General features: G+C 40.9%; 5 protein-coding genes across 8 annotated transcripts; 3 read left to right on the top strand and 2 right to left on the bottom strand.

The window, feature by feature from the left end:
• Positions 1-3,862: 3,862 nt before the first annotated feature.
• sstr2a (somatostatin receptor 2a) lies at positions 3,863-11,717 on the top strand. Its single transcript, XM_054768625.1, has 4 exons — positions 3,863-4,164; positions 5,552-6,034; positions 7,248-7,573; positions 9,005-11,717. The coding sequence occupies exons 2-4, from the start codon at positions 5,644-5,646 to the stop codon at positions 9,434-9,436; spliced, it is 1,149 nt and encodes a 382-aa protein (XP_054624600.1). The 5' UTR covers positions 3,863-4,164; positions 5,552-5,643; the 3' UTR covers positions 9,437-11,717.
• A 3,875-nt stretch (positions 11,718-15,592) lies between these two features.
• LOC129176979 (tumor necrosis factor receptor superfamily member 13B) lies at positions 15,593-26,194 on the top strand. Of its 3 annotated transcripts, none has more exons than XM_054767612.1 (5): positions 15,593-15,613; positions 24,683-24,809; positions 24,889-25,005; positions 25,440-25,691; positions 25,758-26,194. In XM_054767612.1, exons 1-5 carry the CDS (start codon positions 15,593-15,595, stop codon positions 26,003-26,005), a joined length of 765 nt encoding a protein of 254 aa, XP_054623587.1. In that variant the 3' UTR covers positions 26,006-26,194. The 3 variants fall into 3 exon arrangements, with proteins under 3 accessions (XP_054623587.1, XP_054623588.1, XP_054623586.1); XM_054767613.1 differs by lacking the exon at positions 15,593-15,613 and adding an exon at positions 15,885-16,103; XM_054767611.1 differs by lacking the exon at positions 15,593-15,613 and adding an exon at positions 20,471-21,194.
• A 1,800-nt stretch (positions 26,195-27,994) lies between these two features.
• usp22 (ubiquitin specific peptidase 22) lies at positions 27,995-51,717 on the bottom strand. 2 transcript variants are annotated; one of them, XM_054768195.1, is made up of 13 exons: positions 51,223-51,389; positions 43,286-43,418; positions 39,544-39,657; positions 39,361-39,462; positions 36,002-36,168; positions 35,768-35,915; positions 35,305-35,407; positions 33,216-33,374; positions 32,510-32,636; positions 32,342-32,433; positions 32,139-32,201; positions 31,845-31,994; positions 27,997-30,967 (listed from the first exon to the last, which is right to left on the bottom strand). In XM_054768195.1, exons 1-13 carry the CDS (start codon positions 51,340-51,342, stop codon positions 30,925-30,927), a joined length of 1,521 nt encoding a protein of 506 aa, XP_054624170.1. In that variant the 5' UTR covers positions 51,343-51,389; the 3' UTR covers positions 27,997-30,924. The 2 variants fall into 2 exon arrangements, with proteins under 2 accessions (XP_054624169.1, XP_054624170.1); XM_054768194.1 differs by lacking the exons at positions 35,768-35,915; positions 36,002-36,168 and having other exon boundaries at positions 27,995-30,967; positions 51,223-51,717.
• Positions 51,718-51,959: 242 nt separating this feature from the next.
• Positions 51,960-62,835, bottom strand: cops3 (COP9 signalosome subunit 3). Its single transcript, XM_054768179.1, has 12 exons — positions 62,664-62,835; positions 59,860-59,989; positions 59,337-59,449; positions 57,689-57,738; positions 56,763-56,855; positions 56,406-56,585; positions 54,673-54,813; positions 54,334-54,507; positions 53,514-53,600; positions 53,311-53,424; positions 53,118-53,198; positions 51,960-52,747 (listed from the first exon to the last, which is right to left on the bottom strand). Exons 1-12 carry the CDS (start codon positions 62,716-62,718, stop codon positions 52,694-52,696), a joined length of 1,272 nt encoding a protein of 423 aa, XP_054624154.1. The 5' UTR covers positions 62,719-62,835; the 3' UTR covers positions 51,960-52,693.
• Positions 62,836-64,063: 1,228 nt separating this feature from the next.
• LOC129177260 (5'(3')-deoxyribonucleotidase, mitochondrial-like) lies at positions 64,064-73,973 on the top strand. Its single transcript, XM_054768180.1, has 5 exons — positions 64,064-64,762; positions 67,075-67,175; positions 69,790-69,850; positions 69,934-70,048; positions 72,827-73,973. Exons 1-5 carry the CDS (start codon positions 64,505-64,507, stop codon positions 72,964-72,966), a joined length of 675 nt encoding a protein of 224 aa, XP_054624155.1. The 5' UTR covers positions 64,064-64,504; the 3' UTR covers positions 72,967-73,973.
• Positions 73,974-106,738: the final 32,765 nt, after the last annotated feature.

Below are 106,738 nucleotides of genomic sequence, written 5' to 3'. Positions count from 1 at the left end.
TTTTTGAGGAATTAGGTTAGTGAAAAAAGTTATAATATTATGGTAATAAAGTCATAATATTTATTGCTACTCGCTCAATCACGTTTTTTCACAAATTAATTAATAAATGATCGCAGTTTCGTGGTTAACTATGGTCTATTATTAGCCAAAGAATATTGGAGAAACAAGTACAATGTAGTATTCCAGTCACTACAGTAGGCATCAGTAACATTACACTGATGAGACATTACCTGCATTGAGTCAGCCACGGATGAAGAGTCCGACATGACATAATGGAAAAAAAGTTCTCCTCCCATTCCATGTGGAAGTGGTACATTTTTGGCTTCTTACTTTGTCCTTCTTCCCCACTCAGTTTCAAATGTATTTGTAAGTTTAGGATAAATAAATTGGAGACCAACTAGTTAGCTCGGCAGCGGCAGCGGCAGCCGTCTCTTGTGTCACTTCAGGGATAACGTAGCGTGTGCGTAAGCAGTGCGCAATGTGATGTAAACAAAGCTAGCAGTATTGTCAGACTGTACGTTTATGTATGGCAGATTAATGTTAGACTGGCAGTCCTGTATAGCCATCAAGTGACAAACGTCATAGTGAGGATGGATGATAGGCTGATGTCGATCTTTTTTTTTAATGCCATGTGATCGACCCACATTACGTTAGACAACAGCAAGGAACTTTTCCAATGCTAGCAGTGAGTTATTTTTGCTTATCATGTCTACTACAGTATATTAGGTAATATGAGTATAAAGGTGACTATAGGGGTGTTATTTAATGTCTACAGGGCTCTAATAATGTTAAAAAAAAGTTTTTAGAAGGTCATAAACAGGTTTTCTGTGCTCTAACTACGAAAATGCTCAATTTATTGATGTTGAATCCTATTCCATGGAAATTCATCGCGGTCGGGTCTGGAACCAATTAACAGCGATAAACGAGGGACAACTGTACAGTCATTCTATGATTTGGCTATGTTGTGCAGGTGCAGGTGAGGGGAAGTGGGAGGGTGGGGGGTGGGGGGTTGACTGAATCCATGCTACCTGCACAGAAGTCAAGCAAGTCAGCCACTAGACCAGGGGTGCACATTCTTTGATTTTTCAACATGTGGTGCTCAGTGGAAATCACTACGAGACCATCAGTGACCTTTAGCCAACTATTGATTTCATGATAGTGACAGTGTGACCCCCAGAATAGATTATTTTGGTTATTATTTGCTATGACAACTAATTATTCCCAAATCCTACAAAATCAGAAGTCGGCCAGTCAACATGGAATGAATTGTGTTGTCCCATACAGGTTCCATTGTATGTACAATGGAATACAATGGAACAATGGAATACTAAATATATGGAACAGATGGTGCAGCTGTGTTAAGTATGTTGGTAAACCTCGTGCTGGACGTCGAGTTGACATGTTTAGCTCGATGCCAAGTGCTCTCAACTCTCTGCGGAAGCTGGTTCGATCCCTGGCGGACCGCGGGCCTGTACTGTATGTATATACTGTATGTATGTATGTGCTCTCCAAACTACAACAGAGTATTCGGACCACGTTGGAAAACATGATAATCTGAGATTACCTGAATAAAGTCATAAAAATTTACGAGAATAAAGTCGTAAATTCACAAGAACAAAAAAGCCGTCAATTTATGAGAATAAAGTTGTAATCATACGAGAAAAAAAGTCGTACATTTAGGAGAAAAAAAGTCGCAATGTTACGAGAATAAAGTCGGAATTTTACAAGAAAAACATTTCCATTTATTTTATTCTCAAACATTTCATAAAGTCATACATTTCCGAGACTGTAGTCGTAAATTTCAGAGAAAAAAAATCGGAATATTACGATTTTATTATTATTTTATTTATAACGTGGCAGCAAAACAGAGCAGTTGAGCATAAACTCACATGCCCAAGGCCAAAGGTCACAACAGTCCCCCCTTTTCATAGCTGTCTCAGGCAATGCCTGTTACAACGGAGTATTTAAAATAATCTGAGATTTTGAAAATAGTCATAAATTTACGAGAATAAAGTAGTACATTTACAAGAGAATAGTCGTAATATAACAAGTATGAAATCGTGAATTTACGAGAGAAAACTTGTAATGTTCCGAGAATACCATCGTAAATTTACAAGAAAACATTTGTAATGTTACGAGAATAAAATCGTAAATTTACAAGAAAAAACTTGTAATGTTACGAGAACAAAATAATACATTTACGAGAAAAAACTCCAAATATTACGAGAATAAAGTTGTAAATTTATGAGAAAATACTCATAATACTTTATGTTACAAGCATCGAAGGCTAGACATGCTAGTCTGTTTGTGCTCAACTGCTCCATAAGCAAGAGCAAAGTTTCCTTTCTTCCTGAAGAGCTGTGCTCCATTTTCCCTCTGACACGATGACACACATCACCACTTTATTCTCGTAAATTTAGGACTTCATTCTGGTAATATTGCAACTTTTTTTCTCGAAAATTTCCGACGTTATTCTCCGTTGTAATAAACAGTATGCTGTATCCTGAAAATTGTTCACTTGTTCATCATGACAGGGCGCACGAAAGTAATCAGACCATTCGAGTATACCGCAAGATGCACAGCAGGGGTGGGTGATACCGCAAATTTTGATATCGATCCGATACCAAATAAACTCAGAGCCAGTATCGCTGATTCTGATAATGAATCATTTTGTTTTTCTTTGGTTTCTGTGTAATGTTATAAAATGTGCCGTGTTGAATTTTTTTCTGTAGATTTGTCTATGTCGCGAGCCATTAAAAAACAAGCTACAGTCCTCAAATGACCCCCCTAGGCCGCATGTTAGACAGCCCTGCCCGAGTGTGACTGCGAGTGTGAATAGCTTTGTCATCCCTGTGAGTGACATGTGATCAAGCCATCCATAGACTGCATCTTCCCACGTCACCCTGAGCAGGGTAAGGCATTGCAAACAGTCATGAAGTCCATGTAGTCGTACATTTCTTTACACATCAGGGGTGTCCTAAGTGCGGGCTAGGACCTTTTACAAGAATATAGTCAAAATATTAAGAGAAAAAAGTTGTAATCTAACGAAAAAAAACACATATTTTTATTATGAGTAGAAGAAATATAAAAAAAAAGATGTTATGTATTTTTTTGAAGTGGTAATACTATGAAAAACAAACGAAACAATGAATAAAGTCATTTTTGGAAAATTAGGTTGTGAGAAAAGTTTAACGTTATGAGAATAAAGTCAAAATATAAGAATAATCACACAAAAAATTTACAGAAGGTTGAAATTGTTGGATATTAAAATCAACATTAGAAATAAAAAAAAAAACAGCTGTAATTTACAACAGTAAAGTCAAACTATTAAGAGAAAAAGTCGCACTTAAACAAAAATAAGTCACAGCTATGCAAGAATAAACTTGTAATATGAGAAAACATTTTAGCGGCATAGAGTTGCAATAATAAAGAAGAAATATGTCATTTTTTAAAAAAGTTGTAATATGAGGAAAAACTAAATCAAGTTTTGGAAAATTCAGATGGGTACAAAGTTACAATATGGGAATAAAGTTATAATATTATGAAAAATGAAGATTATTTAAGAACAAAGTTGAAATATTTAAAAGTCTTTATTATTAATTTTTTTAGTTGTTTTTTTTTTATTAAAAGTTGAACATTTAAAAGAAAAAAACAGCACCAAAAATGGGAAAAAGCTTTTTCAGATGCATCACAAAGCTGTTTTGTCTTCAGATATATTAGAAAAAGTGTGTGGCCCTCACTGGAAAAGGTTTGGACACCCCTGACATACACGCATGCATCCTACCCAGCAATCCTCTGCATGATCATCAGTGTTGCACTCATCCACCCCCAGTCTCTCTCTCTCGCTCTCGCACTCTCTCACTCTTGGTGGTCTCAGTCTGCTGAGCGCGCTTGTCACTGTGATGCACTCTCCGCTTGGATTGGCCACCAACACTTTCACTCTTTCGCCGTCATTTCACCAGACATTCTTGCAAAGAAATGCCGCTTCCCGGTAAAAATGACCTGAGAGACATCCATCACGGGCTGTGACGTTGGCGGCAAGTGGGTGCGAAAACGCCGGCGAGAGCTTAACAGAGAGGCGCAGGTGGATGGCTGGATTGATGGACGGATGGCTGCTTTTCCAATGATGGACTTGATATGAAAAGGACACTATTTTTTCCAAAAGTAAGTGTTTTCAATGAATCAATAATCACAAATATTGTAACTGACACAGCATAAACGTTCATGTTATTGCCAAGCTCAGTTTTAAGTTCTTGGAAATGTAGTTGACATGAAACCTTACCAGTGTTATCATCAACTGTGAAGTCTTAATTAAATATCAAATGTCTGCTATAATTCAAAGATAGCACTGCGCCAATTAACACTGATGCCATCATACTAATAAAGCCTCTGGGATTTTGATAAATTGTATTATGTACATCGGCTTTCCCTGGCAGCTCACGCGTATTAATAACCCCTTCAGAGGCTGTTTTTTTGAGGATATTAGAAATGTACGCTTGGATATACAAGCATTAATATACAATCTTAAAAGGGTGGTGGAAAGAGCCATAATTCAATCTCCTCCTAATTGGCTCTCTGAAGAATAAATTCATTTCATTAGACGCCAGCTCTAAATGTCATTCACCACATCCACATCCACTTTGATATACAGTGGCTATATAGAGTGAACACGCCTCTTAGAGTATTAATATATCATTTTCATTCAAAGAATGTGATGTTATACGATGTATACTATTGATATATACCATTTTATTTAGAATATTTTCACATGTAAAAAAAAAATCAAATGAAAATGACGCTAAATTGAAATGGAATAAATATGCAAATACTAGAAAAAAGGGCTTCCTCAAGTATGGCTCAGAATCTTACAAGAAATTTTTAATTTTGGAGTGGCCCAGCCAGAGCCCAGACCTAAGTCCAACTAAAATCCAAGCACAAGATATGTCCTTGCAACTGGAAAGCGTATGCAAAGAAGTGCTGACAAATAGTGATTTCAATTTTTTTCAGTCCATCCATTTTCTATACACTCGCATTCAAACCAATGCACTCTTTAGAGTCTCCAATGATTGTTTAATTTACCGTAATTCGCCAAGTCGTATGTCAGATGATATGAAATCCTAAAAATGATTCAATCATTCAGTGGATGGAAGCAAGACAGACTCCACTTACAGCATGGGGTGCCGCAGCGTCAGAGGTGTTTGTCCCCATGATCGATTGCATAAACATTTGTCTTTGGTTGCAAACAACACAGTGCCCTCCCCGTTCCCTCTCTCAAAACAGCCTTTTTGCATGTACTGTATACACGCACACACACACAATGCACTGGATGATTTTGACCCACATTGGTGGGTTAACGGTTTGGGTAGACAGCAACGGTAATCTCTGGTGTGCATGTGCAAACCACACATGTGATCATATGTTGATGACTCTTGCAGAAAGCTGACATAATGAAAATCTGACAGTGGCAGTCGTTACTTATGTCACCTTGCAACTGATGCTATGGATGTGATATTGCTCTCACTACCAGTATTCCTTTCTAATTTCCTCGTAGATGTCCCCCTTCAGCTGAGATGTGATACTTCCTCGCACACTGCACCTGCCATTGGCCATATTTTTGCAAACTTACACGCCCTCTCAGCAGTTATGGCACTGGATCAATGGTCCTTCCTTTCACCTCCACCCAACATGACCATCCCTGAACCCCTCTTGTACGACAGCTTCCTCCAGGGGAACGAGTCAAGCCTGGACCTAAACATGACAGGCGAGATGAGGGAGCCTCACCAGGACAAGACCAGCTCAGTCGTGATCACCTTCATCTACTTCATAGTGTGCGCCGTGGGGCTCTGCGGCAACGCCCTGGTCATCTACGTTATCCTGCGCTATGCCAAAATGAAGACGGTGACCAACATATACATCCTTAACCTTGCAGTGGCAGACGTGCTGTGCATGATGAGCCTGCCGTTCATCGCCTTGCAGCTGGCGTTGGTGCACTGGCCCTTTGGCGAGGTGTTGTGCAGGGTGATCATGACCGTGGGTAGGTGGAGAGCGGTGCACGCTTCACAACGCAGCAGTGCTTTATCCGAGCAAATAAGCACTTTATGGCTCCACAAGAGGAAAATGATCCAAAAACCATTATCTGAAACTGTTCAGATTTAGAGTCCTCCAGTTGGTGCATGTGGCAGAAAAATTAATTATTCATAAAAAGGGCCGACACGTTCTAAAACTAGGGGACCGCATCTATTATGGACTAATCCCAACATAACATTATACTAGGCATGTCCTTCTGCACAATAAACTGCATAATCTGTGCATAAAAAGGTATCTTATCAGTGAATAATACCCATTTGCATCCATTTGCAAATCTGTCCACATTTGCATCTGTAACTGCTTCTAATCATCACAGGACTCTAAGTGGCCCAGATATTTTTTGGCTGATTGATACAAAAGTCCATAGTGGTCAACTGTCACAAGGGTCCTTCCACCTTGGCCCACCACAACTACTCTTACAGCTAACCATCCCACTTCTGACACCACAGAACCAGGCTTTTTGACATGGTAGCCAGATTGGGTAGACAACCACTACAATAAATCCCCCCTTCTGGAGGCAGGCACATTTCTGAGGAAATCCAAAGTCCAAAATCCAAAAATCCCAACTGGGCAAGGTCTAACAGCTACTGATCCCACTTCTGACACCATTAGTTAAGCAGTACCCTCAACCTGAATCTGCAAATTGGTTTGTAATCCGGAGAGTTGCATCTTAGTCAATACCACGGCAACCCCTGACAACCGCTCACTTTACTATTGCACAGACACCTGCCGTGTTGTGCTAGCGCTCACACTGTTAGACATTGTGTAGCGCTTGTACAAACATTGCTGTACAAAATAAGAAAATATTTATTTCAGAACACAGATGATTCTGCGAGCATTTGGTAAAATAGTCGCTTCATACCTGTAGGAGGAGCTGCAGATTTTGAAAAAAATCCTTACTGCTACTACAACTACTACTACTACTGTAACGCCAAATCTGTTGCCTATTAATTTTGCATATCGCAGAGTGTGCTTGGCAAAATTTTGATCATTTTCCTAGAATGATTGATTCCTTCCAGTTCAATTATGAATATCATCACTTGAGTTCCAACTCCGTTATCTTCACTGTCCTACTTTGAACCTCAATCGCATTGAATTATTTCTCATTTTATTAAATGCACCGATGGCTACTGACTATTTCTCCTTCTCTTTCTCTCCAGACTCGCTCAATCAGTTCACCAGCATCTTTTGCCTCATGGTGATGAGCATCGATCGATACTTGGCCGTGGTACACCCTATTAGGTCGACAAAATGGCGCAAGCCCCGCGTCGCCAAGTTAATCAACCTGACAGTGTGGGGTGTGTCGCTGTTAGTCATCCTACCTACAATGATCTTCAGCGGTCTGGACAAGGTGCCGGTATGCGGCATCATTTGGCCCGAGCCCCAGGATGTCTATTACACCGCCTTCATATTTTACACCTTCTTCATTGGATTCTTCCTGCCCCTGGCTGTCATCTGTTTGTGTTACCTCCTCATTATAGTCAAGGTAAGAACATGCTTATTGCAAAAGTATGCACTTACATTTAGCACAGTGCAAATTCACGACACAATGACAATATTCGAAAAGGGGTAGGAAGAAGCAGAGCTTATTTAATCCTACTCACTGTCTCAGCAGTTACAGTATATTGTCTGGTTAGGTGCAAATGTTATACAGTCTAACTCGTTTAAGTCGACAGCCCTCGGATTGATAACTGAATATAGCCATTGCTTGCACATTTACTTGGAACTTTTGACAGAAACATAAGGAGACTGGACAAAAAAGAAGGATATTTGACCAATGACGATGGATGGAACTTCAGCTCTCACTGGATCGGTTCGCAGCCGAGTGTGAAGTGTCTGGGATGAGAATCAGCACCTCCAAGTCCGAGTACGTGGTTCTCGCCCGGAAAAGGGCAGAGTGCCATCTCCAGGTCATGAATGAGATCCTGTCCCCAGGTGGAGGAGTTTAAGTTCCTCTGGGTCTTGTTCACGACTGAGAGAAGGATGGAACGCAAGATCGACAGGCGGATTGGTGCGGCGTCTGCAGTGATGCGGGCTCTGCCCATTGCAAAGGGGGAGCTGAGCTGAAAGACAATGCTCTCAATTTTTCATGCCCTCACCTATGGTCACGAGCTTTGGGTAGTGGCCGAAAGGACAAGATCACGGGTATTATTAGTTTTCTAGTTTTCAAAGTTAGTTTTCTTCGGTGGGTGACTGGGCTCTCCCTTAGAGAAAAGGTGAGAAGCACTGTTCTCTAGGAGACACTCGGAGTAGAACCGTTCCACTTTGCATTGAGAAGAGTCAGATGGGGTAGCTCGGGCCTCCTCATTGTTCAGGGCACATCCGACCAGTAGGAGGCCTTGAGGAAGACCCAGGACACGTAGATGAAGTCTCTCAACTGGCCTGGGAACGCTTCAGGATCCGCCGGGAGGATGGATAGATGGATAAAACTTGTTGACACAGACTTCCTGTTCAGTGAGTTAGCAACACATACAGAACAATACACTACAGGTCTTGTTACGTGCAATACATCCAGTAGTTTACAAAAACGGAATCATAAAAAAACCCAGGTTTGACTGGACTGCAAGGTTTTTATTTTGAAGCTTACCTTGTACTGGGCAGGAAGTCACTGTGTAACTGCTGTGTAACTAGTCTGACCGTGGTTATGTCGCTGTTGTCATTTCATGCTGCTTAAGTTAATACAACAACAAATGTTGTCATATATGTTGATTGTTCATGCAAAGTTGGTTGGTCGACCGAGATGGGTTATCGACGTAAACAACGTAAATGGGTTTGACTGTATAACTGAATTAAATTTGAATTTGGATTAGCCTTTCAAAGACTATTACACTTATCTTCCAGTAGCTAAAACTCTCATTTCAAAACTAAACATTGACTCCTGTCAACTGGAACTGACTGACGTGTTCCCCGTTACCAGGTGAAATCATCAGGCATGCGCGTGGGTTCAACCAAGCGCAAGCGTTCAGAGCGCAAGGTGACACGGATGGTCTCCATTGTTGTCGCCGTCTTTGTCCTCTGCTGGCTGCCCTTCTACATTTTCAACGTCACCTCGGTCACCAGCTCCATTAACCCCACGTCTGCCGTGAAGAGCACCTTTGATTTTGTGGTGGTGCTCGGCTACGCCAATAGCTGCGCCAACCCCATCCTCTACGCCTTCTTGTCAGACAACTTCAAGAAGAGTTTCCAGAAGGTCCTGTGCCTGAAAAAGGTGGCGGGCTTGGATGAGATTGAGCGCAGCGACAGCAGAGCTGACAGGAGCCGGATGGTTAACAACGCATTAATCATCAACGCCAACTTGGAGGCTCACAATGCAGCGCTCCTCAATGGCGAGCTGCAAACCAGCATTTGAGGGCACTTGGAACAGCTTGAGATAGTCTGCCACCGAATACTACTGCAGGGAGTGATGTAATGGACCTTATGGACTCCGGCACATGAAATAACAGAAATCTAAACAATTTCACAACAGAGGCCAGAGAAAGTACACTGACCCCAGCTCATGACTGTTTGAGCAGATGAGGCAACATGATCTGGTTGACCCCGAGCACAAAATAACACACAGCAAGCCTGTTGACTGACATCAAACATTAGTTGGACCAATGCTTACGTCACTAACTTGGTGCCACAGTGGAAACTAGACCCAGTCCGGCTTGTATTGAGTTGTTCTCTGTGGTTTTGCTGATAGATGGGCGACTATACTGCTTAATGGTGTGTGTGTGTGTGTGTGTGTGTGTCCGAGGGGGGAGATGTTTGGAAACCCAAAAGTCATTAGGCACTGTTATGGTTAAATGGGAGACATGCTGAGAAAGCCAAACATTTTAGCGGAAGACAGCCAGCAACTCTCCAAAGATAAAACTGAAAACCACAAAAAAAATAAATAAATAATGCTTTGTGGTAATGATCTGTTACACCAGCCGAGCCTTTAGAAGATCACCAGAGCAACAAATGGCAAACTCCTCACGACACCATGTTATTTCCCAATAATGAAAAACGCTGGCGGCTAGCCGAGGGATGCCGCACTGATCCCTAACTCTTCAATGGCCCGGTGGCGAAACAAATTGGCAGCCGAGGTGACCTCGCTTGATTCAAAACAGTTTGGTCATGTAAATAGGGACGTGCTTTTCGCCAACCTGGCGCATGTGTAAACAAACACACGGGTTGGCCGACCATTTAAGGTCAGGAAAATTGTGTCCGGCTGTGGCACATGGAACGTCTCACAATGTATCTCATCAGTGTACAGGCTTATCATGCACGGCACACTTTTCATACGGTTTAACTATGATTACGCTAACACAGGGTCAACATTCTCAGCTTTTTAGCAGATTTAGCCTTGCAAAAAAGCCCATTAAAGTGAAAATGACCATCAGCTCCTTTGAACTAAATATTTTTTTTTCTGCACTCAAAGACTCATTTTCTTTCATATATTGCTGTATAATTTGATTTAAATGAAGGAGCAAAGGACCCATTCCCCCTTCTCTATCTCTGTGACACGTTCTCCGAACATGCCGACTAAAAAGGGAGTCAACATTTAAAGTTGAGCTGCCCTGAAAACTTATTTTTTGCAGTGTTCAATTACCGCCATATCATAAAAAACATGTAAAAAGATAATTGTCCAATAAAACCTTGTGCTAAAACAATCGTGTTGATATGGACACGACATGACTTTTAGATATCAATACATAATTGGGGTGTCACGAGACACCCAACTCACAAGAGACAAGATTGGGTCTACAAGACGAGACAAGATTGTCGTTTTTAAAGCACAATGACAAAATATAACTGGACCAACAAACTTTTTTATTTAACCGAGTCACAAAACATTGCTAGTGCGTTTTGAAATGTTTATTGTCCAACAAAGTGATGCTAAATGATTGATGCTGAATGAATTCTTGTCAGCATTTTTTAAAGACTAAATAAAGCACTGATGGGAATATTTCCTTTAATGAATTCCTTTAATCATCTTTCAGTCTGTAAAGTGGAATTGCCGTTTGTGACATGTATTTTCTCACAGGCAATAAGTATTGTCTATAAAACGTTAGGAGCATTTCTGGAAATGCTGTTTTTAACTATTAAAGAGCAGCATTTCTGTATTAAACTACACTCTCTGTCAATGCACACCATTTCTGTCTCGGTAGCTGAAACCAATGCACAGAGTGAACTCCCCTGCCTGTTTGCAGGCAAGACAGAAGTCTGAATCACTCAGCCCCATGATGCGCCCTCTGCTGGCGTAAACATGTCATTACACTGTCAAAATGAAATACAGTACATAGAAAATAGTAAGGTTCAGTTATTAACAAAAACTGTGTGGGGGTGCCTGTTTAATTTACAATTCTGCATGTAGCATTTCCAGCCTCCTACACACGCACATGGCAATATATGGAGGCCAGCAAAAATGACCTAGTTGATTTAATTTGTCATTAATTTACTTATCACAAGACAGTTTTTCTCTGAACAAGAAATCTTGTCACATCTTGTGACACCCCTAATTATTAAAACAGGAGTAATTTGTCCCCATACCGTTAATGATGGCGGCGTAAACGAGAGGTAACGTTTGTCATTTTCAAAATTGCTGTACTTCAATATTATCTGTGTAATAGGATTTTTTTTTTTTTTTTTTTTTTTTTTTTACAAAACAGCACATCAATAATGACTTGCACTGCAAATTATTTACAGGATGCAATTACAGTTAATATCAGCGCCACTCAATAAAACCACAATCTTCGTGTCGGGTATTTTGTCCTGCCCCCCACCCACAATATCCAGGATTAAATCAGCAATCAAGGAGCGACCGAATGTTACCCTGAATTAATTTGATCATCACTATACCTCAATAACGTAACAATTACAACCATTTCCATTTGACCTACAGCTAACAGTTTCAAAACATACACAGTAGAAGATCCTTGGTTCGGAGAACGTGTCATATATAAAAATATTTCTATTAAAGCTTTGCCATCACTAAATTCTGGCACAGTCGGCACACCAGCAATGATGATGAAATTTACTGAGCTTTTGTGCAAATATTTTTTCAACAATATACCCCTCTATCAGCTTTTGAATGATGAACAAGCACAGTGTTTTTTCCATCAACGCATGTCCACAACGTTTGTGTTTGTGCAGACCTTGTGATACGTGTTAAAATGTAGTCCAATTAGCACAATTCCTCACTAAATCTCTTTTTGATTCATCTTTGTCCTTAGCACCAACACAAAAGGTATTTTTTTCATAAAGAATAACTTAGTTGGAAAGCTGCAGCATTGACTAGTGATTACCAATTAGAGTTTATAGAGAATTTGTTCAGCATGCGTAACCCCACAACAACCCCTGGGGGGCGGGGGGGACCCATTTCTTATATGATTCCCATTTTGCAGATTTAATTATCCGTTAAGCGGGAGAGATACCATTGCCCTTTTCGGTTATATCAAACAATTTGTGCACAGTGACCTTTTATTCCATGTAGATCTGGAGGTTTGCTAAGGCTCTGTGGTAGAAATGAGGTCATCCTGCAGTGTCAGGTTGACTTTGAAGCACGCTGCTGCTTCGGTCACGAACCAACAAGCAGTGATACAGATTGACAGACAATTATAATACTTTACACTGCATGCACTATTTTTTATAGTCCTGTATTATGTGTACCTATAAGAAATTTGGCAGAGAAACCGTTACAGCAGCGAACGACAACAATTCAAAGCCCAAGTCCCCCAAATTACATTTTACCACACATTTGCATGTTCACAAAGACGCTGGAGCTTTGAACACAAGATATCTGAATAATGAATGAGTATGATATCGTGAAGTATTTTTGGAATTCGGCACATTTCGTTCTTGTTTGCACACTGCAAGGATACATTTGAGCAGCATTGGCATGGCCTGAATAGTAAGTGGTTTTACACAATAGACCACACACACTCGTGTGTTTGCATAATGATGTCTGCATATAAAGAGGAGATGAGTTCCTCCCTCTGATGCATTGCACAGACGTAAACTCCTCGCACCCTTGTCTCTGTGGTGCTCTTCAACAGAAAGGCTCAACGACACCATTCAACTGGCCAAAGGCTGCGTATAAAACAATTTTTCACTCGCATGCCCCTCTGTAGATAAAAACAAATCCCCGTGTCTCCTGTCATACTCTCATTCTCAACCCCTCACTGTGTACTCCCACTGTACGTCCACCCCCTCCTTTATCTCGCATGCACAAAATAATATGAACAGATAAACGTCTTGTCGGCGCATTGGACTGACATGAAGTGAAACATCCTGAAAGGCAAGACTTTCAGTGCCGTCGGCTGTTCAGACCTAACGTAGTAAATGAGCCGTTCTGATGTTTAATCCATGTTGACAAGACGGTTTGAACCAAAACTAATGTAAATGTAGCGTAATGATATGTCACATGTAGACGCCCAAAGAGGGTGCAAAGAGGACCTACATATCTTGTGAAATGAGATCAGATAATTAAAGAGTTTTCCATGCATTTAATCATTTGGGTTGCCATGTAGCTCAGCTCCACACCGCGTGCGTAAAGCTCGTTTGTCTATGCTGTATGTCTGGCAGCCACTGTAGAGTGTAAAAAATAAGCAAGAAGCTCCTTGCCTTCTCGTGTTTTCTATTAAAGCTTATTTGTGAAGGGCTAGAACGTGCACCGTTCACTATCAAGTCTGTGTATTTACTACTAACTGGAGATTCATCTTGGAAAGGGGTTGCATGTCACACCCTGTGTGTCAGTACACCCATCACAGTCACACACACATACACGTTTTGGTACAACAATGTAGCTTGATATCGTTCTCATCCTACCAAATCATGAATTATGGATGAAGTACTTTTCCATTCAGTGTATTTACTCAATGTGCCTTGTAACTAAACAAGTGTACAGCAAGCAACACCATGTCCATGTTTCTCAAAGGCCTTTGTACTATACTGTAGTCATGTCGATGACCAAAAACCTGGGTTATGTTGCTTATGTTGGTGTTTTCATGTGCGGTGCAGAATTTGTGACTACTGTCGACGTAGAATCTAATACGATCATTGATTGTATAAGACAATCTAGTTTCTTTATCTCTGTGATTAAAACACAGGCCACTTCCTGCTCTCGTTGTGTATTTTTTTTATCCCCCCCCAAGTACCCCCAGTAAGTGCGTTACCATGCACTATTTTAGCTGACTACAATATGAATAAGGCTCGCAAATGCTTTTCAACATGTACTCTGATACTTAGATTCTTTTAAAAGCATTTCCATTTCATTTATTCATGTCAGGGACCTTGTTCATGTACTTTTGTCTCAAGAAAGCAAGTCATCTGCAAGCAGACATTGAAGTTCGGCTCATCAGAGAAGCAGCTCCGTGGCGAAGGAGGAGCATTGCTCTTATTTACAAAAAACAAATCTGGATATTAAAAGAAAAGTCAGATCAATTAATTGGCACATTGCAAGGATAATGGTGATGAGATGAGTGCCTGTTAGGAAAGAATGTGTGGGGATCAATTCAATTTTAAGCGCTAAATAGTTGTGACATGTTGAGTTAGTACTTAAGTGGATTCTCATGTACAAAAACCTGGTAAAATTTCTAGAAAACAAACTCTCAAAACATGTTTTTGTCTGCACCAGCAAGTCAAATGCATGATTTGATTTGTTTTTTTTACACCGGATGCCTTTCCTGCATTCTAATTTATCTGGGCTTAAGACCAGCAGCGGGCATCTCCAATGGCTGGGAAACAAACGTCTGTTATCTGCATGGAAGGCAGCAGCGTGTACCACTGCCCCACCAGGGGGAACTCCTGGAACATGTTTGATGTTTTAGTTTTTGACTAAGTGTCATCACTCCAACTTTAAGGCTGAATCCCAATTCTAGCGCTTCGTCTTACCCTTTCCCCTACCTCTTAAAACCTAGGGCCAAGGTGAAGAAGCCACTGAGAAATGGGACACCACTTGATTCTCATTACATACGTCACCCTTCACCGCTTTCTGGCTGTGATGAGATTAATTTAATTGTTTCTACAGACGTTTATTGCAAAACTACAAACAGTAGTATACTACGAGAGACACATGTGTGAACATACTGTATAGTCGTGGTCAGGCCTGACCGCAACACACAGTGACTATGTTTACATGCATGCATGCATGCATGCATGCATGGGAACGCTTGGGGTTTTTTGTGGGTTTTTTTTGGCGGGGTGTGGGATCAATAAATGGTCACATCCAAATGGTAACGGATTACTGAGTGAAAACAAGGTAATACTTACCTACATGTGGAGCTGGACCTTGTGACACACTCAAACTGTAGAAGAAGAACAAACGCATGTGCAAAAGGTCTGTCGTCTTCCGTTTGTCGAGACTGACGACGAAGTGGAATTACTTCTGAGTCATGATGGAGCCCGACCACGATAAGGGAATTTCTGCAAAGAAGTATCCAATGTTAATAAATTGAATATTTTCGTATGTACAGCATAGAAAACCTGTTTATTGTCACAATCTGGCTTTGTGGCGTTTTGGCAACGTCCCCGGAATGCAGAGATGAGCAGGACCCAAGTGCAGGTAAGAGAATGTTTTTAATAATGGCTGCACTGCAGCGACAGGAATTCAGCAGCGGGCGAACAAGCACAACAGAAGCACATCCGGCATCTGACAAACAAGGTCGCACACGGCTTAACTAAATAGAAAGGGAACTTAAACTTGCGGCAGGTGCGAGTAATTAGTAGCGTAAAGACGAATGCAAACAGAAAGGACCAACACCGGAAGTAGCTACAAAATAAGGGTAGCCGTCACACTCCTATTATTCTTTTTTTTACACCACATTGCAGGCTACAGGATCACTGCAGGGAAACAATACACGGCTTAAGCACAGCATGCTAGCGAGCTAACCAGTTAGCCTCCAATTTATTTATTCTAAACTTAAGAAAGGGTTTGAAATTGAGTGGGGAAGAAGGACAAAGAAGCCAAAACTTAGCACTTCCACGCGCAAGTTTAAGGTTTTTTTTTAGTCATCATGTCGGACATGCCATGACTGACTACATTGAACGTGAAGGTAATGTAATATAATGTCATGTCTCATCAATGTTTTCTGTCATTACTGACGCTAGTGACCAGAATACTACATATCACTTGTCTTTCAGTATATTTTCACTAATAATAGGCCATAATCAACAACGAAACAGTGATAATTAAATAATCAATTATTTCCTGGAAAAACACAATAGAGTGAGGAATGACTGTATGTCGAGTGGGGGTCATGCTAATCAAAATATTCCGATATTATGTTGTGCTTTCAGGCAACCGGTCACTTCTGGTCAAGAATTATTTAAAGTAATTTATGGAACCAAGAAAAGAGGTCTTGTAAATGATCTTCTCGCACCATTGAAATGACATAAGGAGAAAAGAGCGATTATGTTGTAAAAACGTTTATTGGGAGTGGAGGGGGTGTGGCGTATGTTGCACATGCGTAGTAGAAATTGTGTTTCCTGACTTTTAGGATCTGTAACTGCCGTAAAATTGATGACACATGCTTAGTACAAATCAGCTTGCCTAACACTGGCTGCTTCTGTAGTAGCTACAATACTTTTGCTCCAATACTTTTTACTTCTACTTTAAGCTATAAGTAAATGACTGACGCATGCATAGATAGCTTGATTGCCATGATTGTACAGTATACAGTATATAGTGAATACACACATTAGCAATTCAGCATTCACGGCCTGCAAATGGACTGATTTTTCTTCAATTTATTTGTTTTGTTTTTTTTCTCAGAAAAATCATTCACCTTTCACACATAATTGCAAATGGTGATTAATCATGATTAATTAATTGGAAAATTGTGATGAATATAATTAAAATTTGTAATAATTAGACAGCCCTACTTTTCATTGGACAGCACTGAAGAAAGGACTGTGTATGGAAACGTTTGTGTATAGTAAGTATACTTATTAGATATCGCCCACTTTAGTTTCTCACTGTTAGGCTCAGGCAGATGGGAAAAGAATGTGTTAGCTGTCGTTGCATGGTTGTCATGGCTACACTTTCAAAAAAATGCACTTACTTACTTAACGTAATGTTTAATAGCCAAATTGTAATCGGCTCTCCTGGAAAGAAACAAAATAAAAATGACTGTGTTACATTCCCCTTTTTGGAATTAATTCCAACCCACCCTCCACCCACCCTTTGCTACTCTCGCAAGTGTGCCTGTATGCTGGCAAACTGATAAGAAACAGGTTAGTCCAAAGAGATGATTTTGTGTCCGTCCAAAGATGAGCATGTGGATGCACACAACAGTCTGTTTGATCCAGCTGAGGTGCTCTTGTGAGAAATGATGCGGCGTGATCAAGAGGAGATGCTCAGCATGGTTTCGCATGCTTTGATCTCAGATGCACATGTACTTGATGGCAGGACGTGCTTTTCCTCCTCCCGGGACGCGTTTCATCCCCAAAAGGCCTCATTTACGACCCATTTCTTGACATAACCTCCTCGCCATACACTATACTTGTAGTTTGACTGTAAACATGATGATTGCATACTAGTTGACGATCACTAACACAAGGTGTCCAAGCTGGTCCACCGTTTAAGAAACTGATGAAGGGTCGCCATGGCAATAACATCCAATGGACCATCAAAAAGAATTTCAAGCCAAAACGACTGCTTATTGTTGCTTCAGGTTGTCAGTTGGTACATGACGTACTTTTAAACTGTATTTGGTGTAACAGATATATAACTTGATGTGTATATGTACGTATATATACATAAAATATAATTTATATTATGTTATGTTTGTCTATATGATTGGCTGGCGTACTCTGCCTCCCGCCCTAAATCAGATGGGATAGGCTGCAGCATACCCCCCGACCCTAATGAGAATTAAGCGGCATAGAGAATGAATGAATGAACATTGGTTATAGTGTATCATGATCAAATGTGCTGTTTTAAGCCCCTATAAATAAGCATCTGTGTGACAGGATCGATTTAAGCGCCATCCTTTTTATGTTAAAGTGTCAACAGTAGGTTAAAAGTTTCTGCGTCACCATTAATACTGCAGTATATGTTTTGACATGTCTGACATGAAATAATAAGCCCACAAGTGTAACCACATGTACATCCAAATGCTGGTAAAATATAGAGACTTATACTAGCACAGACTACATACTGTAGAAATGTCGGTCTCTCCAGTGTGCAGGTTCTTGCAAACATTGCAGGGTGTCACCATCTGCTGGAGAAAGTGAGACATTGGCCATTTATTATTGACAGATTTGTACTTTTAGTTTTTTTTTTGCATTCTTTACCATCATGATCAGGGTTCCTCATTAAAGTCACAAAATTAAAAAAAAATACGTTATCTGACATTTGGACTCACATGAGTTACAGTGGTGTGAAAAAGTGTTTGCCCCCTTCCTGATTTCTTAATTTTTGCATGTTTGTCACACTTAAATGTTTCAGATCATCAAACAAATTGAAATATTAGTCAGCGATAAACACAACTGAACACAAAATGCAGCTTTTAAATGAAACTTTTTATTATTAAGGGAGAAAAAAAAATCCAAAGCTCCATGGCCCTGTGTGAAAAAGTGATTGCCATCCATATTAAAACACAACTTAGCTGACATTAATTGAGATCTATCAGTCTGGAAAAGGTTACAAAGCCAATTCTAAAGCTTTGGGACTCCAGCAAATCACAGCGAGAGCCATTACCCACAAATGTGAAAACATGGAACAGTGGTGAACCTTCCCAGGAGTGGCCGGCCAACCAAAATTCCCCCAAGAGTGCAGCGACGAATCATCCAAGAGGTCACAAAAGACCCCACAACAACATCCAAAGAACTGCACGCCTCACTTGCCTCAGTTCAGGTCAGTGTTCATGACTCCACCATAAGAAAGACACTGGGGCAAAGTGCTCTGTGGTCTGACGAGACAAAAGCTGAACTTTTTGGAGGGTGTGTGTCCCATTACATCTGGCGTAAAAGTAACGCTGCATTTCAGAAAAAGAACATCATACAGAACACCAACAGTAAATTATGGTGGTGGTAGTGTGATGGTCTGGGGCTGTTTTGCTGCTTCAGGACCTGGAAGACTTGCTGTGATAAATGGAACCATGAATTCTGCTGTCCACCAAAAATCCTGAAGGAGAATGTCCGGCCATCTGTTCCTGACGTCAAGCTGAAACCAACTTGGGTTCTGCAGCAGGACAATGATCCAAAACACACCAGCAAGTCCACCTCTGAATGGCTGAAGAAAAACAAATGAAGACTTTGGAGTGGCCTAGTCAAAGTCCTGACCTGAATCCTATTGAGATGCTGTGGCATGACCTTAAAAAGGCGCTTCATGCTGGAAAACCCTCCATTGTGGCTGAATTACAACAATTCTGCAAAGATGAGTGGGCCAAAATTCCTCCACAGCGCTGTAAGAGACTCATTGCAAGTTATCACGCTTGACTGCAGTTGTTGCTGCTAAGGGTTAGTTATTAGGTTTAGGGGGCAATCACTTTTCCACACAGGGCCATGTAGGTTTCAATTTTTTTTTCTCCCTTAATAATAAAAAGTTTCATTTAAAAAGTGCATTTTGTGTTCACTCGTGTTATAATTGACTAACATTTAAATTTGTTTGATGATCTGGAACATTTAAGTGTGACAAAAATAAGAACTCAGGAAGGGAGCAAACACTTTTTCACACCACTGTATGTATGGCTACACCCCCTTTAAAAATGAGTGATAATGTAACAAGATACAATATTGTAATAACTAAAATATTAGGAACAATATTTGTCTGTTATTTTGCTACAAGTCAGTTTGCTGCTTGTTTGTTTTCAAATAAATAAAAAGGTGCTTTTTGAATTCAGAGAACGTCCCCCAATATTACGCTGTGGTTTTATTTATTAACGACTACAATTATGTGACCTTTCCTGCCATTCCCAGTCAGCTATTCAGTGATTTGTCACCGCATGCTTTCCAGTATCTGCGAACCAGCTGCACAGTAAGGGGCTACAGTATGTGCAAATCATAACTGAAACTGGAACTTCTTATTTTATGCTCTTCTTTACTATATTAGTCATCTTGAGCCACATTTTTCTTCAGGTCTCAGTCACCATTCCTGGTACGATACCAGTGAGTCAGTCATTACTCGTCTTAGAGGGGATTTGTCATTAGTTTTTGGATGAGGAAGACAAAGAACTTGCATGCTTAAGAATAAAGAGACCAAAAAAAAAAAAAGGTGAGTGGATTAGTAATGTAATTACGCCTTCATAAATGTAATTAGTTACCAGGGAAAGTATAATTATTTCATTACTTTTTTTGACAAACCTTCAAATATTTCGAAAAATTTGGATTTATCTTTGTCGTAGCGTTATAGCCTAGGTTACAAGCGGATGTGCAATTTTTTTTGGCGAACAGGCATGGAGGATGTACGAAATATCTGGATGTGCGTTGGCCACACTAATTACGTATTTGCTCAGCAAAACGTACAAAAGACCCGCAGGTTTGCCTTGCAACTGGAAAAAAACATAAGCGCCCGTAGAGTTTGTTTGACATGACAAAGAACCTCTGCGGCCTGTCTACGGCTCGAAAATGAGCACGTCACATGCTCGCCCTCCATGCGTTTCTTGCGTTTTTTTGCACGTAGACCGGCCACTTCCATCCTGAACACCACTGTTTTAACTCGACAGACCGCTTCAGACTTGCCATTGTTGCATCGAGTTCCCTCTCGCCACGGCAGGTCAATCAGAATCAAACACCTTTCATTTGCAGCTCCTGTCCTGCACGCTGGCTGAGCGTTTAACAGCTGTTCACCATCTGTGCATAATAAAGTGTCACATTTCATTGTAACTGCAACGACATTGTAGCGTTTTAAACAGTACAGTTTTCCCAACACTATTTATGAACCTTCAATGGAGAACATTTCGGAGGTAAATGTGTCTGGAGAGGCATATCCCAAATAAGTTGTATGACAGACAACTAAACTGAGCAATTACGGTATTCTGTGTCGTAGTGACACACGCACACACACACACACACACACACACACACACGGGAAGTCCCAGACCACACTGAGAGTTCATACCCAAATGAGGTTCCAGGGTAAAAGACGCGAGTCTCACCCTCATCTGCAAACAAGGACCTCACCACCTTCTTCATCTCACCAGGTAAGAGCAAACACGTTCATATGCTATAGATTTACATTTGGTGTTGCTTGTCCCTCTCAAATCGTCACACAAGGACAATGCAGATCAAATACAGTCAAGGAAGCTTGCTTTCCTTTTTAAAAATACATTTGGAATAAATGATAAGCAGTTGTTACGCCACAATGACTAAAGTGCCAAGTACAATATGGTCCAATTGCAGGATGCAACAGGTACACTCAACTTTTAAGCATAAAACATTCAAATATACGTTACTCTAGATTTATTCCATCATGTAAACGCAGTTGCCCATGTTTGCCCGATATATTAGGTTGTCGATTAAGCTGACACACCTGCATTGTGTATTTTTCGACGGTATTTAGGACCACAAACCGACATTTTGTACAAATGCCTTATAACATGAAAGCAGTGGTAATGCTTTATTTGTTTCAAACATGGGTATCCAACACAGGGCGACATGTCGGCAAGGGAGTAGGAAGAAGCAGGTCTTATATAAGAATGGATGGTAGCTTATTCAGTGATGGGGAAAAAGAAAGAAGAAAGCAACAAAAGTAAAGTAAAAATAATAATAATAATAAAGACAAAATAACACAAGTAAAGTTAAAATGACATAATGTAAAAAAAAAATATATAAAAAATAAATAAGCAATGCTGCAAAGCTGCCGAAAAAAAAAGATACCCCCCCCCCATCCCAAAAACGTTCGTGTTACCATTTTTTTAATAAAGAAAATGTAATAAAAAAGTGAGTAGCAATAGTTGGTAGCTTATTTTGAACAAAATAAATAACATATAAAATAAAATGGAAAAACATGCAAACAAAAAAAAAAATGTAAAAGTCAAACATAAAAAAGAAATGCATAAATAAATACCAAAGTAAAAAAACCCATGCAGGACAGAGACCGTTTACATGATCATTTTTGAATAAGGAAAGAAATAATGTTATGCATATAAATAAGTTAATAAAAGATTGATGATACTGTACATGAATAACTAAATGAGTAAGAAACTGACAAACATTGTTCAATATATACATCAATACAGGCTATAGACTTAACAAAGCTTCAGTAAAGAAAAAGTATGACAATTATATTAGGAAAATAATATATACAAATATATTTAATACTAACCTAACTATTATAAAAATATTAAACTAAAGATTGCAAGTAAATAGTGATAATATCCTCACTTTTTGGTTGTCATCTCTAATTAGACATGAAAACCAAAAAGGGGTTGTGTTCCTTCTCAGGTCGTGACTAATATGCACAAGATTAAATTGGGTTTACGAGACAGAACGCAAGAGAGAAGGCGGTGGGGGCGGTTTGGGATGGATCGTTCACAGCTGGCTGACTCAGTGGTCACCAGAGCGGAGAGAACACTGTTTGAGAACACTTTGATTTTTTTTGTCCCTGTTTTGGGCCCTACGGTGCATAGAAATACAGCAAATGATCAAAATACAAAAGTGAAGGGCAGTAAACACATCCAGTCTATCGATATGAGCGATGTGTTTGTTTTGGATATGTGCTTAAAAGAAAGATCTAGCCCTAATTTACATGTTCTTTTTCTCACAATGTTACGACTTTATTCCCATAATTCTTTGACTTGATTGTGGTAACATTATTTAAACATTTTTGCATCCTAATTTTCCAAAACAACTTTATTTCTTGTTTTGTTTCTCACAATTGACAATTTTAGGAAAAAAAAGTATTTTTTTCAACTTTAATAGCAATGACTTTGATTTTAGTTAAATGTATTTAATAATTACATTCTCTTTTCCCCTCATAACTAATTAAATATGTCGTTATTCCTGTAAAATGATTAATTTTTGTTTATAACATTATGACTTTATTCTTGTGGAATTACTGCTTTTTTTTCATTTTCTTGTTTAATTGTATTTTTAGAATGTGCCACGGGCCAATAAAAAAACAAAGAAAATGGCCCCCGGGCAGCACTTTGGACACCCCTGGGATAGAGCTAGGTTTACAAACAGGTCAAATTCAAGATACTTTGACGCCGTGCCGAATGAATGCATGCGTTTGAATGCCAAGACGGAGGATTATACGGCATACGCAACCTCATCAGGACATGAGCAGACTTTTACAACAAAGTATCCTCCAGGTTAGGGTGCATGTACTTCATACAGGCATACAGTAAAAGGTAAACATACAAAGGTTTTTCAAGATTCAAGAGTTTTATTGTCATATGCACAGTAAAACAGATGGTTCTGCTATGTTGTGTGTTCTGCGTAGGACTCTAGTTTTATAAATGTCTTGCAGTGAGGGGAGGGCTGCCCCAACAATGTTCTGTGAGGTCTTGATCACCCGCTGGAGTGCCTTCCTATCACGTGTTGTACAGTTACCGTACCAAACAGTGATGGAGGCGGTAAGGACGCTTTCCATAGTGCATCTGTAGAAGCAACTCAGGATTGTGGTGGACATGCCAAATTTCCTCAGTCTTCTCAGGAAGTACAGTCTTCTTTGGGACTTCTTCATAATTTGTTGGGTGTTGTGAGACCAGGTGAGGTCCTCGCTGATGTGTGTGCCAAGGAACTTGAAGGTTTTCACCCTCTCCACCTCAGTCTCATCAATAAACAGGGGTCTATGTGGCTCCTTTTCCCTTGTTCTTGGGTCAATGATCATCTCTTTAGTCTTATCTGTATTGAGGAGGAGATTGTTATCACGACACCAAGCTATGAGGTCCGCCACCTCTCTTCTGTATGATGTTTCAACACCACCAGTGATCAGTCCGATGACTGTAGTGTCATCTGCAAATTTAATGATGCTGGTGTTGTTCTGGGAGGCCACGCAATCGTAGGTGAAGAGCGTGTAGAGGAGTGGACTCAGCACACACCCCTGTGGGGTCCCAGTGCTCACAATTCTTGAGCTGGATGTGCGATTGTGGACTCTGACTGATTGGGGCCTGCCTGTGAGAAAGTTAAACACCCAGTTACAGAGGGAGGGTGACAGGCCAAGTGTGAGGAGCTTATTTGTGAGTTTGTGGGGGCTGACTGTATTAAATGCAGAGCTATAGTCTATAAATAGCATTCTGACATATGTGTCCTGGCCCTGTAGGTGAGAAAGGGCTGTGTGGATGGCAGTGTTGACTGCATCATCCGTGGACCGGTTCTGGCGATATGCAAACTGTAGGGGGTCCACAGTTGCCGGGATGCTCTTTTTGATGTGGGTCATGACTATTCTTTCAAAGCACTTCATTACAATAGGAGTGAGTGCTGTAGGGCGATAGTCATTCAAGCAGGTCACGTTGCTCTTCTTTCAGTTAATAAAATAAATACATCGGACTAAGAAGTATCTGAAAACAATTTGAAAATATTTATTTTATTTATTTTTATTACCATGACATGCCTCCCCTGACCGCACATCACCACTAACTAGACAGTGATAGTCATATACTGTATAATAAGTCATATATTTCCTATTAGGCTGTTTTTTTAAACGTTACATGTTGTGTTTCTGTGTTTGTCAATATTATGACAGGTTTCAGCACCAATGGGTGCTACTTGCCCCACAGGCCAGTACTGGGATAGCTTGGTTAAAAAATGCGTTCCCTGCAAGATAATGTGCCAGCAACCACTGGTCATTACCAGATGCTCCAACTACTGTGGTAAGCAGATCAAGAGCTATTGGTTTATGTGGATCATATGAAAAGGTGCTCTGTCCTCCCATGTTTGCTCTGTGTTAAGTGTTAGCGGATTGTAAAACACTGCCTGGCCACTACTATGATGGGCTCCTGAGGAAATGCGTGACGTGCGCTGATGTTTGCGGCAGACATCCGGCAGAGTGCTCCCAACACTGTAACAGTGAGTACTGAGTTGACCTACAAATTCAGGTCATTTGAAATAAATATATAAATACATATTATCAGCTTCTCAAAAGCATTTCAAATTGGCGGGGTATGACCGAAAAGAATTCTAAACCACCGTCCTAGACTGTTGCTGTGCAATATAACAAAATATACTGTATGGTATAAGTATTCACAGCGCATCACTTTTCCACATTTTATGTCAGTCATATTCCAAATTGGAATAAATACAAACATTTTCTCCTCAAAATCCATACAATTTCAACATGAAAAACATTTGACATTTTTTGCAAAGTAATAATAAAAAAAAAGAAGAAGGAAACAGTGAATGTACATAAGTATTCACAGCCCATGCTCCGTACATATTGTAGCACCTTTGGCATCAATTAGGAATCTTTAATACTAAAGTTTGTCCCCATTCTTGCTCTTTAGATTTATCTGTTCCAGTTACCACTAAAAACTTCCTGGTTAAAGTGACCTCACACCTGCCAAATTCCAAAGGGCTCTCGGCGGAAGACTCCACCGTCCTCATCTACTCCCTCCTGGTTGTGTGCTTGGGGCTTCTGCTGTCCAGCCTGTCTTTTGCCTTGGTGGTTTTCCTGAGAGGAAGCAGAGCCAGAACAATACTCCACCGAGAGCTCGTCGCCAAGCGGGGCCAGGGCGTCGGTCAGCGAGGACCAAAAGGTGCAGCGTGACATTACAAGTGAAGTCCAGCTGGATTTTTAATGCCTTTTCAACTCTTTACAACAGATTGTGTTGCACATCCAAGTGGAGCTGCAGATGAATCAATCCCCACTGAGACGTCGGTGTGTGTCCACTGCTTCCCCGATTTCACAGCAGTTGGCAGCGACAACAAGAAGCCTCACAGAGCACCTTTGATGCACTACCAGCAAGATGTCCTGAACCACGCCCGGATGCAACATCAGTGTCCTCCCCGGGCACAGGGAAGGTCTCATACGCCCACACTGGAGGTGCATGAGGGGTTGATGGTGGGATGAAGCTTATATTTACATTACTTATTTGTAGAAATCAATGTGTCCCTCAAGGTATAATCTACACTAAAGCGCTAATGATTGGACTTTGAAGTAACTACCAATAACCTTTTCAGGGCCAAGTCATGTGTTAAAAGGTACAGAAGAGGGTTGCAACCCAGTGATAAACCATTGTTTCCCTAATAATATACTAAAATACACACTTTGAGCATAAGTAACCAATTGGAATAAAACAATATCCAGAAAATATCTAAAATCTGTGTGTTTCTGATAGACTGATGCATACGTTACCTCAGAGGTGTCCAAACTTTTTTCAGCACGGGCCGCATACTGAAAAATTTAATCAAGAAAAAAACAATATCTCAGCTTTGGTGATAAACGGTGCAAAAGTGTATTAGGATCAACTTTTGTTTTTGCTCCATTTTCTATTTATTTTCCAACTATTTCAACTTTATTTTTGGAATATTATGACTATATTCCCATAATATAACTTTTTTCTTAACCAAATTTCCCAAAAATCACAACTTTATTAGTATTATATTTTTATTTGTCATAATATTACCACTTAAAAAAAAAAAAAACACACACACACTTTTGTATTCCAACTCTGCTACTAAAATTACATTTTTTCCTCATAACGTTACCGTCATCGGTGGCGTGAAGCCAGTAATTCGGATCCTAAAATGCAGAGAAAAGACAGTGTTCATATAACTAATGTTTATTAAAAAAGAAGAAACGTAAAAATGCAAAAGTCCAGCACAAACCAAAAATACAAAAAAATAACTGAACACAAAACGCTGCTCGACAAGGGGATGGCAGGGAGGAAAAAAAATGCTACGTTAACAAAAAACAATGCTGAGAAGGAGAAAGCTACAAGAACTAAAGGCGCTGCTGAAAAGCAAGCGGGATATCACAAACAAAAGTACAACAAAAAAGCCACTGCTGCAAACCAGCAGGCAGGGAACGATACATACTTACAAAAGCAGGTAGGGAGGACCAGAAAGCTAAGTAACAGGTAAGCATACAAGGCTGGGAGGAGCGGGAATCAGGTGTGGATCGGAAGGCAATCTGGGAACAGGTAGGTGAAACAGTAGGGCATAAGTAGTCCAGGTGAGTAATTGATTGCAGGTGTGTAACAAGCTCCTCTCCCAGCCAGTAGGCAGTGTGTTGCAACAGATGGCCAACAGAGGGCAGCAAAGCAGCACCACAGCTCATGACAATTACAGGTTTATTCTTAGAAAATGTAGATTTTTTTTCTCTTAATATTTTTGACATAAAATTACATTTTTTTTCCATTTCTGCTTTTAAAAATATACAGTATATATTTTACAAATCCTGGTGGTTTTGGTAATATTATGACTTTATTCCCATATTATAACTTTTCCACAACCAAATTTGGCAAAAATTGCAACTTTATTTGTTGTTTTGTTTATTTCTCATAATATTACAGCTTTAAAAAAAAACTTTAATATTTAAATGTATGCAACTAAAATGACATTATTTTTCCTCATAATATTAGATTATTCTCGTAAAATTAATCATTCTTTTTTTCTCTTAATATTTTGACTTTATTCTGCAGATTTGTCCATAGTCATTATTTTTCTTTAGTTTTCTTGTTAAATTATATTTTTAGAATGTGCCGCAGGCCGCACTTTGGACACCCCTCCCTGCATTACCTGTTAAACTTTTTTTTTTCTCCACTGAATAAACTATTTAGAAAAGAGTGCATCCTCTCAAAAGACCCAAAAGGTGATTGGAATAATTTATCATCTGTCATGTTCGTCATGGGCCTATGGCATCAACAAGCAAGCAAATAAAAGACGTGCAACCTGTTCTGATAAAACTGCTGTTACATTACCATCATTGTTAGTCGTTTTGAGGACGAGCGGAGGATACCTGTTTTCAAGCTTGCAATTTGGCCTTTTATTTCCTCCCATTTACTGACCGTCTAATTGTATCAATTCGATGCACAGCAAAAAATGGCTTTGTAGTTCTTTATTGTTAACCACGGGGGTTTAAAAACACCATTAGCATTGTGTGTTAACAGTAAATAAGTCATACAAAGTAAGACAAAGTGCATTACAGATATAGATTTTTTTCTTTATTGAAGTGTCTTGCCATCACTGTGTCCAGTCTTTGCAGCAGTCATGTTGAATGTGTGGAATGACGTCATGGGACAAGACACGATTATGCACTCCCAGGGCAGAATCCAGCAATATAGAAGAACAAAATCAATATTGAGGTTTTCACCATATATATATATGTATATATATATGTGTGTGTGTGTGTGTGTGTATATATATACTTTACATCTTCAACATGTGAAAAAAAAAGTAATATTCAGCTCGGGCGGCATGCTGAACGCAAGTACTGATTCAGTACACAAACACACACGGCATACGCACGCGCACCACACGTGCATACAAACCTTAACACACACGCTTAGTTTTTATATACGCAAAACCACTTTTTTAACAACCACGCCGACGATGAACCTTTTTCCCCCCGCACCCCGTCTCTTTCTTGTGCACATACACAAACACACACTAAAATCAAGCAGCATGCGGCCATAGATTAACACTGTAGGATCCTTTGCACATGATTCTGAGGACGATACTTCCCATATCCTGTTTTACTTTTCGCATTGACCTGCACCAACATTACAACCACATACCATGAACATGAAAAATATATGACTCTAAAACTGTCCAAGACCTGTACATATTTAAAAAACAAAACAAAAAGAAAACCCCACACACGCACACACACACACACACAAAAGAATAAGAACAATAATAAAAAAAAACAGTTAATCTAACTAAACATTAAGTAAGCCGCCGTAGCAGCATTTTCCAGAGTGGGTGTGGTTAGCTCTTTAGCGTGTAGAAAACAGCACAGCACAATGTAACACAGACGGACAATGTGAGAGTGAATGCAAAACTGTAAACCAACCTTTATAATTACAGTATTTATAAAAATATAGTATTTACTGAGTAATGTCCGCCCCTGCGACAGTTGGAAGCAGCAATAGAGGCGGAAACATCCGACACACTCGGGAAAAGTGTAGCCGAAGCTTCCCACGTCGTTGACTGACGACAAACTCACAAGTAGCGACACACATTAACAACTTCTCTGAAAATGTTTATCATGAGATGTTGATTTTTTTTTTTTTTTTGCAGTGCAGCGAAAAATGCATAATGCAATATTTGGTCATTTGAGAGAGTGTGTACAGTATATACAGTGGTGTGGATTTTATTTTATTTTTATTTTTTGCATGTTTGTCACATGTAGGTAAATGTTTCATCAAACATATTGAAATATTAGTCAATGACAATACACCTGAACACAAAATGCAGTTTTTAAATGAAACCTTTTATTATGAAGGGAGACAAAAATCCAACCCCACATGGCCCTGTGTGAAAAAGTGACTGCCTCGTGTTAAAATGTGGGTTTGTGATAACTTGCAATGAGTCTCTTCCAGCGCTGTGGAGGAATTTTGGCCCAATCATCTTTGCAGAATTGTTGTAATTCAGCCACATCGGAGGGTTTTCCAACACCAAGCGCCTTTTTAAGGTCATGCCACAGCATCTCAATAGGGTTCAGGTCAGGACTTTGACTAGGCCACTCCGAAGTCTTCATTTTGTTTTTTTGGTGGACTTGCTGGTGTGTTTTAGATCATTGTCTCGCTGCAGAGCCCAAGTTTGTTTCAGCTTGAGGTCGCCAACAGATGGCCGAACATTCTCCTTCAGGATTTTTTTTAGTACATGGCAGAATTCATGGTTCCATTTAATCACAGCAAGTCTTCCAGGTCCTGAAGCAGCAAAACAGCCCCAGATCATCACACTACCACCACCATATTTTACTGTTGGTGTGATGTTCTTTTTCTGAAATGTGGTGTTACCTTTACGCCAGACATAATGGGACACACACCTTCCAGTATTTTCCCAAAGGTCTTGAGGATCATCAAGATGTTTTCTGGCAAAATTGAGACGAGTCTTAATGTTCTTTTTGTTCAGCAGTGGCTTTCATCTTGGAACTCTGCCATGCAGGCCATTTTTGCCAAGTGTCTTTCTTATGGTGGAGTCCTGAACACTGACCTGAACTGAGGCAAGTGAGGCCTGCAGTTCTTTGGATGTTGTTGTGGGGTCTTTTGTGACCTCTTGGATGAGTCGTCGCTGCGCACTTGGGGTAATTTTGGTTGGCCGGCCACTCCTGGGAAGGTTCACCACTGATCCATGTTTTGGCCATTTGTGGATAATGGCTCTCACTGTGGTTTGCTGGAGTCCCAAAGCTTTAGAAATGGCTTTATAACCTTTTCCAGACTGATAGATCTCAATTAATCTCAGTTATGTTATGTTTTAACAGGAGGATATCACTTTTTCACACAGGGCCATGGAGCTTTGGATTTTTTTCTCCCTTAATAATAAAAAGCTTCATTTAAAAACAGCGCTTTGTATTCAGTTGTTTTGTCAGTGATTAGTATTTAAAATTGTTTGATGATCTGAAACATTTACGGTAAGCGTGTCAGACATGCAAAAAAAAAAAAAAAAAAAACTCAGGAAGGGGGCAAACACTTTTTTCCACACCTCTGTACGTGACACATGGTGTGCTTGTGATTTCCTTTGCATTAAGAAAAAAACAAAGAGCCTTAATTCTGAATAGAAGCAGCTTGTCGCAGTGTTGATGTTCGCGTGCTCGGAGCAGTACATCGGCAAAGAACAGCATTTGTGATCAAGTAAACCATCCCCCAACATAAACTGGGGGTTCAAACCTTCCATTTCTCACAGACCGAACATGATCATGCTAGGATGTTCACAATCCACACTGCTTTGAGCAGATCGTCCTGTGCGTCTTGAAGTCCAGTGGAAATGTTGTACAAGTTGCAGTAGTGCTTCAGGGCTCATGTGTGATGGGTTTCGGGTGCACTATTCGTACTCCAGGAACTGTTTATGGTAAAATAAAAGGTACCTAAGGGAGAAAAGCAAATGATGATGATTCTGCAGAATCTGCTAACAACCATGTATGCACTCATCTCATCAAAGTAAGTGCACACGGTTCCGAAAATGGCAGCACAACATGTAACAGGTAAGTAAACAAATAGGACTACTAGCATTTTTGGGAATCATTGGGAATAAAAACAACTATGTTAACTCTAAACATGTAACTTTTGCAACTTTACTACCGCAAAGCATGCTGGGAGTGATGCAGGCTCCCAGCGTGCCTTGTAATTCCTGAGTGACTACTTGATGGGCCCCAGCCTCACCCCGACTCCAGCGGCCCCCAGGTATTTTGAGTTTGAGACCCCTATACTGCTGTGCGAGCTCTACACTGACTCCCCTAAATTATTGTACAGTTATTTAATGACTGTTTGCTTTGCTCAAGGGCTGCACAGGTACTTTTGTTCTGTCTTGTTGTGTTATAGCGTCCTGAAAAATGTAAACACTTAAAAGCGAGACTGAAGTTTATGCACTTGTTTTAAATTAAAATAATGTTAATGACCTTTCAAATTCATATTTCAAAACATTTTATGAGATTTTAAGAGAAATTCTGACAATTTAAGACCTTAAATTCAAATTATTTGATTTTTAAACCTTTACGACCCAGCGGATGCCCTCATCATTGTTTTGTATGTCTCACCTGCTTGCAATTGCATGACAATAATAATCACTGCTACAATGTTATTCTGGCAGATGTTTGAACGAAAATAACAGAATGCGCCATTTTGTCTTCAAAATGAGCTTAACAAAATGCATTTTTGAGTATAGATGAGTCATGGTGACTTCTAGACAGCCGGTTTAGCCAGTAATATTCAAATGGAGCAAAAGTGTTGATAGAGGTGTCTCACCCTTCGCTGTCTAGCACTGCCTCGATGCTGGCCTTAGTGATGATGGCATCATCACATTTGAACCAGTGGTCTTTATGCTGCCTGATGAAGGTGGTGTAATGGCCGCTCTCTAGTGTCCCCTGGTGGTTGACTACTGCAAACAGGCTGTATCTGATTGAGACAACATCAGGAATGAGAGATTGAAGGACACCATTTTGTGAAATGTGACAAAAAATAATAATAATTGAGAAAGTGGATGCAGTGAATGTCTGTATCTGACTTTTTTGCTATGATATGAGTCACAGATTAGCGTACTTGTTGTCGTTGTTGAAGGGTTCCACAGTCTGCTGGTACTGGCCGTTCATCCTGCTCTCCTTACTGAAACGCACAATGGAAAAATCAGCAGGATTACACAATCCAGTTCAATTTTTCAGTCTTTTCCTCATTTGCTGACAATAACATTTGTTTTGCACGCTACTGCGTGTCATTTCCGCTGGTCTACTTTGGACTGTTCGCACCTTGAGGCCATGAAAGGTGTCATGTCAAGCTCCAAAGGAAAAGAGACGTATGTTGTGATCTTCCTCCGTAGTTTGGCTGAATGCTCAAACCTCTGGCAACACACACACATACACACACATTAAAACAGGAAATGATAGCTGAGCGCCACCTTGAAGCTAAACTCTTACTTTAAGGTGAAAGCAGGCCACAATGGGCAACTTTTTCATGGTCAGTTGCTTGGTAGACTCCTGGTAACTGTGGCAACCGCTGCACTTGATCTTCGCGCTGCTGCCGAGGTGCTCTGGTCGAGTGAACCTGAACGGGAAGAAGTGATGCTTAGTATAAGCGTGTTGCTCATCTCTTTCAAAAAATGTGCCTTTTCTTATCTTTGCCAAAGAGGTGGTGATGTTTTAGTGGCAGTTGCTTTGCTAGTTTGTGGGCAGGATTACAGTGAAACTAGTCCACTGTGGAGTGGAGCGTGGAATAAGACCTCAGCATTTCATTATAATGTGGCTCCAGATCGGATGTCATGTAGATAGTGCATGGATAACAGCATAATTCAGGTATACAGTAGGCATTAGGTGACTGGGAATCATGATACAGTATTATCACAATATCAGTTCTCCTCTGCTGGGTTGAGTCTGTGTTGCTATGGTAACTAATCACAAAACGGCAGCTAAAGGCTTAACAAACAGATTTTTAGGAAAACAAAAGACAATTCAAACCACAAGCCCTCAGGTAGAGCGAATGTCAAAAGAAGTGAACAGTGATGATCACACCGTGATCCTCGAAAACTCACCATACGCCGGCAAGTGTTTGTTCTTCAAATGCCGTATTAAATTAAAGCTTTTTAACGTGCTACCCCTGCGAGATATCATATTTCAGTGAGGCTACCTTCGTAGGCAGTCTGTCAGTGTTGTGGCCCCATTGGTGTGACTCTCTCCGTTTAGTGTCGATCCATCTCCGCCGGGACTTAACGGCCAGAACGGGGTGGAGGAACCCGGCAGGTCCAGGCTGATGTCCCAGAACGGGTCGATGGTTGTTGAGACACCGCTGAGAGGAAGATAGAGACAAACAATTGCACACAAAATGATTCAACCATCATTGTAAATTCATTTTCTGTTTATTATTTCTTTGCAAAGTTGATAACCTTGGAGTAGTTTACAATAAATAAAAAACAACAACATGATTTCAATAGCTCAATGTATCTATCTACACAATCGCTATTGTTTTTTTAATATTGTCCATCTGTTGAAGGAGAAACAAAACAAAACACTCAAGATGGAATAAAGATGCAAAGGTACTAATGGTAATTCTCAAAGGCATCGTTTTTATGATGACTTCTTATTTAGATATCACCTCAAATGCATTTATAGAAGTAGTAGTAACAACAGGTATTCACCTTCATCCAATTTGCATCACATTCACTTTTCTTTATTTTATTTTCTACTCAAGAAGATAAAGCCACTATTGTGTAGGCCCAGATATGCTGAACTATTAAATATATTTCAATATTTACTATTGTTAGTGTGATATGTCGCTCAAACATTCAACAGTTCAAGTTATTCTCTTTTCAGTATGGCCCAAATTCCCTTCAATGTGTCTCATGATTTTATTTTTAAAGGAAAACTGCTCTCTTTTTGGAATTTTGCCCATCATCCACAATCTTTATGTGAGACATGAACACACATCTTTCTCTTTTCTGGGCACTCTAAAGAAATAAAAACAGATAAGAAGAGACAGCTCATTACTGCACATAATACGCCGCCTCCAAAGGCCGCTATTAAAACACCTCCAAAAACCTCCAACAAGGTTTTATATCCATGCTGTAACCATGTAGCAACAGGCACATTCATGATAACATGTAATACTTACAGTATTTTGCTGTATTTTGGTCCTTTTACCGGAATTACCGGAATTTCCTTCCTGGGCGCATTGATTTCACATAGCAACATAGAAACGAACGCCTACACCTAGCGTTAACTTTTCCAAACTCAAAACCAAAAACACAACAGCAGTAGCGGCAGCTCCAATATGTAGCCTTACCTTTTGGTACAGGCCAGATGCGCTATGAGCGAGTGTGTGGTTGAAGCAAGTCGCTAGGCGGCTAGGAGCGAGCCGGTGTGGTGCGGCAAGGTGACAATACGCCAGTAACATAGTCCGATCGGCGTAACAGTGTTAATAATAATAATAATAATGTTGCTATAACTTGGTGAATATGAACGTCACATTATATGTAAATGCAGCGTTGCTGGTGCTTTTTATAGTTTTTTTCAGAAGCCTTTTTAGGTAGAATAAGAGTTTCCATGATGTGCATTCTTAACTGCGTCTTTTTTTAGATGTTTTTATGTCTTTACAACGCACAGAAAAGAGAAAGACATATGTGTTCATGTTTCACATAAGGATTGTGGATGATGGGCAAAATTCCAAAAAAGTGCAGTTTTCCTTCAAGTACAGAACATTATTATTAGAAAATATTATATTATAAAAAATTGAGCCACAGCCTGGACACCGTGGGATGTCACAAAGAGCATTTATTTACACGATTTTATGCTGCATTTTAAGATGATTAGATCACATTTGGAGCTGGATTTTGTGACGTTGTACAATAAGGGCTTGCTTTACTAGATAGACTGGTTTGTTGCGGTTTTAGCTCAGACTCACAGGTTTCTTAGATTTACAGAAGAAAAATGCACCACAGAAAATCTTGACTTGATCCCATCACAGGAATGTGTCTGGATTCCAGTCCATAAGCTAATAGCTTATTATGATGTTGTTTTAGTATAGTAAATGAAAATGAATGAAAAATATCCATCAGTGTGGTGCGTCTGTGCCATTTATAACCACCAGATGGAGCTGCAGATCAGCTTACAGACTGGGCATTCTAGGGTTTTGCTCTGGATGCTGCATTTGATGGTGCAACATGTGAATAAGGTAGAACTAAGGAGGAACGGTGAAACAGGTACACTATACTCAGACTTACTGGCAGACTTGACAGGTGACATCGGATTGCAGGCCCCCTGTGAAGATTTGGTCAATAATGCAGTTGCAATGGTTTGGGTTGTTGGCTTTCTTCCCGTTGTCATCTGTGCAGACACGCATATACACACACACACACACACATGCATAGTCACTAACATGCTGCTTAAAAAAATAAAATTACTTTTTTCCCACACTTATTATATTCTCTCACTTGTTCTGCATCGTCTTCTTCACTGACATGTTTGTCATTACAATTTTTAGTCACCCAAGTTTCCTAGCTGTGTGTTTTCTCATCCTTTTAGAATTACAGGATTGATTTGATGTATACTGCTGCAGAACGCAACAAAATTCTTGTTTGTGTAGATCCAATTTACAATATATAAAACAGGGTTCAACAAATATCGGGCACCACCTCTTATTCACACACGTTACTGTTCATGGACAACACAAAGAATTTGGCGGACCTTTGCAGTGTCTGTGTAGGACATCCAGTGCAGCAATGAGGAACTCGTGTGCGTCCTGCTGCTCGTACCCGGCCAGGTGACGGGCGTGAGTCCACACCAGGTGGAGGAGGCGGAACGGGATGTGTGGTGAACGGTGGCCTGAGTAAAACTAATGACAGACCATGTTTAGTGCTAGGAACGTTGACACTCACAGCTCCAAATGCCTTCTTAAGTGACAATACATAAAAATGTTACCTCCTGGAAGAGTTGTGACATCTCACACACTAAGCAGGAGTTGCTCTGCATTTCACATTTGTGTCGGTCAGACAGGAAGAAGTCACGCAATAGCGGCGTGTGCGTTAGTGCCTGGACGATGCAGTTCATGAAGCATGTGTTGCCGAGGTTGATAAGCCCGCGTAGGCCTGGGGAGCAGAGCGGAAAGAGAACCGCATCAAGGCTTGCAGAGCTCCAACAAATCACACACAATTCCATTGGATGCTGTTGATTTTCCTCTATACATCATCAGCTAGCTCCCCTTTTATATTCTATGTTAGTTTGTGGCACAGTGTGCCTTTCTTCAGTGAATGTAATATGGCTGAGGTCTCCCCTACTCATCGAAAAATTCATTTTCTGGAGTATATTGTGTGGCATTTTCTGCTCATCTCAAACTGTGTTTGCTCGCTCATTCTCATTCTTTACCTTTCATAATGTATAACAGACGTTAGATGAGCAGGCTCCAAATACATGCTTACCCTGACATCTTCTGACACCTCACAAGGTAGGCCCAACTCACACTTTCAAACCTCCTGTTTATGTAATATTTGTATTATTTGTGTTTATATGCTATGCTATGCTTGTGCTATGATGCTGCAAAATCAAGAACATATCCCCTGCCATTAAATAAAAAGTGCAAATCCTTAAAAATAAGGCTAGAATCGCTGTTCAATGGCTATGATCATTAACGTTAACTGAAAAACAAAGTTTTGCTTTTTCTTTTTTTTTTGCAATAAACTTTTTAATTGTATCTTTTTAATTAGCATGAGGATTATAAGGGTGTCCTTGGAAAATTGTGAGCGTTTCATTGTCGCTTTTATGTGAGTCTACCACAATAAGGTGCCAAAAAGGTGCCAGCATGCACCTTTGCTGAAATGCTGCAAAGGTTTGACAGACAGTATGAATTGCCTGTGAGAAATGGAACTTACTGGTATGTGGAAAAGGTCTGGCTGCTCAGTACAATATTCAGTAAGTCATGCAATTAATATAAGGCAATTAATTACATACACAAATCAATATTACCAAGAAGATATTAAAGGTGCTATCCCTCCTTAGCTCCAAATTACACTTTTTTCAATCAAAAAAATATAAAAACATAAAAAAACACCACCGAATGTGGTTTCAAAGAACAGCGCACTTACACATACACAGTCTCAAAGATCATTTTACAGTATAGTTTACATTTATAAACAGTCCTTAAAATAGTTTTGCTGTTGCACAATGACGAACACTTGTGTCGGTGTTCATAAGAAATGCCCATCCCATCACCTCCTCCCCGCTCCAAAGCTATAAACCTAGGGGACACACAATGCGTTTGACTTTGGAGGTTCTACTTTACAGTATTTTAAGATGGCATAGACTCATACTCTTCTGATAACACAAAACTAAACAGCAGCCATATAAGAGGGATCTATCATAAGCTTAAATGGTGCTCTAATCTGATAGAAGGGATAGCCTGACTGTTATGTTTGAGCACTGTTTTGTTATCCATCCATCTTCTACCGCTTATCCAAGGTCAGGCCTCGGGGGCAGCAGCCTAAGCAGGGAAGCCCAGACTTCCCTCCCCTAGGCTACTTTGCCCAACTCCTCCCGGTGGATCCAGAGGTGTTCCCAGGCCAGGTAAGAGACGTTGTCTCTGGGTCTTCCCCAAGGCCTGCTACCAGTCGGACATGCCCTCGACACCTCACCAGGGAGGCGTCCGGGAGGCATCCTGACCAGATGCCCGAGTAACCTCATCTGGCTCCTCTCAATGTGGAGGAGCAGCGATTCTACTCTGAGCTTCTCCCAAATGACATGCTTCTCATCTTATCTTGAAGGGAGAGCCCAACCACCCAACGGAGAAAACTCATTTTGGCCACTTGTACACACGATCTTGTCCTTTCGGTAACTACCCAAAGATCATGACCATAGGTGAGGGTAGGAACGAAGCTCGACCGGTAAATTCAGAGTTTTGCCTTTCGGCTCAGCTCCCTCTTCACCACAACAGACCAATGCAGAGTCAGTATGACTGCAGATGCTGCACCAATCCGCCTGTCCATCTATTGTTCCATCCTTCCCTCACTCATGAACAATACCCTGAGATACTTTAACTCTACTCTACTTGGGGCAGGATCTCATCCCCAACCCAGAGATGGCACTCCACCCTTTTCCGGGTGAGAACCATGGATTCGCATTGGAGGTGGTAATTTTCATCCATTCAGTGATTGGGCAAACTCCCATGTATCCTCAAGGACCCTGCCGAGAGTGTAGAGTTGGTCCACAGTTCCAAGACCAGGATGAAAACCACACTGCTCCTCCTGAGTCTGAGATTCAACTATCCAGCGGATACCTTTAGGTGGATGTTTTTTTTATGTTTTGACCGTTTTTTGTGTTTGTATTTCTTGCAGGAACCAGCTGATTGACCCCGCCCTTTCTGGAGCATAAAAATGTGTGCTTTGCTCGCTCTATGCTCCCTACTCTGCTCGTGCTGCCTTCGTCCACTGCAGGCTTGTCTCCACTTCCTTGTCATGCTCCAGGGTCATTCAGCTGCTTCTTGCTAACTGCTGGCGTGACACTGAGCAGCAGCCGGGGTTTTTTCTTCTGTTAGTTTCTAGTTTGTCCTGCTGTGACCGGCTGTCCTTTTTTTTTGTTTGTTTAGGGTTTTAGTTGTGCTCTGCATATGGTTGGCCTGTTCACCTCACTGGCCTTTTGTTTGTTTGGGCCGACGCATCAGGACCTTTTCTTTGGGCACGGGAGGGTTTTTTTCCATCTCATTTTAGTTTATTCATTAATAAACTTGGGTGACTTGATTTCCCTGCCTCCTGTGTCCTCATTTAATATATTATGTTCCCCTGGGTCGCAACACTGACTGTTCTGCAAAATTCATGACAGTTGCTGACAGCAGCTCTTGTGCATTATAGTACCCTCCTGCCAAAGACAACTCAAAGAGATGGCTTGGGGAGGTGGGTTACATATGGCTTGTTGGATTTTCTAATTTGCCAGAGTTGCAGTGTATTCACTGCTTGCTACCCTGAGGCTGCTATTTCTGGCTGCTGCCTGCCGTTTGAGTCTGCTGTCCGAGACAGATTCACAGTTCCCTAGTATGCACCCTAGTATCTTTGAGTAGTATGGTGACACGGATGACACCCGAGAAATCTGATTGGATATTTAGTAAGTGCTGTGATTTTCCGGTGATAGATTGCAATGCCAATGGAAAGAAGTAATTAAAAAAAAAAACATTGTTTTTGCATAGGTATGATTAACTTTAGAGCGCATGGTGGAATCCTCACCTAATTATTATATCATGTGTTTTGTCTGTGAGGTAGGAGGATTTCTTATCCACCCCTTTGAGAGTCACTAACCAATAGTACAGTTGGATGTGATTCTCCTCCTCTTGGGGTTGTGCCGAAGAAGTTCCAGCTCTCTCTTGGTGGGCTCCCACGTCGAGTACTTCTCACCTATGCCTGGTAATGGATCATTGTGACAAAAATGGTTTCTTGTTTAGCAGTGTAGTACTGCTGCAGTGAGTTCAAATGCTATCACACCTTGCATTTTCCAGGCTTTCCTTTGTTCCTCTTTGGCAATCTGTTCCATGTCTTTGTCGTATATGTAGTCTTGGCACATGAAGCAGTAAATTCCCCCATACAGCAAGTCAATAGCTGGAAAGTCAAGACGAGGAGAGGGTGAGGACAGCATGCCAAAAAAACAGTAATGCACTTGGGAGATGTTTCATTGAAATGCAGGGATGTTCACATAGTTTATCTACAAAGTATTTTGTTTGTCAGAGGGTAATGGAGGGCTATGAGTCACAACAAGCTGTATGCGCCGCTAGATGATTCATCTCGCAGTCTTTTCCTATTCAGACCACGTTGCCATGGTGCTGCAATGCCAAGTAGCAGGGCTTATCGGCAGACATGTCTGCTATCTGTTAACATCCTCCGGTAATGGTGGAGAGGCACCCGAGAGAGGTGGCGAGAGTCAAAAAGTGAGGAGTAAAGGGGGGAGAAGGCAATCTTCAAATTCTACACACATGCTGAAACGAACCACCCATCTTTCCAACAATGGGCTTGCGGCTACCTGTTTGCTGTCACCATGACAACTTGGCCTTCAGGTTCCCTTGGCTGACATTGTAATCCTCTGCAGGTATGGAGGGAAAGCCAAGGATGAATGCAGGGAGGACAAGAAGTATAGAATATCCCACATTGTTACGGATTCTGTATCTGCAGTCTTGATTCAATACAATAGCGACTGTAACACAAAATGAATAATACTTAATGCATCATGTTGTTGATGTAGAACTGCACTGCATCATGCTAACACACAACCACCAATAATAAGCATGTTGTTACATGAATTTCACTGAAAGTGAATGTGGAAAACAGTAAAGATGACAGTTATGGGACACGAGTGAAGCCTGCAATGATTCCATCTCAAAAAGGTCTGGTAAAAAGTGTTTCCAGCCCTTCGACAAAGTAGGCCAATAATGCTGTGATGCACTGTCAGGTAGTGGAAGGAAAAAGTGGAGGGCACAATAGAAGACATAGAGGACAGAGAAAGATCGGCTCCTTGAAAGAGCAAAAACAGCAAAAAAGAAAAAGGCATATGATTGCAGGGGAGGGGCTTGATTTAATAGAGACTAATTCCACAGGGGTTTATTAAAGACGACTTAATTACCTCTTCAACAGTCTGTAGAGCTCTGCCTTTCTTCCATTTTCTCTTCTGTTATTTTTGCAGCGGCAGCTAACCTAATTAGGCCTACAATTACATTTACCCAATTACACACTGGGGAAATGGATGCGCAAACACACACCGGAGGGGGCGTGTTCCTGAGCCAAAAAGGATAAAAGCAGAGAAAAGGAGGCTTCCAAAAAGCACAAACGATTGTGAACATCTGCCAAAGTGGCGCTTTGTCATGCACACCCAAGGTGTCTCTGCAGCAACCCCCCCCCCCACTCTCTCCAATACTGCAGTATGAGGTTCTTAACTTCCAGCTCAAACGGCCTAATTCCATTATGTGGGGAGTGTGAACAGAGTTCGCAGGCTGGGGATGCTGCATTCAAGCAAGCAGCGTGACATCATTGTGAGTGCTGTTGCGCAGGATAAAGTTTGATACGCTGCTGCATTAAAAGCCAACCACCTCAACATTTTTTGGTGAACGTAAGCTAACCACTGTTAACATTGAGACGAACCAGTGTTAGTAGAGAGATCTTGCAAAATTTCTCGTTCAGAAAAAAAATGTCTTACGATAAATAAATACATTAATCACACGGTAAATGAAAATGAACTTGATCATTTTGCCAGCCTCCATATATATAAGTATGCCGAATTTATTCAAAAGGTGGTAACAAGTTGCAGAGCCTTCCCGCCGACAGTCAACACTCACTGAGACGTTTGGTCGGCAAAGTAAATAAAAACGGAAAAGTGCAAAATGGTGCGCGTTCACAGAAAGTCAGCGCAAAAGAAATGCTGCTCTTTAATACAGCTGAAAAGCCAGCATTTCAAGAAAAGCTGCAAAGGTTTGACAGACGGTATGAATTGCCTGTGAGAAAATACATGTCACAAACTCCAATTCCGCAACTTTAAAGAGTGAAAGATGACATATTACAGGAAATTGTGTATTATTACATTATTTATTATTATTACATAATATCATAAGTGTCTTAGCGTCAATTTGTGGGACAACAAACATTTCGAAACACATCTGCATTGTTTTGTGACACAGTTAAATAAAAACGTTTGATTGTCCAGTCATATTGTTTCACTGTACTTTTCTTAAAATGAATGTTAAAATCTCGTCTCGTCTCCGTGGACCCAATCCCGTGCATCGTCTCGTCTCGTGAGTTGGGTGTCTCGTGACACCCCTAATATTAAGATGTAAAAACGAAAAAAATATTCTTTTGAACTTTAACAATAAATGGCATGAGCAGAATACAAAGGCAATTTGCATTGCAGATGGGCCTCATGCATCCATTTTTTAATTTATGTTCTTGATGGTCACACAAGTGTAAAAAAAAAGTTAACCACCATAAAGCAGAAAACAGCACAATACTTCAACGCTAACACCTGTGGTGATGCCGCTGCTTTGAATGCAAGTCATCTTACTTGTAATTTATACAATTGCTTTATATTAATAATACAGGTAAATACACATACATCATGCATCGTGCATGACAATGTTCCATTTCCAACAGATAAGTCCACAAAAGTCAAAGCAAAAAAAAACCATGCAATTTTAATAGTTGCATCATGGTGACTGAAAAAAATCCAAACGTTTGTGTGACTTTCCTAATATTGTCGTTGAATTCAGATTTGGAACACATTTGGCTTTAGAGGTTCCACTGTAGAGGTTTTATTTGCTTAATGTTTAGTGATAGATGCAAAGAACAATGTTGATGTGCCATAGAGTCCCACAGTGCTAAAGTGTTTTTGTACGTCACAGTTGTTGTAGAATTTGGTTTCCATCCAAATTTTTGCCAAAAATATGTCCTGGTTTTCATACACTGTCTCGCTTATTATACGAACAAACAGTGCGCCTAACATTGCGCCAAACAAAGCACCCATGCGTTCGTGACCCAGTCTCTGTGAAGAAGAATAGTGTTGGGACACTATAGACACACTCGGGCCATGGAATCCTTTAATCATCTTTATTATGTGTGTGTGGGTGGGTGGTTTATTTGTTCTTAAAACCCACACCAGACGATGAACAACTGACTTTCTGTCTCCTTTCTTCATCCTTTTAGAGCTTTTAGACAGATATAAAAAAGCATCTCCAAAAGGAGCCCCTGTTCTTGACAACAGGGCGGAGCTTAGTCCTGCACAAGGGAGATAAGTGATTTTGCAATCTGGATATTGAGTTAGAATGTAACAAATGCTTCCGACTCAAGCGTCAATGTCCAAGTATATGAAACAAATAAAACCAAGGACTATTGTTTCTTTGAAAATGAAATATAGCTGTGGCTCTGGCCAAGTTTTACTATTATGTTGTTCTCCTTTGCATCATCCCTTAATTATAAACATCAGGAAAACCACACACAAGTTGCAGAGATGGTGCAATTAGAACGTTTTGGTTTTGTGTTTGAGGGAAGTGGCAATATTGGAAGCAATATGTGTGTTTGTACAGTAGTGTGTGGCATATGGACCCTTGTGTACAGTACTGTATGTCTCATCAGGACAGGTTATCACCTAATTAAAATAAAGGGGGTAAATTGCATGCTTGGATGCTAGGATGGAGACTGTGTGCAAACATAGCTGATGTGTGTGTTGTGTATGTGAGTGTTCTAACCATACCTAGGTTATGCCTTTTGCTCTTGGCATGCTCGTGGATGTGTTTTTTGGCAAAGCAGGCGAAGAAGACACAGTACAGGCAGGAGTGGAGTCTGCTCAGGTGAGCGCCGCACATGTGGCAGATGCATGACTTGGCCTGTATTAGAGGTGGGGTAAAAACAACAGATACACAGTGCCATCAATTTCTGTACATGTTGCCATCTCCATGTGTGACTTAAAAACATGCTTTTGGACAGACAGCATGATTAAAACTAATCTACTAGCTCATCCAATTTACTAAACATAAAATACCAATGCTGTAAGGGTGGTGGACCTCGTGTGTGTGGGGGTATAGCAACCTTGGTCAATTACATTCCAGCTCCCCTCGAGTTGTTTTATGAATATGAACCTTAAAATGTAATGCTGGCTTGCATTTGTCAAAATTACGGCTGCAACTAACAATTATTTTCTTATTTTCTTTTAATTAATCTGAAGCTTGTTTAGAATTGAGTAATCGATTAGGCCCTAGAAGGACCAAATCAATATAAAGTAAACACGAACAGTTAGTGGTTTGGTCCGCAACATATATAAAAAAAAAAGCAGCAAAAATTTCCAGCAATGTTTTCCAAAGTCAAAGCTGATGTGTGTGAATATCTTGTTTTGCCTACAACACAAAGATAATAGTTCTGCTTTCAGTCGCCCTCATCATTAGTGATGTGCAATACCACTGATTTCTTTTCCAATTCGATACTGAGGAAAATTCAGGCTGGTATCAGCGATACCGAGCTGAAACCGATACTTTGTGCAAATATACCTAACATGTTGGGTAAATTTTCAAAAGTAGCATATTTCAAATCATAGCATAGATCATAAAATAAATAATATAAGATAAGGTCATTTATTCATGTATTTTAAACAACTGCATAACATTTAGACAAGGTGTCAATAACTTAGTTAATTCCATTAATTATATAAATTACCTCAAATGACTGAAGTGTCAATATTTTGATTTGAGAATCGATTTTAGAGCTTAAAGATCTGGTATCGGAGGTATCAATATTTCAGTATCAATCCGCACATCACTACTCATCATGGTGAACACGTGGCGAGGTACATGTGACGCGGCTTTCAAGTTGAAGGCGATCAAATCAATGTAGCGGCTCGGGCCTGCCGGTGGATCTTGGCAGCGTGGAGCGGTGTCGGGAGGTCCACTGTCGCTGGCAGGTGGAAAGGACAGTACAGGCTTGTAGGCTTTGCCTCGGTGCAAGTGTGATGCTGGTAGCGACTATGAAAGAAGGTGAGAGTCCGGTGGCGTGTCTGCTGAGGGAATTGTGGGGATGTTCAGTTGAAACACTTGAAGAGGACGACTTTAGTGGCTTTAGTTCCCAAGAGGAGGGCGAGGACAGTGATGAATGACTTTTCTGGTCGGCTACTGCTTAGCCGTATTACACGCACTGTTCGGCACTGGTTGGAAAAAAGCTTTTATTTAAGTGAAAGTTGTAAAAATCCGTGTAACAGCTTCCTGTGCGCTAAATATCCCATGTTACAAAGTGGACACCTGTGGCTTATAGATTGGTGCAGCCTGTAAGTGTACAAATCTATTTTGTCTTTAAACATCTTAAAACGTGCATAAAGCAAACAACCTGCTCCCCAAAAAAGTAATACAATCCTTCTCAACAAGAGAGCAGAAATATGACCTACATGCGGGAAAAATTAATCTTAAAAACACTTTTACGCAAGAACAACACTACAAACCTTCAGCATGGAATCACATTATGTAACGACTGAGTAAAGAACTCAAACAATGCACTAAAATGAGCGATTTCAAAAAACAGTACAAGCAGTTGATGTTTACAAAGTACAAGGGAGAAGAGTCCTGAACCTGTGTACATACAATGCTATGTCTAACCACTTTTGCACTTAACTACTAATGCTTCATTTTTTTGGACTTGTAGTGTAACATTGCTTTTACTACTGGTGTAACGATTCATCTAGATTGATGTATCGATTTATGTTACTGCCTGCCATATTGCCTGCCATACGCCAGCACACAACAAAACGTAGCATGGCAGATGGCAGAGGACAAGCTGGCAAGCGAGAAATAATTACCGTAAAGCACCGTGTATAAACCGCACCCGTGTATTAACCACACCCCCATTTTCAGGCTCACGGCGGGGGAAACATTTTTTTTTAGTTCATAAATGCTTGCCAACTCTTTCATCTGAAATCAACATGCGTAAAGGTCCTAAGCAATTTCAAAAAGAAGAATAAAGGAGAAATCTGCCGTCCATCAATTCATCTGCAATGGAATTACATAATGCTGCATTGCTTCAGTGTGAATTTGAATAAACTCCAACGTTTATTCAAGCATACACAAGCATTTTCAGCAACTGTACAGCAGAGAGCGCTAAAGTCAAAGCAACTGTCTGACCCACAGACGGCTTCCCAAATGCGCTTCTGGTCAATTTCTCCCTGTATTTATAGTCAAATTCTGGCCTAGCGGACCCAAGCGTCCACGAACTTGCGTCTACCGGCGCCAAACTTTGACTGGGCGTTGTTAGAGCGGTGATGAACTTTGCCGTGGCGGAAAATTGGCCGCTCGTAATATTTTGTGCAGCTCAAAACTTTCAGAGCCGTAGGAGGGACCATCAGCGGTGGCCCAGCGGATACGGCGTTGCCTTAACGAGGTCCAACTTCTGTTAAACGGTGGTGAACGAGCAGTGATTCATTTTTTTCACCGCTCCAGGAACGCTACAGCAAAGTTCAGGCGGTGTGACTGGGCTTGTAGTACAAGTGATCTTCCGCTGAAGCGTTGTAGAAGCGTTGTCTGATATTATTTTTCAGTCCGAGTCTGGTCACAGACCTGTCATCGTGTATAAACCGCACCCCGATTTTTTGCTTCTTAGAGGTGGAAAAAAAGTGCGGTTTATACACGGTGCTTTACGGTAAGCCACCTTTGCGGTCCAGTGTGTGCAAACATTTTGGCTTTTGCAAAGTAGGAGATGTTCTAAGTAAGTCGCTTCCTGTTTGTAGGATATGTAAAAGTCAAGAAAAATACCACGGCAATATGACAAATCTCTCCAACCACCTACTGAGGCGCCATGGGATTTCACAACGCTGACCGTCCGGAATTGTGAATTGTACTATGTGATGTATTCCAATGTAACTTGTTCAAAATAAATGAAACCATACATTTATTGGGTGCGGCTTCAATACCGGTGCACTCTACATGTTGATCAATTAATCACAAGGTTAGTGCCTTCAGGTCAAACGTCAACATAATGAGATACTAATCATTTTCACACAAATAATAAAAAGTTTGACTGTACAAACAATGAATTAATACAAGGGGCTTATTTTTAAGTTAAACAAAAACCTCACCGGTTTCTCTGAAAACAATTTTTTTTTAATAATAACAATTTAATAAGTGTTTTTTTAATAGAGAAGCTGCAACAGTACATTGTTTACCTCTGAGTAAGATCTCTGCAGCAGAAGTACTCCACAACTCTCCCGTCAGCAAAAGATGTTTTGTTTTGGTCCAATATCCATACTATCCTTAGTGAAGACTCATTTGCACGTTGCTGTGCTGTAAATTAATGTGCTATGACTCTCATAGATTTTTCGTACTGGGCTCTACATTTTCAGAGCACATGAGACACAGCGGCTCTGGATTGTGGAAGAATGAACATATATTGGTCCGTCCTATCACTTTTAAATGTTCGCTTTTCTCTGTCAATTGTTCTTACTTTTGAACAAGCCATGGTTCTCATTCAAAGATTAAGTGGCATAGAAAATGGATGGTTCTCATTCGCTCGGCAACTAAACAAACGATTTCCGGGAGAATGATTATATGTTATGAGATTTCCCATTCACTTTAATTGATCACGGGCCCGTACAGGGCCATGACTTGGTCCGGATCCGGACCGAGGTCCGCCATTTGGTGATGGCTGGTTTAGAGTAACCCTTTGCAGTTTGTTTTTTGGGGATGTGACATACATGAGTGAGAAAAATGGATATGAAAAAATGCACAACATGGAGGACAGCGCGGCAGCTATCGTCTTGTAGGAGTCATGTCGTCAGTGCAGTATGTGACCGAGTGCGGCTCTGACTGATTTACATGCTGTAGCCATGTTGCAGATACAAGACATGATAGGCATGGCAGTGGATGGAGAGCAGAAAGTGTTTAAAGCATACAAATGAGATGGGGGAATATAGAAGAAGGACAAGGGAGGAAGCTCAATGTTGATTTCAATGTCAAATCTATGGTTTCACACCACCAACAAATAAGGCTTTAATAAGAGTTGCAGGTGGTGCCACTAGGTCGCTTCACTGCGACTGATGTTGTCACCATGTGTCTGCTTAGCAGAAATGGCATCTGTAAAGCTGACGTGTAGTAGGCGCATAATGGTGCAGTGGAGCATCTAGAACAAAATGCGCAACGTGTCTCTACATGGACCCGAAAAGAATTAGAGATTAGAGACAACAAATGAGCAAATGGATGTATGCTGATAATGGAGGGGTGAAAAAGAATGCTAGCAAGAAATGGCAAATAAAGATTTTGAAATGGATTTTTTTCTGTGTGAATGAAAAGAGCTATGAAAAAACTCATGACAAGCTTTGTCAGCCCACTGGAAATTGCAGAAGGTGACTACTCAATATAATAGACTGACTCATGGTTTCATCTTACATTAAACTCATCACACAGCAACTTAACACTCAAAATCTATACCTCAGAAGTATAGAAACATGTTCCAATGTGGGTTCAATATGAAAAAAAAACCCATAATGCATTTTGTTTGGGAACACCATTTCACTGGAGAAGCATAGAAAGCATAAAAAATGGTGTATGGTGCTGAAATGCTGCCTCTGTCCACCAGAGGGAGCCAGAGGACACAAAGCCAAAAGCCCACACGGAAGCTGACGTCATTGCAGCGCCCCTTGCTCAGACGCAATACCTTATGGGAAAACTTACAAATGTTGGGGGGTTTTTTGTATTAAAATCAAATTGGGACATGTTTATTACATGTGTATATTTGTCAGGAACACCTTTTGAGTGTTAAGTTGCTGTGTGATGAATTTAGTGTAGTCAAAGTGTTCTTTAAAAGATGACACCGTGTGTCAGATTGTTCGGTTGTTATGCTGGCATATATAATGACCCCTTCATTGTCCAATGGGTTGACAAGCTTGTTGTGAGTGTACTGATAGCTCATCATTGGCTCCTGCCAAAGAAAACCGTTTCCTCACTGAATCGCGAGCGGCACAGTATTTAAACAATTCAGGACAATAGTCCTGAAGTAAAGTAAATGTCACTAGATTAACATTTTGCCCTAAATTAACCGCGCCGATGTAAAAGCCGCAGTATTCACAGTTTATTAAAAAAAAGCAGCTGCTTATACACCGGAAATTACGTCAGTAAGAACACTTAGTACTTGTACGTTATAAATACACACGCACACATATAAACCACTAACCTGTGAAAATATTGCAACTTGTTTGATGATGATGAGTGAGTTAAATGAGTAGTTCATTTAGCTATTTTTATACTTGAAATGCTTAATTCATGCCAAAAACACACAGAATGTGCTTAAATATGTCTATTTTTAACTAATAGGCTGTAGTCAACCATGAAACAGCCAGCAACCACTACTGGATCTAATTTTTGTGATAGAGGGAAGTCACAAAATGCAAAGTGGTGAGGGATGACTGCATTTCTTTTCATTATAAATGTTTAGCTGATCTGCTTTTATTTTGGCATTTGTAATGCACTGAAATGATTTAAATTTGATTGCTGAGGGAAAGCATGCACCCAAGGCAGGGAGGTCCAAATTGCATTCCGGAGGCCATTTTTGTCTCACAGCTGTTTTTTTTTATTGTCCTTCAGCATATTGTAATGCTAAAATTAATTATTAATAAGCTACATTACTAGATATTACACAAATAACTGTTTGCTTTGTCTCTTAAATAACAGGAAGGTAAGAGATGGATGTTTTAGACTGGTTTTCGCATCTTTTATTATACAATATGTATCAAAGTGGCCCCTGCATCCTTCAGTTTTTCTATATGGACACCTCTGACCTAAGATGTTGGAATAAACACACTTAAAGGGACGGTATGTAACACGTTCCCATCCTCTTCCTGCTTTGAGCACAGTGTTCTCTCGCTCCATTGCGGTTCACCTTTCGCTGACTTGCTGTTTTGCAGATTTTTTAGTGTAATTTTAGTGCTTTTTTTTTTTTTTTTTTTTTTTATACAGCGTATGAAGGCTGTACAAGTCGAGCTTAGCCCTTTAAGAATCACATTGTGGGAACTTGACTGTTGTAGTTCTGTGCTTTAGCACAGACAGCAGCCTCTCTCTCTATTCTCTCTCTTCTGTCTGCACCGTCCATTGTATTCTGCATCCTGATTGGCTGGAGACCCTTGCCAATCAATCTCCATCGTGCCGTCTCTTGTTCTGGTCATGGCTACCATGGGTTGATCATTAAAATTCAAACTAAATTTGAACTTTGAGAATGTTTAAACGAGAGAAATGTAAGAAAATGTTACTGCCTGTCTGAGAAAAGTGAAGAAATAAATGAGGGGTTTTATAGCCTTACAACATATTATAATATGTATAATAATAATTGTAAAAAATATATAGTTGGCTACTTCGTGGAGGGAACACACACGCACATCAGTCATGTTTGTTGTCAGCTATCCACCCATCCATTTTCAATGTCGCTTATCGTCACTAGGGTCGCGGGAGTATGCTGGAGCCTATCCCTGCTGACTTTGGGCGGTGTACACCCTTGACTGTCAATGTCAGTCAATCGGAGAGCACACACAGACAAACAATCATTCACACTCACATTCATACAGTACATATTCATACCTAACATGCATGTTTTTGGAATGTGGGAGGAAAACGGACTACCAGGGGAAACACGCAAACTCCACACAAGCGGAGATTCAAACCCGGGTCTTCCTTCAGACTGTGTGGCCCTGTTGTCAGCTAATAGCAATTTGGCAAAGATTAGCTACTCACATTAGCTATCATTGCGTGTACTGTACACCATAACAGCAACATGAATGTTACCTGTTAAAGACTGCTTTTGTGTATGTGCACACGCTACGACGTGTACGTGAATACCAGGCAGCCATGAGTGATAGCCATGAATGCCAGTTATTTTATTTTACAATTTTTCTTCAGTTTAACTTGTTATTGTGACAAAATGAGACGTTTTTGTACAATCTGCTCTGGGGGCACACAAATAAAGAAATGGGCAATCGTGAGATGGGGGAAAATATTTCTCTTGCATATTAATAGTATAGTAGTAAGTATCTATCTATCCGCACTGCTTATTTCAGTTCCCTACACTGTTCCAGCCAGATGAGCAACCAAGGATGGTGTTTGCCCATGAGCACCTTGGATGTAGGGTGCATGCAGATACACACACACCGATTGGAGATGCAAGCACTCATTGTGCACAGATACATGACGATTATCAAAAGTCAGACACAAAAAAATGGGTCAGTGCAGAGAGTGCTGTAGCCACGCGAAGGAAAACATGATGTTGACTGATCATTGTAGTTAAGATAATGTTGTAGAAGGTGATGATGACTCATTGCATGTTAGACAATTAATGGGCCAGCAAAGCGAGGGATGACCTATCAGCTCATGCTGGTGCAGGAAACAAATGACTTGAAGGCAGGGTACCCAGGGAAATAGATGTTCTCTTTGAAACACGGTACCGATTTTTATTGTAGTCCCACCCTTTTGAGGGAGGTGCTGTTGACTTTCTGGTCCGTTTGAGCGCTGACGTTCGACACCGGTATGTCGAGCGGAGTGATGTTTTTCTTGGAAGGGGAACTGCCCACAAACGCACACGCGCGCGCGCGAGCGACCTTTCACATTCAAGCCACCCACTCACATACACACCATCTTCCGTTAGGCGAGCCCACGACGTTTCCCAGTCTCTTATTACCTTGCGTTTCCTGGTCTCGGCTGAACCGCTCCATACGAAACACTGATAAATAACCCTCAGGTTCTGCTTCCAGTTGTCCACTTTGAAGCAGTTGACATGGGGGCAGCCTGCGGGACTCATGGTAATCACAGCATCCGACTCGGTTGTCCACTCGGCGATGAAACCTGTTCAAAACCCCCTCGACCCAGTCCAAACCCGGGTAGAGTGGCTAGCTTGCCAGGTTCGTTATCCACCAATCGGCGCGTTCTAGCTAACTGGACATGTTCTGGTTGTAGTTACGGCGAGACGCACAGGAAAACACCAATTATTTCGGTATTCCAGTGTCGGAATCAGCATAGCCCTTGTCAATTCAAATCCATAATAGCACCATGGATGCAGTTTAACCACACTCGCTTAATTACATGTTAGCAACCTGGCTAAAGTTGGTTAGCGTAGGAATTTCAACCGTAGCTTACACAGTAAATGTAGACCCACCTCGTTCATAAACAGTGGACCAATCACAATCGAACACTACTCAGGATTGGCGAATGCCAACTCTTTCAGTGCTTAAGTCCCACCTCTTTAAAGCGGATGCTGCATCAGGATTGGTCCAATTGTCCTCGAGGCGACGTCCGCCTTTATGAGTGAACTCATTGGTTGTAAATTCACCTTCGCAGTATCAATGAAGAATGTTACCAAGTACAATTTATAGTATAAAAAACTGAACGTATGAAACCAAGCGACACATTCAAGCGACACATTCTTAAACAATTTATTACAGATCCACAATCGCACAGCCCCCAAATGACAAGATAGTTTGGTTGTCTGTTGACTTCACCACTTGTAATAACAAGCTGTCACAACATTTTCTGTACAGTGCTGTAGTGACCTCTAGTGGATCTGACCTAAAAAATGAAAACGAAAAAAAAACCCAACATAAAACAAAACAGTGCACCAAATCGTGACTTTTTTCACCCACTTTGGTCAAGGGAACGTTCAAGTGGGCATATTGGCTAGTGATATCTACATTCTAACCAAAGGAACAAGAGGGAAACGATCATTGCAGTCGTTACAAATGTAGATTATATTCAGATTTATTCCTTGTCAACCATATACGTATTACCTTGTATGTAATACCTTCTAGTTACAGCCATCATGCAGCAAAAATGGTGAGATTATTCACAAATATGCTTGGAGCAAATAAGTCCAGTTTTCTTTATTACTGTATTTTGTGATAATGTAGCAGTGTCACTCCAACCTGATAAATTGATAAATAAAACACTGACAAAATCTGAATCTTTTTATAAGACCGTTTGTTATCCTTCTGTGACAAAACAATAGCCAAATTCAACAGCATTCCACACAATTCGATTTTCCTTAACCAATGTCCTTATGCAATAGAATATTTGTTTTCCTCTTTTAAAAAAATCCAACGCATCCACGGAAGAATGTGCTGGGGAGGCTGCAGCATTCTCTAGCAATCCGAGGCCCCTCAAGAATAACTTGATGTTTTGCTGCCAACATCATCCTCCTGCGATCCCATACTCTGTAAAATAAAAGTCAGACATTAGAAATGTGTGTGGCCTGTTAAACTTCTTCATTTTACACCACCATATGCAAAGATGGATTGTTATGTCAATTCTCGTTATTCTGCAAATGTCTTGTAGACTCCCCCCGAACTGGTTTAATAATAAATATAGGGGAATCAAAATGCACCAAGAGTCAGTCATCAGTATTATACTTGTTTTCAATGCCATAATGACCATAATGTATAACAGTACATGCAAAAAAGGAAGAACATTATGAAAGGCCTTACTAGTCCTTCCATTACACTCTACTTTTGTTTTCCATTTGTCTTATACAGTACACATTGCAAATCATGCACAAAAGTGCAACATATACAAATATTGTCTCACCTTCTGCACAAATTGTGGATTTACTGTGATCTCTTGATCCATAGACTTTAGTTTCTCATCCAGTTCTATACATTTCAACATCTGAAAGAAAAAGCCATAGTTACTGTATGAGGTCATTCTTTTTTTTTTTTTTTTTAATTTTTTTTTTTTTTTTTAAGTGAAGTGTAAATGCATAGCGAGACTAAACCCTCACCTCTTGGTCAATTTTGTGGAGCATCGCTGGATTGTTGTATTTTTCCGGGTTGTCATGGAAGCACACCATGCCATCCTTTTGGTTAATGCTAGCGTAGATCTCACCGTCCTCAATCTGCACAGAAAACCCATGAAAACAAAACAGACATAAAAAAATGCCGACAAAAACACGTATTGATAACGTATGCGTGTTGAACCCCTCACCATGTGTAAGACATATTTCTCTGCCTCCTGAGGGCCTGAGAGCTGTACCCGACTTGCCATGTCTTGCAAAGACAGTGTCAGGAAAGTCTGCAAGGGGGGACATAAGACAGCAACCCATATAAACAAAGATCAAAATTGTTCCAATATCTGCCAAGCCCAGAGAGTTTTTTTAATTTGTGATTTTCTCAGCATTTGCACTGCCCCCACCCTGTCAAATTGACAGCTCTGGGACTTCCTCCAAGTTGAACATGGCAACCTTGGATACCATGATGTTGCCAGAAGCTGCTGTCTGAGACACTGATCATGAATGATCATTGGCTTCAGGCTTTGAGGACTTACAATTTTTTGAAGGTTTTCATGTCCGTGTAAATGACATTTGTGGGCTGGCTGCTTGGTTTGTTATCATGAAAAACTACACATTTCCACAACTTTGTATACCTGAAGAGCTAGAGCACAATTTAAGAGAAAAAAAATCTTAAAATGTTGTGCAGATCTGGATAAAAGTGAGGCTTAGAAGAATAAAATGTTGAAAAAAAGGATGTGTGGCAGCCGGCACCCGCTGTGTGTGTATGATTACTGCCACCAGAAGGACTGTGGTTAAACAGCATCATGATTTTTCATGATTGTATGATTTTTCGTTCAAACAAGCCAGGGAAACATGTTTAGGAATCTACAACCTCGGCTGACGTCTGCTTTCTACTGAGGGACATTCTAGTTTGAACAGTTTATTTTTTTTGCTCTCAGGCAGGAATGACTTTACTCACTTTCTGTGAGTGCTATTGTAAATATAAGACAACCTCAGCAACATGCTGTTACTCACCTTTGTTAGCCTCTGGATGTTCTTTTTGTACAGGGAGGAGAGGCACTGTTTAACCAGGCCTGTGTTGTTGTCTCGCGTGAAAGTCTCGCTGTGTTTGTTGACTGTGTTGCACAATTCGGCCGGGTTGTTGGTGGTGTAAACTTGCGCAAGCTCATGGTACGCGTTGCTCAGGGGCTGAGGAAGAGGAAGGAAGCATAAGCAAAAACTATGCTGAAACACAATGAGGAAATACAGTAAAAGAGCTCAAGTATACCGTATGTTGGCAGTGTAACAGTGGATGATTGCTTATGCTTGGATTTTAATCACTACTGCTTCGTGGAGATTCTAAGTCCTCCTCACCTTGATAAACCTTCCTACGATTTGTGAGGTGTATTTGGGCAGCTGCTGCACTTTGCCATGGAGAATGAGCGAGACCAGGATGTATTTCTTATAGGCCTCCAACATGATGTGGCTCACTGCCATGGCTGGAGTGGTTATTGCCTGAAGGGGCAAAAAAAAAAAAAAATAAAAAAAAATTAGAGAATAAAATTCCACAAATACTGTAGAAACCCTTCAGTCAGCGGTGAGTGAGAGACAGAGTAAAACCATAGTATTAATAGAAATAACAATGACAAAGATCAAGTTGAAATATGAAAGGAAAAAAGTCATAATATTAGAAACACACAAAAATAAAAAATAAAAAAGTTACACTTTTTGGAAAATTAAGTCAGGAAACTTTACGATTATAATGTCAAAATGCTATGAATAAAATCTTAGTAGAAAAAAAACAATGTAAAAAAGAATAAAGTCATAACATTAGGAGAAAAAAAAAAGTACAAGAATAAATTTGAAATACTTGTAAAAATACTAATAATATGCTTTGTCACTGATAACCAAAAGCTGAGATGCAAACAGTTTTTACCTTCAATATAAAAAAAATCTCTCATCATATCTACATGGGATGGTTTAAAAAAATGTAAAGGTGGCCCCCGCATCCTAAGATGAGAAGCACTGTCATCCAGGTGAAACTTGTAGTAGAACCGCTGCTCCTCCACATTGAGAGGAGCCAGATGAGCTTGCTTGGGCATATGGTCAGGATGCCTCCCGGACGCCTCCCTGGGGAGGTGTTCAGGGCACGTCCCACCGGTAGGAGGCCTCGGGGAAGACCCAGAACACGTTAGAGAGACTATGTCTCTCAACTGGCCTGGCAACGTATCCGCCGGTAGTAGGTGGACAAAGTAGCTTGGGAGAGGGAAGTCTGGGCTTCCCTGCTTAGGCTGCTGCCTCCACAACTCAACCTCAGATAAGTGGAAGAAGATGGATGGATGGATGGATGGATGGATGGATGGATGGATGGATGGATGGATGGCCACTGCATCATTTGATTTTTCAGTATGCAGGCCTCTGTGGAAAAATTCTGGACACCCCTGTCTTAAATTAAATTAAATTAAATGCTTGCAAGGTCATACAAATTGTAATTGTGACCCACATTTTTCTGTGAATAAACGTGCCATGATGGCATGCATGTCATCATATCGCCTACCTCTCAAGAACTCAAAAGGATTAACTCTTATGAACTTTTTCTTTGGCTTTTCTTCCCCAAATGGGTCAACCTCAACAAGGGTTGTTAAAAGAAGTCATTCAAAGCAGCGATACCCTGCATGTCACCACTTGTTGTCAAATGTAATGGAGATTGTTTTATTGGCTTTATTGTTTCAAAGTGGTTAACTTCCTTTTACACTTGTGTGAGTGGTAAGAATGACATGTGAGGTACATTTACAAACAAAATCACCTTCGCAATACACCTTTATAATAGTCATTGAAGTTTAAACTGAGTCTTATTTTTTTTTTCGTCCCAATATACATTTTTACATTTCTGTGACTTGCATGACACTTGTACAAGTAAAGAATATTAAAATGATACTCAAACAATTGCCTATACAGTTAATAAAAGTTTTATGATGGCAACAGTTTGACCCTGGATATTTGGACACTGATATTTATTCTTCCCCATTGTGTCTGTGGGAAAATAGCCAAACCATAGAAAAAAAAACATCAGCACAGAGCTGTGAAGCAAATAACAGAAGACTTACCTGTTCATAAAAATACAGTGCTCTATCGAAGTTTTTGAGGCCCATGTAGATCATGCCACCATAGTAGTAGTAACATAAAAAGTGCTTTGCGTCATAAGCTCCGTTCTCCTTACAGATGTCCATCATGTCAAGCTCCAAGAAGGGCAGGGCGGGCTTAAAACACTTTGCTAACAAGCACAGCTGGAGAAGACAGGGAAATAATATGAAGCACAGTGGGATCAGAAATCAGAAGGCAAATTAATTAGATGCAAAAAAAAAAAAAAAACTACAAAAATTCACATTATGTTGAAAAATTTAGATTTTTTTTTTGTGATTGTGACCTTACTTGTGAAGGATGTAAGAGGCGCAGTGACTCACCTGACACAGGTCTGCATGAACTGAGGTAAGTTGGTTTGTGTTCATCTGCATTTTGTCTATTGCCTGTTTTAGTATGACCACACCCCTCAATGGCTGTTATGGAGAGAGAAAGGAAAGGTTCAGAAGACTAATTAAATACTCCAAATGTGAGCAAATAAGAACCACACTTTATTTGTTTTAATAACCTTAAGAAGGAAAATATAAAATAAAATGAGCCACACGTGGAAGCCAGGTGGTGTTATGCAATGGGATGACTCAGTTGGACAAAAACACGTCACCGATGTTGCCAACGCCACAAATACATTTGGACCGCCAGAGATATCTGGCATTATCGTTTTTTTTCCCCCTTGGTACTCACAAATAAACACATTATAACGGGACTGTTTGTGTAGCGGCTCGGACGGTGGCCATGTGATTAGCATGTTGGCCACACAGTCAGGAGATCCGGAAGATCTGGGTTCTGTTGTGCATCACTGTATGTTCTCCCGGTGTGTGGGTTTTCTCCAGGTTCTCCGGCTTCCTCCCACATTCCGAAAATATGCATGTTTGGTTCATTGGTGACTCTAATTTGTCCATAGGAGTGTGAGTGTGAATGGTTGTATATACAGTATTTGCCCTGCGATTAACCTCACCTCTCATCAGCTGGGATAAGCTCAATCCTAGTAATCATTCAGCAGCATAGAAAATGAATGAATGCAGATTGCATCGTAACTTAACACACCTCATGTGCACATACCAATCGACCTGCTCGTGCGTTGTAAGACATCAGTTCATCAATATAGTAAGATATGAACTGTACATTATCTTGTTAACGAATGTCTAAAAACATGATAATGTCGCACATTTCTTATGACACAACCCAAAGAGCTCCGTTTTACCCGTCCACACACAATCACTGAGTCGACCATGCAAATCCAGAGTCTTACCTGTTTCCGTTCAACAAGGGCGTTTGTCAACTGGTGGCAGAGACCAGCAACTGGAGGGAAACAAAAAGCAGGAAAAATGTAAATACAGACCATATATGAAATTTATATGAAATTCCCATCTGAGTACACAGAAAGTCAAATCCACATTCAAGCTGTATAAATCGGTTGCTTAAAATATGGAAACTTTGCATTAAAAATATTATATTCAATGGCAATATTTAACAAAACATTCATTCATGTTCAGGGTCATGGGAGCAATGGAGCCTATCCCAGTTGACTGTAGGTGAGCAACTCACAGGGCATATGCAGACAACCATTCTCACTCACATTCACATCTCTGGGCAACTTGGAGTGTCCAGTTAACATAGCATGCATGTTTTGGAGCGATGGGAGGAAACCGCAGTACTGGGTGCTGAGACAACATGCAAACTCCACACAGAGAGGTCAGAGGCCGGCAGTGTGTTATGTGTGTTGAGAAGACTTCTTAACTGTTGCTAAAGAGACAAGCTATTTCCATGAATAAAGGTTTCTCCTGCAGCCGTGACCCCAGGCCTTTATTTACACCAAAGTTGCACAACATCTGCGGGCATCCTGCAACCCTCTGTTACAGTAGCTTTGCTCTTTTCACTGCTCTTAAGCACTAACAGTGGGCCGCTGCCTTGCTCTTTGCTCCTGCTAGCTTTAGCCTTAGCTCGATTGCTACTGTAGCTGTCAGCCTGGCAGAGCAGAAGGGGGCAGACCTTTACGGCGGTAGATAAGATGGGTTTCATATGTAAGGATCGGCCAATCGCTGATCCGCCAAAACTAAGGAAATCGGCACTGATCAGTCGGCTGTGTGCTTACTTATTACACCATTTTTACAACAGTATCTTTTCAAGGGACACTACTGTAGAAATGAAAGTTGGATATACATTACTGGAGAGTTGACAGCTTGTATAGCAATATAGACTGACAATCTACTGAAAATTACTCAATACATAGCCTTTATTGTCTAAATAATTGACAACATTAATCAGGACTAAAGATAAATGTGTCTTGCTTACAGTCAAGCATGTACTTTGCATGTACTGTACTGTACTTTACTTAAGTACTGTACTTTGTAATGTACTTTGACATTCTGAAAGAGAGCATGATTCCCTCTCTTTGGAAATGACAACAACTCACAAACACACCTGGTGATGGTCTGGCCAAGTATGTCTCCAGACCAGAACAAAATTGACCCTCTGTGGAGCATCGTCAAGGTGGAGTGAAGGTGTCTAACACCCTCCAGCTCCAGTAATGTCATGAGGGAAGAGGATTCCAGTAACAACCTCTTGAGCTATTCATATTCATGCCCAAGATGATTAAGGCAGAGCGAGATAACAATGGTGCTCACACTAAATCAGTGCTTCTCAAGTAGTGGGGCTGGAGGGGGGTGAATTGTCTTGGGGGGGTGAGAGGCAGGGAGGACTTTCAATATTAGTGCAGACCTGCCAACATGTATGAAAACATAGCTGAAAACATTTCTGTCTCCCAGTGAGAAAAGAATTGCGAACCACCGCACTAAATATTGACACCATGGGCATATGTTCACTATGAGCTGAACTCGTGGGTGTTCCAGTTATTTAGACAAGAATGGTGCAATGATGACAGAAAAATATCGACTTACAAGTGTCTGTTGCATATCTAATGTGCTCGCCATTACAGGTACTGATGAAGAGCTGGACTTGGGAAAAGAGTGTCTCAAAGTCAGGGATGTTAGGCATGGAGAACTTTACAAATCTGGAATAAGAAGGGAGGGAACGGTCAGGAGAAAAACAAACTGTAAAACACGTTAAGTAGAAGGAGCAACTCTGACAAATGTAAAATGTTTTTACTCTTATAATTTTGTTCTGTACTGCACCTCATGACCATTGTTATATAAATAAATCTTACTTCACAATAATATTAAACAATACAACTAGCTCCGATCATTCTTCGGTCATTTTAAAGTACCAACTTGTAAAAATGAGCCATATTTCAATAGACATTTAACAATTATACAAACAAATAGGGATGAAAATGGGAAGAGTAATACTTTAGGCCGCTTTAGTCTTCTACCATTCTATACTACTAGTACAAGCACAGTCAGTGGTGACTTGATGAGTGACAAACATACTGTTGCTGGAGTTATAGTGAACGTCTGCACTTACAGCACAGCCAGCACACCGAGGGAGTGCTCCTGAATGTCCAACGCCCCCAGCACTGTGTCCAGGTGGGACAGGTTCTTGGCCAGCAGCTCCCCACTCTTGTTGATCAACTCGCAAAGCTGAGTCATCTGGCCTGTGAGGGGAAATTACAGCGAATAATAACAATAAATTAAGAAAAATCAACCCATGTTGAGACTTTACATAATAGTCTTGATAGCTCTTTTCATTCAGCTAAATAAAAAGTAATTACCATACAATTAATTATTTGAACTAAGAATTCTAAGCAGAGAAAAACTGCATAACAAACTCACACATTAGCATTAGGAGAGTTGTGTGCATTTTTTCAGCATGTTTCCTGTGGCTGCTATTGTCTCATCAATGTAACATTACTGACACCTAGTGACCAGTGTAGAATACTACATATCACGTCTTTAAATGAGTCTTCTGAATGCCTTATACCAGGGGTCACCAACGTGTTGCCCGCAGGCACCAGGTTGCCCTCCACGACCACACGAGGTGCCCGCAAGCCTGCTTTTCATTTCAGGTTTTCAGTTAATAATGTGAGAACACTAGAAAGAAAAGTATTCTGAAACATAAAATGTGAGTTGTGGATACCAGCATTTTTTGAATGTTTTGGTAAAACAAGCATATTTGATCTGTTTGGGTTGAAATAATGTATGAAAATCATTTCTACAAAAATGAGTAGCTCGTGGCCATTTTCATTTTCTAAAAGTAGCTCTCGCAAGAAAAAATGTTGGTGACCCCTGCCTTATACTGTATTTGTATTTAGTTAATTTAGCCGTTGTTATGCTTGAAAATGCTTATTTTAGGCCAAGAATATGTAAAATTTGCTTAAAAGTGCTTTTTTAAAAAAAACAACTAATTATAGGCAATAGTCATCCACAAAACCACGATTAATTTGTTTTGAAAAACCATTATAGAGTGAAGTCGCAAAAGTGGTGAGGGACGACTGTATAGCCTAAGTACGTATGTTGATTCAAGGCGCCTGTTTGTAAAATATTTCAGATAAAATAGTTCAGACCAGTTTTGCATTGACATTCTGATCATGTCCCAATTTTTATTGTAAATTTATTTATATTTTTTTTTTATATACATACTTATTAGTAGTATTTTGTATTTTTTTCCTGTATTGGATACTGCATACTTTTTATTCTGTCACAAAATTTTGCAGGTGAGGGATATTTCAAAATAGTGATCTCACTGTCACAGCATGGAGATATAGCACCACCTTATGGAATATTTACAGTGAAACCACATGCCAAATAAAATGAATACTTCAAAATACTTCCCCCATTTTTTTTTCTCTGCACTGATTTCTAATTTTAAAGACTAGTTTGGCACTTTTCCCGTACACAGATCTCGACCAGGATTACAGATTTGTTTGCCCGCACTGCTGGCTTGACTACAAGACAAGCCAATTATCGCTTATGTTCCAACTTCAAAGATGTTGACTATCAACAGTCACAATGGGCTTTTGTTGCCTCCAAAGAAAAGGACGATGACGTACTGTAAAAACAGCCAGACACCAGTTAGACTATGGGAGATAATGATGATGTTGAATGATGCAGCGTGAAGTCAGCAACAATCAATATAACATTAACATAACAATAACATAGATTATGCCAAATTCAACAATATTAAGCAATGCATTTTGTTTGCTGAATGTAACAAATAAGTTATTACTTAATAGACATTCACAAATTGCTCATGAATTGTGCAGTTCAATTTTTTTTGCTCCAGTGTTCATATGTTTACTCTCACTGTTTTTTTTCCTTTGCTTTGCTTGTTTGTATTTAAATGTCTTCACTTATTCTAACCTGTTTATTTTCTATTCATTATTAGCAATTTATTCTTTTTTTGTTACACTTTTTATGTTTGTTTTATGCCTTTAAAAAAAATACAAAAACATGTTATTCCTTCCACACTGCACAATCTATAATAAAATCCTATTTGGTTGTTGATGTTTTATTTTTTTCCTTTCCTTCTTTACTTCTTTTTAGGACTTGAATAAAATGTTAATGACAATATGTAAGCAAACGTAATATTGTAAGCGTAAACGATATGGTGTGAATGAGCAGACATGGAGAAGTGGTAGAATTACATAAGCTCTGCTTCTTCCTACTCCTTTTCGGACTGGCAAATGTTTGATGGGGTTAATGTAACTTATTCGAATAGATAAACAATACTCTAGAGTATACATATTGGCGAGATAAGTAACTTCAAAATATTCGGATATCTTATAACTGCTGCTAGTGATTGGTTCCTTGATTAAAAACGAGTAACTTCTAAAAAATTAACAAATATAACAACGACCCAGTCTTTTGAATAGCTCTTTGAAAGGAACGGCTACTCAACATCTGGCTCCCTTCAAACAAATCCCATCTCTACTGTCCTGTCAAGGCCTTGCAAACAGGCAAATGAAAGTGATTGATAGGTCACTTGATCCAGTCGTATTAGTTAATTCCATTCGCCAGCCAATCACGCGAGGCCAAGGCGGGACTTCCGCTAGACCAGTGCTCAGAAAATATTTTTCAGCTCAAAAAGAAAAGTAGGATTTTGACATTTAGTTTGGATAACTATTTGTTCCATAAACACCCATGTTGCTCATGTGTGCCAATACGTATTGGGGTTACGCTTCACGGCAGTCTTACTGTCACCGAAAGGACCTTTTGCTATGTGTTTACATGATGAGGCAAAAAGAAGGGTCTGACTTAGCTATCGCATAGGGTAGCATATGCAGGCTAACTAGCCAGTACTTCCCATACGAAAAGGTTTAGCAACCCTACCTTGAGCGGAAAGCTGTCGCACATTGTTCACAAACTGCTCCAAGGCTGAAGCCATTATATCACGGGTCCAATGTGGAAGTAATTTGCACTGTTTTTCATTCAAACGTCAGAAACAACTCCGTCCGTACTGAGACAGGGGCCACACAGCCGCCACTGAGGTACAATTCTCGCGATATCATATGAAGTTCACGGACTGCAACGAGACCTGTGAAGCATGGCATTTTAAAGAACCATCGTTTGCAGCAGGCTTTATGATGCGTCCAGCGTGCAATTTACCAGTATCACTAGTTACTTTAGTTGTCAAAACAAAATGTTTTAAAATTATATATTTATTTATTCAATGTTTATGCATTTCTACGGAACCACAAAACACCATGATAGGCAGAGTGTCCACTTTCCCCTTAAGAATTATGAAAAACAGGAACTGACGCAGCATATAGCGGTTTTAAACAAAGATCGTTGAGACCTTTTGCGATCCTGTTTAACAAATTTAAGTAACTACTCACTCTTACATTGGTTTGTGTGCGAAACCAAACACAATGTACTAGTATTAACATAATTCACCTATCCAATAATTACATTTTATAACAACAAAGCAAACTGTTTACAGTGTACACGTCTGTTTACATCATTTGAATGATACATTTTAATTGTACATAATTGTATAGCGTGGGAAAACGTGGTTATACAATATTTGTGTATATTAAGAAGGTAATACCAAATAAATTATTACGAAAAGAAACAAACAGTGACTGCCAATCCACGTTTGTTTTTTTAAAGAGAACAAAACGTAGTGAGTCATCTTGTTTCTCTTGTAGAGCTCTGGGGTGGGCAATACTGAAAATGTTGCTATCGACTCGATGCCAATACAGGGACTGTAATACCGATACGGGATTTTCTATATTATTGAATGAGTTTGGAATTTTATTTTGTTGGTCATAATTATAATCACAATAAAGCACAGGACAAAGACTTTAGACAAACCAAAAAATATATCAACAAACATATCTGTGAACATTGTAACAACAATATGTAAATAAAATACAAGACGATTTTAACACTCAACAAAATTGTTTTATTGTATGCAATTGTTGTAAATAAAAAAGCCAATACTGTGGTGCAAATATAACTAACCAATGCAAAAACTACTAGACTTCCGTTTCAATCCGTTGGCTTTTTGCCGACAGAGTCCTCCTGTGTCCAAAAACTTCTGTCCAGAGTTTGTAAACTATATAGCTAGGGTTGAAATATCGACAATGTAACAACACGGTCATGACTAAAAAAACGCATATTTGTGGAAACAAACATACAGTAGAACGGAAAAATATTGAACTCACCACGCTAGAATCGACCCGATACAGCTACTACAACGTAAAAATAGTCGATATTTGTATCGACCTACCCACCTCTGGAGCACAGTACAGTTTGTTCCTCCGAGTTCAGATGAGCTATGGTGTTGTTTACCTTTGGGACCACAGTAGTGTCTACTGTGTACTTTTTCCTCTGACAAATCAAAAAATATATTTTTTCAAAGGTTGCCGGATTTAGAAAGGATGTTTTTTTAAAACACGCCAACAAATGGCTCTGTCATACCCTGGTACACTATGGTGAAAAGCCCGTCACATTTGACCTGTCCTCTGGAGTACACTCAGCTAGCTGTTAGCTAGCAATTAGCTTCAAAGCTAACGTCAAGTTAGCATTGGAGCGGCGCGAATGACAACGTTCACAGTGACACAAAACGTCAACAGAAGACGAATACGATCCATGTAACGTACGTGGTGGAGGAAAACACTTTCATCTTTTTTTGTGGAGAGAGTTAATTGGTGCCGCCCAAGTCCGCCATGTTCCTGTCGACCACAAGCCGCCTACTACGAAGGAGACACACTTTCCTCCGTGACATATTTAACATGACCTTCCATTCTCCTTCTGGTAAGAGACTGCGAATTCTGGTTGACATGGACGGCGTTCTGGCCGACTTTGAGGGCGGGTTCTCGATGAAGTACCGGGCTAGGTATCCGGATGAGCCCTACATCACTCTGAAGGACAGGAGAGGGTTCTGGGTGTCCACGCAGTATGGACACCTCAGGAGTGACCTTTGCGTAAGTACAGTACTCTACCATTCAGCTGTTTGCATGTAAACAAAGTTTGTACAGTACACAAATATCAGGACGAACCTAAGATGCACTATAACATTTACAGATGGACTTAGTTTGACCTTCTATAAACGCTTGAATGTTCAACTGTTCAATGTTTGAGTAGTTTTTGCACAACAATATAACAGAGAAAGAACATATACAATATTATTATTTAAACATGTAAATGTTGACATGATTATGACAGAATTTCTAGGCGCAGCCAAGGCGTCGAGGGAGTCCAGTTTGGTGGCCTTCGGATCTCGTCTCTGCTATTTGCAGACGATGTGGTCCTGATGGCCTCATCGGGCTGTGACCTTCAGCGTTTACTGGGGCAGTTTCTCAGCACCTGCAAATTCGAGGCCATGGTTCTCAGTCGGAAAATGGTGGATTGCTCCCTCCGGGTTGGGAATGAGGTCCTGCCCCAGGTGGAGGAGTTCAAGTATCTCAGGGTCTTGTTCACGAGTGAGGGAAGGTTGGAGCGTGAGGTCGATAGGCGGGTCGGCGCATCGTCTGCAGTAATGCGGTCGCTGAGCCGGAAGGCAATGCTGTCAATTTACCGATGGATCTATGTTCTCACCCTCGCCTATGTTCATGCTTTGGTCATGGTCATACCTATGGTCATGCCTCAGCTTTGGGTTGTGACCGAAAGAACGAGATTGCGGATACAAGCGGCCGAAATGAGTTTCCTCTGTAGGGTGGCTGCACTCACCCCAAGAGACAGGATGAGGAGCTCGGTCATCCGGGAAGAGCTCAGAGTAGAGCCGCTGCTCCTTCACATCGAGAGGAGCCAGTTGAGGTGGCTCGGGCATCTAGTCCGGATGCCTCCCGGACGCCTCCCTGGTGAGGTGTTCCGGGTATGCCCAACCGGGAGAAGGATAAGCGGATAAGCATGTGGGGGCCACACAAACTACTGAGAATCATTTTGAGTTGCTACAATGACATTTTGGCAAAATGGACCAGTCTGATGCATCATTTTTTCACATTCATTTTTGGGGTGTCTTTGATTTCCCCCCTCTATAGGGTGATCACTTTCATTTATATCAAATTATGTGGCATCATTTTGTTACTAATACATCACCCACTTATTATCAGGAAAGATATTCAAGATCATTTTTCCCCCAGTTTAGAAAAAAAAAACCTGTTTATTTCAGGAAATAGTTTTTAAGTTCAACTTTAATTGTAAGGAAAGACATTGACATTAGTGTTAAAAGAGCACTGCCAATAAACTAAGGACAGTAATCCCTCGTTTATCTCGGTTAATAGGTTCCAGACCCGTCCGTGATAAGTGAATTTCCGCAAAGTAGGATTCCTTCTTTATAAATGGGATATTTTTGTTATTATGGCATAGAAAACCTGTTTACAATCTTCTATATACAGTTTGTTACATTACATAACATTATTAGAGCCATCTGGACATGAAGCAACGCACATATAGTCACCTTTGCATTCATATTACCCAATGTAGTAGATATAATCAGAGAAAATAAGCCATTTAAGACATAAATAAAACTTGTGCGTGTCGCAGTATGTTCTGGATGTGTGGAGGATAGGAAGTGATGTTGGGGGTTCCGAGTTGAGTTTTAGCTTGCTGTGGGTTACAGCTGCAACAGTAGCCTGCGTGATTAATGTTATGATTATTATAATTATAATTATAATGTCTTTATTATTGTGCCTGTTGTGAGATAATCTAACCAGTTGTCATTTTCATGTTGGGGCTGCAGGGGGTGTTGACGACAGCTGTAAATGTAACTAAAAAAGTCACTTGTAATCAAACTTAGTTACTTTTAAAGTAATCAATAAGGTAAATGATGAGTAAATGAACAAAATTACTTTTTAAAATCAGTAATGAGATTACTTTTTCAAGGTAACTGTGGCAACACTGGTTATAGTACAGTATAGATTTTATTCTGTGAAAAGGCAAAATAATTATAGCCAGTATATTAGAAGACCAACCTTTGTGTTATTAGTTATTCGTACCAACATTTTAGCTTTTTCTGTATTGTGCCTTTTTGCTCTTTTTTTTTTTTACCTGTTTTTTTCCATGGGCCAATAAGAAAACCGACTACCCCTGCCTTAATATACTGTATTAAAACAAATGGTAATCATTTGTGCAAATATGCCAGATTGTGAGCTCAACAGTGTGTCTTACATTATCTTTGGAATGTTTCATATTAAGAATGTAACAGTCAGGTCCTCTGTTCATGATGTGTGCACACACCTACGCAGAGTTTGTCCCTCTTGGTGATAAACAGCATGCACGTGTTCTTTATCTCCAGGAGAAAGCCATAAGTATATGGGAGTCCAAGGATTTCTTCAAAGAGCTGGAGCCCCTCCCAGGTGGAGTGGAAGCTGTTAAGCAGATGTCCAACATGGACAAGTAGGTACACAAGCATCCTTCACTTATACACTGTATGTATACAATAGTCCATGTTTTGGTTTGTTTATTGGTTAGTTAGTTAGAGGTTGATACTTCTGTGATTTTCCCCTTTTTTTAAATTTCTAAAATCAGTAGGGGGACCTAGGCAACCTAATGGAGCTAGTATCAGCCGTGTAGCTGCTTGAACGGCAGCACAGGTGTGTTGCATACATACACTGACTTCTCCCGCCTGACCAGTCACACAAGGGTGCAGTCACACTTTTTGGTCCGTTTAAAACCAACTCTAGTTCGTTTGCTGTTCTAGTATGTTTCGCTTGGACAAGTGCGAACGCAGTCCACCTAAACCCAGAACCGGACCGAGATCATCTTGCAAGTGGAGTCTAGTGCAGAGTGAGGCAAGTGTGAACATCGACCGCACCAACAGACAAAAACATCGGCAATGATGTCAGAAGGCAATGGTTTGCAAAACTCAACAGAAAGCCGATTGAAAATCAACAAACAATAAGAGTTAAATGTCAGCCTAGAAGTGTAAATACAGTAGTTACACATACCTGGGTGCATGAGGTTGTCAGACAATGGACACGTCATGTACTGTACACGGTCCTATTGAGGTGCGACCTTGTGCATGTGCTTAACTGAGAGCATTATTTGGTCCACAGACGAAAATGCAAGTGTGAATGCTAACCAAACTGCACTCAAGTGCACGCCGAGTATTTACAGTGTATTTTTGGTACCAGAGTACCAGACTGCAGTGCAAGTGTTAACTCGCCCTAAACTCTGGCACAGACGTCACCACACATGTAATTATTTGATGGCGAGATGGTGTGTCGCTGCATAAAATGACAATGCGTCAATTTCCCCGCTTTGCTGGAGAAGGCAGCTTGATGCCAGATCTTCTGTTACGGCTCTGACGGCGGTTGGATTTGTGTTAAAGGTAACAGAAGTTGCTACCTCTAAAGGCAGAGCATGTGTGGGGTGACTGGGCCCTTATTCTGTATCATTTGCAGTTTCTACAAAACAGCAACTTGAAAAAAGAAAGATCAGGCTTGAGAGGCTGTGTTTAACCATGAGACGTGAGTCCTGTGTGCTCCCCAAGTCCAGCCACCCTCTCTGCTCATCAGGAGTTTGGGTGTCAAAGCGGGCATAGAACTCATTCAGCTCATCTGGAAGTGTGGTTTGGCTGGACGTGGCTACGCTACTCCGCTGTCGATAGTCTGTGATGTGCTGGAGCCCCGCCCACATGCGGTAGGGTCTGAGTTGGAATAGCAGCCCTCCAGCTTCTGTCTGTACTGCCTTTTGGCCTCCCGTATGGACCTCCTGAGGTCATATCTGGCCTTTTTGTAGTCCTCAGCGGTGCCCATGACAAATGCAGTCGAACGAGCACGTAGCTTAGCCCTTACATCACAGTTCATCCACTGTTTTTGGTTAGGGTATTTTCTGTAATACTTGGTGGTGGTAACAGTCTCTATGCATGTGCTAATGCAGCCAGTAACAGCAGAAGCATATTCATCCAAATCAACAGTACAATCTTCCCTCCCCGCTGCAGTTTTAAACACATCCCAGTTTGTGCAGCCAAAGCAGTCCTGACGTACGTGATCAGTTTCTTCATTCCATAACTTAACTGCTATACTTGCAGGGGGAGCTTGCTTGAGGAGTTGTCTGTATGTTGGATAAAGGAATATGGAGATGTGGTCGACCTTTCCAAAGTGGGGTCTTGGAACAGCCTTCAAAGCACCTTTCATGTTGCTGTAGACTTGGTCCAGGATGTTATTTTCCCTTGGTAACTGTACAACACGTGATAGGAAGGCACTCCAGCGGGTGAAGACCTCACAGAACATTGTTGGGGCAGCCCTCCCCTCACTGCAAGACATTTATAAAAGTAGAGTCCTACGAAGAACACACAACCTCATCAAGGACAGCACACATCCACAACACTCATTAGTCACACTCCTACCGTCAGGCAGACGCTACAGGAGTTTGAAGTCCAGGACCACAAGGCTGTCAAACAGCTTTTACCCACATGCCATCAGGCTTCTCAACGAAGCACTCACACACGCCGCACGCAACACACGCACACACTCATAGCACTTTATTTATTTGTTTGTTTGTTTGTTTGTATTCATGTCTCTTCTGTTGTTGTTTCTTAATTTATTGGTATTTATGTTTCTTATGTTCTTATTCTTTCTTGTGTTTTCTTTCTTTTCTTGAATGAACAGAATAAGAATTTCATTGCATAGTACAAGTATAACTACCTGTTTTACTATGCATATGACAATAAAACTCTTGAATCTTGAATCTTATGCTCATTTGCTGCCATCTTGTGGCTGTAGCTACAAACATATTATACTATCGTATTCTTACATTTTTTGAATCAATCCAGTAATTTCTGCTATACTTAACAGCAGGATGTTTTGCAGATTCTAGCTGCTAGCTGCATGAGCTTTAAGTGTGGGTTTTTCACACAATGGCCTCACAGCACTTAATGTCCAGTCAAACTGGCCTGTACTGTTCACATTGCTGTGATGTCTTGCGTTATAGTCCTGATGTCACTTGAAATCCTGAAAATGAGACAATATTGGTGTTTTGTGTAATTTCCTACTCTTTCATTCCGCAGTACAGATGTCTTTATCTGCACTAGCCCTATCAAGCATTTCAAGCACTGCCCTTATGAAAAGGTACGCTCTCTTGCTCACCAGTGACGCGTTGTGTTCTCTTTAGGAACTATTACTGCATGTCAATGTGTTTTCTTTTTTTCCAGTATGCGTGGGTAGAAAAGCATTTGGGACATGAATTTCTGGAGCAGGTTATCCTGACCAGAGACAAGACGGTGGTCAGTGGAGACATCCTTATAGACGACAAGCCTGACATTTTAGGTATCAGTCTCAGTTTGATTTCATTTCATTATTTTCATTCCATCATATCAAACATAATAAAAGGCACCTTTTACAAGGAGGGAGGAGAGATTAGAAAACTCTAGCAGTATCGTCGTATACTGTTATGCAGATGTGATGTAAGTCTGCTATCTACTACCAATGTGACTACTATATACTACGATATACTACTACTAATGATGTACTAAGTTATTTATGTAGCTCTGCATGCGGGTACTGTATAACCTCCAAGCCAAGTTTCTTCTCCCTACCACTTAAATGTCGCAAGTAAAACCCTCAAAATACACCATTTATACCTTAAAACTGGACTTTTATTCTTCTTCATGATATTCAATCAACACCTCCATGAGCATTAGCAGAATTTGTAGTTGTACCTTGCAGCAAGGTATTCTGGGAGATGAAGAGCTGTTCTATCCTCCTATCGAACCATTTGAAAGTTTTTACAACTTTAATGATCTGTTGTATCTGAGAAGGTTTTCAATGTTATTTTTTTGTGATAAAAAAAATACTATTCGTAACTATATACAATATAAAGTGTTGTGCACATTAAGTCCATACAATAATATTTTTTAGAAAATTCATGTTTTAAATACATACTGTAATGCTCCATTGTTATATATACCTTAGTTATGCATCATGAATTTCTCTGAATTTCATGAAATTTCAATTCTACTTCCTGCAATTCATATTGCAATTGGAATTGCAACTCTGCTCCCCTGCTCCTGGCCTGTAGCGTGGTCTTCAGGCTACTGTGCTTCTGTCTGCTGTGGCACCACCTTCCTTTCCCTCTGAAGTGGCTTGCTGTGGTACGTGGCTCTGATGCTCCGCAGGCCGCTGGGTCCTCCCGTCTAGCAGTGTCTCCATAATCTACACTGCTTGCCCGTTGTAATTCCAGTAATCACTTACGATAATATATTATCTTGTTTTTAGGCCGGCTTGTAATAAAGTTGACTGTTGAAAGCTAGTGCTGCCGCAGCTTTTCCAACTTATGGTGAATGAGATGGGTTTCCTGTGAAAAAAGTGCCTATTTTTGGAGAGAACAAGCATGAATGAGCATTAGAAAAAGCACTAATGTAACATCCATCCAACCATTTTCTGTACTGCTTGTCCTCACTGAGGTCGCAGATATGTAACATAATGTAAATATTTGTGTGTAAATGTTCCACTTGTAAAAATGATTCCGTATGCAGTAGGGGTGTAACGGTTCACATGGATGTCTTGAACCGTTTCGGTTCTGCATGTTCGGTTCGGTCCACTTTCGTACCGTTGGTTATATTTTATGCTATTTTTCTCATTAAAGTTATTACTGGAGTGATCTAAGCGCTTCACGCAGAACTAAAGTCCTGGGCGGGTTTCCGCACGGACGAGTGTCGGACACTACTGACTGAGGGGGGGCAACGCTAGTAGCTCGCAGGCGTGACAAATGGCATCATGGCAAATGCAAGCAAGAAGCCTGAGCTGGAAGACCCTCCAATCTCACTAGAGTCTCCTGTTTGGGAACACCTTGGCTTTTACGGATGGACAAAGGCAAGCGGATAAATCCAAACTTGTGTGCCGATATCGGGTATGCTGCAGGAAACACGTCTTACATGTTAGCACACTTAAAGCGGCATCATCCGGCAGAGAATGTTACATCTACAAGAAAGAAAAGCAGCTTAGTGCAAACACCGATAACTTCAGCATATAAACAACCTCTAGCAAGCAACTCTGACCGGGCCAAAGCAGTAACACATGGGATTGGAGTTTTTAGAGCCACGAGCTTACGTCCATATTCAGCTTTTGAGAGCGCTGGCTTTAAGTACAGTCATGGAAAGTATGATTAGACCACCCTTATTTCTTCAGTTTCTTGTTCATTTTAATGCCTGATACAACTAAAGGTACCTTTGTTTGGACAAATATAACAATGACAACAAAAATAGCTCATAAGAGTTCCATTTTTTGGCGGTACAGTGCTATAGCTATTCATGTCAGAACTTTGCCATTTGGTTATTATCAAGAAAACCATGGAAGTTGCTAGATATCAGCTCTTAAATTCAACTCTTATGAGCTATATTTGTTATCATTGTTATATTTGTCCAAACAAATGTACCTTTAGTTGTACCAGGCATTAAAATGGATCAATAAACTGAAGAAACAAGGGTGGTCTAATCATTTTTTATGATTAAAGTTGTTGAACCTCGCTACAAAATAACATCACGTCCTCATTTTATGAAAAAGCTGAAAGTGATGTCGTCAACGAGCTATCAACAGAGAGCTATTTAACTGTAACTGTCCATTACATGTTTAAACAATTGTTTAAATACAACAGTTTTTATCGTATTTTATTATTATTTTCCTATTTACAAAAACTGATTAATTATTACTTAATAATTTATTTGAAATATCACCTAAATTGGGCGCTTTTATTTATTTAAGAAAAAAAAGTTGTCTTTGCATTTTTTTAAAATAAAAGCATTTTAAGTCTTTTTTTTCTTCCTTTTTTGTACCAACAATTAACCGAACCAAAATGACATTTTAGTGTACCGTTACACCCCTAGTATGCAGTATATGGGAATGAAAAAGAAGGAAAAGGGTGCTGCCGTAACATGCTTGTGTAATGCGACGTGGGTGTTTTCAAGTGATTCACCAGCATCTTGTAAGACAGCTGCTACATGGTGTTAGTGTCTGTCTAAGGCAACCGCTGTGTAGGCGCCGCACCATGTGGTCCATGGCGGCTCTGTTCTTATATAATATTTCACGCCAGTCACATCTCTTGTGCAGGTGTGGAGACCAAACCCACGTGGGAGCACGTTTTGTTCACCGCCTGTCACAACAAGCACCTTCCTGTCAGGCCTTCACAGAGGCGCCTTCAGTCCTGGTCTGATGACTGGAGGGCCATCCTGGACAGCAAAAGGAAGTAACATACCGTACGTCTTCAATTACAAGCTCCGGCACCCCGGATCCAATTAAGATTGCATCACCAGCAGCATTGCCTTGTATTTGGCTGCCAGTGCTCACAGAGGAAAGCGTACACTTGAAGATACTGTATGTCTAATGGACACGCTAAACACTCTAGTTGCTATGCTAGGGCCTTGGTTGACCACAAGGAGGCACAGTGAGTCTGAAGCATGTTTTGATCACAAACAAAAAGAGCAGACTGATCATGCAATGCCAAATGTATGTGCTTTTATAGGTTAAAATATGCTCATTTTGAACAGATTTTATCTTTTTTGCAGAAGTGCATGAATGAGCTACTTGACAAACAACAAGCACTCTTCTACACGCTCATTTAGTCACCAATAGTTGCCTGTCATTCACGGAGCAGGATGTGCAATACACAAACCTGGACAAATAGATAATAAGATCATTTTATTTGCATTTTTATTTAAAGAGGTCTATTTATTTGAACATAGGCCTTTGGTGCTCCTTTTTGTCTTTGTTTTAAAATCATCTATGCATTTTAGTTGTTCTGGAAATGACATAATAACAAATATAATTGCATACACTAATGCATGTGATAGTTTAGAATCAGCCAGTGAAAATCAACCAATCAGGAACATGGTTTAATGTACTAATGATATTAAATATACAGATAATTAAAAAAGAAGAAATTGTTTTTTTTTTTAGAAATGTGAATGTTTTGCTCTCGTACTTTTTTACACAGCCACTCACAACTCCTTTTTTTTATTGAATTTACTTACTTTTGAATTTTTTGTGAAAAATAAGTACTGTAGGATGTCATCATTACAAGAACTATGTTCTCAAGATGCCATTCAGGTCATTTTTGCATAACAACGATTTACCATGTACTGGTAAAGTACCTTCACAATGCAAACACCTGTTTGTGTTTATTCAGCCATGTTATTTGCCTGTCAGAAACGTGTATTCACTGAGAAGATGGTTTACAATAAATGTCTGGTGTACTGTATTGGCCATTTTTGGTGTAGTCCTATATAGAAAATACATACACAAACGATAAATCAGTTATGACAGTTGCGTAATTCAGTGGTTGTAGTTTGTAAAAAATATATCGGGAAGGGAATATATAATACAATCTTGTGAAAAAGTTGTTTTTTTTTCAGGAGTTCAATTTAGACGAAGAGATCGTTTCAATTTAGGCTTAGGAAGGCTTTGCTTATTGGATGGAGTTTTTCACTGTCACAGGGGTGTCCAAACTTTTTCAATCGAGGGCCACTGAAAAATCAAAGGCTGGACGGGCCACCTATTTTACATTTTGTAAGCCAACTCATGTTGATATATATTTAAATAAAAACAGCCTGTAGCTCAGCTTTGTGAAAACAGTGAGAACTTTTTTTTCCTTGATTACACTTTTGTTGCTTGTTTTTCCAGTTCTGTTGTTTCATAAACATTTCCACATTTACATGTCATAATGTTACGACTTTATTCCCATAATATTTTGACGTGATTGTGGCAATATTACAATTTTTTCCCAATCTAATTTTCCAAAAATTGCAACTTTATTGTTTGTTTTGTTTTGTTTCTCATGATTTGACAACTTCAAGAAAATAACATACAGTACATACACCAAGTGGGTAGCATGTTGGCCACGCGGTCAGGAGATCTGGAAGACCTGGGTTTGAATCTCCGCTTGGGCATCTCTATTTGGAGTTTGGAGTTTCTCCGGGTACTCCGGTTTCCTCCCACATTCCCAAAACATGCATGTTAGGTTAATTGGAGACTCTAAATTGTCCATAGGTATGAATGTGAGTGTGAATGGTTGTTTGTCTATATGTGCCCTGCCATTGGCTGGCCATCAGTCCAGGGTGTACCCCACCTCTCACTCGAAGTCAGCTGGAATAGGCTCCGGCATACCCCCGCAACTCTATTGAGGACAAGCGGCATAGAAAAAGAATTAATGAATACATTTTTTCTTTAATATTTCAACTTTAATTGTAATGAATTTGATTTTAATTTAATTAATATTTTTATTTGAAATAATCAATTACGCATGATTGTTTTTTCCTCATAATATTATGACTTTATTCTTGTAAAATTACAAGTTTTTTGTCATTATGACGTTATTTTCTTAATATTTTAACTTTGTTTGTAAAATTACTGCTGTTTTTTCCCCCCTTTTTTTAAAAATTGTATTTATAGAATGTGCCAATGCCGTAAATGGCCCCCGGGCCGCACTTTGGGCACCCCTGCACTATAATATTGAAACTATCGGGGATAGTACATTTTTTATTTTTTTATCATTGGCTGCTGTAATCATCAGCTTAAGACATCAAGAAATAAATTCCAAATTATTAAGACCTTCCAATTTACAGTATTGAGTTCCACATGTATGTATGGGTGTAATTTGTATGATTTTATTTGTTATTTATTATTATATAGATCAGGGGTCACCAACATGAGAGCCCCCATCGCCTCATGAGGCGCCCGCAAGCCTGCTGTCCATGCAGCTTTTCAGTTAATAATGCGAGAACACTCGAAAGAAATGCAATCTGAAATCCAAAATGTGAGCTGTGGATACCAACAATTAGTTAATGTTCTGATTCAGTTTGGGTTGAAATTAGCTATTAAAATAAACGTTACAAAAACGAGTAGCTCTTGGCCATTTTCATTTTGTAAAAGTAGCGCTCACAAAAAAAAAACCTTGGTGACCACTGATATAGATATTATTTCTTCTTGCTATTTTTCAAGCATTTTTATTGACTTAACAGAAACGATAAAAGGAAAACTCATCTTTCCGCAGTATGAATTTAAGTATGTCTGCTCTACTTATTAGAATGGATAACAAATCCTTGGAGCTGCACATTAAGTCCTGTAGTTGCTTCTGAAGAAACAGTTCTGCTACCATGCATTTAAGTGTTTCTTAAGAAAAGCGTTGCCGTCACTACTTTTTCACTTGCATTAACTGAACATGGAGTCATCACAGGTCAGTCGAGTCCACCCACAACGCCTTTGGATTATTGTTACCAAATTTCCAAAGAAAGTCTGCTCTTAGCAAGACTGCAGTATAAAATTGCAACTTTCTCACACAAGTTATTACCTTAAACATTCTCAGTATGTTTTGGCGTCCATCCCTACCACAGCATATTTAGTCCAGTTGGTCAATAACATGAATATCAACCATGTCGGTAGCTAAGTCCAACGTTTTATACAGTATACTGTTGCATCCTTGTTCATTCATGGTCACTCAATCAGCCATCATTCTTTTTTCTCATTATTACTTGCAAAAAAGATGATGTGCTGTATGGTATTTTTTTGTTGTAGGACGCCAAACCATCTGGCCAACTAGGTCAGCTCTGGAAGAACCACCGTTCCAAGTGAGCGCCCTGCTGATGGCCATGTTGTTTACACAAGGAAGCTGAGTTAATGCTTCCACAAAGGCGCCATGTGTGTCACTTGTTCTGTTAATAAGTATCTTTAGTTTGCAATAGGGGGTTTGACAGATCCATCCAAATATTGATAATATTGATACTAAAGGTAGTATCAGTATCGGATCGATACTACCGTGATTAGATCATGCATATTATTTCGATACCAAACTTAAGGGGGAAGTTCAACCAACACGATAAACCCAAAAAATATTATTTATGAATTATTTAGGGGGAAAAAAGACCCAGCCTTTTCAGCGAAATATGATTCCTTATTTATTCCTTTAGTTAGAGTGTAGAAAACATGCTTCCAACCTTCTTAATACGTTTTTTTAACATAATTTGAGTCCTCAATACATGACATAGCACCCCTATAGTCACCTTTACACACGTACTACCCAATGTAGTTGACATAATAAGAGTAATTAAGCCACTTAAGACATAAATAAGACTTGTGTGTGTTACTATAAATGTGTTCCCTTGGGGAGCTGAGTGAAGGGGGCAGACAGGAAGTGGCGTTAGGGCTTCCGAGTTGAATTTCAGCTTGGCATGGGTTACAAATGCAACAGTAGCCCATGGTTTTTATGAGGGATTTTTATTATTGTGCCCGTTGTTGGATAATTCAAAGCTGCAACTAGAAAAGCGCTCTGAGAACACAGACGCAGAGGACCCCTATTTTTTCATGCTCTATATTTTTTCATCATAGTATCCGGAATTATTCCATTATCTGGATCGGTCTTTGATATTTTGTGGAACCTGTTGGAAACTTGTCCTGTATTTTTTCCCCAAATGCTCTGACCATTTTGACCTATCTCGCAATGTTAAAGATCCGGATCACCTCGAAAATTGAACCTGTTCTTCCATACCCCATTTCCCGACAATTCCTGGAAATTTCATCCAAATCCATTCAGAACTTTTCAAGTTATTTTGAACCCAAACAGATAAATGCCAGCAAAAAACAGAACCTCCTTGGAGGAGATAATAAAAGCCTGTTATTCCGGCAGTCAAGTCTGGCACTACTGTGTCTCACCAAACATTACAGTGACATTACTGACACCTAGCGACCAGTGTAGAATACTACATATCTTCAATGTCTTTGAATGCGTCTTTGGAATGCCTTATACCCGTATTTGTATTTTAATGAATTTTGCCATTTTTATGCTTTAAAATGCTTAATTTAGACAAAAAAATACCTAATATTTTCTGAAATATGTTTTTATTTTTTACTAATAATAGGCTGCATTCAACCATGAAACTGCATGATATATGAATTAGTATATTTAAAAAAGAACGTGATAGGGTGGCCTAGTGGTTAGCATGTTGGCCAGTCAGGAGATCGGGAAGATCTGGGTTCGAATCTCTGTTGGGCATCATTGTGTGGAGTTTGCATGTTCTCCCCGTGCATGCGTGGGTTTTCTCCGGGTACTCCGGTTTCCTCCCACATTCCAAAAACATGCATGCTAGGTTAATTGGCGACTCTAAATTGTCCATAGGTATGAATGTGAGTGTGAATGGTTGTTTGTCTATATGTGCCCTGCCATTGGCTGGCGACCAGTCCAGGGTGTACCCCGCCTGTCGCCCAAAGTCAGCTGGGATAGGCTCCAGCATACCCGCGACCCACGTGAGGATAAGCGGCATAGAAGATGGATGGAGGGGTGATAGAGTGCAGCCGCAAAATACAAACCGCAAAGTGGCGAGGAACAACTGCACCAGCGATAAATAAAGCCTCATTTTTGGGTCACCCTCCACTCTCTGATCCAGCCACGCACACACAGTGACAGGTTTTCATGGTGATTGGAACCGCAATAGTAAAATCTTCAAGCTTAAACACTCTTAATGCACAACAGATGTATAGATGTACTTAACATCGGATCGATACCAAAACACGCTGTATCGCCCAACTATTATATAATTACTCTGTACATGGTGCATAATAAATTAGATCACTTCATGTGAATGTTAGGTAATGCTAGTTCTTCATCCAAAGATGCAATTTTGCATATGAAACAGAGAAAAACAAACTTTTATTACACAATTTCCCCTAGTTTAGAGTGGGTCGCCTCTGCGGAACAAAAACAGCACTAATAGTATGACTGGGTCATGTCCTTAAGTGATCTTCAGCATTATAAAACATTGGAAGAAGTGTATAAGTATGTATAAAAAGTGATCTCGTTTCAATCAGCCTGATTGTCTGGAGTCATCAGAGGACTCAAAAAAGAGATAGAATAGATTATACAACAGGCTTTGCATGCGCATGAGACCTGGCATGCCCCCCATTGGAGCCTAATTTCCGAAATCTATTTACAACAACATTAGATGTTTTTATGTATTTATACTAGTTATATGGACTAGTATGCTGTACTGTGGTGGAAAACATAACCCTCAAAAAGTCAAGTCAGTTTCATGAAACTTATTGATTTTGTTTTTTTATATCAGTGATGTCTCAGCATTTATAACACAAAACGCCTGTGTAGTCATGGAAGACGACTGTAGATTGCATCATGCCACATGTAAATAATTATGTTCCTCCTTATGGCGTGTAACGTTCTGTCCCCAGCTTTGCCTTGAACCTAGCAATTCAAAGAAAAACACCGGGGCATGAACAAGGATAACACAGACAACAACAAAAAACTACCGGTACTTGGTTTCACGTTGGACCTTATTTGTTTCGGACATGTTACATTAAGGAACTTCACGTTTACACTTGCACAATTCCATATGTCCGAAAAGGAGTAGGAAGAAGCAGAGCTTATTTAAATCCTTCCCCTTCTCCGTGTCTCATCAATTACTGGTAGTTTGTTCACTACCTGGTATGGTGTGGTATGGTGTGTTTATTTGTTTCAGACATGTGTAACAAGTTACCTGAGGGAACATCACATGATTACATTTGCACAATTCAACATATCTGAAAACGGGTAGGAAGAAGCAGAGCTTCTATTTAATACCATCCCCTCCCCGTGTCTATTAATATTAATTCATTCACACCATACATTTTACTTGTTCACACTTAAATTTCACTTTCTCATTGACATGTTTTCCATCTACATGTGTTTTAATGTGATTTTTTTTTGTTTCTGCTTTTGGGGTGAAACTTTGGGCTCGTCTGAATGAGGAATCGAAACGTCCAAACTTACAGCAGTTCAAGTAGTTAGATATAAAAATACCATCTTTAAAAGGCATGAGGATGCAAGTACATACAGTAAACATCACTGAAGGACGACATACAGTGGTGTGAAAAAGTGTATGATTTCTTTTTTTTTGCATGTTTGTCACACTTAAATGTTTCAGACCGTGAAAAAAAATCAAAATATTTGTCAGTGACAACACAACTGAACATAAAATGCAGTTTTTAAATGACACTTTTTATTATTAAGGGCGAAAAAAATGCTAACTTACATGGCCCTGTGTGAAAAAGTGATTACCCCCTAAACCTAATAACTGGTTGGGCCACCCTTAGCAGCAACAACTGGAATTTTGGCCTATTCATCTTTGCAGAATTGTTGTCATTCCGCCACATTGGAGGGTTTTCCAGTATCAAGAAATGCTGCTAATATCTTATGGGCAGTACAAATTACCTGTGAGAAAATGCTTGTTACAAACAGCGATTCAACTTTATGACGTGAAAGATGACATATTAAATAAAATATTGCATTATTATGAGATGTTATTATTATATGTTATTATAAACAATATCATAACATTAGTGTTTTATTTGGTCTCAAAAATGTTGACAATATCTTTTAGCGTCAATTTGTGGGACAATAAACATTTCAAAACACACCTGCGTTGTTTTGGTTACGGTTTTGTTTTGGTTCGTTTCGGTTTCTCCTGTCATGTTTGTTTCATTGTACTTGATGTGTATTGTCTTGTCTCGTGAGACGGGTGTCTTGTGACACCCTTACTGAAAAGACTGCTATTCTGTTGCTTACCAGTCTGAATCTTCACACACGCCTCACAATTGTGATTACACACTGATTGGATTCTTTTATTTTAATGTGTGCGCATAATAAGAAAGGAAACATTCACTACTGAACCACTTGATTGAAATGAGGTATTCATCCTAACCGTTTCTAATCAGCCGGGGCACTTTTCGAAAGGGCTCCGTGCATTTTAATCTCCTCTCTAAGCCTGTTAAGTCATATTTAAATTGGCATCGACAAAACATGAGTGATTTTTATGGAAATGAAATTGGAAATTGAATGAGAATGTTACATAATGACAATAGGTTTGTTATTGTGCTTGCGGTTTGAAGTTGTGTACGGTCGACCCGCACCTCATCACACTAAGAGCTGTTGAAGATACACACCTGTCAGCATAACGCAACCTCCAACCCCCACTACTACGAGGGTGTCATCAATCAAAATTCTTTGATGTAGACTAAAGGTGTACTTAATGTTGCATCCATTAGTGATGGGAATTTCGGTTCTTTTAAGGGAGACGGTTTAATTTTCTGCTTTATTAAAAAAAAAAAAGTGTAAACTTTACTCCAAAGAACCGGCTCCCGTCGTTCACATCAAAGAGCCATCTCTAAGAGCTGTTTCATTCATGAACGACCCATTGCTCGTGTCCACAGTGTCTCTCAAGCTTATAATTTATGATCGCTGTAGCAAAACAACCAAAATGCAAATGGGCGCACCAGATAATTCAGCATATAATATGGTGAACATATTTTGATTACAGAAAACCAGGACACTTGGCAATGAGATACTGAAATAATAAGCAAAGTTTATTCAAAGGTGCCTTATAGTTTCAATACATTTAAAACATGCCTCTTTTGTATGGATAGAAAATTGTTATATTACTATATACTATCGGCAACCAAAGACACTAATTCAGATAGGATTCTCAGATGTTACTCAACATGTTTTCTTACGACTAAAATAATATAGCTGACCATTTTCAATGGTACAAAAATAACTGGAAAAATCTCTGGAATGAAATGATGGAAATAATGCTTCTTCTGTGTTTTAAAAAAATCGGCCTGTAAGAAAACAAGACTGTAGTTGTCCTTTGAAGTCTTACTGAGCAAATCAAGAAAAAAAAATCTGGAATAATAGTCATACTATATTAGCAAATCCAGCTTTAACAAAAATAGCTCTCCTTTCTACAGTATGTCTTTAGTTGTCTATATTTTTCTGTAGAGCTGATTGTAACAAAATGAACATTTTCATCACTCTAAAAAAAAAAAAAAAAAAAAAAAAAAAACATGATGGCCAGGAAGGGACGGTAAAAACAGGACATTTCTTGGTAAAAAAGCACGTTTGGTAACCCTAGTATATACAGGTATAGTGGTGTGAAAACGTGTTTGCTGCCTTCCTGATTTCTTTTTTTTTTTACGTGTTTGCCACACTTAAATGTTTGAGATCATCAAACAAATTTAAATATTAGTCAATGACAACACAACTGAACACAAAATGCAGTTTTTAAATGAAAGTTTTTATGATTGAGGGAAAAGAAAATCCAAACCTACATGGCCCTGTGTGAATAAGTGATTGCCCCCTAAACCTAATAACTGTTTGGGCCACCCTTAGCAGCAACAACTACAATCAAGCGTTTGCAATAACTTGCAATGAGTCTCTCACAGCGCTGTGGAGGAATTTCGGCCCACTCATCTTTGCAGAATTGTTGTAATTCAGCCACATTGGAGGGTTTTCCAGCATGAAGCGCCTTTTTAAGGTCACGTCACAGCATCTCAATAGGATTCAGGTCAGGACTTTGACTAGGCCACTCCAAAGTCTTCATTTTGTTTTTCTTCAGCCATTCAGAGGTGGACTTGCTGGTGTGTTTTGGATCATTGTCCTGCTGCAGAACCCACGTTGGTTTCAGCTTGAGGTCACAAACAGATGGCCGGACATTCTCCTTCAGGAATTTTTGGTAGACAGCAGAATTCATGATTCCATTTATCACAGCAAGTCTTCCAGGTCTGGAAGCAGCAAAAGAGCTCCAGACCATCACACTACCACCACCATATTTTACTGTTGGTATGATGTTCTTTTTTTCAAATGTGGCGTTACTTTTACGCCAGATGTAATAGAACACACACCTTCCAAAAAGTTAAACTTTTGTGTCGTCAGACCACAGAGTATTTCCCCAAAGGTCTTGAGGCCTGCAGTTCTTTGGATGTTGTTGTGGGGTCTTTTGTGACCTCTTGGATGAGTCGCCGCTGTGCTCTTGGGGTAATTTTGGTCGGCTGGCCACTCCTGGGGAGGTTCACCATTGTCCCATGTTTTTGCCATTTGTGGATAATGGCTCTCACTGTGGTTCGCTGGAGTCCCAAAGCTTTAGAAATTGCTTTACAACCTTTTCCAGACTGATAATTTCATTAATAATTAATTGGGATCTATCAGTTATTCACACAAGGCCATGTAGGTTTGGTTTTTCATCTCCCTTAATAATAAAAAGTTTCATTTAAAAACTGCATTTTGTGTTCAGTTGTGTTGTCATTGACTAACATTTACATTTGTTGGATGATCTGAAACATTTAAGTGTGACAAACATGAAAAAAATAAGAAATCAGAAAGGTGCTTAACCTTCTATCGACTTTCCTGTGTTTCTTTTCTTTGGTCGCACACCCTCTTTTACTCTACTACCCTCTCCTCTCAAGTCTATCTCAAGTCTATTTATGTACTTTGGTTTTGCTTTGTGGCAGAAATAGAAAAAGCTCAGAGAAGGTGTCACCACATCACAACAAAAGGTGAAAGTTACTGGTGTATTTTGTTCAGGTAGGAGGACCAACAAGATCATTGATCTATGTTTAAAACACTGACACTGAACATTTTCATCTTTCCGGAACATTAAGTGAGAAATACATGAAGGTCACCACAAAACCAATCTACCAATCTACTAAACATCTTCTGGATTTAGTATGATCTCTCTCCCTGCCTGTTAGAAATAATAACCCAAGTAAACATAAATAGAAAAGCTCAAAATAGTCCACAAATTCAAAAGGCCATGTGCCATGTATGTGTCATCTAATTCATTCCATCACTCCTCCCCCTCAGGTATTAATGATGACCGTCACCTGGCACAGTAGAAATAAATTACTCGAAATAAGCGATAACGTCAAGGAAGTTGCGATAATACAATGGAATCACGGTTAGCGTACGCCGTGTTTTTTTGTTAAAGTAAAAAATGTACTCCAAAATGTTGCCTCAGTTTGCGCACATTCTCCAGTTAGCCCACAACATGGCGCGCATCTTCTCATGTTATTAATACACTGCATGAGTCCAACTATGTTTGTAAGGTATCTTTATCCTAAAATCCTCATTAGCAGGAAACAGGAACTGGAAGTCAGCTCCGTCGCCTGCCTATGATGTCATCAGCAGTTGACTGTGTTGTTCTTTGCTAACTTATACAGTCACGCGTCAAAAACACTTGCATTGCTCCTCACAAAGCTCCCTCGCTGCACTGTGTGTGTGGATGCTACCGGCCCTGCCTCCCTCCACAGAGACAAAGGGACTGTATGACTGACAAGAGGTTTCACTCCATTGTTTTATGGAATGCTCTTGTTCTATGAAGCCTGTAGGTGCTGAACCAAAGCACACGGTGAACTCTCTTCCAGCCGGGAGGCAAGAGATGAGGAAAACAGACATGCATGCACACGGCAATATATGGAGGCCAGCAAAATTATCCAGTTCATTTTCAATGATCATTTGATTAATTAATTTACAGTAGACGCCCCTACAACGTAAATAATCAGTTCCGAGAATGTTTACGTTATAGGGTTTTTACGTTATACGAAGCGTAAAATACATGTAAATAGCCTAATCCGTTCCAAGATCTTCCCAAACTCACCCCTTTGGCCCTTCAAAATATTCAAAGTGGGAAAATATAAGAAAACGTTAGCATAAACATAGTAGAGTAACATTCCAATATAAAATAAGGTAATAAATAAGATTACTGTAAATGAATAAAACTGAAAAACAAAAACAATCAACTAGTTTAAGGGCGACTACGATGAGGAAGGGAGGTTGAAGGGAGAAGCCACGATAATCAGCCAATGAGATGAGAGCGTAGGCGGTGCCCCGATAATCAGCCAATGAGAGCGTGAAGCGTCAGAAGGCATCACCAAGTGTACTCTGTTAGTCATGGAAAATGTTTCCCTGTCTCTGTCGCGCGAGCTATTCAGATAGAATTTCTGAACTTGCACCGACTTGACGCTTTACGTTATATGGAGTTTCTTACGTAATACGATGCAAAAACTTTACATAAATTCTTTACGTTCAGTGGAATTTACGTAAAAGGAGGTTTACGTTATGCGAGGTACTACTGTATTTATTATTGCCAGACGTTTTTTTTCCTGAATGAGCAATCGTATCACATTGTAATCTTGTGAGATCTTGTGACACCCCTGCTTTACATGGATAAAACATTTCTAAATGCTTATAAATGACAAATGAAAGGGATAAATTAACATTTAGGGTTACTTTTACATTTATTGAAGATGTGTTTGTTGCCAAAGACGCAATATGGCAGCAAGAGCAATACGGACACCACCTTCCTGTTTTGCCGTGAGTTATTTTTGAATTCTGTAATGTTTCTCACCTTCTTCATCAAATGCTGGCATTTGCAACTTTCTTTGACTCAATTTTTGGTTATTTTTCAGTTGTGATCAAAAGAATAGCAGAGATTTGAGGTGAGAAACACTACTGAATCAAGAAATAACTAATAGCAAAACAGGAAGGTGGTGTCTGCTGCCACATTATGTCTTTGGCAACAATCACGTCTTCATTGATGGTAAAAGTCACCTGAAATGTTCATTTATCCCTTTCATTCATCATTTATATGCATTTTCAATTGTTTTCTGCGTGTAAAACTACAATTGTAAAACTATAAAAACATGTTGTGCATTAACATTTTTGGCGTTCTGTAACGAATTAATTGGATTTACATTTCTTTTTTTTGGGAAAAAAATGAATTTGATTAGTGATTTGGTTTTGAGTCGGACCTTCTAGGCCAGATTGACCAAGGTTCCACACTGTCCCGCGTCTGTTAAAGATCTCAAACACACACAAAGTGAACACAAATTAAAATACAATTCTAACAATTACTGTATAGCCTTTGTTCTGTACCTGTGCCTGGCATGCACACTGCAGTTTGTGCCTGATTTCAAACACAGTCTGCAGACATATGTTTGTATATGTTGTTTAGTTCAATAAGTGATTTTACATCTCCGCAATAATGTGGTCGGTATGGCTATGTGATGATGTTTGCACGTGCAGACTGGTCCCCCTGGTGAATTGTAATATCTGAGTCAGAGTTCTGCACCATGTTTGTTTGTGTGCCATTGTCGCAACCAATGAGTCATCCGTCGGCACCTTTCTGTAGGTCTGTTGGCCTGGCTTTAAGTCGCCTGTCGTCTGTCATCTCTGTGTGTGCATGCGGGAACAGGACACTGTGTTTTTGCTGAGCTCTGGTGTTGTGGGTGTAAGTCAAACACAGTAAGTAATTACTGAACAAACACACCTAACACTCTTCTGGTAGTAAGATACACCGATAAGCTTGAAATGACTGCAGAAGACAATTAAATATCTTTACGGCATGTTTCCGAATGACTGTTAACTTGTTTTATGTCACCTGTATAGTCATTGTCATGTGGACATAGCCTGTGATTCACGTACATAATGTTAATGTTGGTTAACAAATACTGTGTGTGGGTGGGAGCGGGGTTCTATATGCAAACTATGGATATAAACTGTAAATACATATATAATGTTTTTACGCCATCTTTTATTTGTGGAAAAAAAACAAAATACACATCTGTTTGTTGGAGGCTATGCATCCAAATATTCGCATCCACACATCGAGCATTATACGTTCTCAACTACACAAGAGTCTTAATGGTTAACACAAATACTGAGCTCAACACAATGCCAATGAAATGTAATAGTAATACATTACTACGACTACAACAACTATTACTACTGTTACTGCCGCTATAATATAATGGACAGTGTAGCATGTGGTTAGAACATGTCTGTGTTTACTCTTAAGTATTTTAAAGGAAAACTGCCCATCATCCACAATCCTTATGAGAGACCTGAACACACGTCTTTCCGTTCTCTGTTGGTTCTAAAGAGAGAAAAAACACTCGCAAAAGGCACTAACGCTTCATGTAATGGGACTCCCCTATTTTGATTATAAGGCCCTCTAAAACACCTCTCCAAAATACACCAACAATGTTCCATTTACATAACATGCCCTACATATTAACCAAGCTTCAGCGACATTGTTATTGTAGGAGCTAAATAACACGCGTCGTGACAGAGTGCCTCGCTCACAGGCCTCAGGCCACTACCTGTGACGTTAGCTACTGGAGTTGCTGCTGCTGCATTGCCTGTGAGTTTGAAAAGTTAACTCTAGGTTATAAACCATGCCTTGCACGTGTCTAGTAGAAGGCTGTGGCAATAAGCTGAAAAGTTGGTCAACTTTGAGAGTCCACAAGCTACCACCTCAACATCAGACTGACGCAGTGGATACTGGCTCGCAACATAAGCCCGAGAAGATGCTCATTTGCTCTTAGCATTTTTGACCACTGTGCTAAATTTACCAGCTCAATGGGGAGTGTGAGTCTTGTGCTGAAAGATACAGCCATCCAATCAGTCAGCATCCCAGTGAGAGCAGACATTATCGCCGTATTATTATGGTCTTATTTTGTCCATAAAACATTTAGCGCAAGTGCTACAGTACATGATAACGCTACGAGACTGGCTTAGCGTTTCACTGCAGCTGGATTTGCCTAGAACATAGCAATGTTGATGTCTGCCTGGGAAGAGTAAAAGTAAAGAGTAGTCGCTGGCGCTGGCTCTTGTGAAGTCTGCCACGATTAGTGATAGCAAATGATCTCTCTATGTTGCTATGGGCTCGGTGAAATCAAAGCGCCCAGGAAAGAAGTCCCGGTAATGGTTAAAATGACCAAAATACTGTGAGTATTACATGCTATCATGAATGTACTGTACTTGTTACTACATGGTCACAGCATGTATATAAAATGATAAACGTTGTTGGAGGTTTTTCGATGTGTTTTAATAGAGGGCTCTATAGATGGACTAGATGAATTCCATTATGTGCATTGTTAGTTTTTCTCAATTTACAACGCCCGGAAAGAGAAAGCCGTGTGTTCATGTCTCACATGAGGATTGAGGATGATGGATAAAATTCCCAAAAAAGTGCAGTTTTCCTTTAAAATTACCTATGGTTATTAAATTATTTATATAATATTGTATATTATTTGTGTTTTTAAAATTATTATTGAATTAATATTTTACCAATATACACTTATACAATCCGTATAGCTCCTGAGGTAACCTATGTTTGTTAGCGTTGGCATTGTTTGTGTGCACTTTGCCAATTCAAAAAACATTTTTTCTCTTCCATCTTTAAGCATGAAGTCCCAACAGAGAAAGTTGCAATTTCTATCCCAAATGTGTTGATCTCAAATTACTTAGCAGTTAAATAAGATCTATCTTGCCACTTAGTGGTCAGCCTTGTGACTTGTGAGTGCTCCTTATTAAAAGAAATGAACTCAAATTACCTTTACGGCAGGTTTACAGAGGAAGATATTAGAATCGAAAATTTATGTCAGATTTTAGGAATTTATGAAGCGCTTCATTTCCACTTCAAATTGATGATGAAGAAGCGCTCTGCTCAGAATCCCTAGAATGTATTAGTACCCTTCCAAGTAAGACAGCTTGATCTTTCTGCAGGAAAGACAGCAGAGGGATGTGAGGGAGAATGTGATTTAATACTTCACAGTTCAGGGAATTTTTGCTTTACACACAATGGAAATGAACAAAGAAAGGACACATTATCTGCCTGTGCAAACTGTTTGTATTGCTTGTGATCATGATTCATTTACAATGCGTTCAGTAAGTATGGGAAGAAGAGCACAGGCTGTGTGTTTGTCTCTCCCTCCTTCACGCACAAGCAGTGTGTGTGGAGAGTGGAAGAGGAAAGGTGGGTAAATTTCCACATCGGTGGACCGGACCACCTCATCTCTCTGCCATCTACTGCATTTGGACTCAAGTGCACGTATTCCTGTCGACGTGTGTGGCAAAGCCACGCTGGAAATTTTTCACATTAGCTTGCTGACGTCTCGCACACGCAATCTGTGTTGTCTTTCCAGAAATGTATTGAGGACACAATGTTAGCTGTATTTCAGCTGGCACATACCCATCACAGGCAACTGCAAACACAAGGCTCGACAGTTTAGTCAGTCTATTATTCATCCACATCCCAGCAAGTTATCCAAATGGAATGGTTTGGGTACAACAATGTTTTGATTTGGTTTACCAGAGACTCCTAAATTGTAGACCTGGTCAGACAGTGTCTTTCAAGAATGAATGTTTGCAATTTCAATGCCCATAAAGGGAATTGGAGGCCTGTATCCACAAACAGAAGTCATACTGAAAAATATTAAAGTAAAGCCAAGAGTTCCAAGATGACCAAGATGCTTAAACTGTAGTACAGAACATTCATACGTCCATTTTTTAGTTGTTATCTGCAGTATATAGGTGAGATCAAAATCATTAGCCCCCTTGGAACTTGGAACCTTGGAACAACATTTCTATTGCATTGGACCCCGATGTAGACACGAGACTTGTCAATGTTGTAATACAAAAATACCCAAGGCAAAGGTAAATAAAAAATGACAAAAACATAGTCAGGCAGAGCTGTGGGAAAAAAATCTAGAATTTTAATAATAATAACAACTAAAACTGCCCAAAAGAGCAGCTACTTTGGCTTAAGGCTGGAAAGCAAACAATAGTTAGGAACTGGAGCAACAAGGTAGTTCAGGAACTCGCCGAAGGAAGAGGGAAAAAGTCACACAGAAGGATTGTGAGGAATAATCTGGTATGGACGCAGAGTTTATGAATCTAATTGCAGATTGCGTCGACCTGCCCCAATGCTCTGCCTAACAGCCACTCGATAAGGCTGCCAGCAAACAAAGCACAAACAGGAAATGCAGACGGAAACAGGAAATTAAAACAAAATAGTTCAAATAGTTCATTAAAGTCTTTTTTTAAGGTTTCAGACTGTTGCATTCTGACATCCACTGCACCCACATGAACAATCAAATGTTTCACCCCTCGGTGTTTTGCCAGTTCCTCAGGTATAAGTTTTGTGATGTTAGAGACAGTGGCACTTGGATAGCTGGAAGTAGCTACTCTGTTTATGTTTATTTTAGATATGGCTCAGTCTCCAAGCACCAGAGTATCTTTGACCTTGACACTTGGCACAGTTTTTCTGACTGTGTGCCGCTTTGTGCTGACTTCATGGTGATAATTTCCTCTGTTTGTTAGAAACAGTCACTTTTGGCTCTGACAGTGGTAAAAATCTGTTTGTTAGCTTTATTTCCAGCGATGATAAATCTCCGTAGATAACATTTCGACTTGCCTTCGGCTTGGCACCAAGTCAATTATAAGTGTCTTTACAGAGTCTTGGAAAAGACACAGTATTGTTTAGAACAATTTTATCATCTTTTATTTTGGAGGTACATGTGGACATCTTACCCCTGGTTTCCACTGGGAGCGTTTCATGAAGTCCTTTTTCGGTTTCTAAGGCAAAAATCCTTGCTTGTAGCGCACAAATTTCTTGCTGAAAAATACAGCACAACCGACATGTAGTGAATGACACCTAAATTTGAATTCATTCCAACAAATAGGAAATTGTAAACCACATGTCTCTAATAGTGTTAATCATATCAAAGTCATGGTCAAAATGGTCAAAAAAAAGGTGAAGAATATGTTTGTTAATACTCAAATACTACATAAGTTGATGCTGTAAAAAAAAAAAAACAAGTTCTTTAAGTCGACATTGCTGCCCTATGATCGGGTCATCGTGCCTGCATTTGCCAATTGGAAAGGGAGAAAACAAAAAACAAATAGAGTTAGGTTTTTGTCCCTAGACTGGATGCAGTTTGTTTCCATTTGGTCGTAATTTCCCAATGCTCATGGTGTACTATATATAATGTGTTAAATAATGCAAGAAAAATAGATTCAACATACATCAGCACAGTAGCAGTGGAAAATAGCACTTTGACGCAAATAACATTGACTGTGTGTCATCGTGTGTGTAAAAGAAAGGGGGACGTCGTGGGATGATTCCAAGATGGATTGAGAAAGTGACGAAGCCCCATCTCATGTGATATATAGATGTAATTTTTTTTTGTAGTCTTTGAATAAAAGTGATTCATCTGTGGTGTGAAAATGTGAAAGCACCTCTTCTGGGATTTTCCAGAGGGTGGCTTTTTCATAAAGATGTCCAAAAGAGATCCTGGATTCATTACACTTAATAAGAACTTAATGCATTTTGAATGTTGTTTTACACAAGATGGATGGGGAAGCTACAAGTGTAAATACAATATTTGTCTGTATAAGTCCCAGTTATGGTGAGATGTTGTAGGTAGTTGGGTCATATACTGTAAGTACTTTTTGTATTGGCAGGGCCCATTTTTTTTTAAAGGTTTTATCCCCTTCTCACTTGTCAAATTGTGGGCAATTTTGTGTTTTGCCTTTGGATTTTCACATACACACCTGAACAAAGGAAAATGACACGTATTCGCATATTGCACCGGTGGATTGTCACCAGATTTTGAGCAGAGAATCAAAATGCAAAAAGCAGAAACAGGAACAAGAGAAAAAAGTGGGCAATTTATTGAAATAGTTCTGAAATGGTACCAGAGCCGACCGTACCCAAAGTGGCGTCCTTGGTGAGAGTTCGTATACCGAAATGATTTCATTCATTCATAATGAATTAATTCCAGAAGGTATGACTCAATCCAAAACAGATGCTAATTGAATCAATTTTGCCCATAAGAAATCATGTAAATCCAGTGAATCCATTCCAGCCAACAATTTTAAGACAAAACTCACAATGATAGTTTTACATGATGAAAACAATTTCAAATGCATATAAATACTGTAATGCCCCTGCTTGTGGGGAAGGAGAGACTCACATAGCCGATGCACTTCAATCGCTTTATTAACAGCGGAGAACACTGCAGCAATCACACAAGGGCTGCTGTAGGCCACAACCCACGCCAACATCCACACACTTCCAACTCTCTCGACACTCAGCTAGCACTCAGCCTAGCTCTCTTGCTCGTGACGTCGCACCGTCACTTCCCAAGCCCCGGCCCTTAACGGCCCAGGCACACAAGTCACAGATATTACACTGTCCCCCCATTTAATAAGCCCCTTGCCCCGAGGGGTCAACAACAAAATCCCCAAACTTTGGCGGCCTCCGCCTCTGTCTCTGTGGCCGGCCCTGGCTTGATTCCTGTGCCCCTCCAGGTGGCGCCAGCGACTGAACAGGAACAACTGTGGTGGGACCCGGAGAACTTGGGTCCACCGCACGTCCCAAGCCAGCTGGTGAAGCAGGCCCCGCCTCGAACTGGGGAACATCCCGACCCCTATAAGGTGCCAACCGGTCCCGGTGCAGGGCAACTGTTCTGCCCCTAGGGGGAACTGCAACTCTGTAAACTACTTCCCCCACCTGCTGTAGCACCCTGCACGGTCCATCCCAATGACTGTCTAATTTGGGACAACGTCCTTTTTTCCGTTTGGGCGTGAAAACCCAAACCAGCTCACCCGGCGGAAAGTCACGCCCCTTGCTGCTCACGTCATGGTTCCTCTTCTGCCTCATACCAGCCTTCTCTAGCTGACCTCGAGCAAAGGCATGCGCCGCTTCCAGCCGATCCTGCAACTTCCGGGCATACTCCAATCCTCGCCGGTCCTCTGCGCTGCCTGGTGGCCTCCCGAACACCAACTGCGCCGGTGTCCGGATCTGCCGGCCCAACATCAACAGGGCAGGAGTGCAGCTCATCATTGCACCAGAGGAATGTGCCAGTCCCAGTCACGCTGATGGTTAGAGGTGAGGATGGCCAGCTGCTGCTGCATGGTGCGATTAAACCGCTCCACTAGGCCATGGTGCAGGGGCGTGGTGCGAGTCATTTGCATGTCCAGAAGCTCACACAGGGCAGCGAACACTCTGGACTCGAAATTCCTGCCCTGGTCACTGTGGAGGATGTCCGCAGTGCCAAACCGACTGCCACAGTCTCTGCTTCCTGGTCTGGCAGCGCATATGCTTCCGGCCACTTAGTAAAGTAGTCCATTGCACACAGCATATACTTGTTCCCTCTGTCCGTTTCAGGAAAAGGCCCCATAATGTCCACGGCTACCCTCTGATGGCCTGGACCTCTTTATCAGCCGCCTCCTGCCGGACCATGGGCTGGCGACGGAGCCGCACCTTCACTGGACGTGCGTCCCCAGTGTCAATATAGGGTTCAACAAGGTGCGTGAGGCTCACCTCATTTTCACTGAGGGCGAAAATGTCTCGGAAGTCCCACAGGACTTGCCACAACTGCTCTTGCTGACCAGCATCTAGGCCAGCGCAGTACTTTTCCCAGATGGATCAGATCGGCTCCATCCGGTCCTCCACAGTGGGCAGGCTGGGTGACATTGCCCCCCCCCCCACTTTGGACCAAACTTCTCAGGGCGTGTGAACTCTACCCGTCTGCTCGCCGGCTGCTGTGGTGTCGCCCCCTGCTGGGGACAGACCCTCTTCAGGCGAGCAGACTCTGCCCATGTCGACGACAGCTGCTCTGGTGTCGCCCCCCTCTGGGGACGGGACCTCTTCAGGCCAGCGGACTCTGCCCCTGTCAACGACGGCTGCTCTGGTGACGATGACACCGCCCACCTGTGCGGGTCGGATGGGGTCAGACTGTGCACCGCGATGTGTGCAACCGCGGTGTCAATGGACGCTGCTGCAGTCTGTTGAGTGGGGGTAAGAAGCTTCACGCTGACCCCCTGGCAGGATGATCACTGCAGCTCCCAGGTCCACCACACAACTTGTAGCCTAATATGCATGGGTCGCTCACATCTGCCACCCAGGCCACAAAGGACATTGACAGACCCCCTAGGACAAACTTGAATTTCCCCTTGCCTTTCATCTGGGTTGCCTCACTGGTCACTGTTCTCACCCTTGTCAAGGTTGGCACGATAACGGTTCCCATTGGAACGACATCAGAACTTACAATCGTGGCCAAAGAACCAGTGTCCACCAGGGCCGTGCAGGCAACATCTCCAATCTGCACACAGACATGACGGGGGTCTCCCACCTTCGTCCAGCCCACAGTCACAACAGCTGTACCGTCGGTGTGCTGGTCAACGCACGCAACCCCCTCGTCTGCAGGCGGAAGCCTCCCGTTTCCCCACACGTCTTTCAACTGGTGACCTGGTTGACCACACACCCAGCAGGTCATGGGGCGCGTGCGTCGGTCACACCCTTCCTCACGCTGGGCTGAACGGGTCATTACTGCACAGACCAGTTCCTCCACCCAGGGCGGCCTTTTCTCCGCCCCTTCTGCCACTATTGCAGCCGAAACCGGGTGGGACAGCGTCTGCAGTGCTCCCTTGGCTGCAATCTCCCTCTCCATGGCGAGCGCGAGGGCCTCATCCAGAGTCGTGGGGTGGGCGATCTGGACATGCAGGCGCAGCTCGTCTGGTCTCAGTGCTTGGACAAACTGGTCACGAATCAGCTAGTTCTGGATTGAGCCCGGCATCCCTGCATATGCGCGCCCACCCAGGGTCATGGATGTCATGGGCGAGGCAGCGAACCTGCTCACCTGGCTGACGCTCACGGTGCTTTTCACAGTGTGTGGTGTCTTTCAAACACCCCGAAACGCCTATGCAGTGCGCCAACTAGCGTGCAGTAATTAAGCCTCTCTTCCGGGCCCAGCAGCAGTAAGCAGGACGCAGTGTCATCTGTCAATGATAATGCCAAGAGCACCGCCTTCAACCTCTCAGTCCAGCCCGCTGCATCAGCCACAAGCTCAAACTGCGCCTTACAGGCTTCCCAGCTCGCTTTACCGGAGAATTTCAGTGCTTTCATCAGGTCCCACATGTGCTGATGGGCGCCTCCATTTTTGTTCCTCTCCGCGTCGCGACGCAGCTCCATCATGGCTGCCGCGCTCTCATTTTGGCGCGAAACGCCAGAGTTATGGTGTCCGTGCTCCACGAAATTGGCCTCAGGCATACCTAGTACACACTCGCCGGCTTCTTCCTTCACCGTCGGTCGAGCACCGAACTCAACGGGTATTTCAATCACACAGTAGTCAGCTCCCTGCTTCACCGTCGGTCGAGCGCCGAACTGACTAGGCATACTCCTCCCACAACAGTAGTCGTGCAGCGGGGTTGAAACCAAAAATTCTGACCCCCCTGGTTGTGGGGAAGTAGAGACTCACGTCGCCGATGCACTTCAATCGCTTTATTAACAGCGGAGAACGCTGCAGCAATTCACATTCACACAAGGGCTGCTGTAGGCCACAACCCACGGCAACATCCACACACTTCCAACTCTCTCGACACTCAGCTAGCATTCAGCCTAGCTCTCTTGCTCGTGACGTCGCACCATCACTTCCCAAGCCCTGCCCCTTAAAGGCCCAGGCACACAAGTCACAGATATTACAATACATATGAGTGAAAGGGAGAAATGAATATTTAAGTTTACGACACTCATTGGAGATGTGATTCTTGACGTGACTGTTCCCAAAGACACGGTGACAGTGAGCTCAACACGGAGACCACCTTCCTGGTTTGCCACGAGTTATTTCTTGGATTCAATAAATGTTTCTCACCTCAATAACCCAAAATGGAGCCCAAGAAAGTTGCAAGTGCAGCATTTTTATGAAGAACTCATGAAAAAACTATTTTTTTTTGTTGTTTGTTGTTTTTGTATACAGTGGAACCTCAGTTGGAGTCCGCCCCGGTGAGCATGTTTTTCAGTTAACGTCACAAATTGACATTATAATTTTCCCTCGTTTTGCGTAAAATTTCTGGTTGGTGTACAATCTGGTGCGCGTCTTGTCGTGTTGTTAAAAAAACTGCACTTTTTTGGGAATTTTGCCCATCATCCACAATCCTTAGGTGAGACATGAACGCACATCTTTCAGTGTTCTGTGTGTTCTAAAAATATAAAAACAGATAAAAAGACGCAGCTCATCAATGCACGTAATGGGACACACCAATTCCGCCTAGAAAGCCCGCTATTAAATCACCTCCAAAAATGTTTTATCATTTTATATCCATGCTGTAACCATGTAGCAACAGGCAAATTCATGATAAAGTGTACTACTTACGGTATTTTGCTGTACTTTGGTCCTCCCGGAACTTCCTCCCGGGGTGTATTGATCTCACACAGCAACATTGAAAGGAACGCTACACCTAGCGTTAACTTTTCTAAACTCAAAAACAAAAACACAGCAGCAGTGGCCGTAGCTCACAATATGTAGCTTTACCTTTCGGTAGTGGCCTGATGCGCTATGAGCGAGTGTGTGGTGAAGCTAGTCGTTAGCCGGCTAGTAGCTAGCCGGTGTGGTGTGACGAGGTATCACTCCACCACTAAAGTAGTTCTTTGGCTTAAGAATGTTAACAACAACAGTAATCATAACAATGTCGCTGTAGCTAGGTTAGTATGCAGGTCACTTTATGTAAATGAAGCGTTGTTGGCGCTTTTTGGAGGTTTTTTTATAGGCGGAATAGTTGCATCACATTACGTGCATTCTTAGCTACCTCTATTTATCTGTTTTTATACCATTAGAGCGCACAGAAAAGAGAAAGACGTGTGTTCAAGTCTCACATAAGGAGTGTGGATGATGGGCCATGTTCAGAGCAGGGAGCTCCATACTACCAAAGTTTTGGGGCATTTTTGCTGAACTTTCAAGACCCACAGAATATTGAGTTTTAGGACTACATAAACATTGAAACTATCTAGAGAAACTTTAGACTCTCTTCTTTCATCAAAACAAAAGTTTGTTTGCCACGTGGCTCAGCAACGCTAACCACTAGCTTGTTGTTTCGGCTTCCAACGTCAACTGCATTTGTGTCTGCGTCACCTACATCACCCACGTCACCTCTATCTTTTGCAATCGCGTCACTACTAAAGGCAAGATCCTCCGCCAGACAATGTGACAGTGTGAGCTGCCTGTATTTTTTGTCTCCGCTCGATTTCTGTAAGCGTTTCGCCATTGTCCTCTCTCAATCCACAAGCCGTCTTCTTCACAGACAATCTGTCGCTGCCGGTTGGAGGAAAAGAGAGCTTTCCCTACTGGCACAGAAATACATTGCCTACAAGTCAGAAATTCACACACAAGATAAATAAGACTTTGATCTGTAGCTTCCATGAAAAAAAAGCAAAATACGTCAATAGACGTCTTTGGCAGTCCACGTTACTTTTTGAAAAGACGGCAATAGACGTCTTTGGCAATGAATAATAGTATAGTATAATAATAATAGTAATAACTGGTTTTAAAGTAATTATATGGATGTGAAATTTTTTCCAGTTTTTTGGTTTCCCCCAGAGGCCACAACATCCCTAGCGTCCAACTATATTGCCTAATGGGCCAGCCGGCGCTGAATGATACTGTGGACGTTTGGAGCCCAAAGTAGAAACAAACATTACAAATATACATTTATTTAACACACAGTACGCTTGAAACAGTGGAACGATCAAAAATCCGCAAAAGGCAATAAACCAATAAACCAAAGGCGGTAGACATAGTCATAGTGGGAGGAAAATACCTCAGAGAGATAAGAAAAATAGCAAGATGTACGAGGTACACAATCAGGGGCGGACTTACCATTGGGCAAACACAGGGAATTGGCTGGGGCCCCAAGATTTCCAGGGTAACGTCTCATAAAAACTGATTATTGATTTTTTTTCTTTGATTTAAAGTACCTACTGTTGTTTCAGTCTTAATTGACGTGCAGATTGATTCCGGCGAAGGCGGAGAGGGCGAGAGGGAAACAAACAGTTTTTTAAAGAAATCAAAACCACCGAAGGCCAAACAGCACAGCCGAGAAGAATGCAGTAGTTTTTGGGATGAAGCTGAGAGTGATGCTTTTCATCACAAAGATGTGAGTATTAAAGCAGTAAACCACATTAAATGTTGCTTAATATTCTTGTCAATTACAGTAACAGTGTTGAGATGATTCACTTGTTAGGTAAGAATAATGCCTGAGGAGGATTTTAAGGACTTTATCTAGCTCATATTTCTCATATTCACACTTGTTAGTAGCTGATAAACATCAATATTTAAACTCGTTTTTTGGGGTCTACAAATATGGCTATGTTACTAACAAATTAAGTTCAAAAGCAGGAAAAAAGGGGCCTACTCACCTTTTGTAAAGATGAAAATTAAAATACAGGGTTCCCTTGCTCTATTGCGGTTCACTTTTCGCAGATCAGCTGTTTCACGTTGTATGAACGTTGTTACAGGCCGATCCTGGCCCTTTAAGAAGAATTGCAGAACAGAAGAATGTTGAGTGTCTATCTCTTCCCTCTCTTGTCTGTCTGCACCGCCCATTGTTTTCTGCGTCCTGATTGGCTGCAAACCATTGTCAATCAGTCTCCTTCGTGCTGCCATGTCTCCTGTGTCATCGCTAGTTTGCTTGCTTGCTAGCTTGTAAATGAATCTACAGTTCGTCTGCTGCAATATGTTTTAAACAAGGATACAAAAATGCTACAGTACAGCGGAACGGCGGCAGGACAAAAAGGCACGGTCACAGGAGTGAAATGTGCGTGAGTGACTTCATAATTTCTTGTGTTGATCATTAAGGTTGCTCATTAAAATTCAAAGGAAAGTTTAAACAAGAGAGAAATGTGAGTGCCTGTCTGGGAAAAATGTATAAAGTAAATGGTGAGGGGTTTTACAGCCTTAAAACATATAATAATTGTAAAAAAAATGAAGTTGGCTACTTTGCAGATTTCACTTATTGCGGGCTATTTTGGGAACCTATCCCCTGCGATAAACAAGGGAACACTGTACATTTAAAAACTTTTGCCAGTGCAGTACAAGGATGTGGAGGGCCCCAATGGTCGGGTTTCCCTTGGGGCGCCAAATGACTAAAAACGCCCTTGTACACAATGCTTGCCAGTGTTATTTCCTGTCAAACATTCACATTTACATAGACCCCTGTCTTTCATGCTTGTTTGTTGTGTGCTCTCTCTTTACGTAATGAACTGGCTGTATTCTAGTTAGGCTGTGTGTGCTGGTCTGTGCGTGTATGTCAGTGAGAGGGATGAGCTTCTTTAATATTGAATCAATTTTCTGCAAAAGGAAAATTCGCGCATTGACGTCTTTTGCCCAACAGATTGTAACGAGCGCACAAAAGAAGACTCACAGTGTGAGACTGTGAATCCATGCCAAGTTGTCACACTAATGTGTGTGTGTGTGTGTCAAAGAGAGCCCTTAAGCCTGTTTACAGACACAGATTGGTGCTGCGTGTCGTCATCGAGCAGTTCTTACACATACCATCTGCATGTAAGAATGCAAAACCCTAAAATGATCTATCTTTTTAATTACTGTTCAAATTGAGGTAATTTTATACGCATTACAAGCTCATTAACACACGCTACAATGCATTTTAACCGCCTCTTAACCAAATGTCTTTTTTACCAGACAGGCAGGTCCATGTTTTGCAACAAATAAAAATAACCCAGCTGGGATTTTCAAAATCTACCACTGTTCCATTTACTCAGTCAGCATGTATTGAGTTCCGTCTTAAACTAATTATTTATCTGGTTTATCCCTTCCAAGTATTATCTTATGTCATGTAGTGCGGTATTCTGTGCTATTTGACAATATCAATGTTCTGCCTGTTTTCGCCTTTGCTTTGTTCCTGTAATGATCAGCTCTTCCAGGGCATCAGTAAGGCAGTAAGTAGAAATGTTAGGATTCGTTTATTGAGGTTGCATCCTCCAAAACTAACATCTCTTCATACCTTAAAGTCAAATGCCCCAAGGTAATTTTTGAAAGTGCGGCCATCACGCTGAATGCGAGACTTTAAATTGTGTAAATCGGTCAAGTAAAACCAGACTTATGATCAGTAAGATTCGCCACGATTTTGTTATTGTGTCCTTTCTGATTTGTATGCTGCTTTAGGTGCAGAAAGACACCTGCTTTGAAAGCAGAAGCAAACAGGAAATCAAACACCATCGTCCTGTTGATGGAAAAAGCTCAACATAGTGAATAAAAGCATTAGAGACCAATTGGTTGCAGAGGAACATGGCTGAAGATAAGCACGGGAGCTGGCTGCCTTGGGTGGGAGGGTAGGCTGAGGGAGGGCGGTTTAACATTTTTATTTTTATTTTATTTCTTTAACTTATTACTTATTTTATTGTATTTTATCTATTTATTTGTGTATGCTACAGTATCTGTGATGTGTGGGGACTGCGTGTTATCGTCCAGCTCTTGTGGCTGTTCCCCCGGTGACTGGCAGCTTTTAGGCGTTGTCGGTTGCTCTGGGGGCCATGCCGGCCTGGAGGGCCCTGTTCTTCTTGGGGCTTCTGTGGTAGGATACCTGGGGCGTGCGTGGGTGGGGGTCTCAGATGTGCAGTTTGGGCTTGGGTGGGGGGTGCGTGGTGCTGGGGTGGGGGATCCCTTCCTCTTTCCCTTCGGGGGCGGAGGTGGGGGCTGCGATCAGATGGGTGTGCGGGTGCCCGTGCGGGCGGGGGGCGGGGTGTTCCTCTGCGTGGCACTGGCCGGGATCGGCGGGGGGATGCTTACTCTGGGGTGGGGTTGAGGGGTGGCCTTGGTGGGGGGGGTTGGGGGTGGGTCTGGCGGGAGGCTGGCGGGCGGCCCCCACTACTTGCTGGTGTCTGGCTAGTCTCCTCGGTTTCCTAGCTGGTGGCTGTCTGCCTGCCTTCGAGGTGTCTCCCTCGGCGTGAAGGTGGATAGGCGGGAGGTGGGGTAATGGCTGGTCTGCGGTGTGGAGGGGGGCAGGGCTGTCGGAGGCATGTGCTTCGGCGTCTCGCGGAGGGTCCCACCTCTCGTGGGCCCTGTCGTATGGTTTTTGTTTTTCTGTCCCTCCCTGGCGCTTCTGGCTTGCGTGCCTTGTGGGTGTGGCCATGCTCCACTCTATGTGGGGTTCTCTTGTGGTCGGTATGGTGTGGCTCCCTGGCCAGCCGTGGTTGTGTGTATGTGTGCCGCGTGGACACGGTTCCTGCTGTTCTGGTGGCGGTCGGGTCTGCCTTTGGGCGTGTGGCTGGTCCATGGTGTTTGGGGTTTGGGGGTGGCATTGTGGACGCTGCCTCCGTTGGGGCTCCGGTGTTGGGGGTGCTGAGGGTACCGTCTCTGGAGCTTGGGCGGGCCGGACTGTGTGTCCTAGCGGGCCGGGTAGGGCCTGTGGTGTGTCCTGCGGCCCGTAGCTTGCCCGAAACTGTGCTGTGGTGAGTGGTTTGTCGGTCATGTGTCCTCAGTCCTCCACGCTCGGTTTGAGCGGCGTTGGAGGGTGGGCATGTTGGGCCCTCATTCCTTAGCTGTCATCCACATACCTATCATATACATGCACACACATACACCCCTCAGGGACCCAGAGACCAGCCCTTCAGAGCTGTCCTCTTTAATTTATTTATATTTTTAATTGCATAATGGACACAATCCCATCTTGTCACACATCTTGTCATTCGGGGTGGCCTGGCTTATGGGGTCTTTTTGTCTGGTTGGCCTGCCCTTCCCTGGGGTGGCCTGTTGGGGTTGGTTGATGCTGGTGCTTGTGCCGGGGGGTGGCTTGCGGTGCTTCCCTAGGACTGACCTGGGCCGTGGGCACTTCTGCGTGCTTGGTGCGGATTCGGCAGTCTCCGGGGGGCGATGCCCGTGCTACTGGTGGCCTGCATACCACCGTGGTGGCTTGGGGTTGCTGCACCGTGGTGGCTGCTGGAGGGCTGGGCTGTCTGGTGGGGTGGGGCTTGGTCCTGCTCGTGGGGACCACTGTGTTTGTGTGTGTGTGTTTGTGCGTGCGTGCGTCAGTGTGTATTTATTTATTTTTAATCTATTGTGTGTTTGTGTGCGTGCTTTTATTTATTTATTTAGCTATTTTTAATCTATTGATTTATTATTTTTTATTTATTTATTTTATGGGAATACACAGGGGCTCTGTGGGCTGGCTCTTGGGGGGCTGGTCTTTGTGCTGCCTACCCCTGTGGTCCCGGTGGCTTTCTGGTGGTGGGGGCTCGGCCTGGCTGAGTGGGACGGAACTTGCCACGTGGTGGGAGGCTGTCTTTTCATACATTCTCAGTGACAATTACACACTCACACATTCGCGCACCTTCATATATATGAAGACTTGCACACATACAGAGATACCTGTACACACGTACATATGCACACTCATAATACGTACGTACTTCACCACATAACTCACTGAGTTAACCAGGGTGTTATTATGTTGTTGATTTTATGACAGTGACGGTGATGTCAGCAATATGATTATAGTTTTTACAATGATGTGCATTACAGTTATTGTCATTCTGATCACTATCATAGTTAATAATTGCATGACTACTATTATGTGTGACTATTTCAATGCAGTATTATCATTGTGGTTGTTGATATTATTTTGTCCTTTCCGTCAGGGTCTTTAAAGCGGTCACAGACATTTGCTGATGTAGTCCTGTTTGTTTCTGTTGTTCTGTCATTGTTGTCACAATTGTTGTTGCTGCTGTTGTCCTTGTCTCTCTCTTTCTTGTCCCCTTCTTATCCCCGCACTCTTCTCTCTGTTTTCTTTTCTCTTCTTCTTTATCCCCTCCTGCTCTGGTCCGGCCGCTCCAAATTTGCATAACAACAAAACATCAAATTACCATTTTATAATACATACAGTATCTATATGAATTAAGCACATTGGCACCAGGAGTAATACATGGTCATGTGCTTTTACACCGTGAATAAAATATAAAATAATATCCTAGAACAGTGCATTTTTCAACCCCGAGGCCCTAACTCCCCCACATTCATACAGAGTGAGCAGTGTCGCCTCGAAACAAAGATGAAAGAACCCAGAGATGATGTGCCAGGCTTTTGGACCAAAACTAGTCGCCCACGCTCACATCTCTCAGTGGTTTGTTCACCCACTCGCGTAGGTTGGCAGTTTTCAGTCCATTTCCTCCCACCTGATGAATAATGAGATATGCACATGCACACAGGTTAGTGAATTATGTTAATGTTTGCAATTTTCAGACTGTACATTGTATATTGCTATATGTACGTAAACTCATGCCTCTCATAAAAATCTAAAGTGTTCAATGTTCACTGTGCAATGAAGAGACCTTCAGCAAATAGAGGCCAATCAAACAAGGTCTGATAAACAAAGAAATCTTTTCATTACCTCTGCACAGAATGTTTTTCATTCATGTTAACAGCACACTTTCTTCTTAACTGTCAACCACAAAATGAATGAAAGAAAAAAAATAAGCATTTATTGTAATTGTATGCAAAATTGAATGAGGGAAAGTTTAGGAAAGTGTGATAGTCAGGAGTTTGTGGGTAGCTTATTCTGAAATGGAATAAGAATGAGAAGAAACAGAAAAAATCAATAAAGCAGACCTGACAACCTTAAAGAAATTTTATGAGTACTGCAAATAAGTCACTAGGTCACTAAGGACACATAAGATTGATGAGAGATGATATGATATTACATTACCTTACATTACCTTCACACTGAATGCAGCCAGCCATGGCATGATGGAGGAAAAACAATTCTCCTCCCATTATGTGTGGAAGTGGTATGTTTTCGGCTTTTTACTTTATCTTTCTTCCCCACTCCGTTTGAAAACCTTTCTTAAGTTTAGAATAAATAAATTGGAAGATAACTACTTAGCTTGCTCTGCTTAAAGTCGTGACCGTCTTTTGTGTCACTGCAGTGGTCCCGTAGCCTGCGCATTAGCAATGTGGTGCAAGCAAAGAACAATAGGGGTGTAAATGTGACCATGGGGTGTGTTTTCATGCCCACAGGGATCTAATAATGGTAAAAAAAACCCCACATATTTAGAAAGTCATAAACAGCTTTTCTAAGTTCTAACAACAAAAATATTGCATTTATTAATATACTGTACAGGAAATGTTTTAGGAGACATTCTTTCTTGACACATAGTGTAAAAATAATTTAAACAATGTTGTTATTAAAACGTAGAAACAATAATAATCAAGGATGAGTCGGATACTCGTCTAAAACGAGTTACGGATAATGCATTTTTGGGTGTTCTAACTGAGCACTGCAGTTGAGGTGTTAAGGTCAGAATAAAGTTAGAAAAGAGCGTCAGTAATCGTCAATAATTTGATTACCCGTTACCGGAGAACAGTAACGGTGCAATTAACATTGTTACTCCCAACACTGGTACTCTTAATAAGAAATAGACTCATCATTGAACTGTATAGCAAAATTGTGGCATTAACACAAACAAGTCTCATAAACAGCCATGTTTGTGTGAATATGTGTGACGTGTGAAATGATGTTTGATTTTGCCTGCATCACAACAAACCAAGGGAGAAAAGCCCTTTGGCGTCGAAAAATAATGCTTTTTTTTTTTTTTCAGTCAAATGACTGTCATGCTTTGGGTTTGTTCAGACATTAACTGTTGAGAGACTGTAGGCAGCCTCAAACAAGCATGGACTGCTAGAGTGAACAAAGTCATTCTTACTAAAAGTGTACTGCAATTATGAAGATGATATTATCTGAATGTTTTGGATTAAGATTAGTGCTATATTGTGGTACTACATTTCTAAGGATGTTTTTGCCTCTAAAACACATCCTGATATTAGATAAGAGTTGCTACTACAGGTGATATGTACTACACTGTGCACATGAGCTCATGATTTGTCACGACGGTAACACTGTCACCTATGCCTGTGAATATTCTCATTCATCCAGGTCATTGAATCAATCGCAGGTTCAGGTTGTCTTAAAAGACGTTTCGCCTCTCAAAGTCTTTGAGAGGTTAAACGTCTTCTAAGACAACCTGAACAGTCCAGCTGCGATTGATTCAATGCTGGGAAAATCTGTATCACCGACTTTAATGATCTACAATACCGGTGGACCAGCCAGGGCACCTCTCATGCTACGTTAGCACACGCACAGGTCCAATGTTACTGTTAAATATCCACCGTGTGTGTGTGGTCGATTGTAAACGCCCATCAAAAATAAGCCAACAATGTTTATTTTTATTTATAGGCGTAATGTAGCGTACTAATGGCAAGCTCTGTCACACACGCTAGCATTTATCATGTACTTGATTGCCTCATCTGTACTCACAACACACTAACTGAAGTGTAGGGTAGGTATCCTATACAGTCGTCCCTCACTATGTCAATAATTCATAAATGATCGCTGTTACCTGGTTGACTATGGCTTATTACTAGTCAAAAAATATTGAAAGACAAGTCATACGTAGTATTCTGGTCACTAGGCATCGGTAATGTTATGAGACATGACGTTAGATTACATTACTTTTCACACTGCATGGAGACTGGCTATTGAGCTAGCAGAGCTGAGCCGACATGCCATGGCTGAGATATATAGAATAGAAAATACAAATAGAAAAAAAGCTTCTCCTCTCATTCCGCATGGAAGTGGTAAACTTTTGGCTTCTTTTTCCTTCTTCCCCACTCCGTTTCAAACACTTTCTGAAGTTTAGAATAAGTAAATTGGAGAGGCTAACCACTTAGCTCGGTAGCTTGCTATGCTAGCGGCAGACGTCTTTTGTCTCTGCAGTGACCACGTAGCCTGCACAGTGTGATGTAAACAAAGAATAATAGAGTGTAAAAGTGACTATTGAGTGTTATTTTATGTCCACGGGGCTCTGATAATGTTAAAATCCGTATTTAGAAAGTCATAAACAGGTTTCCTTTGCTCTAACTACGAAAATATTCAGTTTATTAATATTGAATCCTACTTTGCGGAAATTCACTTTTCATGGTCGTGTCTGGCAGCAATTAACTGCGATAAACAAGGGATTACTGTTCCACAAAGTTGACTTTCTTTATGATGTTAAAACAGTAATAGTGTCCCTTGAGTCTGTTAATGACCACCATACATGAGAAAATGAAGTCTCCTCTCTCATGGACATGACACCGCCTCCGACCCACCCCTAGTTGAATGAGCCCGCCCCGTGTATACGCCCACCACTTCACGGAGGACAGCTTTGTAAAAGCTTTGTCGCTAAACATCTTAAAATCAACCCAGGAGCTCTGCCAACTTTCCATCAGTCAGCCATGGACGTGGGAATTGTACGTTTTTCTTCAGCAAGTCGGCTAACCTAGCATGATAGGCTGTTAAAATGTGACTGTAATGTTAGCACTGTAGCTCATATACTGTAGCTACGCTAATGTTGCTAACGCTTATTTCCTCCCCCATTCCTTAATCTTACATTGCTGTATCTGATACATTGCGTCTATTGCGTTTGACCGTGTATTTGTAAAAAGGGGATAAAATTTGCTTCTGTGGAAAAAATGCAGCTAATTAGCATTAACGCTCCAGAAACACAAAATAGCGAGTTCCCAGTCGGGCTTACTAAAAAACGTTTAAACAAAATGGATTTTGGACAACACACTGTTGTGGGACAGCTGAGCGACCTTTGATTTTTATGTGTGTATCCAAATGGTGCTTTGGTATAAAATCTGAAATTAGTTTTGGAAGAAAGAAATGCATTGGATTCATCGTCACCATTTAACTGAGAAGTGAGCATGATGATGTGTTTTGGTTTGACCTTTGGCTCACATGACAAACACATGCGATGGAGCAGATGATTTTCTCAGACAATCAGCATGCATTGTGATGGCATAGAAACTGCATCAGAACCATTCAGGACAGTATAACACAAAAGAAAGCTTATAGCTTTGTGCTCAGCCAGAAAGTGCAGTTATTTTCATGTTATGAAAGGCTTTTGTTGTTTTGTTAGTCATAGCCGCTCTGTTGGATGTCTCTAGCTGGAAAATTTGACACCAAATTAGACGCTTATTTGAGAAAATTATACTGGCAGAGGCTGACAGGACCATGATCATTCAAAAGTTCTCTCTGTGTGCACTTGAATGCAGCCAGACTATTTTTTTTTTTTAGCTGTGATGTAATTTCAAATGATGCTGCAGAAAAAGTTTTACTTTTTTTTTATTTTTCCAGGAACATTTAGTTTGTAGACGTACAAAAAAGTAGGAGAATCATTGTGATATTGAACAATGCAATGGAACCTCAGTTAGTGTCTGTCCCGGTTTGCGTGTTTTTCAGTTCACGTAGAAAATTTACGCCACAATTTCGCCTTGGTTTTCCCTCGGTTAGCGTGTTGTTAATACACTGCGTGAGTCCAACTGGGTTCTTAATGTATTTTTTTAAATCACAAAACGTCCTTCCTTGTTAGCGTTCTGTCAGCTAGCTTACAAAATAGCAAGCTGCTGTATCAGTTTCAGCTGCTGTTCTATCAACCCGAAGTGTGTTTGTCCGGTGCGCTGCTGTTTTAGTCATGTCTCATTGAAAATTATGACGTTGTAGTCCAAAAATCTGTCGCTGTGAGGATGTGGAATCGT

This window comes from Dunckerocampus dactyliophorus, chromosome 2 (assembly GCF_027744805.1).
Source record: "Dunckerocampus dactyliophorus isolate RoL2022-P2 chromosome 2, RoL_Ddac_1.1, whole genome shotgun sequence".
Taxonomy (NCBI): domain Eukaryota; kingdom Metazoa; phylum Chordata; class Actinopteri; order Syngnathiformes; family Syngnathidae; genus Dunckerocampus; species Dunckerocampus dactyliophorus.
The sequence above is the reverse complement of the archived record's forward strand: the minus strand, read 5'-3'. Positions and strand labels throughout refer to the sequence as shown.

What these genes read in the sequence shown, in the direction of transcription:
- cops3 (XM_054768179.1), bottom strand. Translation starts at nt 62,718, where the DNA reads ATGGCTTCAGCCTTGGAGCAGTTTGTGAACAATGTGCGACAGCTTTCC. An exon ending in AGAAATATGTCTTACACATG is followed by an intron (nt 53,425 to 53,513) that starts GTGAGGGGTTCA and finishes TTTTCTGTGCAG; the next exon opens with ATTGAGGACGGTGAGATCTA. An exon ending in TCCACAAAATTGACCAAGAG is followed by an intron (nt 53,199 to 53,310) that starts GTGAGGGTTTAG and finishes TTTTTCTTTCAG; the next exon opens with ATGTTGAAATGTATAGAACT.
- sstr2a (XM_054768625.1), top strand. Translation starts at nt 5,644, where the DNA reads ATGGCACTGGATCAATGGTCCTTCCTTTCACCTCCACCCAACATGACC. An exon ending in CAGGGTGATCATGACCGTGG is followed by an intron (nt 6,035 to 7,247) that starts GTAGGTGGAGAG and finishes CTTTCTCTCCAG; the next exon opens with ACTCGCTCAATCAGTTCACC. An exon ending in ACCTCCTCATTATAGTCAAG is followed by an intron (nt 7,574 to 9,004) that starts GTAAGAACATGC and finishes CCCCGTTACCAG; the next exon opens with GTGAAATCATCAGGCATGCG.
- LOC129177260 (XM_054768180.1), top strand. Translation starts at nt 64,505, where the DNA reads ATGTTCCTGTCGACCACAAGCCGCCTACTACGAAGGAGACACACTTTC. An exon ending in CAGATGTCCAACATGGACAA is followed by an intron (nt 67,176 to 69,789) that starts GTAGGTACACAA and finishes TTCATTCCGCAG; the next exon opens with TACAGATGTCTTTATCTGCA. An exon ending in CGACAAGCCTGACATTTTAG is followed by an intron (nt 70,049 to 72,826) that starts GTATCAGTCTCA and finishes TCTCTTGTGCAG; the next exon opens with GTGTGGAGACCAAACCCACG.
- usp22 (XM_054768195.1), bottom strand. Translation starts at nt 51,342, where the DNA reads ATGAGTCCCGCAGGCTGCCCCCATGTCAACTGCTTCAAAGTGGACAAC. An exon ending in CCGAGACCAGGAAACGCAAG is followed by an intron (nt 43,419 to 51,222) that starts GTAATAAGAGAC and finishes CCTCTAATACAG; the next exon opens with GCCAAGTCATGCATCTGCCA. An exon ending in CTGACAGACTGCCTACGAAG is followed by an intron (nt 32,637 to 33,215) that starts GTAGCCTCACTG and finishes CTTCCCGTTCAG; the next exon opens with GTTCACTCGACCAGAGCACC.
- LOC129176979 (XM_054767611.1), top strand. Translation starts at nt 21,117, where the DNA reads ATGAGGTTCCAGGGTAAAAGACGCGAGTCTCACCCTCATCTGCAAACA. An exon ending in CACCTTCTTCATCTCACCAG is followed by an intron (nt 21,195 to 24,682) that starts GTAAGAGCAAAC and finishes ATATTATGACAG; the next exon opens with GTTTCAGCACCAATGGGTGC. An exon ending in GTGCTCCCAACACTGTAACA is followed by an intron (nt 25,006 to 25,439) that starts GTGAGTACTGAG and finishes CTTGCTCTTTAG; the next exon opens with ATTTATCTGTTCCAGTTACC.